Source organism: Eublepharis macularius, chromosome 15 (genome assembly GCF_028583425.1).
Source record: "Eublepharis macularius isolate TG4126 chromosome 15, MPM_Emac_v1.0, whole genome shotgun sequence".
Classification (NCBI taxonomy): Eukaryota; Metazoa; Chordata; class Lepidosauria; order Squamata; family Eublepharidae; genus Eublepharis; species Eublepharis macularius.
Window position 1 is genome coordinate 54300996 of NC_072804.1, and position 124133 is coordinate 54425128.

Here is a 124133-nt window from a genome sequence, read left to right on the forward strand (position 1 = left end):
GTATTCCCTGGAGAGCCCTGGGAGCTGGGGTCATTGGCAGTACTCGAACAGGCACATGCCATAAGATTGCATATTGGACGGGGACGGAGAGAGGAGGAAGGGATCATGTTAAACAACGAAGGCCATGTCAGAAATAGACCATGAATCAGAGGGTCCGAGCTAATTCTAGCTGTGTATCATGTGCATGTCATGTTTGTGAACATGACAGGTGTCAAACTGCCACCGGAAGGCGAGTATTGCTTCCAAAGGTGGTATTTTTATTCTGAGATGGTGAGAAATCCAAGCCAGGTTTTTTTTTTTTTCTTGAAATCCAAGCTCACAGAGTTAGAAGCTATGTGAATCAGAACTGTAAGGAACATGGCTGATTTATGCCACTGCGATGCAAAATAATTTCTGGGGCAAAAATCTGGCCAGCCCTTGCATATATAAAGAGCTGAATCTCCCTCCTGCCCACCCCCACCCCCCGTTGCTTCCTCTTTTTGCACCATCAGATGATTCAAACATAGTTATATGTCCATGAGGACTAGAACATTTTTTTGTTTAAAATGTTGGAATGTTCAGGATACTTATGGAGGCTGCAAAGGAGCATGGAGGATCTGTCACTTAGGTGTGCACGCTGCATCATGTGTGCCTTTCCCATTTGTGGTGTGGGATACTGGCAAGCCTGCAGAACACTGGAGGGAGAGACGCTTGTATGTTTTTAGTGCCTTGGTAGAGATCAGTTTTTCTTACAGTGAAATCCTAAAGAGAGTTACTCCAGTCTAAACCCAATTATTGCAATTAGCTTAGACTGGAATAACTCTGTTTAGGAGTTCACTGCTAGGTTTTGCCTGCACTGATATAATCTCCTGCTCTTCTTCCTAAAATCCCTGGGTGTTTCTTACCTGCTCAGGGTTGCCTGTACAACAACCCGGTGAGGTAGGCTAGGTTGAAAGAAAGTGATTGGCTCAAGGCAGCCTAGTGAGCTTCCATGTCAAAGCAGGGATTTGAACTCAAGTCTCCCAGAGCCTAGTCGGAAAGTAAACGCTATGCCACGCTGGCTGTGGGAAGCAAAAGCAATGCTAGATTCTTAGTTTACTCATCTACTTCCACTACCACCCTGTGCACAGTGTGTATGTATGCACACGCACTGCAAGCAGCTCATGTTCTGGAAAAAACCCCTCCCTCTCCACTTTAATTCCATTATTGGTTGTGTGCGAGCTGTCATTTCCCACTTTCGGTCCTAGCCTCCCTGCTCTGCCAGTGGGTGATCCTCTAAGGTAATTGAAACAGTCAAGGACCCATTAAAGTCATCATTCCCTTTGCAATCACCAGACCAGTGAGATCACCCCGACTGTAAGGAAAAGGCAACCGTCTAAAATTGTAATAAAAATGAATCTGATTCTTACATCTCCGAGTCAGTGTGGCTGATCATAAATTACGCAAAGAGCCACCTGTGAGTTCATGTTAGAAGCGGCTGCGTTCATGAAGAACAGCGCGTGCTTTCTTTTTTAAATGCCTGTTTGGCAATCAGAAAAGCTCCTGTGACTTTTGGGAGGACCCCAATCATAGAATATCTAATTAACTTGTAGAATACTTTCCGGTAAACTGAGATCATGGCCGCTAGCTTAAACGCCAGTGTGTGGTGTATGTGTGTGTGTGTGGAGATTAGACGAATGCATGGAAGGGATTACGTCTAAGCAGCTTGGATCCAAACTAGAACCTCCATGTTCAGGAGCAGTCTATCAGATTGATGTAAAGGGTGTTTGTGTGTGTGCGTGTGTGTGTGTGTGTGATCACTTTCTTGTTCTGCTTTTTATTGCTCTCGGCTTGCTCACGGTGGGAGACAGAATGCAGGATTAGTCCGCCCTTGGTCTGATGGGCACCAGTAGGGATCTTGTGGTATACCTGAGATAGCAATTCCATAACAGCAGAGCAGGTTTGCAAGTCTCTCAACAGGAGTTGTACTCCACGCAGGTGTACAGCCCATTGCTTCACAGAATAGATTCCATGCTGTGAGTGTAATTCTCTGCCAACAAAATCCAAATCTGATATGCTGCATGTCCTAGTAACAAGTCGCAATCTGCTACGGAACAGCAGGTGTGTGTGTGTGTGTGTGTGTGTAAAAGAAAGAACCTCCCCCGAGCATTGCATTTTTTTTTACACCTCATCTGCTATGAATTCCATGCTGAAAAATTGTCACTCTTCTATCTGCCGTGCAGCCCTGTTATCTGACTGCCACCACCCTGAGCCCCTTCTGCCTCTTTTCCATTCCACAAGCTGCAAATGCAACATAGGGAAGGGCTGTGGCTCAGTGGAAGAGCTTTTGCTTTGCATGTAGAAGATCCCAGGTTCAGTTCTCAGCATCATCCATTAAAGGGATCAAGTGTAGTGAGTGATGTGAATGACCTCCGCCTGAGACCCTGGAGAGCTGCTTCCAGTTGGAGTAAATACTGATCTTGATGGACTGATGGTCTGATTCAGTATGTATGTATGTATGTATTTATGTCATTTATAGTCCGCCTTACAGAGACTCAAGGCGAATTACACAGTGTGAGATTAAAAGGTAAAGGTAGTCCACCGTGCAAACGCCGAGACATTACCGAGCCATGTGGGGGACGAGCCCCGTGGCGCAGAGTAGTAAGCTGCAGTACTGCAGCCCAAGCTCTGCTCACGACCTGAGTTCGATCCTGGCAGAAGCCGGGTTCAGGTAGCTGGCTGAAGGTTGACTCAGCCTTCCATCCTTCCGAGGTCAGTAAAATGAGCACCTAGTTTCCTGGGGGTAAAGTGTAGATGACTGGGGAAGGCAATGGCAAACCACCCCGTAACAAAAAGTCTGCCAAGAAAACGTCGTGATGCGACGTCCCTCCATGGGTCAGTGTGAGATTAGTACCGTCAATATCAAGAACATTTCCATAAACAATGCCATAGGGTAAATAGATACAAGTTCACAAAGACAGCGTTAGTAGGAATCCAATACAACATAGTGGTGAAGTCTATGGTTCCTAACTTATTAGCGGATCATCTGAGATCCCCTCCCAACAATACTTCCCTCCTATCTAAAAAGCCTTTTTGTAAAATTCGGTTTTGCATCATTTGCGGAAAGCCAGGAGAGTGGGGGCTCTCCTGACCTCCTCAGGCTGGCCATTCCACAGGGTAGGGGCCACCACAGAGAAAGCCTGTGTAAGGGCTGCTGTTGATTTCACCCATGCACAGGCTGGTACCTGCAAGAGACCCTGTTTGGAAGAACGAAGTTGCCGTGAGGGGACATAGGGAGGGAGGCAGTCTCATAGGTACGCTGGGCCAAGGCCATGAAGAGCTTTGTATGTAATAACTAATACCTTGAATTGAGCATGGTAACTGATGGATAGCCAATGGAGTGACTGCAGGATGGGAGCGATGTTCATGCTCCTGCTCGCTCTTGATAACAGTTGAGCCACAGCATTTTGCACCAATTGGTGTCTCCTATTTAGTTTAGATGTATGCATAGTGCATTACAATAGTCAAGTCTGTATGTTACCATAGCATGGATCCAAGTGGCCACGTCAGCCATGTTGAGGTAAGAAGCCATTTTCCGGGCTGGGGAAAGGTTGTAGAAAGCATTTTTTGTGGCTGCATTAACTTGATTTTTATTAATAGAGCTAGATCCAGTATAACCCCAAGGCTCTTAACCAAGTCTGCAAAGATCAGATAAACTCTATCGAAAGTGGAGAATACAAGGTCCTTCAGGATCTCTGCCTTCCCAACAAGCATCACTTCCATCTTGTCTGGGTTTAGTTTCAATTTGCTCATTTTCAGCCATTTCACCACAGCTGTCAGGCAGTATAAGGCAGCTTCATGTGTCTTCCCTCTTTGACTTGCTCCTCCTGCATCAGGGCCAGAGCAGATCTCTCTAGCCCATCTCCTGGTCCTCCTAAGAAGGTACTTCGGAAGCGGTCAAGCTGACGGCAACAGGGAAGGGATTCCGGCCCAAAGCAATTTGCTGCTTTGCTCCGTGGCAACAAACAGAAGTGGGCAGTGTTTGAGCCGACCTCTCTCTTGAGCAAAAGGACATCACCTCTTTCGTGACTCCTGAGTCCATGTGGGCTGTGTATTTGTGGACCACCATTGCTATCGATGTTGCTTTATCCAAGCAAATACTGGCACGTTCCTTCCCCGAGAAGCTTATTTTGAAGGGAAAGCCAAGCATAGGAAACAGTTTGGGTGCAGGAGTGGACTGGGAAGCGAAAATGGCCCTGGAGGAAGTTGAACTGAGAGGACCTTGCTGGCCCACAAAGCAGCGGCAGACAGAGTCACTCATCTTTAAAATCAAAAAGAGTCCAGTAGCACCTTTAAGACTAACCAATTCCACTGGTCTTGGAGGTTGGTCTTGGAGGTGCTGCTGGAATCTTTTTGATTTTGCTACTACAGACTAACACGGCTAAGTCCTCTGAACCTTTACAGAAGCAACCTGATCTCCACATCAGAAGGAGCTGTTTGCATCTGCATATCAGAAGGAGATGTTTGCATCTACCCCGCCCCCCCTCTCCTCCTCTATATCTGACCAGTTTCTCTTTCTGCCCTCCATGCATCTGACGAAGAGAACTGTGATTCTCGAAAGCTTATGCTACAATAAAATTGGTTAGTCTTAAAGGTGCTACTGGACTCTTTTTGATTTTGCTACTACAGACTAACACGGCTAACTCCTCTGGATCTATGACTCATCTTTAAGTGTGTGGAACGGGTGTGGTGGCCACAGAGATACGTAGATGTTCCTAATTAGGGCTGCCTTCTGTTTTGTGAGCACCTCCTCTTGTACTTTTTTAATGGTTGTTTAATCTAGAGACATTGACTAGCGGTAATCTTTATCTCTCTACTGTGAAAAGCCACTTCAGACTTCAGGGGGTGGATTCTAGCTTTGAATATTCCATCTAAAAACAACAACATCCCTTTCCTCTTTGCAGATAGAAAACTAATATCTCAAGGCGAAAGTTTCTATCCCCACCCCCTCTTAGCATGCTGTGCTGGTTTTCTATGGGGCAGGGATTTTTTTTTTTAAATTGGGACGCATTATGAAATGTGATTCTTCGCCTGCAGCCTGAGACTCCATTCTAGGCACTCAGTGTTCTGCCACATTGGCCATTGGTTCATTTCGCGCACTGCTTTCCCTTGCAAACCAATAGCAGTGCGGGAGCAGACAGTTGGTGAACTAGAGCTGGCCGCCACTTCGACTGAGCCGCTCTCAAAGCTGCTGGCGCTTGGCTCTGTTATAGTTTGCTGCCAGTCACCCTCTAGGACAGCAGCTTACCAAGAAAATTTGTTGTCAGTTCACTGGCCAGTTAACCCCTGGTCTGGCTCATTAAGAGGCTAGCTCCCCCCATTCTAAGAAAATGGGTGGAGGGATTTGCTTCACCATGAGCAATGAAACTTTGCTCTATATAGAGCTGCAATTCTATGTAATTCTATTTCTAAGTAATTCTATGTAATTTGCAGTGAAATCCTAAGCAGAGTTACTCCAGTCTAAGCCCATGAGCTAAGACTGTTTGTAAGGCTTACTTCCAAGTGAAGATGCACGAAGATCTCAGAGCAAGGCCAGTTCCTCTTCACTACGAACTGGAAAGCCACAATTTCTTGCACTTTCGGTCAGTTCACAAAACAGGACCTGTGATCTCTCACACCGGCATCAACATGCTACACTGCTACACTGAGTAAATGGCTTGCATGACTTGGATTTCTCTGTATGTGTGTGCTCGTGTGCATGCCACCAACCAACCGCCAGGACCCAAAGAGAACGAATGGCAGAAGCAGAGGAAGGAAAGCAAGGGGTATGTTGCAAATGCAGTTTCTTTCTTAAGCTTTATTTTCATCCAGGAGGGGAACTAAGGGGTGAAGCCCAAAGCTGGCTGGGAAAGGTGGGCTTTGTCAGGAAGGAAGAGGTGGCCTTCCACAGGTGTCCTGGAAGGCTGAGCAAGGAAAATGGGTGGAATCACATTCGAGGGCAAGTGAAGGGAGATGAGAGTTTGGAGAGCAAAGATTTTATTTATTTACGTCATTTATTGTCACCTTTCTCACTGAGACTCAAGGCGGATTACACAGTGTACAGTCAATATCAAGGCCATTTTCATAAGCAATGCTGTAGGGTAAATAAATACACGTTTTCAAGACATAGCATTAGCAAGATTTCAAAACAGAGTTGAAGAAATGCTGAAGCAGAGCATATGCAATTCTAGGACTGGTGTTAGACAACATGAAGCACAGGTAGCACATAGAAGTACACAGGCCTTTTTTCTGGGAAAAAAGGTGGTGGAACTCAGGACTGCACAATGACATCACTTTGGGTCAGCTGGAACAAGGGGGGAGTTTTTTAAAGTTTAAATTGCCCTCTGCGAAAATGGTCACATGGCTGGTGGCCCCACCCCTTGATCTCCAGACAGAGGGGAGTTTAGATTGCCCTCCACGCCACATGGCGCAGAGAGCAATCTAAACTCCTCTCTGTCTGGAGATCAGGGGGCGGGGCCACCAGCCATGTGACCATTTTCAAGAGGTGCCGGAACTCCGTTCCGCTGCGTTCCAGCTGAAAAAAAGCCCTGCAAGTACATATTTAAAGCAACAACGTATGAGAAGGTGGATAAGAGAAAAGGGGGAGAAAGACACAGAGAGGAGGACGAGGCTGTATTGGGGTCCAAGTGCAAAGGGCAGGGCAGTGCTCTCGGTTGCCAGTTGCCAACTCCTGGTTTACTCGGCTGTTCAACTTTATTATATCCAAAGCAGACTGTAAGAATTAAAATCTGACACAATGGTACAATATGGAGGAGGTTGAGTAGGCGAGCGGGCGGAATCACTGGTGTGTGAAGACATAGTCCAGGTTCATGGCTCTTCCTTCCCAGATGAGCAAAAGAGGCTGCAGACGGACTGGGGGTTGGCTGATGATAAAGATTGTGAAAGGACCAATACCTAAGGACAACCCATGAATGTGTGGAAGTACTTACCTGAATGCAGGCATTTAATCACAGTATCTAATAATCAAGCGGCACACAAAGGGAGCGCTTCTGCCTCCTGGGGAGGGGGGGTCTGACTCAAATCCCCTCTGTGTGCCCCAAAGCTCCCTGGGTGGTCTTGGGCCAGTCACTTCCTTGCTGCCTAACCTACCTTACAGGGTTCTCGTGAAGATAAAACGGGGCAAGGGAAGCCATGAGGGAGGACCACGCTGAGTTCCCTATCAATATGAAAAACAGAATACTCCTCCCCGCACAGTTCCTTGTGTGCTCAGGGCTTGAATCTCCCTTTTGTAAAGTAGATTTTCACAAACCAAATGGGTTTCTAGGGCCAGCCACATTTCAAGGGCTGCATCTCCCAGGTGTGTGTGTGGGGACCTCAGCCACTGGAACCTGCCAAGCAGATTTCGCCTGCACCACTTGGCCACCTTCTCCAACATGAAGGGGGGGGGGGGCGGCACACCTGAGCCTTTGCAGACTTATTATCAGCCTGCTTTAGAAGCCCATCTAGGAACAAGGGAGAAAAGATCCCTTTAATTTGGACAAATTTCCACCCTTGTCTCCCCCACCCTTCTCTGTGAGTGACTCAGACAAGCATTAACCTCCACGTACCTTCTTTCCCCCCTGAAGTTTGGCACATAATCCTTTCTCTTTCCACTGGTATAATACTTCTATTTTTCCATCCATAATCCCCTCCCTCCCCTGTACTGCTGGAATGCACGTGGGTGAACGGCAGCTAGCTAGCCTCCCTGGGAAGCCAGGCCATGCCGCTGTCCCCTCCTTAGCTGGGAAAGCAAAGCAGCCTCTTTTGCCTGTGCAGCCTCCAGTCTCCAAAAAGATAGTTTCAGGCCAGCAGCTGTGTCTGTGCTGCACTAGAAGAGCAAGATTTGGGTCCAGTGGCACTCTTAAAGACCAACTAAATTTCCAGGGTGTGAGCTCCTCGGAAGCTTCGACTCTCAAAAACCCATAGCCTGGAAATCTAGTTGTTTAAGGTGCCACCGGACCCGAATCTTGCAATTTCTGAAAGGAGGCCAACAGGTGCAGCATCAACTTTTCCTTGTTCGGGCTCCTGCTGCCAACGTGCATGGGCCAGCCGGCCTCTATGCAGGCTAGCAGTAGCCCAGAAGAGGGACTCTGAGCATGTGCAGAGTGCTTTCCCCAGTGGCTCTGCACACAATTATAATCTGTTGCTGTTTTGGGGGGGGGATGTCGACGGTCTCCCATTCATTTGGGTGTGTGCATGATTGCCTTGCAAGGTAGGCCAGTAGTAAAAGATAAAGGCCAGTAGCGTTACCACCATATTCTAGAGGTAGAGCAGAGAGACTATGGTGGGGTGGCGAAGGCCCCTTTCAAAATATGTGCACCTCCCTAGCAGAACGTAGCTCTGTCAGGTTGCCTTGAGTTCCAGGCAGGCCCCACCCGGTGACTACTTTTGGCTTGATGAGTCACAGCTGCTCTCTCTCATCCTAGGAGGTCAACTTGGCATACAACAACCCCACGAGGTGGGCTAAGTTGCGAGAGGATGACTCACCCATCCAAGGGCATCCCATGAGCGTCATGGCTGAGTAGGGATTTGAATCCAAGCCCTGCCCCCTCTTAACACTCCCCCTCCCTTCTAACCTTCCTGTTCAGAGGGCTGAGCTATGAGCATTCTCTTGCTGCATCACACCAAAGGGCTAGCTGTCAATCTTGCAAGCGGGGCACCAAAGCAATCTTTTGTGCCTCTTCCTGCACACAATGGTAGAGATATGCTACCACTGAACATGGAGGTTCCATTTAGCAAACATGGCTAATAGCTTCTCCTCCAGGAATTCATCGAACCCTTTTCAAAACCTGTGTAGAAAAGGTCAGCAACACAAAAACTGGTTTGGAACCCACTAAAGAAATAGACTTCTTTCCTGCTCTCAAGGAGGCATGCGCCCCCCCCTTTCTGCTTCCCCTGGAACAGATGCAAATCGCGATGGCTTTTCTGGGGGGCCGGTTCTTCTGATGCTTTCTTCTGCTTACGTGACAGGCAAGCGTATTAGTGGGGGATTACCTTGCTGGCCAGGGCTGCAGAGGCAGGGAAATCCAGGCCTGGGAAGAGTGTCTGAAAACGAGGGCTCCAGATCAGCCAAAACGTGCATTGCAAGTTTTTTTGGAGTGGGGGGGGGCCCAAAACGTTCTGGACTCTGGACATACTAAATGTTGGCATGCCCCCAATACCAGGTGACTTTTTTCACCTGCTACTCCTATCCATAATAATAAACAAATGAACAAGAGTTTATTTATACTGGCGGAAGCATTGCACATACAGTATCTGGTTGCAAGCAAACAGTGTGACTCCAGCGGTGCCCGTGGCCACCCACCAGGGTCACCTCCCCAGAGATAGAGGGATTGCAGATTTCAACATTTGCTGCCGCCACCAACTTAAGCCGGCCACTGAGGTCCAAGACAAGTCAGTGGCTTGCTCTGCCGCTCAGCCAATTTCGGAAGCCATTTCCTAGCCCGAGAGTCTTTCCCCTTAGAGAATAGCACGTTCCATTAGAGGAAGCCTGTTCAGGCTACTCGGGAAGAGGATGAGTGGCATATTATAACCCAATTATCCCTATTTTATAGATGCTGGGCATGGGAAGGGGGGCTGAGGCCGAGGCAAGAGGACTTTCTTAAGAGTTTGTGGCAGGGACAAGATTGAAGCTGAGGAGATCAGGCCTTGTAGCCAAGTCTCTTGGCCACGGGTTCCACGAACGAATTGGTTGCTCTTGAGGTTTATCTTTAAAGACCAATGGAATTTTACTTCCCAGGATGGGGCGAAGGCGTTTACTTCCCAGGATGGGGCGTTGATGGCTTTGCAGAAAAGGTTCGTTTTCAGTGGGTAGCTGTGTTCATCTGCAGTAGAACAGCAGGATATGAGTCCAGTGGCACCTTGGAGACCGACAAGATTTTCAGAGTTAAGCTTCCGAGAGTCACAGCTCTCTTCTTCAGACACCAGATTCCTCAGAGTGGATGTCTGAAGAAGGGAGCTCTGACTCTTGAAAGCTTACACTCTGAAAATGTGACACTGAGAGATCTCTGTCTTTTGGTGCCACACCTCTGAAGATGCCAGTCACAGCTGCTGGCGAAACGTCAGGAACTACAATGCCAAGACCACGGCTATACAGCCCGGAAAATCCACAACAACCATCTGAAAATCTTGTTGGTCTCTAAGGTGCCACTGGACTCCAATCCTGCTGTAAAAAAGGTTAGATAATTAAATGGTGGGGAGATCTTGTGATACTATTCGCCATGACAACTAAGTGGAACCCACCATGTACATAAACAGTGTGCCTACTGGACTCTGAGCTGAAGGACAGAGAAGAGAGATTGCCGGTGACGCCTTGCTTATAATTTCCCCAGCAGTGTTTGTGTGGCTGTTAGAAAAGGGAGTGGACCAGACTGGCCCTTCTCATCTGCATTTCCAGCCCTCCCTGGAAAGATGCTTGATCGAGAGTTGAAATAATGTGTCATCAGTTGATTCAAGGTTTCAGCGTGCCATTATAAACCTTGCAGGGAAGCAGTGGGTTGTGTGGGTGCGTGGATGGGTGGGGGTATAGAGAGGCGAGGAGAAGCAACGCAGCACGAGTGACCGATTGTACCAGCACGTTTTCTTTCAAGTCATTCCTCAGTCATAGGCCTGTTGAGCAGTCATGGATTCCAACATAGTAGCCGTATTAGTCGTCTCTTGCAAGGAAAAAGGGCACAGAGCAGGGCTAGTCGAATCCAATGAGCAGTGCAGAAGGCTGTCCGAGGAAGCCAAATTAATTTTTACTGAATTGGTTGGGGGTTACGGGGGGTGGTCAGCCAAATAGCGGAGCTGGCCCTTGCGGACACCAGAAGCACAAACCCAAATGTATTCTCTGGCCAATGCTTCCTCCAGAATGCTATTGGATTTCTCATCCCTGTTGGCCCGGCTGTTGGCCCCCTTTATTGATTTTGTTTCTCCCTGACACAAATCAAGCTCAAGAATCTCGACTTCAACACCCTTTCCCCGTCAAATGGTTTGAATTCTGCGGATCTGTTCCAGGGGCAGAGGCGTTTGCCTTCAACAGAGGGAACCTTCTTATGTTGCAAGGTGTATGCATAAAACGGTATCAAAATTGTGTCAAGAAGAGCAACAAATCAAGAGTCCCTCCCCCAGCCACGAAACTGGACGGAACAGACAGAGTAGAGACGTGCTAATCGAAAAAGGGAAGTTTTGCATAGCCCTAGCAAGAGAGGCCTTTCTTTCATGCACTTGTATGGCCTCAGGCAAGCAACAATGTGGTTTTTAGAAAAAGAATTAACTAGAGCCCATTTCATAAACCAATTTTCTTTTTGTTTAACCGCCTGACTTTTAATCAGTTAATGACATTAAATAATATGAAGCCTCAATGAAGGTGCCTGGGAGGTTTGGGGACGAAATACAACCCAACAATTTCTCTTCGGACTGAGCTGTTTTTATGGGTCCTGGAAAAGGTGTTTTTCTATTTTAAAAAAAAAAGGTACATCGAAGATTTTATTTTAAAAATAAGAACCAATGGTGGTATAGTGGTTAGAGTCAGGGCTTTTTTTCAGGGGGAACGCGGTGGAATGGAGTTCTGGAACCTCTTGAAAATGGTCACATGGCTGGTGGCCCCGCCCCCTGATCTCCAGACAGAGGGGAGTTCAGATTGCCCTCCGTGCCTCTGAGCAGCGTGGAGGGCCATCTCAACTGCCCTCTGTCTGGAGATCAGGGGGCGGGGCCACCAGCCATGTGACCATTTTCTCCGAGGGCAACCCACTGAGTTCCACCACCTCTTTTCCCAGAAAAAAAGCCCTGGTTAGAGTGTTAGAATGGGATCTGGGAAAATCCGGTTCGAATCACTGCTCTGCCACAGAAGTTTCCGGGTGACCTTGGGCCAGCCACATGCTCTCAGCATAACCCTACCCCGCAGGGTTGTTGTGAGGATAAAATGGAGGAGGGGGAGAATGACGCAAGCTGATTTGCGGGGTGGGAGGGGAAGCGGGTATTCATGAAGTTTTTGCTTGCAGGAAGGGCGGGATGTAAGCTGAATAAAATAAATAAATAAATATATTATCTAAATAAAAATTTAGAAGGTACGTGAAAAATGCGATCCTGAGCAGAGTCACTCCAGCCTAAGCCCAATGAAATCAATGGGTTTAGACCGGAGTAGCTCTGTTTAGGATTGCACTTGCGGTCACAGATGAAACAAGCGCATCTCGAGAGATGTGTGAATCACACGCATTCACCAGAAGGTCAGGATGGAACGCGGTTTCCAATCTACATGCAGCTGTGCAACTCCAAAGTTGCTGCCATAAAATGCATCATAGCTAGGATCTGGGAGACCTGAGTTCAAATCCCCACATGCCATTGAAGCTCACTGAGTGACCTCGGGCCAGTCATGCTCTCTCACAGGTTGTTCACAGGTTGTTGTGAGGATAAAATGAGGAGAGGAGAACTGTGCATGAACTCCTTGGAGGAAAGGCAGGGTTAAAATGTACTGAACGAACGAACAAACGGGCTGGGGTTCCAGCCTCTCTAGTGTTGCCTAAAGATGTTTGCGCACCTTAAATATGTGCATCGCTTATGGAAATGTCCTTGATGTTGACTGTGCTAATCTCACACTGTATAATCCGCCTTGAGTCTTGATGAGAAAGGCAGACTATAAATCAGGGGTCGCCAACCCCCAGGGCTGTGGTACTGTTAGCAACTGGGCTGCACCGGTACCGGTCTGTGGCCTGTTAGCAACTGGGCCGCACAGGAGGTGAGTGGCGGGCAGGGTGAAGCAGGGTTTTCTGCAGTGACAGCAACCAAAACGAGATCACGGAGTAGACTGGACATAAGCAACACACTTCGGGTATCACTGTCTCCTATCACCCCCAGATGGGACTGTCTAGTTGCAGGAAAAGTAGCTCTGGGCTCCCACTGATTCTGCATTGTGGTGAGTTGTATAATTATTTCATTATATATTATAATGTAATAATAGAAGTAAAGCGCACAATTGTATCATCCCAAAACCACCACCCCCTGGTCCGTGGAAAAATTGTCCCTGGTGCCAAATTGTGGAAAAACCGGTCCCTGGTGCCAAAAAGGTTGGGGTCCGCCGCTATAAATGACATAAAATAAATAAATATCGGTCAAGCCTGATCATTTTATGTGGGGAGTGTGCCAAAAGAGGGCGCTGCTGCCCTCCAGCCCCACCAGCCCCACTGGCCAAAAGGTGGTACTGCAGCTTCAGCAGTTGTCAGCTGACCAAAAGGGCCCAATAAGGTTCCCCTCACTGCTATAAATCTGCCCCCTTCTCGGTCTGAGCCCTCTTTTGCTCCGCTGTCTGCAGCTGCACCAAGCTTATCCTGCGTTGGCTGGCTGCGAGCAGCAAAATGCCTGGCACGTTGCCCGCCACATCGTATTCTAGCCCTTCCCTCCAGGTGGGCCTTCGCTGCCGCGTCAGCAGCATCGGGCAACCATCTGGATTTCCGATGCTGAACAAACCACTCTTTTTTGTGTGTTAGTCACAAAGGCAGCTTAAAGCAGCTATTAAAGCAGCACCAAACCCTCAATCGGAAGGGGGGGGGAGAAGCGTTAATAGAGCCCCGAGCCCCTTTGTTATCCACTGGTAGAATGAACCTCCCGGATGCTTTAATTGGTGTTTCGCCCAGATACAGTTAATGAGGCTATTACGTTAATTACAGGAATGTTTGTGTTGGAAGCAGAAAGTTCTGGTTTTCACTTCCCTTGCAGCCTGTCAGACTAAAAGGCTCTCCTTGCCTTTTGGCTGCGGAAGGCCCGGGCAACCCAGGAGACCCTCCAGGAGGCCAATCAGGAGGGGAAGGGAGCCCGGGCCCCAGTTGCAAGCCGCCAGTGCTGCACCGTCACCAACAGGAGAGGATCTGGAGGTGGTACAGGTCAACCCCATCACAAGGGAGACAGATGGACTACACACTGAGTCTCTTGCCATCTTACATACTAATAGCTAAGCGCCCCTGATGTGAAGATACATAAATTCAGAGACTGGGGCCATGAATGGACAAGGCAGATCTTCTTACACACCAGAAAAATGCACCAGGTTTGCAGAAAATTCTGAAATTAAAAAAAAGTGCATTTGGGGGGGAGGGATTAAAAAAAAGGGGTACCTGTAGCTTTAACTAGATGCTCTCAGTGGCGGTTGCTAGGCAACCATAACAGTTTAGCCAATATTCCAGGCTTGGTTTCTGTCAGTAAAAGGCCTTTGAGGGAGGACTCCTTGGGGCCAGGCCCAGAAGCAACCACTGGGTGAGTTGATACCACGTACTTGCATGGCTCACCCAGGCCTGACTGTTTGCTGTTATTTAACAGCACCCCCCCCAAAGCCAGTGTAGTGTAGTGGTTAGAGTTTCAGAGTAGGATGTCAGAGACCCAGGTTCAAATCACCACTCTTCTGTGAAAGCTCATCGAGTGACTTCGATCCAGTCACAAACTCTCAGCCTAATCTACCTCATAGGCTTGTCGTGAGGATCATATGGAGGCACAGAGAATGATGTGAGCTGCTTTGTGGAGAAAGGCAGTATATAAAAAGTAAAATAAGACATATAGCTGAAGACCCAGCTACGGTGATCCATGCAACGGTCACCTCCAGGCTGGACTACTGGCTCTACGCTGGGCTCAGGGCCTGCTCGCCCATTGAGGCTGGCCCGGCAGCCGCCTCAGGACACTAAGGTGCTGGGGCAGGGGCGCGTGCCACGGAGCTGCTGTTGCCGCCGACAATCAGGAGCGTGTTCTGGTGGCGGCAGCGTGGGGCAGCTGAGCGGGCAGCCTCCCGTTCAGGCTGTGCCTGGCCCACAGAGCAACTGAATGGGAGGGCTGGAAGACCCTCCCGTGAGCGCACCAGCCCCTGCGTGATGATGTCACACACAGTGACGTCATCACGCAGTCCAGTGTGCGCACGTGCACAGAGGCAGCATTAAGCTGCCTCAGGTGTCGGCGACGCTGGAGCCGGCCCTGGCTGGGCTGCCCTTGGGTCTGATCCGGAAGTTACAATTGGTCCAGAACACAGCGGCACGTATTCTGACCAGGACTCCGTTCCGGTCACATATAACACTAGTTTTGCGGCAGCTATACTGGCTTCCCGTGGAATTCTGGATCAGGTTCAGGGTTTTGGTTTTTTAACCTTTAACACCCTTAGTGGACTGGGACCAGCATACTTGTGGGACTGCCTCTCGCCACGTGTTCCCCAGAGACTGCTCCATTTGGCAGATAGACACCTACTGGTGGTCCTTGGTCCTACGGAGTTTGGCCTTGCCTCAACCAGGGCCAGGGCTTTCTCGGTCTTGGCCCCAACCTGGCGGAACTCTCTTGTCTGTGGAAACTCGGGCCCAGATGGATTTATTATCTTTCCACCAAGCCTGCAAGATGGAGATGTTCCACCAGGCATATGGAGGTTGAGGCAAGCGGGCCGAAAAACCGGCCTCCTACCAGGGGGTGGGAGTTTTGCCCCCTTCCCCCAGATGGTTGTCATCTGGTAGCTGGCCCCTGCCCCACAGATGCGTTTTATTGCTTGGGTGATGTGACTGATGTTTTCATCTAATTTCCGTTATTTGTCTTTATGGTATTTATTACCACCTATGATCCGCTCTGAGCTCGCTTGCAGGGAGAGTGGAATATAAATTGAATAAAATAAATAAAATAAAAGATGGAGGAGCAGATAAAAAGGTAAGGTGTTTAGGGGATTTAAAGAAGAGAAAGATGTAGGGAAAGGTGAGGCGGCCCAGAGAAGGGAAGGAAGAAATATTGTGGGGAAGGGGATACGGTGTGTGTGGGGGAGTGAAGTACACCTAGAAGATCCTTGCAAGTTCCTTACCATGCAACTGGGCCATAGGAAAGTAGTAGCGTTGCCAGGTTCCCTTACGCTCTCGGCGGCATGGGGGGGTGAGGCGACCCGGCACTCACCCTGTTTTTCTTCTTCGTGCATCTGCGAAGCGTGCGCATGCTCCCAGCCTGGTGTGAAGCATGGGAGCACTCCTGGGGAAGTGCAATGACGTCACCTTAACAAATCACCTTATCCGCCTTATCGATTTTGTTCCAAACCCTTTTGGTTTTATCTGTAATAGACGGCCTGTTATGGGTTTTTTGATCATCTTTTTTCTTTGATGGTACTACAGTAGGTGGGGGTTTTTTTTAAAAAAAAAAATTTGTGTGCTTTTTAAATCGTGTCCAAGCTTTTTCTTGTGTGTTTTGTGAGCTGTTTGTATGACCAAGGTACGGATTAATTTCCTGTGATATTGAGTTGTTGCCGGCTTCCTCCAGCCGTTTTCTGGAGAGCCGAGTAAGAAACTGAATGAGTGACAGGCCAAGGCTGTTTCTGTCATCTCTGGACCCTTCTCCCATCTTCAATTCTACCTCCCCCAAACAAATGCCCCCTCCCAACACCTGGCAATGCTGCCTTGAAGGTGATCCCCACATCTTTGCCTGAGACGGACGCCTTGGATCTGCCCTCCGTTTAGATTTCAGCTGAGGCTATCCCTGGCCTGCAGTTTCACCTCCCGGGGCCAACAAAGCCTCCAAAGTCAGCGCGGCAGTCATGCCAGGAGCTTAATGAAAAGGCTACCCGGGCGATGGCGTGCCAAGATCTCCCAACTGGTACTTCCCACCCAACAGCTGCAACTTGCCCCCAAACCAGCCGCTCGGCTCCAAAAGCATTCAGAGCTCATCTCTAAAAGCCAGACAGTCCCCCTAGTTTCTCTCTCTGGCCTTTTTTTAAAATTCCCGAGTTTAGCATCCTTTTTATAGCTGGGTTGCTACGGGAACAGTGTCGTTGCTATGGGCGGAGAAGCTTAGCAACCTTGGCAAGAGACTACTGTTTACAGGCAGGTGCTTCTGGGTCTGTTTCCATCGACGTGGCATCCCAATTCCCAGCCCGCTCTGTGCCAACTTGGTATATCGGCTGGTCTCTGTCTCGCTTTCACACACACTAGTGCATCTGCACACGCGCGGGCACGCAATTCACCCCTAATTGCCTCTTGTAACTCAATTTCCTCTTCATTGAATTGATCAGCAAATGCATAATTGTAAATGGCTCCATCAGAACAGATGCCAAGGACAACCCTCGTTTTTTTTATTACTCCCTCCCCCCTTTCAAGGGGTGGGAGAGGAAGGAGAGGGTTGAGGGTGGGGGTCCATTTTTTTTCCTTATTAGCTGATTAGGTGGGGAAATTGTTTCTGTGCGTGCGTGTCTGGGACTTGTTGGAAAATTTGCATTTCCCTAAAAGAGCAGTAATGAAAGAAAACACATCTACCGTCTATTTTTTTAAGTGTTGGCCTTCCTTCACGATGATGTTCGAGTTTCTCTCCTCCTATTTTTGGTCCTCACAACAACCTTGCGGGGTAGATTAGGCTGGGAGAAAGTGGCTGGAATGGTGTGACCCAGTGTGCCTTATGGGGAAGTGGTGATTTGAATCCACATCTCCCAGATGCCTGTGTGGGCCAACTTTCTCCTGTGTGGGCCACACCATCTTTCCAGTGTGCCAGCAGCCTCCAAAATACTCTCGCATTCCTGTTAGGCAAATAACTGGGGTAACCCAGGTGCCTGCAGCAAGGAGTCAGAAGTCCAAAGAAGCCACTAGAAATCCACTCAAGTGAGCTGGCGTGCAGACATGCTTAGAGCATCAGGCAAGGGCAGGGGGGACTTTGGGTGCCTCTGCTGTAGCAGCAATAAAATTTTCCTTTCTCCTGCACATGACCTCGGCTTTCATCTCAAGTCAGTGAAGATCGCTTCATGCATTTTAATCTTTGCTACCTCGAGAGCGTTGCTCAAGAGGAAGGGACTGCGGATATTTTAGAGAGTGGAATCCCAAGTGAACGCCTCTGCTTCTACATGTCCCGAGGCTTGAGAATGATGAATCCACACCTGGCGTGCAAACATATCTAGCAGTGATGGAAGCCCAGGAGATGATGCCACAAGGAAGTACTTGTGAATGCCTAACTTGTGGAACTCATAGCCACAAGGTCTTGTGAGGGATTCTGGCTTATATGGCTGGTTGTTGGTGGAGGGTGTATATATTTATAGACTTCGGCTTCCCTTCTTAGCATAATAGTAAAGAGTCCAGTAGCACCTTTAAGACTAACCAACTGTAATGTAGCACAAGCTTTCGAGAGCCACAGCTCTCTTCGTCAGTTGCATCGTCAGAAAGCTGATGATGCACCTGATGAAGAGATGCGTCGTCTAAAGCGGATGATGCATCTGATGAAGAGAGCTGTGGTTCTCGAAAGCTGATGATGCATCTGACGAGGAGAGCTGTGGTTAGTCTTAAAGGTGCTACTGGACTCTTTACTATTTTACTATGGACTAACACAGCTAACTCCTCTGGATCTATGACCTTCTTAGCATTTGACATGTGACCCCTTGGTCCTCTCTATATGATCCCCCCCCCCAAAAAAATATAATGTCAGGCTGTCTCCCTCCAGGGGAATTGCAGCTTTAGATCCAGCTGAGCTGGTCTAACGTGTTGACAAAGCAAAAGGCCCTGGGATGGAAACGGAGGAGGAGGAAGAGAAGACAGACCGGCTGCCCAGCTCCCAGCAGCTCCTGAGATGAAAGATTGCAAACGAGTTTTGCTTTGTTATTGGGGTTTGAGTGTGTGTGCAAAACTGGGTTCTCTGGTTCAGCGGCATTTTGGGCAGGAGGCTTTCTGGGCATCAGGAAGGTGCCATGGAACTGTTCCTTTGCCTGCTCTGTTCTGGGAATGTTCATCACTGCACCACAGGCAGCTGAGCGTGCATTGCAATGTGCTCCCAGCTGCCTGCTTGTGAAGAGTGCCCCTTGCCAAATCGTAGGAAGAACTCAAGCTGCAAAGTAGAGTAGAAATGCAAAGGACTTTGGTGTGTGGATGGGGTGGGGTGGAGAGAGGTCTACCGGAGCAAGAATTCCCTAGACTAGGGGAAGTTGAGGCCCGATTCCTGCTCGTTTGAAAGACCACTCTGCCTTTCTGGACTGACATCAAACTGGACTTGTAATATCACTGTTGGCGCTTGCGCTTTGTCTGGAACGCAGTGGGGCTTGGCAAAGAGTTCTGCGTTACCTGAAAGCTTGCTTTCAGCATCTTGAATGTCAGGTGGAAATCTTGACTCAGGATTCCTGAGATTGTTTCAGGTGGGTAGCCATGTTGGTTTGTGGTAGAAGAGCAAGATTTGGGACCAGCCACACCTTAAAGACCAACTAGATTTCCAGGGTATGAGCTTTTGAGAGTCAAAGCTCCATTTGCCAGGTATCTGATGAAGGAAGCTCTGACTCTCGAAAGCTTACATTCTGGAAATCTGGTTGGCCTTTAAGGTGCTGCTGGATCCAAACCTTGCTATCGTAAGAGGGGCAACTCCTATGCCTCTGGGGGCTCGCAAGCAGCAAATTATGAGAGAACAGCCCTCCTCTGCTTTGTGTCCCCAGTCTCTGGGACTCTGAAATTTACACTGCTGCTGTCCATGGAGGATCCATTTATCTAACGTGAATAATATCTAAGACAGTTGGTCCAGACTGTGTTGCTCTAGCGAGAAGGGGAAAAGGAATCTATTAGTCCTCCTAATTAAGAGAATTACAAGGAAACTGCGGTGTAGGGAAAGTGTTCTGGGTAGAAATTTCAAGCAGAGGATATTTTTCCTCAGTCTACTGAGATCCTTTCAGATTCCAAGGAGTGAAGCCAGAACCTTTTGTATGCAAAACATGTTCTTGGCCCCTGAGCTATGGCCCTTTCCTGATTTGGGGGGGGGGATTTGGAGCCACTGCCCTCCCTCAAATCCAGGCCGCCTTCCCAGATGAGCCAGCACTGCTGACCTCAGCCCATTTCCCAAGCAGGGTGGCTGCCAGGCAGGGCCTACTTCTTGCTCAGCCCGATGTCTTCATTACCGCGGGAGGGATTTCCCGTCCCGCTTGCATGAACACTCTGGATTTAATTGAGGTCCTTCGTCAGCTCTTTTCCAGCAAGCCAGGAAATCGCAAGGGCAGCAGCTGTTGAGCAAAGCCGTGCCAAAGGCAGGCCTGGAACCCGAGGGCTGCCCAGGGGCCATATCTCAGACAGTGGCTCTCATTTAAAGTGGGCGTGCTGTTGCGGCTGGTCTTGTGGTCACAAGGCTAATGGGATGTGGTTTATACTGGGGCAAAATTCCTGATGACTTTTCCAGCATCTGTCCTCTGTAAACCACTATCTTTGGGGGCAGGTTTTTTTGGGGGGGGGCTGCCTTTTAAAAATGGAATTACTGTGCGCTCAACAGCATTGGAGTTCACATTTCTGGCTTCTTCATCAGGCCTGTAATTTAACTCCACAAATGGTGAAAGGGGGTGTGGGAAGACAGCGAATGCCTCTGGGCTCTCATTAGAGTTGCCATCTCCAGGTTGGGAAATTCTGGGAGATTCAGGGGGATCCTGGAGAGGGCAGGGTTTGGGGAGGAGAGGGAACGAAGTGAAGTATAGCCATCAAGTCTACCCTCCAAAGCTGCCATTTTCTTCTAGGGAACTGAGATCTGGAGACCAGTGGCAATTCCAGGAGATCTCCAGGCCCCACCTGCAGGTTGGGAACTCTGTCTCATGTGCAAATACATGCAAATACATGTACACAGCCCAACACATCATGTCCATCATGACATAAATAAATAAAACATGCATCTAGTTAGTGCTACTGCTTGCTTTTGAGTGGCAGCTCTTCTGCAGTGACTCCACACCAGGTCCACTGAGATTATTCAACATTCTTCACAGCCTTAAGGACTAGAAACTTACGGATATTTTTCTTTCTTTCGGGGAAAACACCCAGAGCTCTTTCCCAATGGTGCATTCCATGCCTAAGATAACAGAATTTCTATCTCACATTTTACATTTGGGATCACAGACTGTATTTCTGTTTGCATTTACTTAAAATATTGTTAGGCGCTCTCCATTTTTCTGAAATGTTCCTCGGATGGCAGTAACCTGGGTCGGTTCCCTTTGAAAGCAAATCACCGGAGGCATATGCTGTTTCTGTCGTATTTTCCTTATTTGCAAATGTACAGAGTACAGCACAGGTGGAAAGACTGAGGACAGATCTGTTGCCACACATCACCTCCCGGAAGGAGATCCAGCACTTCTCACAACACTGTCGGTTTCCCTCCCTGTTCCTCTTCCAGAATTGTAGTCACTGTTTCTTCACACACTCACACACACAAACCTTGTCTGTCCCTTGAGCTGGGAGTGAAGGAGGGTCACGTTTCTCCAAGGCGCTCTTCCTACGAGTCCTTGGACAGGGTCATTTCCTAAAACTCGAGGAGACATCTGTAGTCATTTACAGACTTTACAACTCCTTTGTCACAAACTCTGACTCCCTTCCCGCCCCCTTCAGTGGAGCGCTTTCAGACCAAGCCCAAAGGAGAGAACATTTACAAGACTCAGATTCCAAAATCACAACTATTTATTTTTTATTTTGCACCCTCAAAGAGGTCCAAGGCAGCTTAGGACTAATTAAAGAGGGTTTTTCTACACAGGTAATAGGACTACACTGTACAGAATGCTTTAGAAAACTTCTTGGGTAAAGGTTTAGGAACTGTGGTCTGTACTATTGTGTGGAGTATGCACTGCCTGTCGCAGTCAAGTAGGATCTTACTAGGTAATTTTTGCAGCATTTAACACATATTAATACTTACACTTTGCCTCAGTCCGTTTTCAGGTTTCTGGTTCCAGATTTTTGCAATACAAATGACAGGACTGGATGTGGTCCCCCAGGTATACCTGCTCTCTGATAAACCTGGAGGCCGGCACCCAGATTTTCCTGTTCCAGTTTTACCTTTCGTTTACAGTAAGTTCTCCTCCGACTTGAATTTTCAACAAACCTCAATCCTGATTTCAACTGCAGCGGAAACCAACTGGTAGACCACAGATTTCCTGTGTCCTAAATGAAATCAAAAATAGCTTGTTTACTGGGTGGCGTGAATTGGACCAAGAGGAAGGGAGGATCTCTCTTTCTCTCTCTCGATAATTAATTAGCAATTGTACTCACTTTTAAGAGGAAAGGGTTTGGAACTAAGCACAGCCACCCTTAAGAGGTGTCAAGGAGCAGAAAGAGCATGGATGGAAAAATATCAAAGGTCAAAAGGGGATGTTGCCCAAGTTAGACAGTTTCTGGGTACGAAAACTCAGAGGGACCCATGCCAGGCGTCGGGCAATTGTGTTGGTAACAATATTCAGGCATGACGGGAACATACGTCAACGGCAATGTCCAATCAGGAAGGCCCACATAGCTATGGGTGCCTTGGTGACCGCCCCAAATAAGATTTTAAAGATGAGGGAAAGAAGGTATAAAAGGCGACCCCAAAGAGGTTGGGACAGAAATCTCCTTTGCTGGATTTCTCTCCGTCGGTCGATAACATCTCATCGGCTTGGCCAAGCTTCCTTTGGGTAAATATGATGCCAGCTTGCTGGAATTCTGTTTTATGGTTTTAATAAAAGCTATAGCTACTTTGAGACAGGTTGGTCTCTTGTCCCCTTTCCCCGCTTCTGCTGGCTCCCCTTTGAGTTCAAATGAACCCTGTGTAAGTAAGAGGTCGGGTCCGTGGGGAGTTTGATCGCCGCCACAGTGGACTCCACCTCAGGGCGGAGTTCTTGACAGACACAACTCCTATTGCATTGTTTATTGGAGGTCTCGTCCTGTCAATCGTACTGACTTACTCTGTGTAATCCCCCTCTTGAGTCCTAGTGAGAAAGGTGGACTATAAATAAATAAATAAATAAATGTACCAACCAGGCATAAAAATGTCAGCAAAACAAATTCTACCCATGGCCCTAACAACAACGCTGTGAGGTAGGCTCTGTTAAGAGAGAATGAGCAGCCTGAGGTTTCCTGGTGAGTTTCAGGAGTGGTGATTTGAAACCAGGGCTTTTTTTCTGGGGAAAGGGGTGGTGGAACTCAGTGGTGGAACTCAGGACCGCACAATGATGTCGCTTTGGGTCAGCTGGAACAAAAGGGGAGTTTTTTAAAGTTTAAATCGCCTTTGGCAAAAATGGTCGCATGGCCGGTGGCCCCGCCCCCTGATCTCCTGACAGAGGGGAGTTGAGATTGCGGCGCGGAGGGCAATCTGAACTTCCCTCTGTCTGGAGATCAGGGGGCGGGGCCACCGGCCATGCAACCATTTTCAAGTGGTGCCGGAACGCCGTTCCACCGTGTTCCAGCTGAAAAAAAGCCCTGTTTGAAACTCTCATGTCCAAGCCGGATGCCCTTTATTGCATCGCAAAAGCAGCTGGGTAGCAGCCCAGTTTGGATGAGATGCCAGGTGAATGTCCCCTGGGAGAGTGCTTCTGCCTCCTTCAGTATCAGATTCGAATGATGCCCAAGAGCAGCTGAGAGCTCCTGGGCATGATTCGAACCTAATACTGACGGAGGCAGAAGAGTGGATTGGTAGGTTGCAAACCTTCCCCAGTTAATTTCCTGACTGAGGCACATTTATACCAGAGTGAAATCCCATCCGCTTTGGTTTCCCTTGCATCTCTCGTGCGTGTGCGTCTCAGGCTGCAATTTTGGCTCTCAGAGAGTCTCATGGGAGCGTTCCCATGAATGGAAACAGTGACGACGGAAGCGTCCCAATAGCTTCCTAAGTGCTGCACCGGCCCTGCCAGGGAAGGAGCTTGGCTGACATCCCGCCTACTATCTAGAAGAACAATCCGGGTAAGAACCTTTCCAGCATCGCTACAAGCTTCCTTTGGGCTTCTCCCTCCCCTAGATCCAAAGGCAGATCCTTTCTTGGCTGCCATCCAAAGCCACATGGTGTGTGTGAACATGCATGCACCCATCTGCATACCTTTATGCAGGGTTTTTTTTCTGGGAAAAGAGGTGGGAAAGTTCTGGGAAAAGAACTCTCAAGAGGGAAATGAGAAAGGAACACACGGAATCCTTTTAAATAATATTATTTTCACACACTATTGCTAAGTATTTTCAAGAGTGGCCGGAACTCCGTTCCACTGCGTTCCCACTGAAAAAAAGCCCTGCCTTTATGGCTATATGTCTCTATAAGATATTTCTGCCCTCTCCCCTCTCCCTTCTTGGAGTTCAGGTGTCGTGTTAGGATGTGGGAGTTCTGGATACAAATCCTCACCTTTGAGCTCGCTGGGTGACCTTGGGCCAATCACTCTCTCAGCCTCTGGCCTCTTTGGAGTAAATATGTATGCTGCCTCGTTGATTCTGGTTTCAGAGTCTGGGAATGAGAACGATAGCTTGTTTGCAGAATAGAGGAAAATGTTTTTTTAAAAAGCCCTTGGGGTTGATGCCCCTCCAAAAGCTTCAACCTCTCCCTCTCTCTGACCTGTTCAGCTCTGTCCACCCAAAGCGCTGCCCCCTCCCCCGCTCTGGGTGGATTTTCCGGGATCACGATTACCCTTAATAGCTCAAACGACCTTGAGAAATAGATTCCATGACTGTGAGCTGTTGCAGGCTGCTGGAAGGAGATCCGGGCTCGGTGAACCGCGTTTAAGGAAGGTATTCATTGTGTGTAGATTAAAAACTTCTCCATTAGAAAAACTGGCTTCTTATTCTGCGTATAAGTTTCTGACACTTCCATAGATGAGCCGATGCTTGCAGCCACCTGAGCTGGCGAGAGTTTGCGGTGGTTTCTGTGGTTATAAAGAAGGGGATAACCCCGTTTCCATTTGTTTCTCTCACTCACGCTTCCTGAGACGTTGGGTACAGATTTGGTGGTATTGGGGGGGGGGGCTGCAGTGGTCTCTTGAGTGGTCTTAAGGTTCCCCTACTCTCTGGTGTCAGGGTGGCTAACAGCTAGGATGGGACCCCAGGCCAAGATAGCCTCTGGACCCTGATCATCCAAGATCCAACTCAAACATTGTATGAAAACAAAATCACATGACTTGCTCAGCTCCATGCCCTCCTCACAGAATGACTAGGGGACCTAGTCACTTTTCCTGCAAAGCCAGGTCATTGCAGGAGCGTCTGGCCCAGTCCGAAAATTGAATTTCCTGAGTCGTGTGTTCCCTTGAGTCGTGGTCTAGGTCAGAAAAGGGACCAACGTGCACCATCAAGCCGTGATTTGCTTGCTGTTTATCCCGTCTTTGCATCTATGCAGGAATGGCATTCACGTCAGAAGCGATAGCCCAAAATAACCCCAAGATTAGCTGGCTTCGTGGGCAGGCACCAAAAGGGGCACAGAAGCAAAAGTAGTAAGTCCCAATTCAAAAATCTTAAGATGTATGGCTTTAAAAATTGGATTTGGTGGCAGATTCGGGGGGTGCTGCAAAAAAATCCCACTATAATTGTGCAAAACAGATGTAGAAACGTCTGAATTTATTGGGAGATATCCAAACGACTCACCAAATGATGGTGAACAAGTCAAAAACGGCAGTTGTTTGACCACCCCTATACGATCCCTACAGGGTTCTGGGAATATGAGTTTCCCAATCTGAGAAAAGGGACGGCAAGAATTTGAACGAGGTGTGGGTGGGAGAAAGGGAGGCCTGAGTGACAAACCCCAGCTATACATGGAAGTACATACAATTATTTAAAATGTTTAAAGACTTCCTCCAGCCTAAAGAGCAGGGTTGCCAGCCCCCAGGTGGGGCTTGTGTAGGACTTATTTGGAAAGTATATTAATATGCAGTAGTTTAAAGGAAGAACAGACTCCAGTGTTTTAGCTCTAGAAAATACTTTACTACCTATTAGGATAAAGGGTGCATTTTGGCAAGAAAATAAAAAATAGCTAACTAACCGGTTGCTACATCCTGATGATCAGACTAGAACTCAAAACAATCCATACCAAGAATGAACAGAGACTAAACTGAGACTGAACAAAGAGCAATAACCCCTTAGTATAAGTTGCTAGTTAATTATGGTTGTTGTGGGTTTTCCGGGCTGTATTGCCATGGTCTTGGCACTACAATGCCAAGACCACGGCAATACAGCCCGGAAAACCCACAACAACCATTGTTCTCCAGCCGTGAAAGCCTTCGACAATTGCTAGTTAATTGCCCCCCACTAAAGCAAGTTGCCCAATAGTGAATCCTAGTTCTTCATTAAGCACAAAGACTCCACTTTCTATGGTGGGTGGGAACCTTAACTCGACAGGTAAGTGGTCCTATGCAAACTGGTTGACTAACTAAAGCAATAAAACAACAATTTAAGTCTTTCATGACTGAACGTAGGACGCTTGCTAAAATCCCAACAGCTTGGAATTCTCCAGACTATAGAGATTTGTTCCTGGGAGGAAATTGCAGCTTTGAAGGGTGGGTTGAATGGCATCCTTCCCTCCCCAGACCCCACCCCAAATCTCCAGGAATTTCCCGGCACAGGGTTGGCAACCCTCCAAAGAGCCTTCCTTCCATTCAAGCAACTCTTCTGCCTGGAGGAAGAGCTCTTTAAGTTCGAGGAAAGCTCAGCCTTTGCCAATTGAATCCAGGTCGGCGAGTCCAGAAACCTCCACTCCTTTAATCCAGCACTCCGTGGCCTTCCCCTCCAGCATTCCAAGAGAGAATTCCCCATTCAGCTCAGCCTCCTGCTACCACCTGCTGGACTACAGGGCCGTAGCTTTGCAAGCTGTTCTTGCAAGATTTAATCACAGAGCCGCTCCTTCTGTCATGCACTCAAATCCCTCTCTCCCTTTGGCAGGCAGAGGGTTGCTTCAAGAGAGGCACACGGGGTCCAAGGAGCCCAGGGCTGCGTGCAATTCAATGATACAGTGCTGCCTATTCCTTGAGGTCTCAGAATCTGGTAAACAATGAAGGAAGATGCGCCTTGGCCAGATCTCATGGACCTTAGAGTCTTTGGCTTAACTCCTTCATTCTCATTTCGGTTCAAAATTAAGTACATGCAATTTCATCTGCCTTCATGTCTTGCTTGCATGTGTGTTTCTCAGCCCTCCTTTAATTAGAATCATAGAATCATAGGGTTGGAAGGGACCTCTTGGGTCATCTAGTCCAACCCCCAGCACAATGTAGGAAATTGTTGGGGGTTGCAGCAGCAATGAGTTTGCAAAGTAGCAGAGTTTGATAATAGCGCAGTGGAAATAAGTAGACAGACTTCTGTGATTCTAGCTCTACAAAAATACTTTACTACATAATAGGGTAAAAAGGGTGCATTTGGTAGGAAAAACAACAAACAGTTTCTGACTACATCTTGATAGCTAAACTAGGTACTAGAGAGAGAAAAGCTTAGCTGGCAAAGAGAAGTAGGCTGAACAAAGAGCAATAAAACCTTAGTATATGTTGCTAGCTAATTGCCCCCCCAACAAATTGGAGCATACAATAGACAATCCTAGATCTTCTCATTAAGACTAAAGACACCCACTTTCTCTGTCGGGAACTTCTCTCAAAGCCTGAGAGCCAAGCTACAAGTGTCGCCTGACACAGGCTGGACACTTGTCAGCTTCCCTCAAGTTTTGATGGGAAATGTAGGCATCCTGGTCTTGCAGCTGTAATGGAGAGCCAAGCTGTAAAACCAGGATGCCTACATTTCCCATCAAAACTTGAGGTAAGCTGACAAGTGTCCAACCTGTGTCAGGCGTCACTTGTAGATTGGCTCTGAGTGGTCCTGTACTAACTAGCTATCTGACTAAACAAACAGAATAACAATTTACCTCTTTCATGACTGAGCATAGGACACTCGCACAGATTCCAACAGAAATACAAAACACTGTCAGGATCCCTAGCCAAACTGGCCTGGGGGAAATTGTTTCCCGACCCCGAAGTGGTGATCGGCACTCCTACCCCCACCCCATGAGCAGCCACATTTGCAAAAATTCTTTCTTCTGCCCAGCTCTGAAAGATACGGGAGCTTTGATGCCCTTCCTTGCAGTCAGCCACCCCCCCTTGCCTCCTATCTCATACCGTTGCCGAATGCCCAAGGGTAAAAAAACAAACGAAAAACCACCTTCTTCTGCTTGTACGCCTTTTGCGGTGGAACTCAGAAGGCAGAAGCTGTTGGCAGAAGTGCCGTGCCAGTGAGCGTGATTGCTTGGCAGTGTCTATGCACCCAGTGGCGGCAGAAGACACCAGAGCAGGAGCTGGTTGGCAAGCTGGCAACCTCAATTCACTTGCGCCATCGATGTGGCTGAGCCACCTGCAGAGAGAGATTAAGTGTGATGGCGTGGGAGGGAAAGGTGGTTGACTCTTCTCGGTTTTCTGGTTTTTAACCAGGGCTGAGAACACAGCTTAGCTAGCCAGCCTCGCTCTTTCTCTTCCACCTCGACCAGCGAGAGATCATTTAACCAGCCGCCCGCTCTCCATTACAGCTTCTTGAGGGGCTTCACTCCAATGTGGAACCTCCATGATGGAGTTAAAAGAGGCCACAACTTTATTGACTTACAGCTCGCAGAGCATTGGCACTGCACTGGGCACCGGTCCGAACATTGGTTGACCCACCTGCCAGCTGATGACCGCCATGCCCCCTCAGACCCCTGCTGCGGGGGGAAACCATGGGATGACAGGCAGTGGGATGCCACATGGGTGTACACCCCTGTGTGGATCACCTGCCACAGCCTTTCACCATATGATCCATGTACCAGTTAAGGTCAGCAGTGTTAGTATCTATCTCTACATGTTCATTCCACCCCTTCTCCAACAAGTTTCTGCATCTGTTGCTAGGCTGTATCATTTCGAACCGCAGACGGGCAGTTCAATGTTTCATTGCCCCCTCCCTACTAAAAAAAATTCATCTCTTTGCTATATACATGTTAATCACCTAAGGGGGAAATTAGATCGAACCTTCTCTTTGGCTGGCTAGTTTTCTTTTCTGAGGGGGAGGTATTTATTTTAATTCACGTGTGTTCAAAGATGATTCCCTGGATGGCAATATGAAGTGGTATGGTCCAGAAACACATATGTCATGTGAGATTGCGGTGGGTCGGTTTCAGTCGTTTTTTTTTTTTTTAACGTGGTGTAAAATGTTGCAGCTGACATTTCAGATCTGAATTTGAGAACCTGGCTAGATCCTAGAGATCGATCTGTGTTAGTTCAGTGTAGCCAAAATGAGTTTAAGCCATTATACGTTTCTCGAGGGAGAGGCTTTCGACTGGCCAAATATTTCTAAAACAGCCTCTTTAGTTAGACAGCAAAAGTGGCTTAAATAACCAGCAGGTTTGGTACTCGCCTTTTGTAATTAGTGTCACTGTTATGAAACAATGGATTTAAGTTTAAGAAAAGCAGGGTTGAATGATTATGCTATGTGGATGGTTTGCCTCACAGTTCTTGTGTTTTATCTCGGAATTCCGAAGTCAGACTACAGTTACAAGATTTTTTAAAAAAATAATGAAAGTACAATAGAAATAACACAAACTAACAGCAGGGGTCATTTCGTAGAAAAAGAGCTGGAGGGACTCATTAGCATAACTCATCAGCATATGCCACACCTCTTGCCATCACCAGAAGTGTGTCATTAGTGTAACTGATTTGCATATGCCAGACCCCGTGACATCACCTGTCCTGGCTGTTTTGGACCCAATCCTGGCCATTCAGGGCCGAAATTGTGCCCAAAATGACAAAAGGGGCTGAAAATGGCTGAAAAGGGGCCCAAAATGGTCAGGATCGGGCCGCTGCTGAGTGGAAGAGTGATCCACCACCTGTCAGAGGCCTGATCCGGGCTGTTTGGGCTCCAATCCAGGCCGAAATGGGCCCCAAATGGCTGACAGTCAGGTGGGCGGGGCCACCTGTCATGTGACCTTTTGGGGGAACTGCCGGAACTGCGTTCCTGTGCGTTCCCCCTCGAAATGAGCCCTGACTAACAGCAACTAGTTTTTAAAGGTTGCTAACCAAGTGAAATAAGAAAGGAAAACTGCCACATATCAGTGACATTTTTGGCTGCGTGGCATGCTCGATCAGATTTAACCATGGACAATTCGCCAACATGTCCGTCCTGAATTTGTCTTGAAGGTGCCAAAAGTGTTTGTAGCTTTAGCTAGCTTTTAAAATGTTGCAGTTCTGTGGGTTCATTCCCACAGATTTATTACACTGGAGAAGACACTTTCCTCTGGTGAACGGAGCATTCCCTCACTTGCATGTTATACCATGGGGGCTTCTGGATTTCCTGGAGAAAAGCCCCTCTACTAGTGGAACATATCCCAAGAGATCCAACTCTATGGCCGTTTTCACACTACTTACTTGCTTCCGGAACATCATGAAACGTAGCGCAAAACCCGCGGAAGATAGCGTCTTCTCGCGAGAGTTTTGTGTGATGTCGCGCAAAACTCTCACAAGAAGACGCTATCTTCTGCAGTTTTTGCGCAACGTTTTGCGATGTTCTGGAAGCAAGTAAGTAGTGTGAAAATGCCCCATTTAGAACACACCAGATGAAGGGAACAACCAAAAGAGTGCCTGTTGCGCCAGTTCTCCCAAATTGTGGTGCCAGGTTAGATTTTGCTGCCATTGCATTGTATGTTTTCCTAAAGCAGAGGGACTGACCATTCTAATTCTTCTCCCCTCTTCTTTGTCCTTAGATCTTGTTGGCGTGAACTGCCGAAGGAGGATGGTGCCATCAAGGTGGGGGTGGTGGCTGTCCTCTTGTTCCCTTGCCAAAGTCCTGGTAGCCTCGGCCGTCTTTGCGGAGAATGCCTCCCAGGTTGGAGCATACGAAAACGAGCTGGAGACCAACTCTACCAGCTGTGAGGGATCCAGTGGGTGTCAGCCCGGGGTGATCCTCCCTGTATGGCAGCCGGACAACCCTTCGCTGGGTGACAAGGCTGCCCGGGCGATTGTCTACTTCGTTGCTATGATGTATATGTTTCTGGGTGTCTCCATCATTGCTGACCGTTTCATGGCCTCCATTGAGGTAATCACGTCCAAGGAGAAGGAGATCACCATCACAAAATCCAATGGGGAGACCAGCATTGGCACTGTAAGGATTTGGAACGAGACGGTCTCCAACCTTACCCTTATGGCCTTGGGCTCCTCTGCGCCTGAAATACTCCTTTCGGTCATTGAGGTCTGTGGCCACAACTTCGAAGCAGGTGAGCTGGGCCCAGGGACTATTGTTGGCAGCGCTGCCTTCAACATGTTTGTAGTCATTGCTGTGTGTGTCTACGTCATCCCGGCTGGGGAGAGCCGCAAGATCAAACACCTGAGAGTCTTCTTTGTCACGGCATCCTGGAGTATCTTTGCTTACATTTGGTTGTACCTGATTCTCGCTGTCTTTTCGCCAGGGGTAGTGAAGGTCTGGGAGGCCTTGCTCACCCTCGTCTTCTTCCCTGTCTGCGTGGTCTTCGCATGGATGGCTGACAAACGACTCCTCTTCTACAAATACGTCTACAAGCGGTACCGGGCCGACCCTCGCAGCGGTATCATTATTGGAACCGAGGGTGAGTTCCCAAAGGGCATAGAGATGGACGGCAGCTTCGTGGCCAACGACCACCGGGAGAGTGTCTTTGTGGATGGAAGCATGGCTTCAGTGGCCCCCCTACCTGCCACTACACAGGAGGAGAAAGAGTTGGATGAGAGCCGCAAAGAGGTCATCCAGATCCTTAAAGACCTAAAGCAAAAGCACCCAGACAAAGAACTGGAGCAGCTTGTCGAAATGGCCAACTATTACGCCCTGTTGCACCAACAAAAGAGCCGAGCTTTCTATCGCATCCAGGCTACCCGCTTGATGACCGGGGCAGGGAACATCCTCAAGAAGCACGTCTCTGAATTCTCCAAGAAGTCTACTAACCTGCTGGAGGTGCCCTCGGAGGCAGAGGTGGAGGAGAACTACAGCAAAATATTCTTTGAGCCATTCATGTACCACTGCTTAGAGAACTGTGGCTCGGTCACTTTGACCGTGGCCTGCCAGCAGGGCGGCGACACATACAATACCTTCTATGTCGATTACAAGACAGAGGATGGCTCGGCCAAGGCGGGCTCAGACTACGAGTACAGCGAGGGGACGTTGATCTTCAAGCCAGGGGAGACCCAGAAGGAGTTGAAGATTGGCATCATCGATGATGACATTTTCGAGGAAGACGAGCACTTTTTTGTTCGGCTGCTCAACCTGCGGGTGGGGGATGCAGAGGGCATGTTTGAGTCAGACTCAGCCGACCACCCCAAGGGCCGGTTGGTGGCCCCCTTGGTGGCCACTGTGACCATTTTGGACGATGACCATGCTGGCATCTTCACCTTCCAGGACAAACTGCTGAGGGTCAGTGAATGTCAAGGGACCCTGGAGGTCAAGGTCATCCGGAGCTCAGGTGCCCGTGGGACGGTCATGGTTCCCTACCAGACTGTGGAAGGGACAGCAAGAGGAGGGGGTGTGGACTATGAAGACTCCAGTGGGGAGCTGGAATTCAAGGACGACGAAACCGTGTAAGTACACCATGTGTGTTGCAGTGTAGGCCGTGGAATAGAACTGCCAGGAAATTCTAACCCAAATCCAAATGGAGAGAAATTTTTCGGTATGCATGGGTTTAAAAATAGAATTTAGTTTGGATGGTTCTCGGAATTTATTTGCAAATCGTTGCTCTTGTTATGGGTGAGAGCTGTTTGCGGCAGGTACTTTTGTTTTCCAAGAATACCTAAAAGAGGAGTATGCAATGTATCCAGGCCCTCTAGAGAGACATATTGGCTCCCCCAGGGATCGCTGTCACAGAAGGCCAGGCATAGAGGACTTGTAAAAAAGGAGGAATTCTGAGAAATTTTCAGGGTGAGGGCATAACCTGCTTCATCTCCCCCCACCCCCGGTCCTCTCTTGAATGCAGTTTCCTTTCACAGCCTGTCAAATGAAAAATCACAGGGGGCATGTCATGGCCAATTATAAAAGCGATCGAGAGCTTTTTTTTTTTTTTTAATAAAAAAGACCTCTTCCCAAAGATCCAGCCAAAACTTTCTCCCCTGTCGTTATGTAATTAAAAAATAATAATAATAAAAGTTCCATTAGAGCAGGCAAGCGAGAGAGGAAGAGGGTGGCAATTTTATTCATTACACCTTAAAAAGAAATTTCATTTCAAAAGGTTTTCTCCAGTCTGACACTCTGTAAATTAAAGCAATAATTTTCGTACTGCTTTCTTCCCCCTTCAGTTTCCATCCCTCCCTCCTCAACTGGTGTGAGTGTGTGTCTAATGCTGTGATGGGAGTCAATCTAGCAGACTTGGGAATCTGAAAGCCCCCCCTGCGGGGGGAGTATGGGGGGTATTTGCAGCAGTGGAGAAGGTAACTGGATTAGACTCATAGAGACTCATAGAATCATGGGGTTGGAAGGGACCTCCAGGGTCATCTAGTCCAACCCCTTGCACAATGCAAGAAATTCACAACTACCCCCCACCCCTACACACACACTCACTCAGTGACCCCCTGCTCCATGCCCAGAAGATGGCAAAACACCGTCAGGATCCCTAGCTGAACTGGCCTGCGGAAAATTGCTACCTGACTCCAAAGTGGTGATCGGCCTTACCCTGGACACGTAAGAAGGGGCCATGAGAGCTAAGCACTGATGTAACCCTTCCTGCCCTCCCCCTCATGATCTGCCCAGGTTCACAGAATCAGCATGTGAGATAATAGCGTGAACTGCTCTTATTATCGTTCGCTTGTGTTTTCTGTTTTATCTGTTGCATTGGGGATGGGAAAGGTGGGAGTACTGACCTTGTAAAGGAAGCCAACGGGGAGGGCTTTCTTGCTACTCTAGGAGCTACAGGCCATATTTACCCAAGCTGGATAGCCCAAAAGGTTACCAGCCTCCAGGTGAGATCTGGAGTTCTCCCAGAGTTGCCTCTTCCAGACTACAGAGGTCAGTTCCCCTGGAGAAAAGGGCTGCTTCGGAGAGCGGACTCTATGGCAGTATACCCTGCCCTACCTATGCTCTGCCCCTAAATCTCCAGGAAATTCCCAACCTGGAACCAACCGCCTGGAGTTTCTCCTTTCTTTGAGCATGTGATAGCTTGTTTCCCTCTCTCACTGCCTCTCCTTGCAAGCTAATCCCTGAGCCCCGGTGAACCTCTTCTTCTCTTTGCGAGCAAAGAGCTTATCTAAACCATCATATGAAATAACTCTTACGACAGCCCATTGAGGCAGGCCCTGTATTGGTATCCTCACATTGCAGGCTTAGGAGAGGGGAGCTGAGACACTTATAGATTGCCAAGGGGAGTAGTGGAACATGAACCCACTTTTCAAGCCAGGGCCCCCCTCGAGACTGCAGTGGCTGTTAAAGCCATGAGGCATGCTTGCCTTCAGAAGGCTGTTCCTCCTAGTCCAGCACGAACCACGACACCGCACAGAAATCCTCTTTGTTTTGTAGGCTGGGGTTCACAATGGGACATCTGTGCCAATGGTTGGGTTTTTGATCCACACAGCTGGAATATAATGGGAAGCCATCACAGCAAGCAAAGTTTTGCATCACGGGCACGGCTCCTGCCCCACTTTAAAATCTATACATTTTCTTCACATGAGAGCTACTTTCCCCCAAAAGTCAAAGCAAGATTTTTGACAACGAATATCCTCTTTTTTTAAAAAATGGCATACCGTGGAATTAAAATGTGAATTAGGTACTTGACATTTTATCATTAAGGGGAAGAAGTCATGAAAGGGCAGAGGGCTGGACGGAGGTATTTAGGAAGTCAGAAAATATTGAGAGGCTTTGGTAGCTGAGTGAACTTCAATTGTGTATTTGCTGAGTAAATAATCTCCTGGGCAGTTTAGCTCTCCAGACTCGTGGTTCATCCGTGGGGACTGGCCACAGTAACTAAATGCAACATCCATATTCAGAAGCAGTATTTCTCTGTGTTGCCCAAATGAGAAGTCTCCTTGCAAGTTGGAGGAATTAGCTTGCAAGGAGAGGCAGTGAGAGAGGGAAACAAGCGAGATTTTTACCAGTTCCTTTTCCTCCGAGGACTCTTAAAATGACCAAGCGAGTGTTTAAAGAATGATTTTTATTAAAGGCAAGGGTCATTTTGTAGAAAAAGAGCTGGAGGAACTAATTAGCATAACTCATTAGCATAACTGATTTGCATATGATACACCCCTTGATATCACCGGAAGTGTGCTGTTAGCATAATTGATTTGCATATGCCACACCCCCTGACATCACCTATCCTGGCTGGTTTGGACCCAATCCTGGCCATTCAGGGCCAAAATTGGGCCCAAAATGGCAAAAAGGGGCTGAAAATGGCCACAAAGGGACCCAAAATGGTCAGGATCGGGCCACTGCTGAGTCAGAGAGTGATCCACCACCCGTCAGAGGCCCAATCCGGGCCATTTCGGCCCCAATCCAGGCTGAAATGGGCCCAAAATGGCCGAGAGTCAGGTGGGCGGGTCCACCTAACATGTGACCTCTTTGAGGAACTGCCGGAACTGCATTCCTGTGTGGTACCCCTCGAAATGAGCCCTGATTAAAGGGATATCAAAAAGAAATCATACAAGAACATGCACCACACACATACAGAGTTTCCTAGGAAAAGTGGAGAGGAGCTTAGATAGAGTTTCAGGGTTTGGGGGTTATAGTTACCAGTCCAGAAGGGAAGTAACTTCAGCACCCAGCACTGCATAGCAAGAAGGAAGAGAGCGGCTCAGACATGCGATCTGAGGCTGTGCACACATGGCTCTAAACAGGCAGCAGGTAGTCCAATTATACTGTGGAACATACCCAGGTGCGGGATTGCATCTTCCGCCTCAAAACAATGACTTAATGGCTGTCTCTGGGGTGAGACAAAGAACTGGGAAAGCTTTGATTAAGCTTCCCTGGGTGAAACTAAAGTTATCAATGGTGATTGATGACCTGTGACAGCTGAATGGGTGAGGCTATCAGTTCAGCCTTGTAGAGGGAAAGGGACAAGGGAAGATTGGAAGGGTGTGTTGAGATTAAACCCGGAACTTCTTGAGTACCTCTACGGTCTGAATTCTTGCACATCTCCGAGGTGTGAAGGGGCAGCTAGTCAGCCTGACGCACCTTCTAGTGGTTTCCCATACCCCCGCCGGAGTTGGCAACTGCGTTCTGCCTATGTAACTTCTCTTTTTATGGGTTCTCTGGGACGTAGGAAGCAAACTTTCACACAATTTTCAGTTACGAAGGAATTTTTCTTTTAAAAAACTTCTTAACAATTAATAAAAATACAACTTTTTAAAAAAACTAAACTCATAAGTGCAACCATACAGAAAACTTTAAATCAACAACGTCTTTGAAAAGGTAAAACAGTTCAAGATTCCACGAAGTGGTGAGTCCTTTTTCACTCATTCGAAGCAACTGTAGCCCAGGCTTCTGTCCTTTTGTTGGGGAATTACAGCTCTGCAAAAATAATACAATCCCTGTAACACCAACCAAACTCAATACACAAACACCACTTTAAGTCATATTATTTACATACAACATTTGATTACCTTATTCATGGTGATAAGAGCATATAAATTATTATTAAGCCCCCCAGCAACCTCTAGCTATTCACTCTACCCTACTGGGCTAAACCAATTACCTCGTAGGGGGTACACCTAGTCAGGCCATTTGGTGTTTGAAGCACATGGCGGGGAAAGGGACTCATGATATTCCATATCCATAAGCTTCCCTTTCCAATACGATGAAGGGAAATGGCTGCTAACATCTGCACCAGTGCTTAAGCGGCAACCACAGGGGGAGGTATTGGTTCTGATGTCCTGCTTCTAGACTTCCCGATGACACCTGGGTGGTCGTTGTGTGAAACAGAATGTTGGACTAGAGGGATGCTTGATAGAGTTGCCAACTCTGGGTGCAGAAATTCTTGGAGATTTGAGGGTGGAACCTGGGGAGGGCCCTCAGCAGGGTATAATGCCCTAGAGTCTCCCTGTTCCAAAGCGGCCATTTTTTCCAGGGGAGCTGATCTCTGTAGTCTGGAGATCAGTTGCCATTCTGGGAGATCTCCACGTCCCACTAAGTGTTTGGCAACCCTAAACCATGTGGCTGCTGTTACACTTTTACACCCAGAAGTGACCACGGTAAGCTTCACATTAGTTTATTGCTCTTTCTTCTGGAATACAAACATCTCAGGAGCAGAATCGATAAGTCTTCCTGGGCACAGGTAATTGCCTAGAGTGTCCATTGAAGCATCATCCTTTTTATTCAAGGCAAAGCAGTTTGGTGTAGTGGTTACGAGCGGCAGGACTCTAATCTGGAGAACCGGGTTTGATTCCCCACTCCTCCGCCTGAAGCCAGCTGGGTGACTTTGGGTCAGTCACAGCTTTCTCAGAGCTCTCTCAGCCCCACCCACCTCACAGGGTGATTGTTGTGGGGATAATAATAACACACCTTGTAAAGCGCTCTGAGTGGGTGTTAAGTTGTCCTGAAGGGTGGTATATAAATTGAATGTTATGATTCTGTTGCTGTGTGGTGGAGAAATACTTGTCCTTTACTGAGAATTGGGACAAAGCAAGATCCCGAAGGAGATATCAGTGGTACAGAAATGAAGTATTTGCTTCTGTGGTGAAAGCTGGAGAAATCAATGACTTTCTGAAGAAGATAGTGCAGAAAATGGGCTTGAGGTTGAGTCTGTTTGGCTGAGCTCAAAACTTTAAAACTGCCTTTCTGTTAACTTTCATCCCGTTGAGCTGTCATTTTGCCCCGAAGTCTGGCAGGAAAGCACTTGTTCAAAACGGGGAGGTGTTGCTAAAAGCAACAGCCTCTTTAAATCATGCACCAAAATGTCTTTGTTGAAAAGCATCTGGGGAAATTAATTCTAAAAAGAAGAAAAAAAGCTTCACAATGGCCTTGGCTGGGTTTCTCCGTGGATGAAATTGGTAATTGTGTACGGGGGGGGGGGGGAATCATCTCTGGAGAGTCAAAGCTTTTTTCTCTAGGAAAGTGACGTGGTGCTCCTGTGGAAGAAGTAGTGCATGCAGGGCTCATTTCGAGGGGGAACACGCAGGAACACAGTTCCGGCAGTTCCCCAAAGAGGTCACATGACAGGTGCCCCCACCCACCTGACTCTCGGCCTTTTTGAGCCCGTTTCAGCCTGGATTTTGGGCCCAATTTTGGCCCTGAACGGCCAGGATAGGTGATGTCAGGGGGTGTGGCATACACAAATCAATTATGCTAATGACACACTTCCGGCGATGGCAAGGGGCGTGACATATGCGAATGCGTTATGCTAATGAGTCCCTCCAGCTCTTTTTCTACGAAATGACCCCTGAGTGCACGGGACGGCTGGTCTCTGGTTTTTCTGGAGTTAGAGCGGCAGATCGAAACCTCCCTTGGCCCACACACCCTTCCTGGCTTCCCAGCCCAGAGTGCTGCCCAAGCAGTCGTTGGCGCATCAAATTGGCGGGGGCGCTGAGGAGGAGATAACTGGTGCTTGTGGCTCCCTCTTTAACCTCCTGGCTGTAACAGGCTGCAGAGAACTTCTGCATGAGTGGGTCGGACCAAGGGCAGCTAAGGTGAACGATGACTTGGGGGTGCCTGCCCCATTCAATATAGAGAAAAGTGAGAATTCTAGAATGAACAACGGTTACTAACTCTTCAAAAGGCCTCAACCAGAGACAGCAACTACGGAGATTCTAGAAGCCAGTGACTGCCAAACTTCCCTTCAAGCTGTTAGAGGGGGCTCCTCTCACCGCAACATCTGGTGCCGTAGGCAGTTTATTTTATTTTATTCTTATTTATGTCATTTATAGTCCGCCTTTCTTGCTGAGACTCAAGGCAGATTACATAGTGTGAGATCAGTCCAATCAGTAGCAAGGCCAAGGGCAGGCATTTCCATACAGTGTCAAGAACATTTCCATAAACCATGTCATAGGGTAGATGAATACAAGTTTACAAAGACATAGCATTAGCAAGGATCCAATAAGGGGTTGGAGAATTGCTGAAACAGAACATAAAACAATTCTAGGACTGACATTAAACAACATGAAGCACAGGTAGTATATAGGAGTACATATTTAAAGCAACAGATAATATGTAAGGCAACATAGTGGTGAAGTCTATGGCCCCTAACTCTTTAGCGAAACATCTGAGACCCCCTCCCTACAGTACCACACCTAGGTTTTACAGTTGCCCAGGGCCGATTCCGCCCAGCTTACCTGAAGCCAGAACGTTGCGGAACATCCCGAAAAAAACGTGGAAGATCGCGTTTTCTCGTGCGAGTTTTACACGACTTCACACAAAACTCACGCGAGAAAACGCGATCTTCCGCGTTTTTTCCGGCATGTTCCGCAACGTCCCGGCTTCAGGTAAGCCGTGCGGAATCGGCCCAGGTTATAATTACAATACAATTGCCCAGGTTTGCCCAGTTGTGGGGTCAGCTCTGGAGAGGAGACACTTGCCTTGCTCCCTCCTGGACTGGTAGGGCTGAATAGGAGTGGGAAATTAACAGCTTGTTAGTGTGTTGTCTAAACAACTAAGAACCCTCTGAGGTCTCGGCAAAAGAAGGCTGTGGCTACTCACCCAATATGTGGAGCTCTTCACAGCCAGCCTTGGTTTTCGCCAACCTGAATAATTTTGTGTCATCTGCAAAGCTGGCTACTACACTGCTCACCCCAGTTCCAGATCATTTATGAACCAATTAAATGCCATGGGCCTTAATACCCAACTCTGGGTTTGGAAATTCCTGGAGATTTTGAGGTAAATTCCTGGAGATTTTGAGGTAAAGAAAGCTGACAGGAAGAAAATGGATTCATTTGAAATGTGGTACTGGAGGAGAGTTTTGTGGATACTATGGACAGCCAAAAAGCCCGAATCAAGCCTGAATTATCCTTAGAAGCTAAAATGACAAAACAGGCTATCGTACTTTGGTCACATCATGAGAAGACAAGATTCTCTGGAAAAGTCAGTAATGCTAGGAAAAGTGGAAGGCAGGAGGAAAAGAGGAAGGCCCAAAATGAGATGGCTGGACTCAATAAAAGAAGCCACGTCCTCCAGTTTGCAGGATCTGAGCAAGTCTGTTAAAGATAGGACGTTTTGGAGGTCTTTCCTTCATAGGGTCGCCATAGGTCGGAAACGACTTGACTGCACATAACACACACACACGTTTTGGGGGAATTCAGCCCCCCTCCTTCAAATTAAAATGTCAGTTCTGCCAGGCCTCAGACAAAGCTCACATGCAATTTTTAAATTCTGAACAGCCCGTCTTTAATGACAGGATGTATTCCTCCACCATCACCAAAATGAGGGATTTTCTGTCCTTTATCATTTGCATCCTAATAAGCCAGTGGCTGGTTACATGAAGGGATGTCAGGCAAATCGGCCTTTTCTTTTTGGGCTGAGATACAGCGTCGCCACAGGGCAGTTCCTAAAACACTCTGGCACAGCTCTGTGGAGATCGCCTGATACCTGGCAGCTTGGTTGTAAAACCGTTCCCTCCGCTGGGTCCTGCTGAGATGTGAAGTGTCTTGAGAGGCATTTTGTAACCGCAAGAGCTGTCCTTCGAAAGAAATACTGGCAGGCGGTGGCAAACATCCTGTTTGCTCACTTGAGATTGTCGCTGATGTTTTTCAAGCTTGGGATAATAATGCCACCGGCATAGAAATCAGCACAGAGCGGACCTGTCTCAGTGGCCCAGTCTGTATTGCTGTCGAGCCCCAGGGCTTTTTTTCAGCTGGAATGTGGTGGAACGGAGTTCCAGGACCTCTTGAAAATGGTCACATGGCTGGTGGCCCCGCCCCCTGATCTCCAGACAGAGGGGAGTTGAGATTGCAGCGCGGAGGGCAATCGAAACTCCCCTCTGTCTGGAGATCAGGGGGCGGGGCCACCAGCCATGTGACCATTTTCTCCGAGGGCAACCCACTGAGTTCCATCACCTCTTTTCCCAGAAAAAAAGCCCTGTTGAGCCCCATTTTGGATTGAGGGTGGGGGGGAATTTGTAGTCACTTGACAAGAACTGTGTTTTAGGACAACTTAGATGGACACAGAATAGACAAGAGAAACAGCAGCATGAAATCAAAGGGGCAAGCATTTGAATTCCAGAGGCTGTTCCCCCCCCCCGACTTATCAAAAATAAAAAAGGCTGGTGGGGCACGAGGCTGAGAACTGAGGTTTGTTTGCATACCTTACCTATTTTCAACAGGCCTTAAACATAATCTAGATTTAGAAATGAGCAAAAGTCCAGTAGCACCTATAGGACTAACAAAATTTGTGGTAGGGTATAAGCTTTCATGAGCCACCGGTCACTTCTTCAGATACAGCTAGAGTGTGAGTTCCATCTGTCCTTATATCTTGCAGAACGGAGTGGTTTCAGAGGCTGAATGACCATAGCTGGTGAATGACAATAGCAGGCGTGATTGGATAGGGTGGGGTATGCAGAGGGGTGGTGGGTGTGGTGAAATCAGCATTGGCAATGAGACAGGAAGCTCAGGTCTCGATTCAGCCCAGGTGGATGCATTGTCTTGAGTTCCATTATCAGTTGCAATTCAGCCATCTCTCTTTCTAATCTCCCTTTGAAATTCCTCTACAGGAGAACTGATACTTTTAGGTCAGCAACTGAATGTCCTGGAAGGTTAAAATGTCCCCCCACTGGATTTTTTGAACATTACTGATCTAAAAGTAGCAGTTATCCTGCAGAAGAATTAGGTAGGTTCAGTTGCTGACTTAAGAGTCTTGATGATCTAGATTTGTGAACTTGCTACAAATTGTCATTATCTCATGGGGGAGGGAGCATTATCCAAATTGTGGATTCCCAGATCATAACGGCTGGTCATTCCGGCAACCACAAGTGGGTCTATAACCTCAGTCCAGCCCCAAAGAGTCACTGCTATTTTCTCTTAGTCTTATTGTAGCTGCAAATAAAGAGATTGTGTTGAAAGCCAACCTTATAGGGCTGTTGGAAGGATTACTGACATAACACATCTGATGCTGTGCTTTAACTCACAAAAGATTGTGGTTCGGTTTTTAAGCTGCTACAAGATTAACATGGCTGCCTTGCTGGGCCATGTTGTAGCAACCAAGTAGGGATCCCATTTCTCCGGTGGGGGTGAGAGATCCCCCGCTTTTGCCATCCCCCTGTCTCCAGTTACCTGGCCAGTGGGGGACGAGGGAACGAGGCAGGGCAGTGCGACGATGTCATTGACATCATTGTGCTGTCCCGGGAGCACTCCTGCACTTCTCCGCAGGCCGATTTGAGACCCAAACAGGGCGAATTGGGCCTGTTTGAGGCCCAAATCAGCCTGCTGTGAGGCGCGGAGGATCGAGCGATGCGGAGGGCAATCTAAACTCCTCTCTGTCTGGAGATCAGGGGGCGGGGCCACTGGCCATGTGACCATTTTCAAGAGGTGCCGGAACTCCGTTCCACTGCGTTCCCGCTGAAAAAAAGCCCTGCTTGGGTCCCATCACGAGAAAACTAAACTCACTGGACTGGAAACTCACTGGAAAGGACAACAGCGCTAGGGAAGACGGAAGGCAGTAGGGAAAAAGAAAGACACAAAATGACTTGATTCCGTAAAGGAAGCCATGGCCTCCAGTTTGCAGGATAATCTGGGCAAGGGCTGTTAACGATAGGACGTGTTGCAGGTTCTTAATTCATAGGGTCGCCATAAATCGGAAGGGACTTGATGGCCCATAACACATGCATAGATGCCTGCTTCTATGGAGATGCTGACAGACAATTTTTAAAATTATTATCATTATTATTATTATTCCCTCCCCCATCTCTAGTTTAAAGAAGGAGGCTAAGAAAGGGAGGCTTTGGGAGAGTCCCCAGGTTTGGGAATGGCAAAATAGAAGCAAATTTAATTCCAGTCTTTTCTGAGAGGCACTTATTCCGCACCCCCCCCCCACCCCGCCACCCGCCATCTACTGTCTTCTCACAGGGACTGTCGGCCCAGAATAAATGCTGGCGTTGCCATGGGGATGCCACTGAAAATGGTCTCTCCGTGATGATGGATCCCTTCTTGGCCCATAATATTGGTCTGCTTGCCTGACTTCTTTGCCTGAACATCTTTGTCGGTATGTGCAGGAGTGGGAAATCTGAGGAGAGGCAGCAAGCGGCCTTCAGTGGGGTCTTTTGAGCTTTCACCTGAGGAAGATGCCCCCCCTCCTCCATGAAATTCCTTTAAGTATATAAAATGAGTCTTTCTACATCCCACCCATCTTGTCTGACATCCTGTTGTCCAAGCCACGCAGGCAGATGCTTCTGGGAAGTCCATGAGGAAAGCCATTGATTTGTTTTACTATATCTGTGTATCGTTTAAGGGTTCTCACGGCAGTGAACATTTTAAAAGGTAGAGTCCTTATAACGTTGTGAGATATAACCTTGTTAATCTTCTCTGAGGAAGTTCTCTGTAGCTGTTATGGAGTGGTCTGCCAGAGAGGGGCGTACAGCGCCATCTCGGGCCACGACCTTATATTGAATCAGACCGTCAGTCCATCAAGAGCAGTATTGTCTATGGCTCTTCAGGCTCTCGGCAGAGGTTTTTCATTTCATCTTCTGCCAGATCCTTTAACTGGAAATGCCCAGGGTTGAAGCAGGCACTCTACCATTGAGCCATGGCTCCCTCTAAACAAAGCTAGACAACGGCCCCCTTCCTGTGGGGCTTTGGAAGCTGAAATTGGTTGACAGTTGCTGGATTGAAAATGTCTGTGATATTCTGCTTTCGAGATTCCCTCAGGATTGGAGATTAGTGCCTCTGGGACTTTGGGATTAATGGCCGAGTGTTAGCTACTTTATTGACTTTCTCTTGGCTGTTTGTAAGTAGGGTATTGTTACTGGTTTTGTGTCTTTTTTGTGATAAACTGTGGTTTTGGAATTGCACTTGTGGGATATATTTTAATGTTTATCTACTTTGTGCTGTGAAGAAGTGGGATATAATCTAAAGTCAATGGAAGGGTACATCTGTTCACTTTGTGAATGGAGCCAGAAGGACCATTCACATTCGAGAGTTGCTCCTTTCCCTTTGTTGATTGCTTCAGTCGCCCTCTCTCATTGTTCGTCCCTCCCCAGAGGTAAATTGCTTCAAAAATGGAAGTATCGTGTCTAGTGATGGTGGAGAGTGCTAGCAAGTCATAGCTAACTTACAGCAAGCCCTGGGCCGTTTCCACACGTCTTATCTGCCTGCGGAACATCGCACGAAAGACCCGGAAGACAGCGTCGTCTCGTGCGAAATCGCACCAGGAAGATGCTGTTATCCGGGAGTTTTGCGCAAAATCGTGTCTTCCTGGCATGATTTCGCATGAGAAGACACTATCTTCCGGGTAATATTCTGCAGGCAGGTAAGACGAGTGGAAATGGCCCTGGTGGGGTTTTCATGAAAAGAGACTAGCAAAGGTGGTTTGCCATTGCCTGCCTTTGCCACTCTGGTTTTCCTTGGAGTCTCCCATCCAATTACTAACCAAAGCTGGCCCTGCTTAGCTTCCAAGATCTGACAAGATCAGGCTTGCTTGGGCTATCCAGGTCAGGCATCCTGTCTTGTAGATAAAAATCTACCCTCCACCCTCTTAAAGCCACCAAAGCCAATGGCCATTGTCATGTGGCAGTAAGTTCCATTAATTCTGTATTGTGTAAAAAAAAAAAAAAGCTTCCTTATAGTCCACCCTGAGTCTACTGCAAGTACTTGGAAGTATACAGGTCATCCTTTCCATTGCTTTTTGAGAGCAGTCAGTACCTTTTGGCATTAGCTACGATGCCAGTCCTCAACTTCCCCTCAGACCTGTTTGCATGTTTAGCAACCAACAGGCTATGTTTTGGCCTTCACGTTTTGAAGGGGGTGCCGTCTCTTCAGTTAATGCTGATTTCCTTGGGCTATGTCTTCTTGAAACCCTTGCTGATACAAATTGTGTAAGGTGACGTACTTGTGTGTGTCTTTCAGAACTGCTTGGCCGTCAATTGCCTGGGGAGTGTGGGCCAAGGCTAGTTACTGGGCCAAGCTGAGCATATAGGGCTCACTTGACACTAGTTGTCATGGTGAGTTACTTAATGTGGTTGCAGTAAGCTGAGTTCAGTGGCTAGGAAAGTATTCCAGAAGGAGTCCGCAAGGTAAAACGGGAAGATCTGAGGTGAGAAGACAGCTGCACGGAAGGAAATTCTGACTACCTTGTTGTGGTCCCTGGGCGACCATTCGCTTTGGCTGCTAGCTTTTTTCCAAAAAATTCATAGGAGGTGGGCTCACCCACTGCTAAACGGAACCTACATGTTAAAAGGCGGCAAGCAAATATCCCTTGTTCCTGTTCTTTGTGTGTGCATTTGTATTTTTGTGTCCTGCTCTTCTCCACTCCGGGCTTTTAGATTCAACGGCGTGCAAATGTTAATTTTGGCATGCAATGCACAGAACTTGGGTATGCACAGAACTTGGGCACATGTGATGCCTACATAATGTGGAATTATCGATGCACAAAGTGGGTTGGATCCTATAGATCTGCTCTGTGTGCATAGGAGCTTTCCTCTGGTGGAAGGAGCCTTCCCCGAAACAAGATGCTGAGAAGAGCATCAAAGGAAGGCTCCTTCCACCAGAGCAAAGTGTCTCCAGTGGATTCAACCCAAACTGTTGAGAAATGTGCACATTTTATGGGGGGGGGATTTGATGCAAGGAAGCATTCTACGGGGCAAAAAATAACTGGATGGCTTGACTGGCACTAGGGAGGAACGAAACTGAAACTTGGATTTTCTGGTTGAAGAAGAAGAATTTGGAATTCACCCATGGAGGTAATATGCCTTTGGGTACCAGATGCTGGCCTCAAACAACAGAGGAGGACAGCTGGCACTGTGCCCTCCTGATCAGCTTCTGTCGGGCACAGCTTATTCCATGGGTCTTAAGCACAGGACCGTTGCTTTGCATTGGGCCTGGCTTGGCTGGGAAATGGTATTATGGGGCTTCTAGCTAGTTGGAAAGTTGGGTTGTGAGGCCAGACAGTGCCTATGAAATGCTCAAGGAAATCACGACATCTCTGATTCAGTAGGGCTTATTTTATTTTATAAGTTGGATTTTGAATTTTTTTTCAGCTTTGCTATCTGCCAAGGTGCCATCTGCATTTCAGACCCTTCCCTCGCACATATTCCACTCACATTCTCAGCTTTCTCTTTCTCTCTCTCTCTCTCTCTCTCTCAGCCACCCGCTGCTAGAACTGGAAGCTCGCTTTTATTTTTAAAACTCATGCTGAGGCTACAGAAGGCATCCAAGGAGCACTGGTTTATTGTGATCAAATTGCGGGCACCAGCAGCGGCTGTTGCCACCTTCGAGGCAGGAGAGATATTGATGGTCCAAAAGCTAACACAGAGTTTTCTCCCGACTGGGATTCTGAGACGGGAGCAGACCCATATTTTGAATTTTATGGCCTGAGTGGCGCATAGATTATAGCAGCGGCTGGGCTGTACATTTGAAAGAGGAAGTTTTCTCTTCTTCCGTGACCCTAAGCGCAATTTTCTGATTTATTTTTGAAGGCATCCTGCAGGGAGGCAATGCCAACAGCCGGTGCGGTGATTGGTATCGGTATGGCTTGGCAGGGCTCCTGGCAGGTTGTTGCTTCAAGTTTGACGTTTGTGTGGGCATCGACACAGGAGGAAGTCACTAAAGAGGGAGGAGAACGAGATGTGCTAAGTGATCCCGTGTGTAGCTGAGTAATTGGGTAGAACATGAACCAAGACACACGAACTGTTAGACCACTGCAACCCCAAACGTAACAAGCAGGGCCGGGTGAGTTTAGTTTTCAGAAGATTCTCCGACATAAATCTATGCCTAAAACAGGCAGAAGACATCTCCTTTTTCATCACATCCAAGTGTCAGAGAGACTGTGGCTCAGTGTTAGAAAACTTACCTTGCACTTACCTGCTTCAATCCCTGGCTTTTCCAGGTAAAGAATTTCAGGTTCTGGGAGAGAGCTTTCTCTGCCTGAGATCCTAGAGAGCTGCTAACTGCCAGAGTAACCCAGACCTAATTGTTGCAGCTTGACACTTGCTGGTCCCAGAGTCCATCTCTAGCACCGCCAGTTAAAGGCCAGAGATTTCATGTGTTGGGAAAACTGCTTTGGGAGCTGCTCCCAGAGCCAAGCTACAAGTGACGAATTACACTTGCCTGGCAAGTGAACAGACTCACGTGTATTCCTCCCTGTTCACTTGCCATTCACTTGATCAAGTGGAGTACAAGTGAATGGCAAGTGAACAGGGAGGAATACACGTGAGTCTGTTCACTTGCCAGGCAAGTTGGCTCCCAGCCAGTATAAACAAGACTGGGTTGGGTAGGACTAATGGTTTGACTCTGGATTTAAGGGGGCTTCATATATTCACTTTCTACTTGAAGCAGCAGAAAGAGGCTGTCTGTTTCTGGAGGAATGGCATTTCTCTCTTCTGTCCCCCATTTATTTGATGCTTCTTTTCTTTCTGAGGCTGCCTAGATGGCAAGGAACTAGGGGGCAAAATTCTGGTCATCTATGGAGCCTGGAAAACTGCAGAATTTATTTTCAAAGGAGGTTTGGGCTGGTGGTGTGTAAGCATGCCTGGAAGAAATCTGTTGGGGTCTCTGTTGGCTCTCATGCATCCAACAAGAAGATGGGGGTGGGTTGGGTGACCCCTTTGAGGAGGAGCCATGAGATACAGGAGAGAAAGAAGGAGGGGGCAAACGGACCTTCTCTTGGGGCAGCCACACGGCTTGAGCCAGCCCTGCTTGTGCCTTACAACATAGGTTTGTAGAGTGCAGGTGCAGTCATTTACCCTGCAATTGTCTGTCCAGTCAAGGTTTTAGCAGACTGACAGAAGCAGTTTTGTTTTGATTTATTTGTATTTTGGACATGCACATTGCGTTTGGTGCACGGTTCACCAAACTGAAAGGAGGCATTCCAAGTTCTGGGCAAAACTCTAATTTGAAAGTCGAGGAAGGCCTGAGTTGAACATGACGTTAAATTATTAGTTGCCTAGGGTTGAGATAAAGCCACCTTGAGCCCAGTTTTAGCCTGGTTTTGGTTCTTCATATTTAAGGATCATGATTGCCAGCATTTGCATAGCAGAACACATGGTATGGGTCTGTTGGAAATCTGCCTTGTTTGTGCAGATTATATTCTCTCCTACTGCCTGGCACTAGCCGTGGGCTGCGGGTGTGTCAGTGTTTTGCTTTGAAAGCCAGGAATTGACCGCTTGATTATGGGATTCTTGATTGTGAAATAAGTAGTTGAGCAGTGGAATGGAAAAGGCCTTGCTGGGGGCGGCTCCATCCTTGCCGTTTGACACCCCAAGCGCTCCGCTCTGATCTGGGCAGCTTCCCCCTGTTCCTCCTCCTCGGCCATCTGTATCAGCGGCAGGCGAGAGGTGCCCTCGAGTGCCTGATTGGTTCCCTGCCTGGCATGTGGGAGGGGAGTGGGTCGTCTTTCTTTCCAAAACAGCTGAGCTCAGACCTAGACCAACTTTCTAAGCCAGAAGCTGGCAGAGCTTCCAGGAAACCAGGGGCCAGGCTTGCTTCAACATAGAGCAAAGCAGGGCTGGACTGGGAAAGAGTCAATGCTCCTGGGGTGGTGGTCTTAGCCAAGGGGCAATAGGAGCAGGTGTTCCAGGCCCCACAAGCTGGGAGGGACCTAACCACCCAAGGAGGGGAAGAATAAGAGCAGACTCCTCCTGCCTCCCCTGTCCACCCCATTTGGGGCTCAGGCTGATAGCGCTCATCGGCAGTAGCTCATTTCCTACCTTGAACAGGACGAGGGTTACTTCCTGGTTGGTCCTGGTGGGGTAACAATCCACAGACCTTAAGTTTTTAAAGTGCACCATGCAACAAAGTTATAATTTTGGAAAGTTATATTTCATGTATGTAAAGTGCAAGGTGCTCAAACAAGGTGTTGTTATTTATTACCGTTCGAGCACCTTGCACTTTAAATACATGAAATATAACTTTCCAAAATTATAACTTTGTTGCACAGTGCACTTTAAGAACTTAAGGTCTGTGGATTGTTACCGTGGCAGGTCCTTGTCTTTGTCTTGGTTCTGTACTCCATGGTGCCCCTCTTTTGCTCTTACTGGTCCTGGTGGGGTGGCAGTGATTCGGGGTCCCTGTCCTGGACTTTTACTCAGGACCCCAGAAACTACCCCTGAGCGCTACAAGCTAGCCTTGCACAAACCGCTCAGCCCAAACCTGGCCAGCAGTTCCCACGGTGGGGCTTAGCCCATCCATCCCCACTACAGCTGTCAGGCTGTGGCACCGTGACACCACTTCTGGGGTAAACACAGAAGTGATATCAGTAAGCTCTAGGAATCATCAGAAACCTCGTGGTGAAACCATAGAGTTTCTGGTGGTTCCTAGAGCTCCCTGACAGAAGTGACATCATGACGCAGTGAGGGAAGGATAATGTGCTGCTGGATTTTACAAATTGAATCTGATTTTATTATGCTACCTGTTTTATATTGTGATGTAATTCACTCTGAGCCTGCTCTGTGGGGAGAGCAGAATAGAAATATAACAAACAAACAAATAAATGTGCCCCAAAATATCCTTGCCCTCAAAACTCCTGCTAATTGCCAGGAATGGCATGACAACCCTAGTTGCTCCAGTGGATCATTTTCCTTGGAGTAAAGCTGTTGTAGAGTAGACCCCCCCTTCCAGGCTGGTGAGCCTAGATTTGCAAGCTCCCCGCCCCCAATCTATCCGAGGGTAATATTATTTGTGTTTATTTATTTTATTTGCATTATTTATAGTCCGCCTTTCTCAGTGAGGCTTAAGGCAGATCACACAATGTAAGTCAATATGAACTAGGGATGGAAGATCCAATAAACAGGGCAGCCATCTGGGGGTGGCTTTCTTCTTAGAATTCCTGAAGTGACATGCCTGTATTTACTGCAAAGGAGATGCCATGTGAAAGGGGCGTTGTCCGAGCAGGACCTTAACATGAGGTGACATTTATCTGGATACTGGGAGAGGGTTGGCAGGTCCACAGAACTTACTAGTCCAGGAAAATTAGTGCTGTCCCATCAGTGCACACACATCTCTGTTAATCAAAAAGAAATAAATACTCTTTTGTGAAGCACCCATGCCTACTCGCTTGGGGATGATTCCTGATCACCAAAGGTGACCAGGCAAGAGTCTGCTTGCAAGTCTTGAGGTTTCGACACTCTCTTCAAGTGGATTTTGTGGCTCAAAAATGTGTGTGCCCCTCCCCCTATCTCCTTTACTGCGACGACGGTCAGTCCAGGCAAGCAATAATTTTGTATTCATCTTCCTTCAGCCGACCCGCTGAACTCTGCCATCCTTCACGTCCTGTCTTGGGCATCAGGGTGCCAGCGCTGTCTGGAGCCAAGCGCACGCTTCTGCCTTCCAAACGTGACTTGCCTGATTTGTTCAAATAAAATAGATTGAGGTCACTAACAACCACTAACAAATGTTGCTTTTGTAGCAAATGCGAGACCCCACAGTCAGAGGGTTAGAACAGCTTCCTTTGCTTTGACCGGGTGCATTGACTTATACAGGGTGGTAGAATTTATCACTGTCTGTGGACGGTAGGGTCCGACGAGAGTCTGAAAGGCAGGTGTGGTATCTAGTGGTTAAAACTCAAGATGAATTGGGAACATCGAGCCTGGTTTATCCTGCTTTCTGCACCAAGACATAGAATCATAGAATCACAGACTTGGAAGGGGCCATACAGACCATCTAGTCCAACCCCAGGATCAGCCTAAAGCATCTCTGACAAGTATTCATCCAGCCTCTTCTTGAAAACTGCCAGTGAGGGGAAGCTGATTCCACCTCCCTAGGCAGCTGATTCCACTTTTGAACTACTCTGACCATGAAAAAGTTTTTCCTAATATCCAGCCGGTACCTTTGTGCATGTAGTTTTAGCCCATTGCTTCGCGTCCTACCCTCTGCTGCCAACTGGAACAGCTCCCCGCCCTCCTCCAAATGACAGCCTTTCAAATACTTAAAGAGAGCAATCATGTCCCCCCTCAACCTCCTCTTCTCCAAACTAAACATTCCCAAGGCCCTCAGCCTTTCCTCGTAGGGCTCAGTCTCCAGACCCCTGATCATTCTTGTTGCTCTCCTCTGCACCCTCTCGATTTTGTCCACGTCCTTTTTGAAGTGAGGCCTCCAGAACTGCACACAATACTCCAGGTGTGGCCTGACCAAGGCAGTATAGAGAGGGGGCTATGACCTCCTGCGATTTCGACGCTATGGCCCCTTTGATACAACCCAGGATTGAGTTGGCCTTTTTTGCCACCACATAGTTATGCAGCTTGGAGAAGGGAGCCCTTTTGAGCACGTGCTGTTGGCATTTTCCTAATTGATTAATAGCACGCAGCGTCTACTTATCTGGGATTAGTGTATATGTCTTCTAGGTACCGGTGGGGTGTCTCTCTTTGGAAAATAAGCGTAGGAGCTCCTTGTTCTTGGGTTGGTCTCCCTCTAGAAGGAGGAGGGTGCGAGCCAGTGTTGTGGTGTGGTTACAGTACTTGATGAGGAAGATTTGGGTTCGAATACTCACTTGGCCATAGAACTCATTGCCTCTGTCACTTTTGTTCAGCTTAACGTACTTCAGAGGATAGTTGTGAGCAGGGCTTTTTTTCTGGGAAAAGAGGTGGTGGAACTCAAGACCACACAATGACGTCGCTTTGGGTCAGCTGGAACAAGAGGGGAGTTTTTTAAAGTTTAAATTGCCATTTTTAAGAGGTGTTGGAACTCTGTTCCACCGCGTTCCCGCTGAAAAAAAGCCCTGGTTGTGAGGATGAAATAGAGGACAGAACACCAGATTTGCAAGCAAAGGGTCCCTGGTTCAGTCCCCAGTGGGTCTTAGGGACCTGAGACCCCAGCAAGCTGCTATCAGACACAGGTAGACAACACTGCACTACATAGATGGTTGGTCTGCATACAAAGAAGGTGCATATGAATGTATTGGATCTCTCTGCCCAAAAATGATGCACGGAAAGCTTTGCAGGGCCCAGCGCAGCTGAGCTCTGGCACGACGGCTTTTGAGGCGGCCGAGATATTAGTCCTGGCCTGGATCTTGCAAATAAAGTTCTTGGCGAGAGATAATTTTAGCAGGTGGCCTGTCAGGATTATTTATTGCTCCTATGCCACGAAAGCTGTTTCCAACAGCAGCATCTCAGCCAAAGAGGGAACCTTGGAATTCGCCACAGAATGTTAGAACTCAATCTAGAGCGTCACGGCAATGGAGTAGACAGGATTGCCTGAAGTCCTCAGTCAGCAACGAAGGTGCAAAGAGACTTAGGGTTGCCAACTTCCAGGTGGTGGCTGGAGATCTCCTGGAATTGCAACAAATCTCCAGGCCACAGAGATCATTTCCCCTGGAGAAAATGACTGCTTTGGAGGGTGGACTCTATAGCATTATCTCCCGCGGAGGTCCCTCTCTTCTTCAAACCCTGCCCTTCTCCAGGCTCCATCTGCAAAATTCCCAGGATTTTCCAACCTGGAGCTGGCAACCCTTAGATCTTAACTCAGGGAGCACAAATATGCCACCCAAGGGCACTATTGTGAGCAAAATGAGTCAGGAAAAAGCTGTATTTCCCGCATGCAGTTTGAAGTAGCTACTTTCCTTGACCTTCGGTGTGTGGGGAATAGCTGCGACAGCAAGACCAGAAGCAGTAAACACGAGCCCGTTAGAACTAGCAAGATAAGAGAGAAGGGAAAGTTTCTGTCAGTCCCTAGCAGTTAGGCCCCTTCAAGTTCTCCACAGTTAACACCGGGGCTCATTTCGAGGGGGAACGCGCCAGAACACAGTTCCGGTAGTTCCCCAAAGAGGTCACATGTCAGATGGCCCTGCCCACCTGACTCTCGGCCATTTTGGGCCCGTTTCGTCCTGGATTGGGGCCGAAACACCCCGGATCTGAGGAGATCAGGCCATGCTGTGCCACCCACCCTCCTCGAAGCTCCTGTACCTTTGCACAAGACATTTCTCTTTGCACGAAGTAATTTTTTTTTCCTCCAACAGCTAGATAATCTTGGTGGGGAGGGGAGGTATTATATTTTTTCTGTCCCCTGCGCTGCCACTTTATGAGCATGTCACATGAGAGTGTGGCCAATTGCTACCCCTTTCATAGCAGAAATCCAATAGATAGAAGTTTTCTTAACAGGCACTTGCAGCCATTTGCTAAAAGAAAAGAAAAGCCCTGTCCAACCGCTGCTCTTTGCGCACCGTTTGAAGGCCTGAGTTTTTGATAGTAGTTGTAAAGAGAGGATTCTGGGAAAGGGAGTTGATTGTGCGGAAGGAATATGTTGCCCTTGTGGAACATCTTTCTTCTCTAAAACAGCCAGGGGTTGGGAACCTTGTCTGCCTTCCTCTGCTAGCCCTCGTGGGTGAGGTATAAACGGTACACGTCCTCTCCAAAGGGATAGCAAACCAAGGTTCATTATCTGGGACCGTTTTCTCTGTACTGCAACTTTTCTTTTTCTTTCCGCCCCCATATTTATGTTTTATGATCTAATTCTCCTGGTTGCACACTTGAATTTTCCTCCTTTCGGCGATTAAAGTGAACGAGGCCTGACCTTTTCCAGCAGCCATCTCTTTCGTTCCAAGGGCTGGGAGCTCCAGAGACCAGCGTCCATCGAAAGAGAGATGGAAACGAGAAATGCTGTTTGTGTGTTAACAGAGAAATCCTGCACTGAGCATATGCAGACCAAAGCACGGCGCCTGCTCAGGGTCTGAGATGTGGAGAAAAGTGATTCTGAAAAGTGGCAGACCCACACTTATCAAACGTTCTTCCTCCCTGGAATGCTTTCTGCAGAAAATTGTCACCTGTGGAATTACTACCCTTGGCTGGAGGTAAAACTAATCAGGCACGGCCAGTTGTGCAGTATGTGCATGACCATACAAAACTGTCTTGCACCCTGGTGTCCCTCTTTCAATGTGGTCTCCTCTGACTAGGAGTAGCCTTCATGGTTTTGTGCAGAGAAAGATCTTTCTTCATACCTGCCACTTGAGAGCCAAAGTTTTTTTCCCCAGGTGACTACACATGACATAAATGCACGTAACACGGGCTTTCTCGGTGTTGGCCCCTGCCCTGCGGAACGGCCTGCCTGAGGAGGTCAGGAGAGCCCCCACTCTCCTGGCTTTCCGCAAACGATGCAAAACCAAATTATTCAAAATGACTTCTTTTACTCAGATAAGAGGGCTGTATTGTAGGGAGGGGCTCTCAGAGGATCTGCTAATGAGTTAGGAACCATCGACCTCACCACGATGTTGCATTGGATTCCTGCTAATGCTCTGTCTTTGTGAACTTGTATCTATTTACCCTATGGCATTGCTTATGGAAATGTCCTTGATATTGACTGTACTAATCTCACATTGTGTAATCCACCTTGAGTCTCCGGGAGAAAGGCAGACTATAAATGACATGAATAAAATTTGGGTGGCCTGCTCTTAACAGCATCCAAAACCTGGCCCTGTATGTTGGAACTTTCACGTGACCCATTTACCACTGTTATTTATCCCAGGGCCTGCTCAGGGCTGGTCTGGTCTTAGGCTTGTAGCTCTAGCATGGGAAGCTCTGAAGATTTAGGAGCAGTGCCTGGAGAGGTGGAGTTTGGGGAGGGAGCTCATAGAAGCATAGAAACATCAAGCTAGAAGAGACCCCCCAAGGGTCATCTAGTCCAACCCTCTGCTGGCGTCGTGGTTAAGAGTGCAGGGGGACTCTAATCTGGAGAACCGGGTTTGATTCCCCTCCACTCCTCCACTTGAAGCCAGCTGGGTGACCTTGGGGCAGTCACTTAAGAACGGCAGGACTCTAATCTGGAGAGCCGGGTTTGATTCCCCACTCCTCCGCTTGAAGCCAGCTGGGTGACCTTGGGTCAGTCACAGCTTCTCGGAACTCTCTCAGCCCCACCCACCTCACAGGGTGTTTGTTGTCGTGGGGATAACAATGACATACTTTGTAAACCGCTCTGAGTGGGTGTTAAGTCATCCTGAAGGGTGGTATATAAATTGATGATGATGATGATGTTTCAAGTCCAGGTTGGAACATTCTTGGAGATTTTGGGGGTGGAGCCTAGAGAGGGTGGGGTTTGGGGAGGGGAGCGGCCTCATAATGCCATAGAGTTTACCCTTCAGAGCAGACATCTTCTCCAGAGGAACTGATCTCTGTTGCCTGGAGATCAGTTGTAATTCTGGGAGATCTCCAGTTACCACCTGGAGGCCTGCAATCCCATGCACAATGCAGGAAACCCACAGCTATTCCCCCCTTCTCTCCCCCAGTGACCCCTGCTCTGTGCCCATAGGAAGCCCAAAACCTCCAGGATCCCTGGCCAATCTGGCCTGGAGGAAAATTCCTTCCTGACCCTAAAGTGGCAGTCGGCTCAGGCGAGTTGTGATGGCACAGTGCCTTCCCTCCAAAGCTGCTGCTTCCTCCAGGGCAGCTGATCTCTCTAGTTTGGAGAGCAGTTATAATTCTGGGAGAACTCCAACCCCCCCCTCCCCGATGTTGGCACCCCTAGCTGATCTGCGTGGCCTGCATCTTTCTCTTCAGCCCTGTTTGTGGGGTCTCTGGGGTCTTCTTCCATGAGCAGATTTGTCGATTTTTCTTGCTCCTGGCAACCGCTCCATCGCACCACACATCTCTCTCATTTTTGAAAGTGGCACACACATTCCCACAGATGCAAGCGCGCGTTCTCTCTCTCTCTCTTGCCAATTCCGCCCCCACCGTCGCAGCCGGCAAGTTCTCCATCACCCGCCCACACACCCAAGGCCGATGCTGCTTGCTTCTTTATTAAATCTGAATTCCCTGGAGCACCTCGGCCTCTCCGGTAGACTGGCGTAGATTTATCTATGCCTGGTGGGGCGTTTCATTGCTCTGCCTGCCCAGACGAGACTTAGCTCTCTGCACCCAGGTTATTATTAAGGGAACTGGTTCTTCTGGGTTTGGAACAGTGTCTGGGAGCTAGCCAAACAGATACCTAGTCTTTCTTTTTTTTGAGACCAATGGCAGGGATTCTGACTGTCATCTCGAGACAACGGAATCTACACTCACAGCCAACGGCCCGGGCGTCATTTCTTTGGGCTCGGTACACCCTTGCAAAATACCATCCCTCCCTTCCACGTTAAGTTGTGAGCCGTGAAAGGAAAACGTCCTATTTGATTTCTGAAGCAGCACAATAAATAGAAGCATGCAGCCCCGGTTTGGCCTGAATAAGGCATGCCTGATGTCCCCCCCTTCCTCCTCAGCTTGAGCCCAGCATGCAAAATAAAAAAGTGTCATTGAATTTTGAGGACATCGAATGGCCTTGCAGATAGGGGGGGAGTGCCATTTTTGAACACTTTTCCAAGTTAAAATTCTGCAAATGGAAAACTAGCACCTGGGCATACAGGGAAAGGTTCAGTCGTCGCCGACTTTCTTCTGTGATAGTTTTCTACTACTTGTGTGTCTTTTTTTAATGTAGAAGACCTTTGAATAGAGTTGCCAGGTCCAGGTTGGGAAATTCCTGGAGATTTTGGGGGTGGAGCTTGGAGAGGGTGAAGTTTGGGGAGGGAAGGGGCCTCAGTAGGGTATAATTTCATAGATTTTACCCTTCAAAGCAGCCATTTTCTCCAGGGGAACTGATCTCTGTTGCCTGGAGATCAGTTGTAATTCTGGGACATCTCCAGCCACCACCTGGAGGCTGGCAATCTCTCTCTCTCTCTCTCTCTCACACACACACACACACACACACACACTTTCTCTGATTGGGGCGGGGCTGAAAATAATGGCAGCCATACTGCTTACAAATATGCACGCAGTCATCCTTGACTGGTCTAGCCCTCTTTTCAAAAGATACATTCACTTAATAAAGAGCCAGAGTGAGGAGTCCTGGGTTCAGATTCCCACTCTGCCAGGAAGCTTGCTGGCAACTTTGGGCCAACCACCCTCTTTCAGCCAAACTTCCTTGCACTTTTTTTTGTGTAGATAAAATCGAGGAGGGGAGAACCGTGTGGCCCCCTGAAATCATTGGGAGAAGGGCAGATAAAAATGTAACCTGATCGTAATCACTTGCCGGTAACAAGTTCTCTGTTGTCCTCCTTCCACCAAGAAACCCCAAATGGTGGTACTATGAAATGACGGGAACGGTTTTCCAAGGCATCAGGAAATGTCAGCGGTTGGCATTTCCACTCTTCTGGCGCCATCATTTTCAGGTAACGGGCAAAATCAGAACAGGAGATCAGTTCACTCTGAAGAATGGTCTTTACCTCCTCCTCCACTGTGAAATACAGATTATGAGGGAATGCTGTCCTTTGAGGAGCAAGTCTAGTTAATCTGTGGGATTCTTTCCACCAATAACACTCTAATGTTGGAACCTATAAGCAGTTTTCCACCCAAGCTCAGCTAAGACCACCTTCTAGCACAGTGGTTAAGTGGTTTGGCTGTGAATCAGCACTCTGCTGATTCGACTCCCACTACCACCATGAGCTCAGTAGGTGGCCTTGGATAAGCCCCTCCTCTCAGCCCCAGATCCCTAGCTGTATTGTGGGGATAATAATAACACTAACTTGTAAGCAGTCGGCCCAGCCTCCGCCATCTTTAATAGCCATTTTAACATGGCTACGTGTGATGTTAAATGGCACCAGGCCTCTGGATTTAAAACGGCAGCTTGTATTGCAACCAGAGGACCTCCTGCTAACAGTTGCTGAGTCCTGCCCGAGAGACCCAGGCATGAATGGAATGCCGCACAGGAATGCGGAGTGATTGGATTTGCAGTCTTTCCAGCCCCTAAGGAATCCAGCATAACAAAGGTCTTGCAGCGTCATCCCCACTTAACACATTCCTTTCCCTCCTTCTGTGATGAGATCTCCTGTCCTTGATTGAGGAGCTAATCAAATGGCATTCATAAGTATTTACAGTTAGTTCCTGGGAAGGTACATTCCCCACCTAAATTCATCAACTTAGCTCTGGTGGACTTCATGAATAAACTGCCCTTTTGTCCAGCACTAGAACAAATTTTGCATTCTTTATCACATGCCCTGGCAGCTACCAACTGAGAGCCAAGCTACAAGTGATGCCTGACGCAGATTGGACACTTGTCAGTTTCCCTCAAGTTTTGATAGGAAATGTAGGCATCCTGGTCTTGCAGCTTGGCTCTCTGACTGCTGTCCAATGGACTTTTCAACTGTCACTTGTCCAACATTCCACCAAGCTGCCTACATTTCCCATCAAAACTTGAGGGAAGTTGGCAAGTGTCCAACCTGTGTCAGACGTCACTTGTAGTTTGGCTCTAAGGTAATCAAACCTTCTATTACTCCCAGGAACTGACCGTTGGAGCCTTTGTTCCAACAGCTACGTGGGTTCTCCCACCTCAGGGCACATTTTGCCATATAAAACTAGTGCCCTGGCCTCATTCAAATTGAACACGTATATTGGATCCTAAGCTCTGTTCCCTTGAGGTTTGCTCTAAGCCTCTTGCTCTCCTGGCTGAGAACGCTGGCATTTGAAGCTATTCTCTTCTCCCGCGAACTGGACTACTCTTCAGGATTCCCCTCTCTCTATCCCAACTTCTGGCTAGCTTCCTAGGACTCTCTCTCCCTGCATTTCTGTATGTATGTGCATGCATTTTTCCTTCTAATAAAAGATTGTTATTTGAACTTGAGCATCAGCCTCGTTTGCTATTTCAGAAGGGACCCCATAAACATTTGTGAACAAGAGCCCATAGTTACCGGCCTTTCGCACTGCTGTCTTCCTTGCTTGCTAATTCCGCCCCCCACAAACTCTCTTACTCACAAGGAGACCAATTCCAGTAACAAACTTGTTCACCACTCTAGGTGAGGCACTAATTTGTCTAGAAGAGTGTTATATAAGCACAGTTGTTGTTGTTATTTCAGATTTTTAGACTGCTTTTCCTCCGAAATGAGAACCAAAGCAGTTTACAATATTAAAAATACAACAAACATCATATATTAAAAACTGTCAAGAAAGGGGATTTTCAGGAGACTAGGTGTGCTCACTCTCTTCTACTGAACAACCATGCATGGAAACCTTTTTTAACTTTTTGAAAGTTTGGGCGGGGGTGTGTGTCTTTAATTAGATTTCTCCCCCTCCTAATTCCCCCTCTAGTCTTGACATTAAATAAAAAGGAAATGATAGTGAATCTAAGAAGCTCGCGATGTTTCTCATCATAACTTTAATACATTGCCATTGGGGGCAAAATCTAATTTTAAAAAGAGGGGATAGAAATCGAGAAGCCACTTAAAAATTGGAGGGAGGTTGTTTAAAATATTCCCCTTTTCTGCCTCTTTCCTCACCCACGAGCACAGCAGCCCAGGGAACTCCTATCTTTGGTCCCTTATTGCTGTGCGTTCTTCTAGCGGATGGAGCCAACTGGTCCTTTAACTTAATGGGTGCATTCCTGGTTGGGCCACTGGCCTGGGTGTTTGGTGAAGGCAGGGAACAAGCCAAGCTGAGCCCCAATGGTTTTAACAGTGCACAAGGGGTGCTCGGCTTGGATCCAGCCAGCAGTGACTTCACGTGTTGTTATCGTTGCTGTGGCTCAGGTTTGATCCGAGTGGCCCCCTTGGGGCAGTCGTCCCACGGGGCCCTCTCTGTTCGCCTCTCTCCTGGGCCGTTGTAATGTCCCTGTCCTCCTGCACCCGTACAGAGAATGAGAGATTCTCCTCTGCTGTCACAATGCTTGCTCGGGTCACTGTCCAATTAAAAGCGTGTTAAGCGGTTGTTGCGTTTAATTGTTCTGGAAAAGCCACGGTGGATATTTTTCAACAATGAAAAGAGAGTAAGAAGGCAAAGGGCCCTTATGCAAATCTCGCCCAATAGATTTCTTAACATGTGTCTAATTAATACGCTCTGGCTAATGGGAATATGTTTTGGAATTGAAAGGAGATCCTTTTCATCCCGGCTTCCTCCGCATGCTAGTCAGGTTTCCAGTGGGTCTGCAAAGAGCGACTTGGTCATTCTGCCCCCTGCCATGAATGCCCCATATGCCAAGGCCTCCTCCTGTTCCCTGCAAGAGATCGCCCTGTTGGCATAACCAAACAGAATGTTGTAATGAGGATTGTTTAATGTTGCCTCCGTCTGAGAATTGACTGATCGGCCACTTATCTCCGGCATAATCCCGGGCAGTTGCTTTATCTAACATCTTGTTTTTGAGCGCTGACGCTTTTCAGATGTTAGCCTAATTCATTACATGCTGCGCTGAAAGGCACCAGAGCTGGCTGGTGACAACCATCTAAAGTCTAAAACCATAAACTACATTTGCTGTGGTTTCTCTCCCCACATCAGAGAACAATGGCGCAAGAGTGGGGCAAAAGGCACACTCAGTTCCCCCACCCCTTATATTTCCATTTTCAGCCCAGGAGACGGGACCTTCACGTTGAGAATTACCAGTTCTGAGGATGAGCTGTGAACCCAAAAGTCCCAGGTTCAAATGGTCACATAACGGACTCGAAGGCTGATCCTTTTGGGCATCCAGTGTTAAGAACACTTTTGTTCCCGTGTCTGCTTTTCAGCTACAGGCTGTGCTCCTAGCAGCCAAATGAGCAGGCGTCATTTGTCACCCAGATGGTAATATCTTTCCGCTGGAATTGGATTCTCTGCCTTCTGTCAGCATGGCAGCATTGCCAAGTCCTAAAAGCAAACATTCTGGTACCTGGGTGGGGCCTGGCAGGTGAAGCCCAGGGGTGGAGCTGGCACTTTGGAACATGTTGGCGGGCAGAGCCCAGTGGGTTTGGGCAGACCTGGGGGCAAAAATGTATCTCTTCACCTTGGGGTTCAGACAGAAAAGATGAAGAGATCACAACAAGCATCACTTCTCCTGCATAAAATAACAACATTCGATTTATATACCACCCTTCAGGACAGTTTACAAAGTATGTTATTATTATCCCCACAACAAACACCCTGTGAGGTGGGTGAGGCTGAGAGAGCTCCAGAGAGCTGTGACTAGCCCAAGGTCACCCAGCTGGCTTCAAGCGGAGGAGTGGGGAATCAAACCCGGTTCTCCAGATTAGAGTCCTGCCGCTCTTAACCACTACACCAAACTGGATCTCAAATTGCAGGTTTGTGCTGCTTCAGATTGCAGTTGGGGAGGGGGTATGCAAGGAGGGGAAAGAGAGCATAACCCTTCCATTTTCACTCGGATTTGCCTGAGAGGTGATATGATAACCATCTTCAAGTATTTGAAGGGCTGCCATATAGAGGATGGCGCGGAGTTGTTTTCCATTGCCCCAGAAGGTCGGACCGGAACCAATGTGTTGAAATTAAAAGAGTTTTGGCTAAACATTAGGAAGAACTTCCTGACAGACTGGCCCCTTGGTAGAACAGGCTTCCTCGGGAGGTAGTGGGTTCTCCTTCTTTGGAGTTTTTAAGCAGAGGCTAGATGGCCACCTGACAGCAATTCTGATTCTCTGAACCTGGGCAGATCATGAAAGGGAGGGCAGGAAGGGTTACATCAGTGCTTAGTTCTCGTGGCCCCTTCTTACATGTCCAGGGTAATGCCGATCGCCACTTTGGGGTCAGGAAGCAATTTTCCCCAGGCCAGTTTGACTAGGGATCCTGATGGTGTTTTGCTACCTTCTGGGCATGGAGCAGGGGGCACTTTGAACAAGATGCTTGATTTACATCTCATCTGTTTGAACCCTCTGGTGTGTGGGTTTCACCTCTTTCTGGAGTAAGTCTCCTCACATTTCAAACCCCCACTGGACAAAACAATATGAGTACACATGTGTCTTAGCAACCAGTGGTGTCTCCTGCTTGCCGGGTGTCAGAAGCTTATGAGACATCTAGTAGTAGTAGAAAGTGCCCTCAAGTCATAGCTGACTTATGGTGACCCCCTCGTGGGGTTTCAAGTCAAGAGACTAACAGAGGAGGTTTGCCATTGCCTGCCTCTGGAACCCTGGTCTTCCTTGGAGGTCTCCCATCTAATTCCTAACCAAGGCCGACCCTGCTTAGCTTCTGAGATCTGATGCAATCTGGCTCACCTGGGCTATCCAGGTCAGGGCTGTAAATGAAATCCTGCCTTCAAGCCATAGCTGACTGATGGCGACCCCTGGTGGGGTTTTCATGGCAAGAGACTAACAGAGGCTGATTCCACACACGTTGGATAATGCACTGTCAATGCACATTATCAATCATTTAAGGTGGATTTTTTGTTCCGCACACAAAAAAATCCATTCCAAATGATCTATAAAGAGGATTGGAAGTGCATTATCCAATGTGTGCGGAATCACTCTAGAGGCGGTTTGCCATTGCCTGGCTGTGCAACTCTGGTCTTCCTTGGAGGTCTCCCATCCAGTTACTAACCAAAGCTGACCCTGCTTCGCTTCTGAGATCTGACAAGATCTGGTTCACCTCGGCTATCCAGGTCAGAGATATCAATCTAGAGGGCCACTCCATATCCCAAAAGTCAGCTCAGAGCAAAAAAAGGTGACTGTTTAGGTTGTTCCCAAAAGGTTGCGGATTTCATGGTTTATTAAGCTGTGAGCTCTCCATTTGTGACCCCGTCAGGAGGGTGCCACTAAATTTAGCTCAGTGGAGACCAACCTTCCAATTACAGAAAATGTTTGTGTGTTATGTGCTGTCGAGTCACCTCTGACCTATGGTGGCCCTATGAATGAAAGCCCTTCAAAACGTCCTATCGTCCACAGACTTGCTCAGAAAATACAAGAAGCAAAATGGGTGACAGTGTTAACGGGGTTGCACTGGACCATCTCTGGTTGGTAGGGAGAACAGACACTTCAGAACTACGGTTGCCAACTCTGGCCTGGGAAATTCCTGGAGATTCCTGGAGGGGGAATGAGAGGAAGGATTTCACTGACATTTTCCCTCTGTGGCTGCCATTTCCTCCAGGGGAACTGTTCGCCGTAGTCAGGAGATCAGTGTCGATTCCAGGAGTACTCCTGGAGATTGGCAACACTATTTGCAACTAAGGTTGCCAGCCTCCAGGTGGTAGCTGGACATCTCTCAGAATTACAAGTGATCTCCAGGCAACAGAGACCAGTTCCCCTGGAGAAAATGGCTGCTTTGAAGAGTGAACTCTATGGCATTATACCCCACTGAGGCCCCTCCCCTCAACAAACCCCGCCCTCTCCAGGCTCCACCCTCCCCAGTCTCCAGGAATTTCCTAACCTGGATCTGACAACCCTATTTGCGACTTTGTCAAGCAGATTGGGAACTGAGCAGGGGATCGTAACCGGGAATAAAATTTTCTTTATTTAAACTATAAACTACACACCACAACACAATAAACAACAAACAGAGAACAAGGAAAAACACACAGTTCTAAACATAACACACTAAAAATACATATATCTATAAAATTAAGAAGAAAAAAGAATACAAAAAAACTCCTAGATTACACTTCAAGTTGAGTTCCGATCTTCTCTGCAACAAGTATATATCATTTCTAGAGTCCCACTTATTCTAAGTTAGTTACCAAACCCCTCTTTTTTCTATTGTTCCTGTTTCTTAATCCATGAATCCAGATGTCATCAAATCCTTGTTATCCATTTCATGCAAAAAGTCTATTAACGGTTTCCATTCAATCAAGAAGTTAACTAATGTCCTTTCTCTATTAATTGGTGCAGTAAGTTTTGCCATTAACGCAAACTCCAAAACTTTTGTCAACCGTTCCTCCACAGTAGGGAATGTTGTAGTTTTCTACTTTTGTGCATAAAGTACTCTTGCTGCTGTAATAAAGTATAAAAACAGTGTTCTAAAGCTTTTTTCCAGCTGGCTGTCCATTATTGCAGGGGATCCTAACTAATCCCCTCTGCACCCGTTGAATAAGCAAACGGAGACAGAGTAGCCTAACCAGAGCGTGACCAAGTGCTGTGGCACTGTGAATTTGGCCCTCATGGTGGCTGGCAGTGAGTAGCCATCAAGGACTCTAGAGAAAGACCCTAATGGAACTGAATGACTGTGGGGACGTAGGATGTCCTCCGCCCCTCCCGCGTGGCCTTCAGAAGGTGACAGAGCTGGGACAGGGAAGAATACTGGGAAGAATACTGACTGCTCGTATTTAGTTTACAGTCCACTCTTACCCCAAGATCTCTTTCGCATACACTGCTACCCATAAGTGTATCCCCCATCCTGTATTTGTGCTTCATATTTTTGTGACCCAGATGTAATACTGTGCACTTACCTATGTTGAATTGCATCCTGTTCACAACCACCCACTTCTCCAGAGTATTCAGGTCTTGTTGAATTTTAACTCTCTTCTTGGGTGTTTGCCGCTCCTCCCAATTTGGTATCATCAGCAAATTTAATGAGTAGCCCGTTTACCCCTTCCTCCAGATCATTGATAAAAATATTGAAAAGTACCAGGTCCAAAACCGAGCCCTGTGGCACCCCACTGGATACCTCCCTCCAATCTGATGGAACGCAATTGAACACCACTCTTTGGATGCGGTCCTCTAACCAGTTCCCTGTCCACTGAACTGTCTTATAGTCTAGTCCGCAATCTTCCAGTTTACCCATTAGAATGTCATGGGGGACCTTATCAAAAGCTTTACTGAAATCCAGGTAAATCACGTCGACAGAGTTCCCATGATCCAGTAAGCTGGTCACTTGATCAAAGAAGGAAACCAGGTTGGTCTGACAAGATCTGTTGGGGACAAAACCATGTTGACTTCCCCGGATCACTAAGCGGTCCTTCAGATGCCCACCATTGCAAGAGGCAAGGGTGTCCCTACCATTAGTGAGACGGCTGGACATTTTTAAAGGCTTTAAAGGACTGTGGAAATGCATAGCAAGGAGGCCTCCCCAATGGGTGGGTCTATGCGCCAGTGGCAGCACACAGGTTTTTCTGCCTGAGACCGCAGAGAGCGGCTGCCAGCCAGAGCAGACAATATCACAGGGACCAGTGTGTTCTACTGGGTGAATGGCAGCTGCACATCTTTGTTGTGTGGCAGAGAGCCTGCTGGTTCAATCCCCAACTTTTCCTGCAAGCGGATCTTGGGATCTGGGAAAGACTTGAAGAGCCACTGCCTTCCAGAACAGACAATGGTGAGCTTGGTGGAGTGATGCTCTTGTTTTTCAGGGGACCACATGGCATCATGGGACAGCGCACTAGTTGCACCGCTTGCCCCAGGCCCTGCACTGCCTCGGGCTGCCCCTCAAAGAGGGAGGTCATGTCAGAGGCTCTGGTGTCCTTAACCGTGTCTTTTCTCCGTGCACTTGTGAGCACTCCGTACAGCCAGAGAGGTTTTGCGCCTGGCGCACTTTTCAGCTTCTTGGAGGCAAAACTGGAGGATGTGCCGTAATGTGTCTGTTTATATCATGCCGAGTCTCTGGAGGCAGCTCTCCTGATCTTTCATTAAGGGCTGTTTTGACATGCAAATTCAGGATCCCGCCGGGAGAGGCGTTGCTCCGTCAAAGCAGATGGCTTGTTTTTCTAAACGTGTTTATTTTTAAAAGCCCGTTAATTTGTTCACAGGGACCGGGGTTGCTAAAGAACCTCTGTTTCAAGGGCTACCGTGCTGTGGTTTGTTTGTTCACAAGGATTCTGGCATCTGCAGCTGAGTACTTCTGAGCATGAGCAGAGTTCTTTTCCCCCTCTGCATGGGAAAGCCTTCCTTGCCTGTCTGGATCATTTGGCGTCTCTCTGGCAGCCCTGTGGATGCTGTGCTGCCTGCCAAGTCCCCTAGGGTAAGAGGGCAGGCAGTCTTTTGACAGGGGGAGAGGTTTGGGGTCTGCTCTAGGCTGTCAGAGCCCCCCACACATGCAGTCTGTCAAATACACCCTGTATATAGTGGCAGCCACCTCCAGAGTCATGAGAGCAGGATTGCTCCTCATTGCATGAATCTGTTGGGCGTCTTCTTCTAGCTCCGCGGAGGTGTCACAGCAGTGTCGGAAGCCACAAGGGAGTTGACAGAACCACCCCGAGCATCTTCCCATCCTCGGCCCCAAAGACATTTTCAGACGCCTTTGCCCAGATTTTGTTTGGCTGACTCCTTCAGCAGTCGCTTCTTGGAGATGCTCACCCACTCGGCAAAGCAAAATTGATGGCTGCACGCCTCTTAGGAAGGGGGGGAGAGATGTAGGGAGGGGAAGCATTGCAAAGTAGCATCCGTGATTAGCAATGACAGCCCTGTGGAATTCCAGGTGTGCTGCCAAACAGGAAAAAAATTGCTCCAGGCGTTACCTTTGCACAGTAGGTATCACGTATCCCACATGGTGTGGTTGATCTTGGACTGGGCAGTGTGCCAGAGCACGAAGAGGAGTCCATTCTCAGAGGAACTCGGGTTGCTAATTTCAGTGGACTGTGGTGCCAGAGATGGGACAGGGTATGGCATTGGGTTGCTTTTTAGCTTCTTTGTTTTCCTACACGAGAAGGGGCTGGTAGGAGGCACCGGGCAGGGCATGAAACGGTCTCCACTTGAGACCCACAAATGAACCTGTTGGAAGGTGTTATAGTGACGTTTTTGACCTGCAATTCATTCTGCTCCCTTATCTGGTGCTGGGGATTGAACCTCAAGCCTTCTGCATGCCAAACAGGTGTTCCACCACTGAGCCATGGCTGGATTTCTGGTTGTTAGTTTGGAGAACGTGCATGGCTTTGATTTGTCTATCCCCCTGGGTCTAAAGGGCAGCCTTTTATGAGGCCTTTGTGAGAAAAAAAGCTCAGGAGACTCTTTTCTGTGTTGGTAATGCCTGAAACAGAAAAAACAGCTTCTTGCCGAAACAGGAAAAAAACAGTTTGGGTGGGGTGTTTGTTGGTAAACTCATGGGAAGGTTTAAATTCCCTCTCCCACATGGCACAGCACTAATCTGAATTGGGTCCCTGAATGGCTACTGTTTTCCTTAAAACACAGACACTGGGAAGACCTATTCATGGGTCTCCCAGCTTCACATCTGGTTTGGCCCTCACTGGCTTTCAGTGCCCATTAGGCAGCCATTATTAGCCATCAGTCTTCCGTCAGCTTGCAGTTTAAAAGTAATGTCTGTGGGGGGGGGGGGACACAAGGAGCAGAAAGGAAAAAAGGATACATTCCTGAGAAGTGGTCATCTTTCTTAGGTGCAACCCAGGGCTTTTTTTCAGCTGGAACGTGGTGGAACGGAGTTCCGGCACCACTTGAAAATGGTCACATGGTCGGTGGCCCCGCCCCTTGATCTCCAGAGAGAGGGGAGTTTAGATTGCCTTTCTGTCTGTCTGGAGATTGGGGGTGGGGCCACTGGCCATGTGACCATTTTTGCCGAGGGCAATTTAAACTTTAAAAAACTCCCCCTCTTGTTCCAGCTGACCCAAAGTGACGTCATTGTGCAGTCCTGAGTTCCACCCCTGAGTTCCACCACCTCTTTTCCCAGGAAAAAAGCCCTGGGTGCAACACAGTCCCATAATATTTCATTCCTTTCCTTCGAGCAATTGTGGAAGTGGCGCTGGAGAGAGGGAGGCGGTTGCATTCTCCTCTGTTGCCTTACCACCTGGAAAGAGAAGCAAGTTTCAAGCGCTCTGGATCCTCCTCTTGAGGGGCCGCCACGGTGTGACTGAGGCATAACCCGGAGCAGCTGGTTTTTAAAAATTCAGCTCCCACCCCCAGCAGCTTGCGATGCAGTTACTGGGCACGGATAAATATTTTAGCAGCTGATGAAATATTCATTTTGCTCCATCTTCATCTTCTTTCGCTCAGTTAGCAAGGGCCCCTGGGTGGGGAAAATGGAAATAATTGCTCCTTTAAGCGGGACCTCAGAAGGAAATACGTTACAGAAGGCCACCTCTGAACCGGGGCGCCGTGCCCTTTGGAGTCATTGAAAGCTGTGGATCACACGGAAGCCCCAAGAGCAACCTCCAGTCACCCCAGTCCTGTGGCAGGTTGGTTGGTACTGTGGGTACAAAGAGAAGGCAGCCGTCGGAACGGCAGCGGCTGATGCTACACATAGGAGATTCGGCCCATAGTGCAGGGAAACCCTATGCCATGGTTCTGATGCCCACACCGTCACTTTTTAATTCAGGGCTTGTGTCTCTTAGAGTTGCCAATCTCCAGGCGGGGCCCGGAGCTTTCTCAGAACTACAGCTGATCTCCAGACCTCAGAGAAAGAAAGTGACTGCTTTGGAGGGTGGACTCCATGGCGTTATACTCCCTTGAGGCTCCTCCAGTCCCCAAACCATGCCGCCCCCCCCAGGATCCACCCCTTAAATCTCCAGGAATTTCCCAACCCTGAGTTGGCAAAAGCCACCACCACCTCACAATGCCACTTGCAGGCCCATTTAGACAGTTCCCCAGAAGTGAAAGATTCTTGCACATCTGGCCTGAACCTCTTGGTGGAAGAATGTCTGACTGCATGCTCTCCCATGGAAAGAGCGCCCTTATGTAGGAAAAGCAATTCGCATGTTGGGAAGGAAGCTTGGACGGATGCTTCCCGGTCATGCCAGTGCTTTAAAAATACATGGGCGCCGCCTCTTTCCCAGGAGAGCTCTCAAACATACACACAAACTGGAAGTGGTACAGTCCGGGAGTGATTCTGCCGTATCCCTGCGGATTGTACACACTGTTCCAGTTTCTCTAGATGGCAGCGTGTTTATTTGTTATACTTTGGTTTATATGTTTTCTTTGTGTGTGTGTTTGTGTATTTACTTTTGTTTGCGGTGTGTTTGTGCATTTATAAAAAATACAAAATTCAGAAATGGCTATGAATGTGTAATGAAGGCAAGCCAGCCAGCCAGCTGCCTAGACCAGCAACTGCTACAGTGGCAAAAGCTGCCCAGGAGAGCAGCTGCTAGAGACCTGAAGCTGTGGGCCAGGGGGCAGGGATATGGTTGCGAGGTTACCCTCCCGGCAGGAGGGGGGACCCGGCAGCTACCTTTTCTTTGCGCCTTGCCTTGGGAATGCAGGCAGCAGTTAAAAATCAGGGTGGGGGGCAGAGAAATGGGTCTGCTTGGCAGCCAATGGAATTTTGGAAGGGAACATTTATATTTGTGCCCGAGAGAGAGAAATTTCCAACCTTCCCACCCCCACGCTACGATTCCTTACAGACGCCCCGCCACTTTCTTGTTTATCAAATTTCACAGCCAGCTGCCTATCAGAACGTCATCCCACAAACTAAGTAGAGTTCCCCCCTCCCTTCTCCAGACAATCCTTGGCTATGCAGAATAATGTGTGTGTGTAGAGTGCCAACAAGTCACAGTTGACTTATGTCATCCCCTGGTGGGGTTTTCAAGGCAAGAGAATAACAGAGGTGGTTTGCCATTGCCTGCCTCTGCCACCCTGGTCTTCGTTGGAGGTCTCCCATCCAATTACTAACCAAGGCTAGCTCTGCTTAGCTTTTGAGATCGGATGAGATCAGGCTCACCTGGGCTACCCAGGTCAGGGAGCAGAATAATATAACTTTATAAATTTAAAAAGCTTCCTTCCCACCGTACTTGTTGCCATCCAGGAATGTAGAGATCAGCTTCAATTTATTGCATGTTCTCTAGACCTTTAAAATACAAATGTCTAAACAGAACATGGCAATTATTATAATTTTGATGAATAGGGGTCTTTCGCCATTCAGGACTGTATCTCAAGGGCTACATTAAGAAACATCTGATGAAGGCAGCTTTGACTCTCGAAAGCTCATATCCTGGAAATCTAGTTGGTCTTTAGGGTGCTGATAGACTCAAATCTTGCTCTTCTACTGCAGACCAACACAGCTAACCAACTGAAATTCAGAAATATTGCCGTGTTTTCTGTGATGTGTATGTTCTTCCCAGCAAGAAGAAGGGTGACTAGCTGTTCTGGTACCCTAGTTAGAGGTGGAGCCATCACACCACCCCCAGCAATCTTATAATAGTTACCAGACAACAACACGTGGGATACATTCTCCAACACCTCTGTAGCACAGACATACTAGGTCATTTAAAGGGATGTGATTATAACAGCCCTCAAGTATTGCTGATTTCTCGCACTGCTGCCCAGGGACTAGTCTGTGGAGAAATTGCTCTTTCCACAGCAGAGGTTTGGCATGCATCAGACTGGTCATGGACTTGTCCTTGCTCGCACACGTGTGTGTTGCTGGAACACGTGTGACTAGTGTATGAGTGCAACTGTGGGCAAAACTACAAGTGACGAATGACACTTGAATGGCAAGTGAACAGACTCACGTGTATTTCTCCCAGTTCACTTGCACTACGTGATCAAGTGGAGCGCAAGTGGAGCGCAAGTGAACAGGGAGGAATACATGTGAGTCTGTTCACTTGCCGTTCAAGTGTCATTCGTCACTTGTAGACTGGCCCTAGTGATCAAGTGGAGCACAAGTGAACAGGGAGGAATACACATGAGTCTGTTCACTTGCCGTTCAAGTGTCATTCATCACTTGTAGCTTGGCCCTAGTGATCAAGTGGAGCGCAAGTGAACAGGGAGGAATACACGTGAGTCTGTTCACTTGCCGTTCAAGTGTCATTCATCACTTGTAGACTGGCCCTAGTGATCAAGTGGAGCACAAGTGAACAGGGAGGAATACACGTGAGTCTGTTCACTTGCCGTTCAAGTGTCATTCATCACTTGTAGACTGGCCCTAGTGATCAAGTGGAGCGCAAGTGAACAGGGAGGAATACACATGAGTCTGTTCACTTGCCGTTCAAGTGTCATTCGTCACTTGTAGCTTGGCCCTAGTGATCAAGTGGAGCGCAAGTGAACAGGGAGGAATACACGTGAGTCTGTTCACTTGCCGTTCAAGTGTCATTCACCACTTGTAGCTTGGCTCTGTGAGATTGCAGGTTTGCCTAGGCAGTCTGGCCCACTCTGGTGCAGAGAGGCACTTCCTCCAAATAATGAAATCAGCACCCACCCACGCACTCTGTCTGGTGCACGCTGTGTAAGGAAGGGAGGGAGAAAAAAGCAGTCAGGCTCCGGCTGAAGGAGGCAGAGTAAAAATCAGACGGCTGGAGATTGTTTGGAATAACAAAGGGCTTTTGAGTGTGGATGAGAATAGAGAGCGAGACGACCGAGGAGTCAAGTAAAAGCAAATTAATCTTGCTCTCTTTTTTGGTAAAAAATTGGGACCAAAACAACCGACAAAAGATTCTTTGACATAGTTCCGGGCCAGCACTGCATGACCCCGGCTGATCAGTTCAAGTCTGGCTTTAGCCTACGTTCAACCTTCCTCCTCCCTAAAACCTGGAAGACGGGGAATGTATGAAAAACAAACTCTTCAGTATATGCAGACTGGCAGTTGGTGCCCAGGGATGGTTTAAGGACCCCTGGCTGGTGCCACGGTCTTTATGCAGCTGGGGGGATGCCCTCATTTTTGCACGGGGGTTTGTCAAAGTTAGAAGTCCTGCTGGACCTCACCTGAAATGCACGTGTGATCCAGAACCCCATTTACCCTTATGGAGGAATGTAAACCAAGGGGAACAGGTGGCTCTGGGACCTAGGTTCAGGTAGGGCTCAGCCAGACGCTGCTGGATTCAACTTTTTTTCATGGTATAAACCGTGGGTGAATTTGCTGGAGGATTTATTAGCAAGTGTGGAGTTTCTGTATCCCTGATCTTGTGGTACTAGGCCACCTGATCGTATGGTGTGGCACTAGAGAATAGTGCCACAACCTGATCATATGGTGTGACACAGAACAGCCCTGATCATGCCATGCACATATAGGGCTGTTCAGCAGTCGCACATCTTTTCGCTGCCAGTCTTGCAAGATTATTTGTGAACATGGAGTCACTTCATACACACACTGCTCTTCCTGTGGATCACACGTATACATTTTTGGGATCTTAGCCACCACCAAGGCCACGTGGCACATCAGGTCAAGGTTCTCAGGCTGAAGGAAGGAAATAGCAGAGGCAAAAACTAGGGACAGAAGTGATGTGTGGGATGAGTGTCTGGGCTGGTAAGGGGGGAAGAAGAAAGGCACAGTAGAATTGGTGCGGTGTACTGCCTAGAGTGGATGATCCAGACAAGCTTGATCGCATGAGATCTGGGGAAATAAGCAGGGTTGCCCCTGGTTAGTACTTGGATAGACAGCCGCCAAGGAAATCCAGGGTTGCAACTTGCTACACAGACGAAGGCAAAGGCAAACTACCCCTGTTCCTCTCTTGCCTTGAAAACCCTACAGATCGCCATAAGTCCGCAGTGGCTTGATTGCACTTTCCACCACCAATGGGCAGAGTGGTGGATTTGGACCAAGGTCCAATTCTCTACTCCACGCTCTCAATCAATAGTCTTGGGCAAGCAGCAAGAAGGTAGAAGAGAATGACCTCTTGTACGGTCACTTTGGGCTTCTTGGAGCCAAGGTGAGGCACTAACCATTCGAGTCGGAGGGGAATTTAGAGGTCCTGGACAGTCACAGTATCTGCAGAATAAATATAGAAAGAACCGTAAGGCTTTCATTAATCTCTGACTGACTCCCGTTATCAACCTGAACCCTGTGAAGGAAAGTTTGAGTCCCGCCTGCAGAAAGGCGAAGGGAAGTTAAAAGAGTTTGAGCAAGTTGAGCAAACTTCCCCAGAGTGCGGAACTTTTTGCAAATTTCTGGCAACCATAGGAGAAGGACAGCTTTTCCCTTAGTGCACGGCAGGGTATGCAAGGTCTATTTAGCTTACAAACAGCCCCAGGGGCAATTTCATAAAACATGGGAGAAAAGCTGAAGAGCGTATGGTGGGCTCCGAGTTCAATTAATTAAATATATAACAGAACATTTCCTTTGCTGCTCTCCCCCCCCCCCCACTTGGACATCTTCTGCCAGATCTGAGTTTTCTCTCTTTTGCACCCACCCCCCCCTCACACTTCCACCCACTCTTGTACCCTGGGCTTTTTTTGGAGGGGGGCATTGCTGTGAGATTTGTCAGTAATTGATTTCCTTGAGCTTGATGTCAACAAGAAGAATCTCAGTTGCCGTGGCAACCCTTCTCAGATGCTGCTGGGGGGGGGGGCAGAGCTTCCCGTTTGCAAAATGGTTAGGCAGATGCTTGAGCTTTTCGATTCATTCTCATTAATGGATTCGTCTTGTTCAGGGAAGGTGAATGAGGGGTATTGGGGGTGGGTCGGGCCATAGCAAGCTCCCTCCATTTACCTGGGAGAGAAGTGTGTGTGTGTGTGGGGGGGGGTGACATTGCTCATTTGAATTGAAATTTCAAAGGACATATTCTTCACATGCATATCGGTATGTGAGGAAGACGGACTTCCCAGGAAGATATTTTTCCTCTTGAAACCACAGAGGTTGCCATTTCGCCAGGCCCCGTTACGAGATTTTGGACACCAGGAAGCCAGGGCTCATTTCGAGGAGGAACGCACAGGAACGCAGTTCCGGCAGTTCCCCAAAGAGGTCACATGTCACGTGCCCCCGCCCACCTCTTGGCCATTTTGAGCCCGTTTCAGCCTGGATTGGGGGCAAAACGGCCCAGATCGGGCCTCTGATGGGTGGTGGATCACTCTCCCACTCAGCAGCAGCCCGATCCTGACCATTTTGGGCCCCTTTGCGGCCATTTTCAGCTCCTTTTTGCCATTTTGGGCCCAATTTCGGCCCTGAATGGCCAGGATTGGGTCCAAAACAGCCAGGATAGGTGATGTCAGGGGGTGTGGCATATGCAAATCAGTTATGCTAATGACACGCTTCCGGTGCTGTCAAGAGGCGTGGCATATGCAGATGAGTTATGCTAATGAATTATGCTAACGCGTTCCTGCAGCTCTTCTTCTACGAAATGACCCCTGCAGGCAGCCATCGGCCGAGCTGCCCCATGAAAGTCTACTCTTGTGCCTACGTGTAGCAGTTTAGCCACATTGACTTTCTAGGTTCTCACCTCCCGCCTCACTTTTCCTTGCAGGGCTTCTCGGTAGAGAGGAACAGCCGCCATTGGCTCGCCACACACCTGACTGTACACTTAGCACAGAAACTTTATTGCTGGAGTCCAGGAGGGAGTTTTAATGCCAGAAGGCAAGGCCACAAAATATACCTTGCTGGAGAAATGGCTGCTGTGTCTACGTTTGCTTCTGCCCAGCCACAATCAGGCCATGACAACTGGGGGCTGCTGGGCCCAAACAGGCCCGTGGAAGGTTTTTGCGGTCTGCTGAACCTCCTGTTTTAATCAAGATACTAAAAAAAAGAGAGAGAAAAGGTTTGCTCCATTTCACTCATATAAAACGAACGTTTATTCACAGTGAAATAGTCCATAAAGCACAGGAGGTTGTTGGACTTGTTTAGACTGGGGCCGATAAAAACATACGCATTTAAATACAAGTCAGGTTAAATTATTCACACAGTATAAATTAACACTAGTGAGTTTTGCAATCGCTGAGATTTCGATTATGGCTACTGTAAGAGTTTGACTGAACTCCCAAGTTGTGCAAAAGAGAGTATAAAAACTGGTTGCTTGGTAGACAGACAGTGCAAATATCAAAACCCATCTTCCCACCTGATCTGGGTGGGCCCTGAGAGTCCATATTATGGCCCTTCCTACCCTAAATAAAGACATCACAATAAACCATGGCTTGCACCACAAACTCGGGTTGGTCTACCAAGTGTAAGTAACAGAGTCTGGCTGGGGCACAAACCCCGCTGCTTGCCTCTTTTCCACCTCCCAGCATCGAAGGCCTTCTCTTGTCCCTGCAACTTCTGTGGCTAGGAGGCCCTGAGGGATGCAGACATCACTACGAACCATGATGACTGGTGCAATCTGTGGTTCGTAAACCAGCAACAAACCCTAGCTTGAAATGCTCAGTTGATGCCAGCCAGCCAATCCTAGCTGGATGGATTGTCTGCTAACTGGAGTTTGATCAAACTGTAGTTAATACATCAGTTTTCGACGGTATCTGGATGTAGCTGCTGTCTGTGTGCATGTGTGTGTGTGTGTGTGCGCGCTCATGCATGGGTACACGCACAATCCTAGAAAGCCGGGAAGGAAGGAAGGAGACGAGGAAATGAGACAGTGAAACAAGCGGGTAGCTGTTTACAGGGACAAACAGAGTATGTGCAAAGGGAATGAGGGGGTGGATGATTTCGAAAGGGGGAAACAGAGCCTTTCCCCCCATCTCCTAACACACTTTTCTACATCGCAGCCGATTTAGGTTTCGTTTAATTACTGCCACAGCAGGGTGTGCTCTGTAGAATCCCTCTGGCCTTGAGGAAGGAATCCCTCCAGTATCCTCCTTGCTCAGCCCGGGGCAGACCGTGGCTGAAAAGCCCTGGAGTTCCCCCAAAACGATTGGCAAGGGTCTCTCTTTCTTCTCTCAGAGGGATTCTGAGTTTTCACAAGCCAACCCAGTGTGTTCTAGCCTCTCTTACCCATGGCGGTGTTTTCTCAAAAAGATTATTTTTTGCATTAAAAAAAATAAAACCTCCACAGTTCCTGCAGGTAAGAGTTTGGTTCATGTGGAGAAGAATATAATTAGGGTAGGAGGAGATTTCTTAACCAGGCCACATTCCCAAGTAGATATAAAATAAATACAGTCTAATTCTTCTCTCCCACCCTGAGCGCCCAACTGTGCATTTAAATTAAACCTCCGTTGACTCAATGCAAGTTTTAATATCCCTCTTTAAGTGGCCTAGTACAACTTGAAGAGGCAGGAAAGCTTTGACACTTAATTTAAAAGAAAATACTACTCAAAATGTAGCTGCCACTGTTTCCCTGTCTGCTTTGAAGGGGTCTGTGACTGGCTCAAGTCAACAGAGGTAAATATTTGTGCTACTGTACCCACCCACCCCATAACAGAGAGTCCCTGCCTGTGGAATTTTTGTCTTGGCCCAGGTATTTGTCCCTGCTTTGTTTTTAGCTGTTGAAGATGGCATTCAAGTTGAGATCCATTCTGGGCTGGTCCAACTTCTTACTCTCCCATTTGAATCCTTGCCGACCATTTGTTTGTTTGTTTGTTTGTTTGTTTGTTTGTTTGTTTGTTTGTTTGTTTGTTTGTTTGTTTGTTTGTTTGTTTGTTTGTTTGTTTGTTTGTTTGTTTGTTTGTTTGTTTGTTTGTTTGTTTGTTTGTTTGTTTGTTTGTTTGTTTGTTTGTTTGTTTGTTTGTTTGTTTGTTTGTTTGTAGTCCGCCTTTCTCACGAATGACACAGGTTGGATACTTGTCAGCTTCGCTCAAGTTTTGATGGGAAATGTAGGCAGCTTGGTGGAATGTTGGACAAGTTGAAAAGTCCATTGGACAGCAGTCGGAGAGCCAAGCTGCAAGACCAGGATGCCTATATTTCCCATCAAAACTTGAGGGAAGCTGACAAGTGTCCAGTCTGTGTCATTCGTCACTTGTAGCTTGGCCCTGAGACTCAAGGAGGATTACACAGTATGAGATTAGTACAATCAGTATCAAGTACATTTCAATACAGTATCAAGGACATTTCCATAAACAATGCCACAGGGTAAATAGATACAAGTTTAAGAGACATAGAATTAGCAAGAATCCAATACCGAGTAGAAAAAATAATGAAGCAGAACATAATCGAAGGCTTTCACGGCCGGAGAACGATGGTTGTTGTGGGTTTTCCGGGCTGTATTACCATGGTCTTGGCATTGTAGTTCCTGACTACAATGACCGGTTTGTGGATGATACATTTATCATTTGGAGCCATGGGGAGGAAGAATTGATGGGGTTCTTGAATCATCTCAACAACATCCACCTGAACATACAATTCACAATGGAGAAAGAAATCGAGGGAAAACTCCCATTTCTGGATACCTTGGTCATCCGCAAAGCAAACTTTCAGTTAGGTCACAAGGTCTACAGGAAACCAACTCACACTGATCGGTACTTACACAAAAACTCCAATCACCACCCCCGACAGAAAAGAGGCATAATGAAAACATTAGTGGATCGTGCAAGACGGATATGTGAGCCACACTTTCTCAATGAGGAAATTAATCATCTAAACCACGCACTTCAGGCAAATGGCTACTCTAGAAATGAAATCCGAAGAGCAATCAAACCCAGGATGAATCAAAGAACCAAGGAAAAACAGTCTCCTACAGGAAAAGTGTTTTTGCCATATATCAAAGGAATTACTGATCAGATGGGAAAGCTTATGAAAAAGCATAACCTCCAAGCAGTATTCAGACCCACCCGAAAAATACAACAGATGCTACGATCAGCAAAAGACAGTAGAGACCCCCTCACCTCTGCAGGAGTATACCGTATACCCTGCAGCTGTGGACAAGTTTACATCGGGACCACAAAGCGTAGTATCCAGACAAGAATAAAAGAACATGAAAGACACTGCAGACTTGGACAACCGGAAAAATCAGCAGTGGCTGAACATAGCCTAACTCAAACAGGGCACAGTATCTTATTCCAGGACACCAAAATACTGGACAACACTTCCAACTACTTTGTCAGACTGCACAGGGAAGCCATTGAAATTCACAAGCATAAGCAAAACTTCAACAGGAAAGAAGAAACCTTAAGAATGAACAGAGCATGGTTTCCAGTTCTGAAAAACACCAGGCTAACAAAACACTCCACACCCGACAATAGCCCTGCAGAGAAGATTAGCACATCAAGCACCAATCCATATGCAAAAGAACCTCCTCAGGATACAGTGAAGCCTCCCGCCATTAGCATTCCACACCCTGGGAAACTCCTACAGGATGACTCTGCTCAGTCCCACCCCTCCTGAGTAGATATAAATGACCTGCCACATCTTTTCCACACTGTGACACTGAGAGATCTCTATCTTTTGGTGCTACACCTCTGAAGATGCCAGCCACAGCTGCTGGCGAAACGTCAGGAACTACAATGCCAAGACCACGGCAATACAGCCCGGAAAACCCACAACAACCACAGAACATAATCAATTCTAGGGCTAACATTAGACAACATGAAGCACTGGTGTTACATAGGAATACATATTTAAAGCAACAAATAATATGTAAGGCAATATAGTGATGAAGTCTATGGTCCCTAACTCATCAGTGAAGCATCTCAGACCCCATCCCTACATCTCGTTCTGGCCATCTCTGGTAGGCAGCCTGACAGCATGTCACAAACCATCCAGGCCCAATCTCCTGGGGTCAAACTCTACTCTGGTTTGTAAAGCTAAAATGTATATATTTAAAGTTGTTTTTTTAAAAAGCCAGCCTTGAAATCTCAATCTCTGGCCCTGAAGCCTTTGAGATATATTGGTAACTACCTGGAATTCTATTCTGTGTCCGGGGTCTGGGTCCCAGCCCCCAGACTTGGTAGGAGGGAACAGCAGGTCAACTGGGCGGACAGGCATACAGAGGGGGCAGCCAGCAGCCAGCAGGTCAACTGGTCAGCCAGCAGACAGCAGGTCAACTGGTCGGCCGGCTGACAGCAGGTCAACCGGTCTGATTGGCAGGCAGAAGGGGCAGCTGGGGGACAGCAGGCCAACCCCTCCCATGGGCAAATGGGGCCAGAACCTGCCAGTGCCAGGGGCAAGGGGCAAAGGCCCAGGGCCTCAGGAGGCAGGGGGAGACAGAGAGAGGCCAGCGAGTCCCACTCCCCTAGGAAAAGAAAGGGGACTAAGCAAGGCGGAAGGGGGCAAGGGCAGAGGGATTGGGGGCCCAGCAGTCACCCACCCAAAGGCCTTACCTGAGGAGGAGAAGCAGCAGCAGCCCCAACAACCCAAAGCCACGCCCCAGCTAGAAAATAGTAGCCTGGCCCAGGAGTTGCCAAAAGCCAAGCCACTCCAGGTGGGGCTAGTGGAGGCACTCGGCATGAAGCCCTGGGCAACCAGCCAAGGAGCCGCAGCTGGACCCACCTTCAGCCATCAGCTCAGCCAGGGAGGCCGGGCTGCTAGCCAGGGAACTGCAGCTGGACAGGCCTTCAGCAATCAGCCAAGGCAGGGAGGCTGGGCAGCCAGGGAACAAGGCACAGCTGGTGCTGGTCAGTGGGGCCAGATCAGCTACCCCAGCTGCAACTGCTTGGTGCAGCCCAAGACCAGGCTGGAAGAGGGGTGGGACAGTAGAAGGAAGCCCTATAAAAGCTGGCTGGGAAGAGCCCTGTGGTGGTGGGTGTGAATGAGGAGTGATGATGTGGAGTGAGGACGGTGCAATGCAAGAGTGGAGGTTTGGAGGAGAGTTCTGGAAGGAAGGGATGAAGAAGGACACAGGGGGCAAGCAGGCCAGGTTGAGCAGGCCAGCGAGTGGACTGAGAGGGAGTCTGGGTGAGGTATACCGCCCCTCCTTCCACAGAGCAGGGTCCTGCAGAATCCCTGGCCCCCCTATGACGTCAGGAGCAGACCGCCCAGGGCCACACCCAGCGGCAGCGGCGGCACGCCCTGACAAGTTGGTGGCCCGTACGGGGAAAGTCGTTCCGACGCAGGTGCCAGTCAAAGGGATGTATCCCAATGCCGTAGCCCCAGCAGACCTCAGACTGTGGCTAGAGGAATGCTTGGACAGGATGTGGAGGAAGCTGGAGGCGGCCTTCCAAACAGCTCAGGCAGAGCTAATGCAGGCAGTGGAGCAGCGGATGCAAGCCTGCACCCCCACAGCCTCCTCACCAGTGGTATGTGCGTTGGCTTGGGAAATTAACCCGCCAGCTGGCAAGAGGATAGAGAGTCTGCGCGCCACCGTGAGGATAGGCCGGCAGAGCCTGCAGGCCCTGTTGGACTCAGGGAGCGCAGTCTCGGCGATCCACACCCAACTCGTCCCAGCTGCCACCCCAGTGCACCGCTGGATCCCGGTGACAGATGTGATGGGCCGCACCCTGCCGTATCCTGCGGTCTGGGTCACGGTGGAATACCTGGGGGCGATCCGCCGCATAGAGGTCGTCAAGGTGGCCCACTTACCCCTCCCCATGCTGCTAGGGAGAGATGCCCCTGAGTTTTCCCGGTTACTCAGGGAGGCGATGGGGGCGTTGGCAACCCCCCAAGCTGCTGTGGCTCTGCAGGTAGAGGAGGCAGCTGACCCCAGCGAGGGCCCTTCCCGTGGACCAGTGGCCGAACCACAGGCCGAGGACCCCGCAGGTCCTCCAGCAGACCGCCGGTTCCGCAATGCCCAAGGTGCAGACGAGTCCTTGCAGCGCCTGCGAGATACGGCAGCTCGTGAGGAGGAGCAAGTGCGGGATGAGAGAAGGGCCCAGCGGCTCCCCCGCATCGAGAAGCAAGGAGAGGTTTGGGTCCGTCTGGCCCGTGCCCCAAATGGCCAGGGAGAGGTCCGCCAGCTACTGGTGCCGGCAGCCTACCGGGCGGAAGTTCTCCGCATGGCCCATGAGCATGCTTGGGCCGGGCACCTGGGGCACCACAAGACCCTGAAGAAGGTCCTCGAGCGGTTCTTCTGGCCCTCCGTGAATGCGGACGTGAAGGCCCACTGCCGCTCATGCCCCACCTGTCAGCGGGTGGCTGCACGGCGCCCCTCAAAGGCCCCCCTCTCCCCATTGCCCGTCATGGAGACACCCTTCCAACGCATCGCAATGGACTTTATCGGCCCGCTGCCGCGCACACCCCGGGGCCACCGCTTTGCCCTGGTGATCGTGGACTATGCTACGCGGTTTCCGGAGGTCATCCCACTAAAGACAATGCAGACCCCAGGGATGATACGGGCCCTGTCCAAGCTGTTTGCAATGGTGGGCCTGCCGGACGAAATCTTGACGGACCGGGGGGGGCCGTTCCGTGCCAAAGCCATGCGTCAACTCTGCCAGAATTTGGGGATCCGGCAGGTATTCACCTCGGCTTACCACCCTCAGACGGATGGTTTGGCAGAGCGTCTGAACCAGACCGTCAAGGAAGCCCTGAGGAAGATGACCCGGGACAAGCCCCACCAGTGGGATCTGTACATTGACCCCCTCATGTTCGCCCTCCGGGAGACCCCACAGGCATCCACCGGCTATAGCCCCTTTGAACTGCTATATGGGCGCAAGCCACGGGGGATGCTCTCTCGGTTGGCAGAACGGTGGAGTCCCCGCGCCAGCAGCCCTGCTCCCCCCATACAGGAGTATGTGAGCCAGCTCCGCGAGCGGGTGCAGAAGTCCCAGGCAGAGGCAAACCGCCAGCTAACACACACCCAGGCGCAGCAGAAGGCTGCCTACGACCGGGGTGCAAGGATGAGGACCTTCCAAGTTGGAGAAAAGGTCCTAGTACACCACTCGGTGTTCCCACGGGAGGAGGGGGACCCATGGAGGGGCCCTTACCAAATTCGGAGGGTACTGGGTCCCACCACTTATGAGCTGCAGTGCGGGCCGGGCCGGCGCCGGCGGAGGACGCTCCATGTGAACCTGCTGAAGAGGTGGTACGAGCGGGACAGCGAGGAGTGCCAGCTGGCGGAGGACCCCCTGGAACTCCCGTCCAGTGAACTGCCGTGGACCACAGAAGGCCCAGAATTCGAGGAGCCCAAGGTGGACCCCCAGCTCGACTCAACTCAACGGGCCCAGCTACAGGCTCTATGGGCCCAGGTACCAGGCGTCTTCTCCCGCAGACCGGGTAGCACCAGCCTGATACAGCATGCCATCCCAACCGAGCCAGGGCAGGCGGCCCGGGCTACGTGGCGACCCATCCCTAGAAAGCGCTGGGAGGCAGTGGAAAAGGAGACGGACGAGATGCTCCAGCTGGGGGTGATTGAGCCCTCACGGAGTGCCTGGAGGAGTCCAATAGTCTTGGTGCCCAAGCCGGACGGGACCACCCGCTTCTGCGTTGATTACCGAGAGCTGAATAAGGTGGCCAAGTTCGATGCCTATCCCATGCCCCGAGCAGACGTGCTGGTGGATCACCTGGGGTCCGCTCGCTACCTGTCGGCTCTCGATTTAACCAAGGGATACTGGCAGGTGCCCGTGCGGCCTGAGGATCGGGAGAAAACAGCGTTCGCCACCCCCCGAGGTCTTTTTCAATTTAAGAAAATGCCTTTCGGTCTCCATGGTGCGGCAGCCACGTTCCAGCGACTAGTGGACCAGGTGCTGGGCGAGTGCCGGGCATACGCAATGGCCTACATTGACGACATCATTATCTTTAGCCCGGACTGGCCCACCCACCTCCAGCACCTGGAGTCAGTCTTGAGAGCCCTTCAACAGGCCGGACTGCGGGCCAACCCAAAGAAAAGCCATCTGGGGTTCCAGGAGCTGCAGTACCTTGGCTTCGTGGTCGGGGGAGGACGGGTCCGACCACCGCCGGACAAGGTGGCCTCTATAGCCGATGCCCCACAGCCCCAGACCAAGAAGCAGGTCCGGCGTTTCTTGGGACTGCTGGGGTATTATGGGCGGTTCATCCCCCACTTTGCCTCCCGAGCGGCACCTCTGACGGACTGCTTAAGGAAGGGGATGCCCAACCAAGTCCGGTGGACCCCAGAACTAGAGGTGGCCTTCCGAGACCTGCGGTCAGCCCTCTCTAACGCCACCGCCCTGTGGAACCCGGACTTTGACCGACCCTTCACGCTGGCCACAGACGCTTCAGACACCGGCCTCGGGGCTGTGCTGACTCAGGAGCATGATGGAGTAGACGTCCCCATTCTCTTCCTGAGTCGGAAGCTACAGCCCGCAGAGAAGCGCTATGCCACAGTGGAGCGGGAGGCCCTAGCAGTCAAGTGGGCAGTGGGGGCCCTGCAGTACTACCTGGCCAACAACCCCTTTGTACTGCTGACGGACCATGCGCCCCTGCAGTGGCTCCACCGCATGAAGGCGCACAATCCCAGGGTGCTGCGGTGGTACCTCTCCCTCCTACCCTTCCAATTTATCATCAAATACCGCCAGGGGGCACAGCATGTGGACGCAGACTTCATGTCCCGCATGTTCGAGACTGAACCGGACCCCCACAACTCAAAGCCAAGCGGGGGTGTGTGTCCGGGGTCTGGGTCCCAGCCCCCAGACTTGGTAGGAGGGAACAGCAGGTCAACTGGGCGGACAGGCATACAGAGGGGGCAGCCAGCAGCCAGCAGGTCAACTGGTCAGCCAGCAGACAGCAGGTCAACTGGTCGGCCGGCTGACAGCAGGTCAACCGGTCTGATTGGCAGGCAGAAGGGGCAGCTGGGGGACAGCAGGCCAACCCCTCCCATGGGCAAATGGGGCCAGAACCTGCCAGTGCCAGGGGCAAGGGGCAAAGGCCCAGGGCCTCAGGAGGCAGGGGGAGACAGAGAGAGGCCAGCGAGTCCCACTCCCCTAGGAAAAGAAAGGGGACTAAGCAAGGCGGAAGGGGGCAAGGGCAGAGGGATTGGGGGCCCAGCAGTCACCCACCCAAAGGCCTTACCTGAGGAGGAGAAGCAGCAGCAGCCCCAACAACCCAAAGCCACGCCCCAGCTAGAAAATAGTAGCCTGGCCCAGGAGTTGCCAAAAGCCAAGCCACTCCAGGTGGGGCTAGTGGAGGCACTCGGCATGAAGCCCTGGGCAACCAGCCAAGGAGCCGCAGCTGGACCCACCTTCAGCCATCAGCTCAGCCAGGGAGGCCGGGCTGCTAGCCAGGGAACTGCAGCTGGACAGGCCTTCAGCAATCAGCCAAGGCAGGGAGGCTGGGCAGCCAGGGAACAAGGCACAGCTGGTGCTGGTCAGTGGGGCCAGATCAGCTACCCCAGCTGCAACTGCTTGGTGCAGCCCAAGACCAGGCTGGAAGAGGGGTGGGACAGTAGAAGGAAGCCCTATAAAAGCTGGCTGGGAAGAGCCCTGTGGTGGTGGGTGTGAATGAGGAGTGATGATGTGGAGTGAGGACGGTGCAATGCAAGAGTGGAGGTTTGGAGGAGAGTTCTGGAAGGAAGGGATGAAGAAGGACACAGGGGGCAAGCAGGCCAGGTTGAGCAGGCCAGCGAGTGGACTGAGAGGGAGTCTGGGTGAGGTATACCGCCCCTCCTTCCACAGAGCAGGGTCCTGCAGAATCCCTGGCCCCCCTATGACGTCAGGAGCAGACCGCCCAGGGCCACACCCAGCGGCAGCGGCGGCACGCCCTGACATTCTGCACGTGCTCAAGGATACTCTTTGCTCTGTCTTTGGGGGCTGTTGGCTGCATATTTGCGCAAGGGATTTATACCCTGTCTTGTTACGGCTAACACACAGGATCAATAAATCTGAAACAGCTACCGTCAAAATAAAGCAACAGCTTCCTAGAAACATGAAAACAGAAATAAAATAATAATAATAATAATAACATTTGATTTATATACCGCCCTTCAGGATGACTTAACACCCACTCAGAGCGGTTTACAAAGTATGTTATTAATATCCCCACAACAAAACACCCTGTGAGGTGGGTGGAGCTGAGAGAGCTAGAAGCTGTGACTGACCCAAGCTCACCCAGCTGGCTTCAAGTGGAGGAGTGGGGAATCAAACCCGGCTCTCCAGATTAGAGTCCCGCCACTCTTAATCACTACACCAAACTGGCTCTCACGAAACTGGAATGTTAATTCATACCAGTGAAATGGGTAAGCAACCTGCCATAACCTGCCATAAAATCAGCAGTGAAATGAAGCTTGCTGTTCCATATGAAACAACGATGGGTTGTTGGAAAGGAAGGACCAAAAGCCCTCTATAGTGAAAAAGTTTTGACAAATCTCCAGAAAGCGAATTGTGTGTCTGGGTGGGTTCAACATCCGAGGAGAGGGAAATGCCGTTATACGGGGGCCACAGCTGAAAATTCCCTGACCCCCATCTCTGCCAACTTCACCTCTACTGTTCACATAGAACAGAGCACCAGTAGCTGTTTTTAAAGCACAAGCAAGATCGTAGGTCATAACAACAGAGATGTTATTAGAAGCTCTGCTTTCAGCAGATATTCACATTTATGGTAGTGTCAGATGGCATCTTGGTCTTCAGTAGCTGAGCAAGGTTGGGGCCCAGTAGCATCTTAAAGACCATCAAGTTTTCCAGGGAAACTCTTGTTGGTGCTTTAAGGTGCTACTGGACTCCAATCTTGCCCGATGTTATGAGATTTCGACAACTTTTAAAAGAATTTCTGTTCAGAGCATTCCTGAGCCTCCAATTCCAGACACATTTTCTGTCTGCCTTGCTGTTTCGCTGTGGGGGTAATAGCTCTTTGACCACCAGTTTGCATGGTGTGGTGGGAGGAGGGGAGAATTAAATACCCCCTTCGGGAGAACAGCAAGTCAGGGTGGTGATGAGAAAGAAAGCGGGTGGAATGAAATTAATAATTGTAAATGTGGGTAAGGAAAGGAGTCAGAAAGAGGGGTGCTCAAGTAGACAGCTGAATTCAGGTTCAGGAATGCATGCAAGTCTGAGGAACAAGGAAAGAGTTAAACCTAAATGGGGGAGAAGGTGGGGATAACAATAACAACAACAACAACATTTGATTTATATATTGCCTTGCAGGGCAACTTAATGCCACACACAGAGCGGTTTACAAAGTGTTATTATTATCCTCATGACAATCACTCTGTGAGGTGGGTGGGGCTGAGAGAGCTCTGAGAGAGCTGTGACTGAGCCAAGGTCACCCAGCTGGCCTCAAGCAGAGGAGCGGGGCATCAAACCGTGTCTCCAGATTAGAGTCCTGCCACTCTTAACCGTTACACCAAATTGACTCTCTAATGATAGAGATGCTTGCTGGAACCCTCAAAAGCCCTCTTAAGATGGATTGGTGTTGGCATCTCCATTTTCTTGAAGGAGGACCAAAGCTAAGAAACGTGTGGTTTGCCTGAAGATGCAGGAAGTGAGTTCAGAGCTGAAGGCAGTGTTGAACTGGGGCCTTACCAAGTCACAGTTCACACATTAGGTAATTTCTGCAAGCAGCAAGGGATTTCTGTTAGGGCTTATCTTTCTACTCCTACTGGACTACAAAATGACCCTCCCTCCAGAGTGACAAGGGACCCCCAGGAAAAGCACTGGGAGGGGGGCAGGAGAATCAGAGGTCTGGAGCAGGGGGGGGGGGAATGGCAAAAATCACCCTTCCATCCGCCTGTGGAAATCTTTCAGTTGATCCAAACCTCTGTTTCTCAAGATGTACACCTAGGGTGATTTAAGCGTGCATCTAAAAAAAATACTGTAAGGATGTGGTGTATTGCTTAGGATGCTGGGTCTAAACCTAGTTAAAATCCGTGTTCGGCTGCTTGGCTCTCGGGGCATGCTTGAGCTCTAACCAACATTTCTCACAGGGTCCTTACAAAGATAACAAGGTATTATGGGGAAACCATGTGGTTTCCGGTGGAACTTTTCCTGGTTTTTTGGCTTTGATATATCCGGAACAGCCTCTTTTTGTAATTTGTAGTCTCCCTGTTAAATGGCAATAACTAAAATGTGCTGTGTGGGGGCGGGGAGGGGATCTGAAAGTAAAGCATGCCTTTTCAAAAGCTGAAACCATGCCTCAGGACGCTTGTCTTCTCAGCACCGTGGACAGCGCCTCAAACCAGTGTGCGTTGTATGCGCCTCCCAAGTCGCTCTGGCATCTCCAAACAGATCTTTCTCCAGAATGCAAAACGCAGCCGAGATCGGGAATCCACTCTTTGGCAATGCTCAGTGCAGCTGATGTGCGGCTTATCTGTGGAACAGTCCAGATTTCAAGCATCAGGGGCTCCTTGCTGATGTACGATCCCCTACCCTGCCACAGCCAGTTTAGATCAGCAAGAAAAGTCATCATCTAGAATAGGCGGCAATATATTTGCAAAATTTAGCAGGCATCCAGATTTTCCTAGGAGACTGCTTGGAAGGAAGTGGAGGCAGAGGCCCTCCACTCCTACGTGTACCAATGAGGGGAGGGAGAGACCCTGTTCTTGCTGATGTGTTTTGGTCTATTCCTGTTTCTTCCAGGTGTTGTTTAATTGAGAGGGTCTGGAGCTCATGCCTGGTGGGAAATCTCGGCTTCTCCCTTGATAGCTCTTCCTTCAGTATGTGTCTGCTTTTCACAATAGGACTATAAGGAAGTAAGAGGAGGCGGTGGCAGCCAGAACCCTCACATAGTTGCACGCAGCAGGAAAAGAAACCTGCTTCCTACCCTCTTTTGCAACTCAGTTGCTACGAACAATTTTTTAGATGCCAGGGACAACTGGGCACTGGGATGTTTGCCCTGGTTTTCTAGAATGGTTAGGCCTCTGCAGAGAGGCATTGGTGTGACTCCTCCTTGAGATTTCAGAGGTTGCACAAAGCTCTTCTTTTGCTTTGAGCAAACCTTTCACTATGGAATCTCTTGATATTGGGTGGAAGGAGTTATTGCTCTATTTTCATTTGAATCATGTAGTTTTGAGTTCTGCACCTGTTTGTTGCAGAGAGCCAGTTTGTTGTAGTGGTTAAGAGAGGCAGGACTCTAATCTGGAGAGCCAGGTTTGATTCCCCACTCCCCGCTCTCTCAGCCCCACCCACCTCACAGGGTGTTTTGTTGTGGGGATAATAATGACACAATGGTTGTTGTGGGTTTTCCGGGCTGTATTGCCGTGGTCTTGGCATTGTAGTTCCTGACGTTTCGCCAGCAGCTGTGGCTGGCATCTTCAGAGGTGTAGCACTAAAAGATAGATATCTCTGTCTTTTGGTGCTACACCTCTGAAGATGCCAGCCACAGCTGCTGGCGAAACGTCAGGAACTACAATGCCAAGACCACGGCAATACAGCCCGGAAAACCCACAACAACCATCGTTCTCCGGCCGTGAAAGCCTTCGACAATACATCAATAATGACACACTTTGTAAACCGCTCTGAGTGGGCATTAAGTTGTCCTGAAGAGTGGTATATAAATCAAATGTTGTTGTTACCTTAGGAGTGTATTTCTAGAGGGTTTTTTTTTTGTTGGTAGTGGTTTTTAAACCTGTAATCCTGTTGAGCTGTAAGGGAGGGTTGTCGTTTTTACTGCTGTTGATAAATAGCGTGTATGCAATGCTTTCTGAGCATTCCAAATACATAATCTCAGGAATACTTACAACAACCCTAGAAGGTAGAGCAGTGTGAGTACCCCATATTATAGATGCAGGAAGCTGTCTTACCTAAAACCAGCTGCGGAGTCCATAGAGGGAAGACTTGAACCAGGGAACCGGGGGGGGGGGGCGGGCTGCCTGTTTCTTAAGAAACCCACGGGTTTCAGATTGTGGAACTGTTTACAATGAACTCAGGGCTGACTGGGAACTGGAACTCGGGCCTTCTGGGGTTTTGTATCCCAAATGCCTTTTCCTGCTTCCTCCCCCCCCCCCCGCGCCTTTTTCTGATTTCTGGTGCCGTCATCTTTCCATCTGTCAGTCTTTGATATAGGAGCGGAAGAACAGCAGGGAAGAAGCAGTGCCTCTTTGCCTCCCTGGGGAAAGCAAACTTCCCCTTATCGGCCTGCCAAGCAGGACTGTCACCTGCCAAAGAACTGTTGGCTGCTTGGAACCGGCTGCAGTGTAGAATGTGAAGGCCAGAAAGGGTGACCCAATGGGCACATTATGGAAGAACACAAGAGAAACCGAGGCTGAAGGGAAATGGCTCATCCATTTCATGTCAGCTGGATTTTCCAAATGTGGTTCTTTTTCTGGGGTCGGCAGCTCAAGCGGTTTAGAGCAGCTTTATTCACCAGGCTTGACTGCTGTGACTTCACCCGCCACTACCAGCCATGTATTTGTATTTTGTATTTATTAGACTTCTATTCCGCCCTCTCAGACAAGTGGGCTCAGGGCAGATTACATCATTTAAAACACAATAGTATAATTTCATACAATTTCCATAATCATTTTAAAACATTATAAAATCTCAGTCAATATAAAAAAATAATTATGCTCTTGTTTTTATTATTTATCAGACTTTTGTGTCTATTTCGGACTGTAGACTATCACCACTTTTATGCCAATAAAGGGATTAATTGATAAACAATTTCCAGATGGCAGCAATCTTGGCTTAGCTAATTAAAACAGGTAGTGGACAGAGCTAATGGGAGGTTCAAATCATTCATTCCTCCTCCTACAGGGCCGGTGGAGGCCTTACCCAGCCTCAACCAAATGCCTGGCGGAAAATCTCCGTCTTACAGGTCTAACAGAAAGATAGCAAATCCTACCGGGCCCTAGTTTCAACAGACAGAGAGTTGCACCAGGTTGGAGCCAGGCCAGGACTGAAAAGGCTCTGGCCTTTGTTGAGGCCAGGCAGGCCTCCTTGGGGTCAGGGACCACTAATAGTTGTTTTTCTGCTGATCAAAATGTCCTCTGGGGCATATATTGGGAGATGCAGTCCCACAGGCACGTAGGTCCCAGTCCGCATAGGGCTTTATAGGTTAACTGTCCTGACAGTTTCAAAGGCTTGATTTGGATACGGCAGACAGCAGCGTGAGCCTAGGAGGGGATGGATGCACTTTGCTCAGGGTAGAAAAATACCTTGAGCTGGCACTGATACTGGCCTGCCTTGTAGGGTTGTTTTTACTCCTGTCAAGATACTAAGAATGCTGTGAGTCTCTAAATAGCATTATGGTATTTGCTGAGGTTTCTTGTTAGAATAGTTCCAGTACATCTCACCTGAAATGATTTCACACCATCTCAGCAGGTTTTTAAAAAACTTTGAAATGTTACCCTAGTATATTTTGGGAGAACATTCTTTAATCTCTTTCTGATGAAGACTTTAATGGGTCCCCCCCCACCCTTTCTGCCTGTCTTTCTTTTTTCCCTGGCAGGAAATCCCTCTATGTGAAAATTGTGGATGTTGAAGAGTACGAGAAAAAAGACAGCTTCTTTATAGAACTGGGGCAGCCGCGCTGGCTGAAACGGGGCATCTCAGGTAAGTGTGAGCGTGTTGTAGGGGGGGCACCTTTGCCAGAGGAAAAGCAGGGCATCCGAACAGAGCAGCGGCTACCAGGGCTGTCCATGCAAAGTGGGGAAAGCAGCCCGGCTGCCAATTTTTGGGGTGGAGGGGGGGGGCAATGCCGGATCCCAACACACTGAAGGGCCAGTCCTGGTGAAGGAGAATTATGATTTGGGATTAGATGAAGGGGGTGCTTTGAGTGTAAATGGCGGGGTCTTTTTGTTTCCTGCTTCCTTTCTGTCTCTTTACTGAAGATCTTCACATTTGCTCTCTCTCCCTCTCTTTGTTTCCTTGGTTGCAGCCCTTCTGCTAAATCAAGGTAAGCCCCGTTTTTTCTCTTCTCTCCCCCTTCCCTCCTGCCTTCACAAATCCAGTTCCTACCACCCACTCAGAACCTCCCTGCAGGCAGGCACAGAGAGTCGTGAGATTCCTTGACCAAAAAAATCACCCTGGCTGGTGAAGCCCCGCTCACAGCCAAAGTTTACTTCCCACTGCCTAGCCAGCCTGTGCTCGGATCCAAGGCACTGTCACATGCAATCCCAAGCAGAGTTTCACCCTTCCAAGCCCATGAAAGTCAATGGGTTTAGAAAGGAATAACTCTGTTTAGGATTACGCTGTGCCCATTTTACAGATGGAGAAAGGGAGGGCACGGTTACCGCAACAGAACTCGATGGCCAGTTTTGCAGGGCCTTTCTTAACAATCCCGAGCGGAGGGCCTTTTCATTTACTGGTCATGAAACCGGGGGTTTCATTAAGGCACATTTTAAACACTGTAGATGTTACTTGGTTCAAGGGGGAAGTGAGTTTTTTCTTGAGATTATCACCGCTCCATGAAACCCTAAGGAACCATGGATTCTGTTTTTAGCATGGAACCGTAGCGTGCTGGAGCCATGTCTAAATCGAAGGTTTGTTCACTCTGCCTTCTGGTTCCAGCGCTGGCTGGTGAGATGCCACTGGAAACTCTGGAATTTATATTGTTTGTCCTAAGCCCCTGCTATTCCAAGATAGACTGCCTCTGTCCTTGGAAGTTCCGTGACTAATTGTTGTCTATAGACTTCACCTCCCAGAGGCTGCCTTTTCAATGGTGATGAAGAAGATGATGATGATAACTGCACTTATATACCACTCTTCCGGTCAAATTGATGCCCCACTCAGAGCAGTGAACAAAGTCAGTGTTGTTATTATCCCTCCAATACAGCTGGGGAGCTGGGGCTGAGAGGAGCGGCTTGCCCAAGGCCACCTGCTGAGCTCATGGCAGAGGATGAGGACCACCCTCTTGGGGATTGCAAGCTGTACATTTTATTGTATACTAGCAACAAAGCCCGTTGTGGGAAAAAATACAACGGGATCTAGAAAGGGGAGAGTGAGCAGGCAGGTATTCCCTCCTCCTCCGTTACTGATGCCAACCAGATGAAGGCAGGGAGGGCAGGCATAGCCACCTCCTCTGCATCTGATCCCAGCCGAGGGGGCAGCCATTGTCACCTGCTCCGCTCCTGATCCCTGCTGGGTAAATGGAGGGGGGGCATTGCCGCTTGCTCCACACCTGATTCAGATTGGGTGAAGGGGGGGGGTATTGCCACCTTCTCTGCTCCTGATCCTGGCTGGGAGAAGTGAGGGGGCATTGCCACCTGCTCTGCAACTGATCGCAGCTAAGTGAAGGACAGGCGGGCATTGCCACCTGCTCTGCTCCTGATCCCAGCTGGGTGAAGGCAGGGGGTGGGCATTGCCACCTGCTCCCCTCCTGATCCCAGCTGGGTGAAGGGCAGGTGGGCATTGCTACCTGCTCTTCTCCTGATCCCAGCTAGGTCAAGGCAGGGGGCGGGCATTGCCACCTGCTCTCCTGATCCCACCTGAGTGAAGGGCAGCGGCCATTGTCACCTGCTCCTCTCCTGATCTCAGCTGCATGAAGGTGGAGGCTGGGCATTGCCACCTGCTCTGCTCCTGATTCCAGCAGGGTGAAGGCAGGGGTCGGGCATTGCTGCCTGCTCCACGCCTGATCCTGGCCTGGATCCTGGAGGTCTGGTTGCCTCATCTGGGCTTTCCTCCACAGCAGCGCCCTCTGGTGGTGCACCAAGGTAGGAAGTGAGTTGCCTTTAATCCGTTTAGCCTTTTATATGGTAGGATTATTATTACCTGATTTTATTGTGATCTTGTAGTGTGATCTTAACCCTGAGCCTGTTCATGGGGAGGGAGGGCTAAAAATTTAACATCATCATCATCATCAAGTGGAAGTCAAACTGGCAGAGTGCTGTTTGGCAACCCAACCACATAACCACTATGCTACAGCAGCTCTCATAACTGCACTTATATTCTGCTCTTCTAGACAGATAAGTGCCCCACTCAGATCGGTGAACATAGTCAATGTTATTATTATCCCCGTAATCCAATCGGGGCTGAGAGGAGTGGCTTGCCCAAGGCCACCTGCTGAGCTCATGGCAGGAGTGGTATTCAAACCAGCAGAGTGCTGATTCACAGCCCAGCCACTTAACCATTGTGTTACAGCAGATCTCATAATAATAACTGTGCTTATATACTGCTCTTCTAGACAAATTAATGCCCCATTCAGAGTGGTGAACAAAGTCAGTGTTGTTATTATCCCCACAATACAGCCGGGGAGCTGAGCTGAGAGGAGGGGTTGACCCAAGGCCTCCTGCTGAATTCATGGCAGGGGTGGGAGTCGAACTAGCAGAGTGCTGGTCTGCAGTCCGAACACAGCTAGAACAGCTCAACCTTGATGTTTTTCTTCATGTAATAATGCATTGATCCTCGGTCCTAACTTCCCTGTCAGCTGCCTTATTCCAGTTCTTACGAGACTGAATTTCATTTCAGAGTAGCCCTATATGTTTTTTTCTAAAGCAAAATTCCAAGCCAGATAGAAAATTTCTGCTTCTCAAATCCCAAGGAATTCTGCAGACCTTCTTAAAAGGACATCAATAATAAATCTAGTAAGATTTCTTGGGATGAGTTTGCACATTGTAAGTTGGCCCAGATTTGGTGGTGGGGGAGGGGTTTGCTCCCCTTCAGACAAAACGTCCAAAGAATTCTGTCAGAAGATTTTTGGAAAAGCTTAGCAAAATCTCACAGGGTGCCGTGCTCCCCAAAGCTGCCCAAACCCAAAGCGTATTTGGTGGTTTCTGAGAAATTGCTAAAGCTGGTGACATTCTTGAGAGGAGAGAGTGTTTCACACGCTACCAAAGCTTCCATTCGATTCTACAGAAAGTACAATTCAATTTGGATTGGCAGGCTCGTCCCTGAGCAAAATGTTGGAGGGCTTTTGCAGGCACCTCCACGAGCTTTTGGTAATATTAATTCGGTTTCTCAGCCTCTTTCTCCACCTCGTACACATCCCTTGCTTAGGGGCTGACATTCCATCTCAAATGAAGACTGTCCCTTGCTATTCCCATGCCATGTGTTAATGGAGGAGAGACCCCTCCACCCCCCACCCCACTTGAAAGCAAGGAAGTTTTATCTCTCTGGGCTATGCAAGCAGCTGAGCTGCAGCTTTCTATTAAACATCGGTGGCCAGGAGAAAGAGTGCTGTGCGGGGGTGGGGGATGCCACGGGAGAGAGTGCGTGGGAGAAAGTGTGTGCACATTAGCCAGGTTCCAGGGAGAGGTGGAGTGTGTGGGAGAGAACCTATGCGCTTCGAAAGAGACGGAGACAAACATGTGCAGCATCGAACAAGGTTGTTGTGAGCGCGTTCCACCTGGCCCACAAGGACTCTAGTGTGTGATCGTGAGGTGTGCCGCTTGTATTTTGCGTCTGCAAGGGAATGGTGTATGTTTGTGTGTGTGTGTGCGTAGGAGAGTGTTTCTGGAAGCATGCATCTGCTGAACAAGCGGTGAACCAATAAGTATGTGCGCAAAGCAGAAAAAGGGTGCTTGGCAGGTATAAGGAAAAACATTTATAGTGAAATAGTAAAAGAGACCAGTAGCACCTTTAAGACTAACCAACTTTATTGTAGCATAAGCTTACAAAGAGAGCTGTGGCTCTTGAAAGCTTATGCTACAATAAAATTGGTTAGTCTTAAAGGTGCGACTGGACTCTTTACTATTTTGCTACTACAGACTAACACGGCTAACTCCTCTGGATCTATGTACATTTATAGTGCAATCTTATGCAGAGTTACTCCAGTCTAAGCTTATTGAAGTCAATGGGCTTAGACTGGAGTAACTCTCCATAAGATTGCACTGTTCATGTCTGTGCACGGGGGGGGGGGGGTCACCAAGGCACCCCATCCCTCTCTTCTACTTTCTCATACCCATTCACAATTCTCACACGCAAGGCTAAGATTATACACACCTGACTGAACACACACTGTTCACACACTGCTGCAGCTCGAGCATACTGCTGTTCTTCATGCGCACGCACAGCCTGACCGTTTCAAGCGCATGGCCTACTCTACCAAACCCCTTTCCACCATTGGCGCCATGCCCCATCCTGCATGCCAATGATGCCCAGTGTCTGAGGATCAGTAATGTTCAGAAAACTCGAGAGCTGTTGCAGTTGAGGAAGTTGAGTGCAACTGGAGTTCCCCTCAATATTTTCGGGGAAGGGAGCGCACGTCTCTCATATTTTGCCAAGCTGGTGAAATGGCTCATTTTCTGCAACTCGCTGACCCCTGTGCTTAAATTAGAGGCTTTTTGTGCCGGTCTCCAACTGTAGTTAAGTGCTTTGTAAAGTTGACAGATGCTCGCTTTGGTGTTGAAAGTAGGCCCAGTTAAAGATGTGGGAGAAAGGAGCGGTGCCGTCTCCACTACAAAGGAAAACCAGTTTCAAATCTATTCCACACCCAGGGCAAGAGACCCCTCACAAAGACTCCCTATTCCTTGCACACCCCCCCAGATTTCCCAGAGTTGTTTGATGCATGTGAGTTTGCAACACAGTTTGAAAAGACCCCAGACTTGGATTTTAAGCGCACTGAGAGAGAAAGGTCCAATGAAGACATCACATGTGGGGAAGCGCAAGCATCGTTGAAATGCTGCCAGCACAAAGAATCACAGACAAATCATTGTGGGGCACAATGTGAGTCTGTGCATGAGAATTTGTTTGTTTGTTTGTTTGTTTGTTTTATTCGATTTATACCCCACCCTCCCCACAGATGGGCTCCCCACAACTGGGCTCAGTTGTGCCTGTGTATGTCTGTGATGTTTGTAACGTGTGGGCAACTGCATGCCTCTGGTGGTGCTAACAGAGCTGGTTTGAATAGATGTGGGAGTCAGACAGAAAGCTATTTCAGGCAGACAGGTGAAGTTATAAGCACACATACGTTTGTTGAGGAGTGCACAGGTTGTTGTGGTGGGGTGCGCCTATGGGAGAGAGAAATGATTGGGGGCAAATAAGTATGGGGAGCCAAACTAGGGAGCTAGTTTGGCGTAGTGGTTAAGAGCGGCAGGACTCTAATTTGGAGAACCAGGTTCGATTCCCCACTCCTCTGCTTGAAGCCAGCTGGGTGACCTTGGGCCAGTCACAGCTCTTCCAGAGCTCTCTCAGCCCCGCCCGCCTCACAGGGTGATTGTCGTGAGGATAAGAATAACACACTTTGTAAACCACTCTGAGTGGGCGTGACGTTCTCCTGAAGGATGGTATATAAGTTAAATGTTAGATTGCTGTTGTTGTTGTTATGTGTGTGAGAAAGTGTGAGAGAGAAAGAATACACCCAGATTTTGATGCCAGTCTGATGCCAAAGTCGAGAGAGTTGGCATTTTCAACTAAAACATATACCTTCCACCAACAAGCCTACCTTTCCTTCTCTAAAACGGGTCCGTAGAAATTTCCATTTGCTTGATAGATGAGCCACCCCCGAGGGAAGCTTGCTTAAAAAGTATACATATTTGTGCCTTTTGAGATGAAGAATCAAATCTCTAGCAACTCCCTTGGGGTTTCGAAATGGCACCAGAGTCAGCCGCAGGAGGGAGTGGTTGGCAGCCAATAACAACCTATAGGGAGTTGTCACCCATGCGGGGTGGGGGGGTAGGGATTGAGATGGGCCAGCCAAAGAAAGCAGATGAGAGAGGGAGAGAGAGAGAGAGAGACTGGATGGTGTTTGTTTCCTTGGGAGTCACACAGGCGTCAGTCCCTCTCCGGCAGCTGCCAAGTTGTACTCTCTGGACTTGGAGTACAGGCTGTGTGTGGTGGTGGTGTGTGTGTGTGGGGGGGGGTGTTTTGTTCTTAATAGCCCTGCAAAAGTGTAAACAAACATATCCCCATTATACCAGCCTTGAGGCGGGGCTGTTTGTGTATTCCATATGTCTCTGATCGTAGTTCATAAGCACAGCATATGCCGTGCAGAAAATAAAGGTAACATATGTTACGTGAAAAATTCAACATCCTGATCACTTGAGCTATGTTTTTTTTTTAAAAAAAAAAAATTAGGTTTCTGGTCCTTATGATGAAATTTAAATATCTGGGCACAATCCTCAAATTCAGAGGAAGGAGGAGAAAGGATTCCAACAGCCAATGAGTGCGTAGTGCGTAGTTCTCTGCCCCTCCCAAGAGCAGAATAAGTCTGCAAAATAAATGAAGGGCTTAAATTGCAGTATTTATTCTGATTTCAGATTCTGGAGCTGCTTGGTGCCTCTTTCTTTTTCCTTTGGAGCGCAGGGTAAACATGGTCGTGCCAACCAAACATGCTGACCTGATAACTGAGCATATGGTTGGTGGGCTGTGCCTTGGCATCCAATTCGGGCGATGCAGCAACAGTCGCTAAATAGACTGGAGTTGGGGGTGCGCAACCTGGGACAATCTACAGCCGAGGGCAGGAAAAGCTGTAAGCAACAGATACACACTGGAGCAGGATGGGATGCCTAGTAGAACAACGAAGGGCCCGTTCATGCACCCAGCAGAATCAAATCAACCTACCTCGCAAGGTTGTTGTGAGAGGATAAAACTGTAGGAGGGAGAACTGTGTGCACCACTGTTCACTCCCTGGAAGAAGGAGCAGGATGAAAAAATGTGATCAATTTAGCAAGGTTGTTTCTTCCATCTTGCCATGGAAGTAACATTGACGACGACAACACATTGTATATTGCAAGGGCCTTTGTCCTACCATTCCACTTAGCCAAGTGGGAAGCCTTCCTCCAGCCTATGGAACCTACCTCCAACTTCAGGGTCTGTTTCTGCAGCAAGAGAACCAGTGAATGCTCCTCCAGCTAGTGGAAGGCTCCCCATGTCGCTGAGCAGGATAGAATGCCCCTTATGCCCCATTTATGCCCAGGACAGGGGTGCCTCTTGATCCTCCCCCATAGCACTGCTGCTTCTCCCCAAGTCTCATCTCCGAGAGGTTCCAGTGGCCAAGGCCACATTCACATACGTGGTTCAGGAACGTTCCAGCAATTGTACACTAGTCCCACTACACAGTCCAAGAGCGTTCCTTGCTGTGAAGGAAAAGCCTTGGCATTCATACCTAGCAACCAGAATCGGCTATGATAGCTGAATGGAACCTCCATGTTCAGAGGCAATCTACCTCTGAATGCCAGGTCTTGCCCACCTCCACGTCCTTCCTGCAAGCTCTGGAGCATCCTTAGTGGCCACCAGGGCTTTTTTTCTGGGGAAAGAGGTGGTGGAACTCAGTGGGTTGCCCTCGGAGAAAATGGTCACATGGCTGGTGGCCCCGCCCCCTGATCTAAACTCCCCTCTGTCTGGAGATCAGGGGGCGGGGCCACCAGCCATGTGACCATTTTCAAGAGGTGCCGGAACTCCGTTCCCCTGTGTTCCCCCTGAAAAAAAGCCCTGGTGGCCACCATTAGCCTCAATGGGCTTGGCCAAGTGAGCCTCAGCTGAATCCAGTGGGCTTCGCTTGCACTGCTGTTCACATTACGTTTTCCCCCCATGCAGTGGATGCCGACAAAAAGCTCTCTGCCGAGGAAGAGGAGGCCCGGCGGATTGCCGAGATGGGCAAGCCCATCCTTGGGGAGAATTCCCGCCTCGAGGTCATCATTGAGGAGTCCTACGATTTCAAGGTAAGGAGAAGCAGGCGACTCGCGTTGCCTTTGGTGAGCCCATTTCCAAGGTGTTGGCCAGGATGCGCGGGAGAGACGCCCTCAAAACGAGGCTTTAGTGGGGGACTAGAAATGTTGAAATGTGGGACAATGAATGTGCCGTGAAAACTGGCATTTTGCAGAACACCTGCCTATGCTTTGGCACATATGGGGCCAGCCAGCTCCCCACATGTGGAAGGCAGGATACAAAAGCTCTAGCTATATAACATAGCTTCAGGCCACAGCATTTAGTTGGCATCCAGCATCCCACACCTACATTCAGCACCTGTTAGAAGTAGGAGGGAAATGCGTTGGGGCCTGTGGAACTCTCTGCCACTTAGAGGACACTGTCAATCTGGGCCCACGGTTGTTGTGTTGGCTGCAGGCAGAGAGGAGGAAATTATGGAGGGCTGCCCTTTTCTGCCCTTCTCTTTGCCACTGCCTTTCCCCAGCTGCTCAGCAAAGGAGATGGCAAGTGAGGGAGGGAAGTGATGGCAGCTGCTTTTGATAAGTGAGGGCTGAGGGCAGCTCTCCCACTGTATTGCTGCAAATTAAGTTCTGCCCAGTGTCTCATATGCAGGAGGAAGGACTGCATCACTTCCTGGATGGTTTTCTTCACAGGGGGATGCAGCCTTTCCCCCTTTTTCTATGAAGAGGCTCTGAGAAACTCATGGAAGGAGTAGGACACCCCTGCCCTTGTTGTCTTGACATTCTGGGGTAAAGGGAAGACAGTAGTGCCATGGGTTTTCCCTTTGACGCAGAAAAGCTGCTTGCAGTGCCTATGGCGTTGGGCTGGCCTGGTGGGCTATGGTCAGTCTGAGTAGACAAAACTGACCTTGATAGACTAAGGCTGTGATTTGGGATAATGCCAACATCTTGGGTTCATGTGACAGGTTCTTTCGGTTAGGACAAATCCCTACCCTTCTTATGAAGAAAGAGAGGAATTGAGCACATTTGTGCCCTGAAAATGCTAGAATTTGAGAACCATGTCTAAATGTATCCAACTGGAATTTTTCAACCTCTCCTTGTCTATCGATCACCGTGCCTGATCTGCTGCATGACTGCCAGACTTCACTCCTAATCTGGGAGGGGCCATAGCTAGACTCCACCTCCTGCCCTCCTAGGCCCTGCCCCCTGAGTTCCAAGGCCCCGCCCCTCTCTCAGTCTCTGGAGCTCTGGAAACCTTCATCATGTCTCTGTTGCTCCCTCATGTCTAGAACACAGTGGACAAACTCATCAAGAAAACCAACCTGGCGCTGGTGATCGGCACGCATTCCTGGCGAGAGCAGTTCCTAGAGGCAATCACCGTGAGTGCCGGTAGGTGATCCTTACGTGCGCCAACTTGGGGAGAGATGCTTCCCCGCCTATTATCTCTCCCTCGCCACTGCCCTTGAATTCTATTCGACAGAACAAAGGATTTGGGTCCAGGTCCAAAAAGAAAAGCAGAGGTGACATCTCACACCAAAACTGAAGGATTTGGGGCATCATTTTCAGAATTCAAGCCTGACATTTTGATTGCAAAATGTGACTTGGAGTGATCCAAAATGTGGCTTGGAGTCATCCTTGCAGATGACGGTCAGTACTGACATGTTAGATTCCAGACCCTTTTCACCTAAAACTCTGCTTCCAAAAGGAAACATACCAGGGAATTATGTAAGAAATAAAGTCTGGAACGAAACATTTAGCTGAACGAGATGGAGAATGAAAGGGCAGAGCACTAAAGTGTCAAAATAGACTTCATTACACCTCAGATTGTTGGTTGGGGGAGATCACATTTTTTAAAATGCTCCCCGGCACCAAAAAAAAATCTCTGCAAGCTGAAAACTAGCACACCAGGGAAGAGAGATGATCTACAAGATTTCCTCCTCTGTGCTAGTTTTTTCTTTCTTTCAAGGAGTTTACCCAGAGGGAACATTCAAAAATGGCCTTTCCTTTGTCTGAAGTAGCAGAGGCTATTTCAAAAGTTCAAGACCTGCCCATTTCATTTGGCCATTTCCATGGAAAGATTCGCACCATGGGGAAAAAATTATACGTACACCAGGGGTAACACTGAGTGGATTTGCTTTCCAATGTTGCCCCCTGGACTGCAGATCCACCTTCCGGCTGAGAGATCTGAGGTCTGGGTGGGTTTAATAAGTAAAATTTGGGGGGAAATGACCACACTGGTAGTGATTCCTTTGGGCAGACTGCATAGAGGCACAGCACAACAAACCACTCCTTTTGGGACATATGAACATTAGCAAACTATGTCCCCAGTGTAAGCAGCCTCTTATAAATATATTTTTTTAGAAGCAGAAAGGAAACTAGAGCAAACAAACAAGCCTGTATCTCATTACTTTTGCATTTTTCACTATAACTTAACTAAGCGTTAAGACAGGTTTGAAAATTCATTTGTATGTCCAGACGTTTGGATTTCAGTCCTGAGCTGATTATTGTGTTGGCTTCTTTTGTCTCTTTAATTTTGTTGATTGAGATGTGGTATATTTTATTCTGCATTGAATTGTTTCATTATCATTTTTTTTACTAGCCCTTTTGTTTCAGAGAGTACTTTTCTTCCTACGTGGAAGGTCCCTGGTTCAATTTGGGGGTCAGGAAAGACCCTTCTCAGACCCTAGAAAGCTTCCGAGCAGGCAATGCTAAGCAAGATCTACTGAGGGTCTGACTCCATATGAAGCAGCTTCATATACTCACAATAAAAGAATAAATGCCTTTTTTGCTGGAAGCACTCTATAATTGCAGGAAGAGTTAAGAATCCCCTGCAGACTTCCAGCCTGTACGCCCATAGCCCACACTGGCATTTACCTGAAGGCTGGGAATATGGGAATAATATTATGGGAATAATATATCAATTTACATCTGAAATCACTCCAGTCTCCAAGATATAAGGACAGATGGACTCACATTCTAGCTGTATTTGAAGAAGTGAGCTGTGACTCACAAAAGCTCATATCCTACCACTAATTTTGTTAGTCTTATAGGTGCTGCTGGACTCTTGCTCTTTTCTGAAGCAATCTATTTATTTATTTTATATTTATTGATTCTATTTCTAGCCATCCCTCCCTGCAAATGGGCTCAGGGCGGGTTACAGTGAAATGCTCAATGAGCATTAAAACATATTAAATACATTTAAAACCAAAAAACACCACAAATACATACAAAAACAGATGGCGGGCCCCCTCCAATTTCCGCAATCGTGATATAAGCAAAACAGAACAAAAAAGGGGGGCACAGTTTATAATAATCTGGTGACTGCGCTTATAGGGAGGCAGATGGTTACATTGCCCCCCTGGTGGAAGACCAGTAAGGAGTCTCCTAAACGATCAAAGACTGGCCTCAACCGTATGTCTGGCAGAACACATCTGTGTTAGAGGCCCACCGAAAGGATATAAGATCCTGGTGAGCCACCCAAGTGGTAGCCCGAAGAGGAAGTCGTTGGTGTACCACAAGGGCTCAGCTCTCTCTAAGCCATCAGTAGCATGGGACTGCCATCCCCTTTGGGATCTGTGCTGCCTCCAGCTGGTTTCAAGCGAAGGCTTGCAGCCAATGATAACCCAAGTCCAAGAGGGGATGAGCTGGCTCGGTTTGGAGGGAAAAAATGGATTTTGCATTGGTGGCTGAACAGAGGCTACTGCAAATCTATGTTTTGCTTCTAAAACCTGGGGGGGGGGGTTGCGCACATGCACACGCATGCCATCAAATCACCTCTGACCTATGGTGACCCTATGAATGAAAGGCCTCTAAAACTTCCTATCATTAACAGACTTGCTCAGATCCTGCAAACCGGAGGACGTGGCTTCTTTTATTGAGTCCAGCCATCTCGTTTTATGTCTTCCTCTTTTCCTCCTGCCTTCCACTTTTCCTAGCATTATTGACTTTTCCAGAGAATCTTGTCTTCTCATGATGTGACCAAAGGAAGATAGCCTTAGTTAAAACCTAGAAATCTTGAATTTACTTTGAGGGGGAAAAAAATAAAGTCCAAGCTGCTTGTGCATCTAGTGCTGCTTCGAAATTTCTTAAAACGATGGCAAACCTCAATAACAGTGTGGGTGTTTCCAGTACTGGCAAAAAAAAAGGGGGGGGGTGATATTATTTTTTCACTTCTGCATTGCTGTGCGCCCACATCTTTCCCCACCTCCATCTCTCTTCCCTTCATGTTCACAGTCTTGCCTCTTTGCCTCAGCTTTCCACGTAAGGGAAAATGCCTTCTTTCCCTTTAGTCTTTGAAATGGGCCTTCCCCCTACAGTTCCTGCACCCAGTAACTGAGACAAACCAGTGTATTTATGCCTCAGTTGCAGAGAAAGACTCGCAAGGTTTTCTCAGCACAGTGTTCAGCTAGCTGAGAATTTGGGCTAAAATTGCAGAAGGCAGATGAGCTGTTGCAGAAAATTCCAGCGGATCGTGAAGGCGGGACTTCAGTGCCCCATAATGACCGCATGGTATTGTCCAATTTTGTCAGATGTCAGAAGCTAAGAACTTGGATGGGAGGCCACCAGGGAAGTCCAGGATTGTTATGCAGAGGAAAGCAAATGGCAAACCACCTCTGCTTCTCACTTGCCTTCAAAGCCCCTTGCTGGGGTCACCATAAGCCAGCAACGCCTTGATGGCACATACGTAGGTGTACTGGTTGACTCTTGTTCTCATGGATTTCTTCTTGGAAGTTCTGCTTTGTATAGTGGGATTTTATTTCCAGGTATAGATCCAGAGAAGTTAGCCGAGTTAGTCTGTAGCTGCAAAATAGTAAAGAGTCCAGTAGCGCCTTTAAGACTAACCAACTTTGTTGTAGTGTAAGCTTTCGAGAGCCACAGCTCTCTTCATCAGATGCATGTATCTGACAGAGCTGTGGTTCTCGAAAGCTTATGCTACAATAAAGTTGGTTAGTCTTAAAGGTGCTACTGGACTCGATTATTTTCAGGTAGCATGCATCGGATTTCAGCTTTAGTTAATTAAGGTGCTTCTTTATTAAGCTTGTGCCATCAGGGCCAGATTTTGGAACAGAAGTCCAGGGGCCCAGCATTCCTCCCTCAAAGCAGGCTGGAGCTTTGCATTTGAAGTATTCATTACTCCCTAAAGGGGACTTCTGTCAGACCAGAGTCTAAAATAATGTTGCTAAACCACTGGATTCCTGCTCTTCTCCAATTCTTAGTGGCTGCTTGGCAGGGTCCAAGATTTTGAGACCCAGGTCAGTATCCCAGTGTGGGTCTTAGCCCCATGGTGGTGTTCAGACAGTGCCAAAAAACACATATATACCTTTTATTGGGTCAACATATGTTGGCTTAAAGGTAGGCAAGCTTTGCAGCACCACAGTGTTCTTTCTCACTGCCTGCAAAACTTCACAAAAGGTATCTTAATTGGTTATTAAAAATGGAAAACCGTGCCCAGCCAAGAAGGCAGCTATCCATCCTTGAAATATTCCTTATTTCCCCCCTCCTGTTAAGCAGTGAAGAGTTCTGTGAAAGCCAGAAGTTTACATATGCCTACACTAATGTATGCCTCCACCTTCAAAAATGTCTATGCTCCTATGGAATTGTCTTCTAATGGTTGTAAATGATGTAGCTCACTGGGGCAGAAGGTGGTTCCCTTGCATGGACACATTAGGGCTGACTTCCATCCTCTCCTATACCCTTCCCGAAACACACAAACCCAGACATGCTCCCTGACTTCAGCCCACTCGTCTACCACCCACCTAGGTGGAAAGAGGTTAAAATTAGCCATTGATCTCCGTCACGGCATGCAGTGTGGCTGTTGCACCCTCTACTGGCCACAGAGCCGCATGATATGTTCCATCCCGGTTTTGTTGTTGTTAATGATTTCTTCTGAATATTTTGTCCTTGCACACATATTCTCCTCCTGTCTTCACCTGCATACACACATCTCCCAACGTTAAGTGGTATAATTCAGTTCAGGGTTAGCCTCTTTTATGAAGTGGGGCTCTTGTGCCTTTAACAAGAGCCCAATGGGCAAAAGTTCAACAGGTTAAGCTTTTCCTGGCACAGCAGGGACACCATGAGAAAAGCTCTGTCCCCACCCCTTTCTCCCATGTCTTGGGTCTGGCTGCTTGGAAAGGCACAGAGATGAGGCCGGTAAAACCAAAAAGTCATCACCAAGATTCAAATGCACACCCTTGACCAAAGTTGGCATCAACTTGCAATTTTGTGCTCCCCACCCTCCATTAGGGTGGCACGGTGGCATAGTAAAAAAAATAACCCCGGACTTACACGCATGCACTCCTAGGGCTGACATGAAGACATCATGTCCTGAAGTAATGTCATCTGCCACCCCCACCAACTGGGCGACTTCGCAGGGCGAGGGGTGGAATGGCAGAGCAAGGCCAGTTCAGGCCGCAGAGGTGCCTCTGTCTCACCCAGCCAGTCTTGCTGAGGAGTGGAGCCCCATAGCGGAGCCGTCAGTCCAGACCAGGTGTCCAGTATTTTAATCTCATTTTCCCCAAACAGTCCGGATAAATACCAGACATCTGGCAACCCTATCCTCCATTTAACTCCCCTGCCCTGGCATGTAAAGTAGGATTGCCAACAAAGTTGGGAAATTCCTGAAGATTTGGGGATACAGCTAGGGAGGGTGGAGTTTGGGGAGGGGTATAATGTCATGAAGTCTGCCCTACAATGTAGCCAATTCCTCCAAGGGAATGAATATATGTAGTCTGGAGAGCAATCATAATTCTGGGAGATTTTCAAACCCCTCATGGAGGTTGACTAACTTTATTGTAGCATAAATTTTTGAGAAAAACAGCCCTCTTTGTCAGATCCAGGCATCTGACGAAGAGAGCTGTGACTCTCGAAAGCTTATGCTACAATAAAGTTGGTTAGTCTTAAATGTGCTACTAACCAAAAGTGTTACTAACAAACTTTATCATAGCATAAACTTTCGAGAACCACAGCTCTCTTCGTCAGATCCCATCGTCAGACGAAGAGAGCTGTGGCTCTCAAAAGCTTATGCTACGAAAAAGTTGGTTAATCTTAAAGGTGCTACTGGACTCTTTACTATTTTGCAACTACAGACTAACATGGCGAACTCCTCTGGATCTACGATCCTGGAGTTTGGCAACCCTAACATAAGGTGGCAACTATCCCTGCACATTGCAAACAGAGAATATGCGGAGTCAGTAATTCCTCGTGGGAAGAAATCCTTCCTATGGACTTCCCTAACCTTACTGCCAACTGCTTTTCCTGAGCAAAGGACTCTAATTCTTGGATTTCCCCCATCCTAGGTGACGAGGAAGACGAGGAAGACGGCCGGGAGGAGCGGCTCCCTTCCTGCTTTGACTACGTCATGCACTTCCTGACTGTCTTTTGGAAGGTGCTGTTTGCCTGCGTGCCCCCCACTGAGTACTGGAACGGCTGGGCCTGCTTCAGCGTCAGTATCCTGGTGATCGGCATGCTGACTGCCCTGATTGGAGATTTGGCCTCCCACTTTGGCTGCACCGTCGGCCTCAAGGACTCTGTCAACGCCGTTGTGTTTGTGGCCCTGGGCACCTCGATTCCAGGTATTACGAGAGCGAGCATGCTGGATCGGGCCAAAGGTCCAGCGTTCTCTTACTAGAGGGGTGCAGCCGGGTGTCTCCAGGAAAGCCCACAGGCAGAACTTCGAAGGGAACAGCCTGCCGCCTTTCTGTCCCTAGGAGCGGGTGGGCTGAGATAGACTGTCTCACGACCTGGAGGTTCCACATAGGTACGACTGCCTCATATCTACTGAGAGGCCTCTTTGCTATGAATTTGCTCACTCTTTTAAAAATGCCAGCTGGTTTGACTAGTTGTTGTAAGGTGAAGTGAGAACGTTGTCCCTTGCCTGGGGCGGGGGAGTAGGTGAAGAGGGCAGCCCCAGGCTCAGGGCCAAACTACAAGTGACGCCTGACCCTAGTTGGACACTTGTCAGCTTCCCTCAAGTTTTGATGGTAAATGTAGGCATCCTGGTCTTGCAGCTTGGCTCCCCAACTGCTGTCCAACGGACTTTTCAACTGTCACTTGTCCAACATTCCGCCAAGCTGCCTACATTTCCCATCAAAACTTGAGGGAAGCTGGCAAGTGTCCAACTAGTGCCAGGCGTCACTTGTAGTTTGGCTCTCAAGCTTAAGGCTGCCAGATCCCCTGGTGGGGGTGGGGGATCCCCTGCTCCCAGCCTCAACCCCCCCCCAGTGCCACTCACCTGGCCAACGAGGGGGAAAGGTGGGGGAACATGCTTCCTGGGCAAGTCCCAAGGAGGCGCAAGGACATCACTTCCGGGAGTGACACCATCACGCAAGCCCCGGGAGGCCCTGTTCAGGCTCCTGGACGTGATGCCATCACGCAGCCCTGAGAGCACATGCGTGCTTCGTGTGCATGCAAAGACACAAAGAAAGGTCCACCACCACCGTTGTGCTGCTAAGGGGACCCGGCAACCCTATCCAAGCTTGAGGACATGGCAGTAAGGCTGCCAACTCTGGGTTGGGAAATTCCTGGAGATTTGGGGGAGGAGCCTGGGGTGCCTGGAGAGAAGGGAGGGACCTCAGCTGGAATGTGATGCCTTAGACGCCTTCCTCCAAAGCTACCATTTCCTCCCGAGGAACTGATCTCAGTCACCTGGAGATCAGTTGTAATCCCAGATAGGGTCGCCAGATCTCCTTAACTTCCCAGTGGGAGGGGGGGACCCGGCACTCACCCTTTCTGCCTCCTCACATGCATTCCCTCCTGGTGTGGTGTGATGACGTCACTTCCGGGAATGACATCATGGTGCCTGCCCCAGGAGTGCTTCCACTCCTGGAAGTGATGTCATCACGCTGCGCCAGGAGTACACCCGAGAGGCCTCTTCTCCCGCCTTTCCCCCCTGCCAGCCCGGTGAGGGGTGGAGGGTGGGAGCAGGGGACCCCTTGCCCCCAGTCCTACCAGGACACCAGGCCCACCTGGAGGCTGGCAGCCCCCTGTGGCCACATGTCCCCTCATCCTCCTCCAAGCCGTTCTTCCCCAGTTCCTTCAATCTCCCCTTCACGGAACTTGTTTTCCTGACCTCTCCTGACCATCTTCATTGCCCATTTCAAACGGTCTCTCTCTCTCTCCCCACAGACACCTTCGCCAGTAAAGTGGCAGCCCTCCAAGACCAATGTGCTGACGCCTCCATCGGCAACGTGACTGGAAGCAACGCGGTCAACGTCTTCCTGGGCTTGGGCGTGGCCTGGTCGGTGGCCGCCATCTACTGGGCCTTCCAGGGCAAAGACTTCAAGGTGCAGACGGGCACTCTGGCCTTCTCCGTCACCCTCTTCACCATCTTCGCCTTCGTCTGCATCAGCGTCCTCATGTACCGGCGCCGTCCACACATAGGGGGCGAGCTGGGGGGGCCCCGAACCGCCAAACTCCTCACCACCAGCCTCTTCCTGGGCCTCTGGTTGATCTACATCCTCTTTGCTAGCCTGGAGGCCTATTGCCATATCAAGGGCTTCTGAGGACCTGTGTGGCTTCTCAGGGGCAAGAGGTGGGGTGGGGCCAGGGGGAGGCCGGAGAGAAAGCCAGTCTGCCAGAGGGTGCCTCTGCAAAGACAGCCGCTGCAAACCCTTTCCCCAACCCCTAAGTTCCATTTGTACAAGACAGGAGGCTCCATTCTTGCTCCCCAGTTTTTCACGCAACTCTGGCAAGGGGTTATTATTATTTTTTTGCTTGCAGCTGCAAGAAAAACCCCAGTGTTTGCGTGCAATTGGGTGGTGGTCTTCCCTTCTTGCCACATACGTGGGGACTTGATGCAAAAGCCAAGAGGAAACGGGACAGGGATTGGGTGGGCCATTTTGAAGACCCTCTTTGCCTCCGATCATGGCTGCCAGACCTGTGGTTTGTCGGTGAAAGTGCCCTCCAGCGGTTCGACAGCTCCACCCCAACAGGAACCCTGGAATTTGGAGGACACAGGCCTCTTGCTCCATCAAGGGTCTTGCAAACATGGATGTCCCCCCCTTACTCTGTTTATGAATGGGGGAGCTTATGGAGCAGGAAGAAGTGACACAAGAGAGGGACAGTATAGGAACAAGATGGAGTTTTGCCGTTTATTCTCTCTCTGTCTCTCTGTCTCTCTCTCTCACACTTTCCCCCCATTCGACGTTTTCGATAGTTGTCTTGTGGTTTTCAAAATGTCTCGCTAGGCCGAGGTTGCGTCAAGGCTGCCGAGAGGCCATCGTGTTCAGTTTTGCCCAAACTCAGGGCGACAAAAACGAGGGGACATTTGACCTCCACATCAGCCCCTCTCCTCCCCTTTGTGACTTTCTTGAGGGCGAACATTTGCGAGGTTCACATGAGCCATTATGTCTGTTGAAACCACCTTTAATGTGCTTTTTAAAGTCTGCTTCACTCTCGCCGACAAGAGGTGTTTAAGGAAAGAAGTATATGTACCCTTCTTTACAGGACGATTCTTCTCCTAAATCTTTCCATTCATGGATCTCTGGAATAGATCACCCTCTACACTCCCTCCCTGGGATACCTTTATTCACCTTCTTCCTATCAGTAAACGATTCTGTGACATCTCAGTGACCTGATTCCTATCACCTATAGCTAGATGAACAAGCCACCTCAATATGAACAGTGACGTTGCATGTGGTGGACGGATCGCCTGAGAAGTCCCTGCGTCACGGCCGTCCTTCCCTAGGAGGGCTCTGGGAGTCCTCCAAGATCCATCCCTCCCTTACAATTCCATCATTCAAACTGTGTTGGTGGAGCAAGGAATCCAAGTCACACGGAAGGTGGAACTCCACGAGATCATAAATATAGGAAGCGGACCAGCCACTTTGCCAGAAAAGGGCTCTCCCCGTTCAGAAAGGCAGATGTGTGCTCTCGTACTTAAAAAACATGTGAGTGGTGAAATTATCCAGGTCCTGTCCTGAGCAAACACTGTTAGTTTTTTGGTCACGTGAATGAAAATGCAGACCAGTGTTCATAGATTGGCTCCCTCCACACGCATACAGGTTTCTCTTTCGGGATCACACGTGACAGTAGAGTCCTCGAGTGAAGGCATCCTTCGAGACCACCTGGCCTGCTCGGTGCATGAAACCCAAAGCCAGAGCGTTCCCAACAGATGGCTGTCCAGCACGTGAAAGACTCCAAGCCAAGCTCCAAAACAGATAATGCGAAACTTGCCCCAGGGAGTCTCATTTTGAGAGGGCCAGCCCAGCCGTGCCATCTGGGCACGTGCATGCATGAGGGAAGGCGCCGGAGGACAGAACAGCCAGCCCCAGTGTGGATATGGGATCCTTCAGAGCAGGGCGTGCTTCCATCTTGGAAGTGGGGACACTCTGCTGCCATCCCCTGGTGTGGCTTCTTGAGAAACCTTCCCCTGTTTCTCTCTACAGAAGACATCTTACATGGGGATGCTCAAGGGAAAGAGCTTACATTCGTCCTCCCATTGTGGACGCACACGCACTGCTTGGGAGGCAGAGAACACTTGCCTATAAGACCACACAGAAAGCAAGTCATTTGAGCATCCCCGTGTAAGATGTCTTGTGTAGAGAGACTCTCAGAAAATCCCCTCTTTATTAACAGAAAATGTCTCCCAGAGAAGATGCCCTCAACCTCCAAAGCGAGGAGGGGCTGTCATTTTAAAAAATCTGCCCTATTCCACACACGGTGCATGCATCCATTAAATGGGTTTGTTTCCCCTTCTCCCATATTTTGGGTCACCTCTTATTACAGACATCTGCCACCTATCCAGATATGTAAAGAATCCAGTAGCACTTTTAAGACTAACCAACTTTATTGTAGCACAAGCTTTCAAGAACCACAGCTCTCTTCGTCAGAGGCATCGTCAGCTTTTGAGAATCACAGCTCTCTTCATCAGATGCATCGTCAGCTTTCGAGAAACACAGCTCTCTTCGTCAGAGGCATCGTCAGCTTTTGAGAACCACAGCTCTCTTTATCAGGTGCATCATCAGCTTTTGAGAACCACAGCTCTCTTTGTCAGATGCATTATCAGCTTTCGAGAACCACAGCTCTCTTCGTCAGAGGCATCGTCAGCTTTCGAGAAACACAGCTGTCTTCGTCAGGTGCATCATCAGCTTTCAAGAAACACAGCTCTCTGACGATGCATCTGACAAAGAGAGCTGTGGTTCTCAAAAGCTGACGATGCATCTGATGAAGAGAGCTGTGGTTCTCGAAAGCTTATGCTACGGTAAAGTTGGTTAGTCTTAAAGATGCTACTGGACTCTTTACTATTTTGCTACTACAGATTAACACAGCTAACTCCTCTGGATCTATATCCAGATATGGACGCCCAAGAAGGCTTGAGTTTTGACACTGCCTCGTACTGATGTCTCATGCAACAGGAGGGTCTTTCACAGTTCCTTCTGCCTGAACTTGTTGAGGTGGGAATGCTGGGGACTGATCCGGGAACTCTGCCACTCAGCCTCCCCCTAATTTGACCATTTCATGGGATGGCAGAAGTATTCGTCTTGGCCCTCTTGCTAGAAAAGATGTGGCTTGGAGGTTTTGCGATAGCACCCACCTACACACCCTACAGGCGAGACTGGCCAGTTTGCCCTCACTGGGATTCTGTTCTCGTTCAAAAGTCATCCTAGGGATGACAGGTTGAAGGTGGCACAGTTTCCTTCCATGAAGCCTCCACACACTCCCCGTTCATCTTGGTTGCCAGCTTTTGATTTCAAAGAACACCAGCAGCTCCTTCAGCAGCGAGGCAGTAGCGTGGGGGGGGGCCATTGGGGCGGTTGCCCCGGGCAGAAAATTCATAGGGGCACAAGAGACTACGCTGCACCCTCAGGGAGGCTGCCCGTGCCGTCTGTGTGCTGACAGGGCAGCTGGCTTGCCGCCCTTCCTGCAGCAGCCCAGCTGGCTGCGGTGGGGCAGGCAAGCTGCTGCAAAGGATGGCGGCCCCATCCTGCGTGATGATGTCACCAGAAGTGACGTCGTTGCACAGGCCCGGGAGCTCACGCGCACTTTGCGTGTGCACGAGGGAGATCAAGAAAGAAAGGCAGGATACTTGCCTTGCCCGGGGCGCTCTTAACCTACGCTATGCCACTGCAGGGAGGGGCAGGGCAGAATCCGTCAGTCCTGGGCCAAAGTGTAGAGGAGCCACAAGGAAATCTGACAGAGGAAGGATGCAGTCTGGCAGATCTTGCCTTTGCCAGCTTTGCAGAGCACATTTACTGGCATTTGCCCCCGTAGCCCCAATCTGCAGTGGACTCTCTGGGCCAAGCTAGAAGTGATGAATTACACTGGAATGGCAAGTGAACAGACTCACACGTATCCCTCCCTGTTCACTTGCGCTCTATGTGATCGAGTGGAGCGCAAGTGGAGCACAAGTGAACAGGGAGGGATACGTGTGAATCTGTTCACTTGCCATTCCAGTGTAATTCATCACTTCTAGCTTGGCCCACAGAATGTACTTTTTGCTTCAGGAAAAAACTCAGACTTAGGGTTGCCAACCTCCTGGTGGATCTGGAGATCTCCTGGAATTACACGTGATCTCCAGATCAGCTCCCCTGGAGGAAATGGATGTTTTGGAGGGGAGAATCTATTATATCCCACTGAGGTCCCTCCCCCTCCTCAAGCTCTACCCCTCAAATCTCCAGGAATTTCCCAGCTCAGAGTTGGCAATCCTACAAGTCATACCACACAGCTCAGTTTCCACCTACTAATTTGGGCTCCCCAGCCCATCTTTGCAAGCTCAGGAGCCATCTGAAAGGTACCTAAAATGGGTGGAGTGGCTGAGGCTGCTGATTTCGTACCCCTTAAAAAAGTCATATTTTTAAATGTATACTTCTTATTCTTACAGAATTATCCATATAATATGGAGCTTTGCTGCCTAACAGAAAAGACAGCTCCTTGCTCCGCGGAGCTTCCGTTCAAAATACCGATCACGAGAGAGGCAACCACGTAGCAAAGGAAGTGGAGAAATAGGTGGGGTATCAGGTTCTTGTCGGGGACCCAAGACAAGGATTAAGCTCCAGACAGTAGCAAAGGTGTGTTTGGAGGAAAGCGAACGCTCAGATCTTCTCAGGTAGGACGGGAAGTCCCCATCCCATCTCTGCAGCTTTGGTTAACGGGTTGTCTTCTAACCTGGTTGTCCGCTTTGGCCAACCTGGGAAAGGGAGGTGGGGCAACCCCAAAGCCAGCCAGGGAAGAAGGTGTGGGCTCTTTGCCATCGCTGTGCCCCCCCCCCAAGTGCTATGAAAACGGGGGCAAGCCAAAAGTGGAGAAAAGCCAAGGGCTGTTTTCGGGAAGCCAAATTCAGACACGTCCACTGCGAGTGAGAGAGAACTGTAACTGGGCCTGAAGCTTGCAGCAGCCATAACAGGAGTGTTTGTTGTTCAGTGCCCTCTGGTCACAGCCGTTCCTGCATCAGAAGTTTGTCTCCCAGGCCGTCTGCTCACACTCCTTCCAGCTGCCTCTGTGCTCACACTTGAGGCCTGAGTTAGACGTGGCGTAGCCTTGGGGAAAGCACTGCCCTGTGGGACCTTGTGCTTGGTCTGTGTCTAGTTGAAACCTAGCCGGTATCTGTGCATGGCGGCTACGCAGGACATGCTGGCGCTTTGCATGACGGAGCAGCCCAGGTTCAATGGGACACCGTGCGAATGCAAAGTCCCAAAGGGAATTGCTTTTGCCTTTAAATCAGACAAGAATCCACATTTTGGTAGATCTCTTCCCCCTGCTTTCCCAGTCATGGCTGGGGCATCAAAATAGCACAACGAGGATCCGCCATAAAAACGCAAACAGCCCCACGTTCTTGGAGCTTTGAATTGTCTTTTTTTTAAAAGCAAGAAAGAACATTGATCCAACTCCCCTCTGAATTTCTAAAGAAACATAAATATGGGAACAATTTTCTAACATATCGTGGGGCGGGAGGTTGGGGGAAGTAAATGTGAACCCATCGAGGGGGCGGGGTTGCACATTTTTAATATCTGGTTTTTGTAACACTTCCCTTATTGACATACAGATTTTCAGATAAGGACTTTGTAGCTTCTTTCTGCGTAACAAGGCGGCAGCACAAAATCACACCCGAAGCAAAAATCTTACCCAACAGCACTCTTCTTCAATTTCTCACACTTTCTTTTTAATTTTTTTAAAAAACTCTGGATTGTGCTCTCTCTCTCTCTCTCTCTCTCTCTCTCTCTCTCTCTCTCCCCCCTCTCTCTCTTTGTACAGGTTGCCATAAAAATGTTAACTTCTGCCTGTTCTTTATTTCGCAGACGAGAAATCTTGTTTAGCAAAGCATGCATGATGAACAAGTTTATGAATACATTTTATTTTGAAGAGAAAACATGCCCTAGACGCTAAAGGAGTGGTTATTTTTGAGCCAAAATCCTTTCTGACCCGCCAGGCATACATCTCTTTGGACTGAGCTGCGTCCGCTGAAATCCGTGCTCAGACTTTGGGAATCAAGAATCTTTAATGCTGTATCTAATAGTCCAATGGGTGGCTTGTAAAAATAATGAAAGCACCCAAATCAGGTCACCCCAGCAAGGTTTTTTTTAATATATTCAAGGGACATCTCTGCTATACAAGTTTTGAAAATTGACAAGAAGGGGGAACAGGACTGGGTATACTCCAAGAAGCAGGAAATTTTGAGAGCGGCTGAGAGTGTGCAAAAGAAGGCGAAAAACAGTGGCACATGGGGAAATTGCTTTAGCCCCTCTATTTGTATACAGAAGCAAGAAAAAATTTTAGCCCCTCCCTGTCTACAGTTATTTGCAGATCTGCAGTTCATTTGCTCTAATAACAAATGTCAGCTGAAGTGGCCTATTGTGAAAGCAGTAAATTGGAGATAACGTGGATTTCTCCATTCTCAGGGAAGTCCTTTAAAGAGAAGACCCTCCTCCCCAAAAAATGGCCTTGTGTGGGCTGGATGTGTTCAGAATGGGGAGAGAAGTTGAGATCCAGTTAAAGGAAAGGGGTGGGGGGAGGAAAGTTGCCAAGAGCTTAAAGTATCCTTGAAGGAGATATTTCGCTTTGTAAGGCTTTCTCATTTAGGCTTCTATCTTCAGGGAACTCAGTGTCTTCATTTCATAAAGCCAGTTGCCTAATACATAGGCATATGAAGGCGAGCTGGTTTTTAAAAAAATAGAAAAATCAGATGCTCACGGTAAGGCGGGGCTGGAGTTCTCCCAGAATTACAACTAATCACTGGACTTCGGAGGTTAGTTTCCCTGGAGGAAATAGTAAAGCATCCAGTAGCATCTTTAAGACTAACCAACTTTATTGTAGCATCTGACGAAGAGAGCTGTGGTTCTCAAAAGCTTATGCTACAATAAAGTTAGTCTTAAGGTTGCCAGCTCCAAGTTGGGAAATTCCTGGAGATCTGGGGGTTGAAATCTGGAGAAACCTGGAGAAAGTGGGGTTTGGGGAGGGAAAGGACCTTGGCATGGCGTAATTCCATAGAATCCACCCCCCAAAGTAGCCATTTTCTCCTGGTGAACTGAACTCTGTGGCCTGGAGAACAGTTGTGATTCCAGGACATCTCCAGCCACTACCTGGAGGCTGGCAACCTTACTTAAAGGTGCTACTGGACTCTTTACTATTTTGCTACTACAAACTAACACGGCTAACTCCTCTGGATCTATGTGCGCACAAACCTTCAAAATAGCACTCATGCACACAGACACAGACTGGATCGGCCACTAGATGGCAGCATAAGAGAACTAAAACTTCATTTACAAAATTCTATTTATTCTAAAGGCCTTGCGTTCAAGGCAGTAGTTGGGGTGGGAAAATAGACTTCTTCTGGTTCCTTATTTTTAGGGAGAAGGTGTGTGCTGCCATGCTGGAGAGGGTGAGTCCCCGAACCCCCTCCCAGAATTAAATCAAGGAGCTGAAGGGGAGGAGGTTTGAAAGGCACCGTTCTACGAAACACTAAATGGAAGGGTATGGTTTCAGGGGGGCAACTTGGCTGGCGTTTGGCACTTTCTATTTTAAATAGAGTTGCCATGTTCTCTGCCAGCCCCTGTGCTTGTGCCTGGAAGACAAGCCTGTCGAGCAGAACTTGATCATGTGAAGATTTCCCTGGAAGCCGGGCCTCGTGTTTGGGCGCTCAGTGTTCGTCGTCAATCGCTCCCCATTCCGACATCTGTCTGTGGGTGAAGAGAGACGTAATATCAAGAGAGAGATCATCAAACCTCCCTTAGCCATGGGGCAACTCACAACTGAAATGGCAGGTGTACATACCAGCTAACAGAACTCTGACTCAACTATCAGTTTTCCCCTTCCCCTTGTGCTTCAGGTCGGGCTGTTCGCTGCTTTTTTAAAAGGATCACGTGTGTATTTATCTATTTAATTTCGTTTGGTGGCTTAGCAGTTAAAAGTTTTTAAGTGAAAAGCTGCTCAGAGCAGGGGTGAGTGGGTTAGTGACTTTACAGGCACTAGCCAATCAACACTTAGCTCTTGACCCAAAACTGTCTTTTCCCCAGCGCCCACCCATAGAGAGGAACGAGTACATCTGACCTGTAGGGGTTATTTTGGCCTGACTCCACAGTAATATACTTCTGTCCGTCTTCTCTTTCTGTTACTATACCTCATTTTCCTTGAAACCAAGCCAGAGCTGATTTTTTAAGAGAGGAGAAAACAGGGACTCGAGATTGGGGGGGGGGGCTGTCATGTCATTTCCATCATAATAAAAACCATCCCTTTTGAATTGCTGCCTGTCAAGTAGTTATCAAACAAAGGACTGGAGTCCCAAGTCCAGAGAACCTGGAAGGTTTTTTTTAACCCAATGGCATGAATCAACCATCTAGCCACAAGATGGCACTGTTTGGTCGGTGTTTATATTGGCTTGTTGGTCAAGTACATTTTAAAAAATACATATTTCGAGCAAAATAGCAAATCCTCGTTCTTAGGCAGGAGGGTCAATATTTTGTAATGGGGGGAGAACATGCTGAGCAAGCGGGTTGCACAGCATTCCACTCCAAAATTATCCAAAAGATCCGATTCAAAAGCACCCAAAAATGGATGTGCTGAAAGCAATTACATGAATAGATCACTGGGTCATGTTCTCTCATGCTAGATGGGCAAACCAGTTCAAGGGTTCAGAGCATAAAATATCAATCCATACTGCTATCTTATTTCTAATTGTGGCTTGAAAGAGATGTGTGTGGGTGGGTGGGTGGGTGGGTGGGTGCTAGAGAGTAAGGAGTAGGGGCTCAGTTACCCAGGGAGTATGCCAACTGATCAGGAAAAAAACTAAGCTGAGTGCACCCACCTGGCTTCAAATGGAGGAGAGGGGAATTAAACCCAGCTCTCCAGAATAGAGTCCTGCCGCTCTTAACCACTACACTGAACTTGTATTGGGCCTGGAAGAGTGTTCCTTGGCCTTGACTCCCTCTCTATAACCTCACCAACTCCGTCTTTAAGGATAAGAAGTAGACGTGTCATATGAACTTTTATTAAAAATTCCAACATATTTATAAAACATACAATAAAAAAAGAAAAGAAAAAAACAGAAAATGATAGCTAGAAGGAGAAAAGAAAAAAGAAACAATGAAGAAAAACAAGAGCAAATAGAAAACTAAAATTAAAAATGGGGAGAAAGGGGAGAAAAAAGGAGAAGTCGATGGAAGGGTCTCAGACAGATACATTTCTGGTGTGGCCCCTTTCTGAGAATGCAGCACTTCTCAAAAACAAAATGATCGTTTCAGCAAAAGAAGGTTCAAAATATATCACCATCGGCACTATCACAATTCAGTAACACAAAAAAATCATCATTACGTAAACAGCAACAGAGTGGTTGGCATTGTTGATAAGTAGGAATATTCTTTTATAATAATATCCTAATTTTCTTTTCGAGGGAAGGCTGGGCTGACTCAGGGACTGATCGTTGCCAACCTCTGATCTAAGTGCCCGTTATCATTCACGTAGCCATGTTTTTGAAAGCCTGCTTTCCTGCCACGCCGCTGTCGAAGTTTGCTTTGGCATGTTAATACCAGAGCGTATTTATCATTTTGTGCCGAGAACTTTCTCCTGTTTTTAAATTTAATTTTGTGTTGTTGAAAAATGCACAGCAATCAGGTTTGGTATTCAGTCTTATGCAGATGGCATAACAATTCTGCTCCTTCCCCAAACGAAATCTAGATAAAGAATGGGTTTCAGACTTGATAGATCTGAAGCGGGAATATTTATGACTTGCCCGTGATTATGCATGATTTCAGTAAAGTGGGAGCTTATTGCATGGGTGTGCCCCTTGTAGGTTTCTCTTGATGATCTGTGGGCACATGGCAGGAAGCAAGATTGTATATAGGGCTGGTTGCCACATTTTCTTCTCCTTTTTCTTCTTGGGCTCTGATGCCTTTAATAGTAGACTAAGGCATAGAAATCAAAGCAGATGCAACATTGTTTCACAAAAGGAAGGTCTGGAGATGTGATACCCCTCCCCAAATATGCAATTTTTCCCACCCGCACTTTCAACACCAGCCTCGCTTGACTTATGTAGGAAGTAAAGCTCCTTCTCCCTGTGATAATAATTCCTAAGTCGGTCACAGCAAAATTAAACAGGAGCCCAGCAGCACTTTAAAGGCTCCCCAAATTTATTCCAGCATCATCTGTTGTGAGTCACAGCTGGCTTCATCGGATACAGGTTGAAATACATCAGAGGAAGCGAGCTCCGATGCACAAAAGCTTCTGCCGGAATAAATTGCATCAGACTTTAAGATGCCACTGGGCCCCCGTTTCATTGTGGTGGGTGCATCTCTGCGCTAGCAAAAGCTTCCTGCACTTTAGTGTTGCACGGCTGCAGTTAAAGGCATAGGCACACAGCCGGGGTGGGTAGATGGGTTGGGCGGTTGGCAACCTCTCCCTTCTTGACTCTGTGCATATGCAGATAAGCCAGGGAATTGTTGAGCCTTCAATCCCAACGTATTTCTGGAAGCATGGCTGTTTGGGGATACCCCTCTGACCCCTTTATAGTTTGCAAGCGTGAGCAGATGCTGGCCAGGGAAGCCAGCTCCACGCCTAAGCCAGAGAGGTCTGATTTGGGTGCCACTTTTGGAAACAAAACTCTCACCCCCAACCCCCCAGTTCCTTTGCCGCCTGCTTTGGGGTCATCTCTGTTGTGTTTCCCATTGTGCCCCTTAGATTTCTTTTGCCGACAGGCCCCCCCCCCCGGAGCTTAGACCCCAAGCCCAGTTTCATTCAGAGCAGCTTCTGCTATTGTTCCCGGCCTGACAGGTGTATAATTGGATGATTAATGTGGCTTCGTTAGCCTGTGATTGAACAAGGGATAGCCAGTTATTGCGCACAAGCCTTCTTGGAGACCCTGCCAAGGCGGGGGGGGGGGTGGCTGGGCAGTCCTTCACCCATCTGCTTAAACCCCCTTTTTCCATCCTCCCTCACAAAGCACTTCACGCAGTGCTCAGGAACAGTCTTGTGCCTTTCTTGAGGCCAGGTTTATTTCTGCTAGCTCATATATCTGTTTGGTCTTCTTCGAGCAATATTTAAAGGGGTCTGGCTCATAGGGGATAGCATGTGCTTTCAGCCTCCTAGCTGTGAACATAAATGCAGTTGCCAACCGACCAGGAAAGAAAAGCAACCCTGGCCTGTCCCAACACTTTTTCCCAGCTGCAAAAATCAACTGGTGATGCTTTGGTAGGGGGCAAGGAGATGGGGCCGGCTCGCATTGCCACAAGCTGCTCTGTGCACAGGATTAGGGGACGATGAAAAAGTTGGCAACCAGGCAAGAAAAACCTCATCTGGCAATTTATGGAGTAAGTTTGGCAGCCTGGATATTTGCAAGGGGTATGGTTGCTGATGCTGAGTTAATTTTTATCACTCCTTGTTCCTGTGCAGGGAAGGACAGCTTGGGGCAACTGGTTGGATCCCACTTACGGTTTCAACTAAAAATCATGCTTTTCTTCATTGCAAAGTGGGTAGCCAGATGGATCTACAGAGCAAAGAAATGGGAGTAGTTAAAAGCAGCGGCTGTTCTTTGTTGGGGCCATCATCATTTGCTAGATCCAAATGTCACAGATCCAGAGGAGTGATCCGTGTTAGTCTGTAGTCGCAAAATAGTAAAGAGTCCAGTAGCACCTTTAAAACTAACCAACTTTATTGTGGCATAAGCTTTCGAGAACCACAGCTCTCTTTGCCAGATGCATCGTCAGCTTTCGAGAACCACAGCTCTCTTCATCAGATGCATCTGACGAAGAGAGCTGTGGTTCTCGAAAGCTGACGATGCATCTGACAAAGAGAGCTGTGCTTCTCGAAAGCTGACAATTCATCTGATGAAGAAAGCTGTGGTTCTCAAAAGCTCATGCTAACAATAAAGTTTGTTAGTCTTAAACATGCTACTGGACCCTTTACTAGATCCAAATGCTTAGCGATGGAAAGTATTTGAGTCCAGTAGCAGTAAGTCCCGAATCTTGCTCTTCAGCTACAGACCAACACAGCTACTCCCCTGAAACCAACAGGGCGAGGGAGACATTTCACAGCATGATCTGCCTTGCGTCTCAGTGAAAAAGGCGCACTATGAATAAAGTTCCAGGTGTCTGAAGAAGGGAGCTTTGACTCTCGGCACAGTATCAAAATCTTGTACGTCTCTAAGGTGCCGCTGGACGCAAATCCTGCAGCAAATAAACACGTTGCACCAGTGGTGGAGAAAGGAATGGCTTCTGGGCCTGTTGTTTTAAAATAAACATTGCGATGAGTTGGCATCGCCAAGCAAGCGGTAGCCACCCACCCACCCACCCTCTGTTATTTCTAGGGGAAACTCACAGCTGCTGATCTGGCTGAAAGAGACACCCACCCAGCAAAGGTTCCACTTTGGAATCTAAAAAATTCCTATTTCGGGAATGAGATCAGCACCTTTGGGAAGGGGGGAGGGCAGACCTGCCTCCTCCAGGTTGCTAGTGAATAACAACCTCAGTCACTCCCTTGTGCTCCCTGCCCTTCCCGGGGCTTTTCTGCCTTTTGATCCTAGGCACCCTCAGGTTGCTTCATGTTCAGGACCCCCCAGAGCCACACAGGATGGAAGCCTGGCCGGGGTGGGGGGGGGAGCAGGGGTACCAAATCTTGCAAGCTGATTGTTTCGGATACAGATTCCACCTTTTGAGTTGGCTTCTCCCTTGTGGGAATCCAACTCACGAGTCTCTTTTGTGCCATGATATGATGCGATTTTCACCCTTTTTGCATTTTGCAAACAGCATCCTGGTGGCATCAAGGAACAGAAGGAGGATAGACAAAGCTGCCCCCTGGACTGGGTAGCCCAGGTGAGCCTGATCTCATCAGACCTCAGAAGCTAAGCAGGGTCGGCCTTTGTTAGTAATCGGATGGGAGACCTCCAAGGAAGTCCAGGGTTGCAGAGGCAGGCAATGGCAAGCCACCTCTGTGAGTCTCTCGCCTTGAAAACCCCAGCAGGGGTCGCCAGAAGTCAGCAATGACTTGGGGGCACTCTCCACCACCAGAGAAAGCCATAAAGCTCAGATGGGAAGGCGGATGCGGGTAGGGTGGTGGAACGTGCCCCAGGCCCTTCGGATCATGGCCGGTTTGCAGAAGCTGGAGACAGTAACAAGGCCAGGGGGAAGGGGCTGGGGCAGTGATGCCCCCTCTGGCCCTGGAGAGCTCCCCCCCACTTTGGGCAGGAATCAGGCCTGTCCTTAGGGTTAAAACAAGTAACAAACCTGTGAAAACTAACTACGTAATAAGCAATCAAATAGTTATCCGATAATTCATATGTATTGTTTCATAATAAAAGATAAATAAAATAGTAACAGTTTCAGCACATCCTCAGATGAATGATGGGATATCGACTTCATTGCTTATTACATGTCTTTAGGAGATGGCCTTTTCTGTGACGCTCTCCTAGACATTTGTTCATTTAAGGTCGCCAACTCCAGATTGGGAAAGTCCTGGAGATTTGGGGGGGGGGGGTTTGAGCCCAGATTAAGCCTGTCTGCTTTTTCTCCGTCCTGCATCAGAGTTTCTCCATCTACTCCCAACAGTGGTCCAATTGCCTCTTTTACCTTGCGTTTGCTTCTCACATATCTGTAGAAGTTTTTCTTATTGTAGCGAGCCCTCCTGGCCAGACCCAGTTTTCAAGAGGCTGGATGAATACTTGTCAGAGATACTTTAGGCTGATCTTGCACTGGGCAGGGGGTTGGACTAGATGGTCTGTATGGCCCCTTCCAACTCTATGATTCTATGATTTGGGGAGGGAAGGACCCCAGCAGGCTGCAATGGCCCAGAGTGCCCTTCTCCAGAGCAGCCTTTTCCTCCAGGGCAGCAGTGGCGATTCCGGGAGATCTCCAGGAGGCCCCCGCCGGGAGCTTGGCAACCGCCCGCCAGACCCTCCCCGCCCGCTTCCCCGGCGGTGCTTAAGACCCAGCCGCTCGGAAAGCTCGCCGCCCGCCCGCTCCCCCGAGAGCCCGGCTTGCCTGCCTGCGCATCGCCCGGTGATAAATAGCTTTATTAGGATGCTGGCTTCCCCCGCGCCCGCCCTTCCCTCTCCCGCCCGCCGCAGAGCCCGGCCCGGCCCCTCGTCCTCCCTCTCTGGCGCGGCCCATCCATCATCCCTCCCGCCCGGCCGCCCCGCGACACGATGGGGCGCGGCGCCCCCTCGATCTGCGCCCCCCCGCCCGGTTGCAATTCATCTGTCCCCGGCGGAGAGACGGGCTCGGAATGGCAAGCGAAGGAGCCGGGCCGAGGCAGCGCCTGCCTTAGGAAGCCTTCGGGGGGGGGGGCGGAGCGCCAAGGCTCCCCAGACCCCTGCCTTGGCCCCTCTCAAGCCCCCCCCCTTCCCTTTCCTGCTGCCTCTAGCAGAGCCTTCTCCTGCCGCCCCTCTTGTTCAGGGATGGTGGTGCAGAATGCCCTCAAGTCATTGCTGACTTATGGCGACCCCTGGTGGGGGTTTCATGGAGGGAGACTAATAGATGTGGTTTGCCGTCGCCTGCCTCTGCAGCCCTGGTCTTCGTTGGAGGTCTCCCATCCGGTTACTAACCAACCCTGCTTAGCTTCGGAGATCTGAGATCAGGTCAAATGAAATCCTGCCCTCAAGTCATCGCTGATTTATAGAGCCAGAGGAGTTGGCCGTGTTAGTCTGCAGTAGCAAAATAGAAAAGAGTCCAGTAGCACCTTTAAGACTCACCAACTTTCCTGTAGCATAAGCTTTCAAGAACCACAGCTCTCTTCGTCAGAGGTGTGTGACGCAGAGAACTGTGGTTCTTGAAAGCTTATGCTACAGTTGGTTAGTCTTAAAGGTGCTACTGGACTCTTTTCTGTATAGCTGATTTATGGCAACCCCTGGCAGGGCTTTTATGGCAAGAGACTCACAGAGGTGGTTTGCCATTGCCTCCCTCTGCAACCTTGGTCTTCATTGGAAGTCTCCCATCCAGAGACTAACCAAGGCCAACCCTGCTTAGCTTCAGAGATCAGACTCACCTGGGCTATCCAGATCTGGGTGATAGTCAGGGACAGACTGCCTCTTTTCATGCAGATTCTACACAACTCTCCCAACCAACACTTGTGCCCCTGATCTCTCCTTTCTAAGCTCCACTGACCCCGACCCCCTTTCTTAAAGCCATCAGCCACCCTGCCTTGGGTGTGTATGTTTGCATGTGCGAAGAAGCATTTTCTTTTCAGTCGGGGATCTCACGGGAAGCTGACTCATTTGGGTGAATCCAAGTTCTACAATTATGGGAGAAGGAAAAGGGGGGAAATCCACCATTTTTTACTGACCTCTTATCATTTCCTTCTAAGGCCTGATTTGAAGGTGACCCCAATGAGGCATAAGCATGGGTTTTTGTTTTCACGGTGTATACACTCGGATGCTATGCCCTGCTTTGTACAGGGGTAGAAACCCAGTTTAAGCAAAAATCATACAAATGCTAAACGGCGGGGGGGGGGGGGGAGAGAATGCTTTTGCTTAGCTGGTACAAGGAGAACAAGGCCTTTGCCATCTTCAAAAACAACCTGAAAGCTAAAAATCCCCCAATGCCGCAGCCTTTTCTCATAGGAAAGATGCTCCAGCCTCTTCATCAGCCTCCCGCATATTATTTCTGACACGGAATAATTTCTTTCCCGGTGATGTAGGAAAGCCTTGATGTGCAAAGGGGCCCTGGTGCTGGTGGCGCGTACGTGGTGTGCATGAAGGTGGTGCTCTCTGGGGTTTAATACCCCAGGACAGAGCTAGAGCAGGCCTGTCGGGCCAAACCTGATGGATCGTAGCCTTGCTCACCCGGAGAGCTCTTAACTCTTCTTGCTTGCTTTAATCCCTCTCCCGGCCTCTGGGCCATCCATCAGGTTGTCCGGCTGCAGGCCCTGCGAGGGCCGTTATCCCCTTTCCCTAATCAAGAGGTTGACGCGCAGTGAGATATTACAGCCAGCCAGCTTCCCGATTGATTCGCTTTTGCACATTGGCAGCAGGTAAGCGTGATGGAGCCGGAGGGGTTAGATGCAGCAGCTGCCCCTCCTTGGCTGAGAAAATCAGCTGAGGGATGCTTCCCAAATCTGAGTTCCACCCCCCACCACCACCACTGTCACCACAAGTCGCATGCAGATGTCACAAACAAAGCACAATTGACTTCTCATGTGGCCACAGGCTGCAGTCCTAGGGCACAGGCTGCCCCCCCCTTCCGTCCTCTCTTTGTGTACCCACTGACCCCCAAACAAAAAGGCCTGGGTTTTTTTGGCTTGGGAGAGGATTGCTTTTGAGCTCAGTAAGAGATGCCCCAGACCAGCTTGGGCTCACCCCCAAATTCTCCGGTTTCCACCCCTACCTCTGTTCCTTTATGAGCTCTGTGCTCCATTTCTTGAGCCAGAAAGCCCCGCCCTTTGGCTCCTCCTAGGAACTAGAGCTTTTCGTAGGGATCCTAACCAACATTGTGCGTAGCTTGAGCAAATGTTCAAGCGCATACTGGAGGAGCTGCATAGGAAAGTGGTGGGGGGATGAATGAAGTAGTACCTAATCGTTTTGCAGAGCTCCAGCATAGGTGAATAAAATGATTAAATCCGTCTGCAAAGACTAGAAGGTACATTTGGGGGCAAGGTGCCAATCTTGATGCACTCGGCAGCTTGTGTCTGGAGGGAGGGTCTTTGGTACAGACTAAGGCATAGCTGTACACAGAGGGGCCGTTCTACCATTCCTGAGCTCTGGGATCCTTACCCCAAGGGAAATGGGCGCAGCCTCCAAGCTCCTGAACCTCCGCTCCCATTCTTCCAATGGCAAGAGACTCCGGTGCTTATCTAAACAAAATAGTAAAGAGTCCAGTAGCATCTTTAAGACTTACCAACTTTATTGTAGCATAAGCTTTCGAGAACCACAGCTCTCTTCGTCAGATGCATTGTTTTGAGAACCACAGCTCTCTTCATCAGATGCATCGTCAGCTTTCGAGAACCACAGCTCTCTTTGTCAGATGCATCAAGAAAGGTTCTCGAAAGCTGACGATGCATCTGACGAAGAAAGCTGTGGTTCTCAAAAGCATATGCTACAATAAAATTGGTTAGTCTTAAAGGGGCTACTGGACTCTTTAAAATTTTGCAACTACAGACTAACACGGCTAAACAAAGAGTCTCTCTGAGGAGGATTTCTCTCCCAGGGGCACAGTCTCCCTGCGGATCTATCTGTAAGCAACTGAGTACCCTAGCAGCAAAGTATGGGAGCAGCTCAGCCCCTGTGTAAGTGCGGCAACAGGGTGAAGCGGGCCGGTGCAGAAATCTCTCTTCCTCTCACTTCAGTTTGCTGTCATGGCTATTAAATAAAAACATAGGGATATTTTTAACCAACAAAGACGAAATTCATTACAGGGCTGGAAAGCCAGCAAGGATGCCGGAGTTATCCAGTGCATCAATTGTCAGGTATGATGAATTGCCAGCTGGGCAGAACATGGGGGGGAGGGCATGGTTGAAACAATGATTTCCTGGCCTCTGTGGCTTAGCTTTGCAGCCAAGGTAGCTAACCGGAGGAAGCCAAGAGAGGCAGACGGGTACAGAGACCTTCAGGGATGTGGTAGAAGCAGGCTTTTTTTCTGGGAAAAGAGGTGGTGGAACTCAGTGGGTTGCCCTTGGAGAAAATGGTCACATGGCTGGTGGCCCCGCCCCCTGATCTCCAGACAGAGGGGAGTTGAGATGCGGAGGGCAATCTCAACTCCCCTCTGTCTGGAGATCAGGGGGCGGGGCCACCGGCCATGTGACCATTTTC

The 124133-nt window shown here is 48.8% G+C and overlaps 1 protein-coding gene across 5 annotated transcripts; it reads left to right on the forward strand.

Annotated features, from left to right (window-relative positions):
- The first annotated feature begins 30392 nt into the window (after positions 1-30392).
- SLC8A2 (solute carrier family 8 member A2) lies at positions 30393-106476 on the forward strand. Of its 5 annotated transcripts, none has more exons than XM_055000013.1 (7): positions 30393-32200; positions 88939-89042; positions 89368-89385; positions 96903-97027; positions 98263-98362; positions 104272-104547; positions 106100-106476. In XM_055000013.1, exons 1-7 carry the CDS (start codon positions 30393-30395, stop codon positions 106474-106476), a joined length of 2808 nt encoding a protein of 935 aa, XP_054855988.1. The 5 variants fall into 5 exon arrangements, with proteins under 5 accessions (XP_054855988.1, XP_054855989.1, XP_054855991.1 ...); XM_055000014.1 differs by having other exon boundaries at positions 30522-32200; positions 88939-89048; XM_055000016.1 differs by lacking the exon at positions 89368-89385 and adding an exon at positions 90000-90008 and having other exon boundaries at positions 30522-32200.
- Positions 106477-124133: the final 17657 nt, after the last annotated feature.

What these genes read in the sequence shown, in the direction of transcription:
- SLC8A2 (XM_055000013.1), top strand. Translation starts at nt 30,393, where the DNA reads ATGGTGCCATCAAGGTGGGGGTGGTGGCTGTCCTCTTGTTCCCTTGCC. An exon ending in TTCAAGGACGACGAAACCGT is followed by an intron (nt 32,201 to 88,938) that starts GTAAGTACACCA and finishes TTTCCCTGGCAG; the next exon opens with GAAATCCCTCTATGTGAAAA. An exon ending in CCTGGGCACCTCGATTCCAG is followed by an intron (nt 104,548 to 106,099) that starts GTATTACGAGAG and finishes CTCTCCCCACAG; the next exon opens with ACACCTTCGCCAGTAAAGTG.